Source organism: Rhinolophus hipposideros, assembly GCF_964194185.1.
Source record: "Rhinolophus hipposideros genome assembly, chromosome: X".
NCBI classification, from domain to species: Eukaryota; Metazoa; Chordata; class Mammalia; order Chiroptera; family Rhinolophidae; genus Rhinolophus; species Rhinolophus hipposideros.
In genome coordinates this window covers 126,465,431-126,571,413 of record NC_138046.1, presented here as the reverse complement: position 1 = coordinate 126,571,413, position 105,983 = coordinate 126,465,431, and the positions used below count along the sequence as shown (strand labels likewise).

Sequence of the window (105,983 nt, the reverse complement as noted above, 5' to 3'; positions counted from 1 at the left end):
AAGAAAGAACGGTCAGCGGTCCACCTGGTTGAAATAAGCATACTTAGATGATGACCCCTTGGGAATCTCTTTTTTGACCAAAGCCAGCTGGAGACTGTTCTTCTCATGCTCATCAAGAGGAGAAAAGTCAGGATAAAGTCCCATCTCCCTGTGTGTCACAGAAAGAAATGATAACGTTGACGTGTGCTGGTCTGACAATGAAGTTCGCGAACTTCTTGCAACTCTGTTGCTGACCTTCTTTGATATCAGAGGGATTATTCATTATTAATTTGTACCAACTGGACACACAGGTAACCACGTCGACTATTTGGAAGTGCTGGAAAGGCTGCATGAAAAAGTTAGACGACCTGAACTTTTCACCAACAATTCATGGCTCTTGCATCACAACAAGGCACCAGCTCACAGGGCTCTGTCTGTGAGGGAGTTTTTAGCCAGTAAACAAATAACTGTATTGGAACACCCTCCCTCCTCACCTGATCTGGCCCCCAGTGACTTCTTTCTTTACCTGAAGGTAAAGGAAATATTGAAAGGAAGACACTTGGATGACACTCAGGACACCAAGGGTAATACGAGGACAGCTCTGATGGCCATTCCAGAAAAGGAGTTCCAACATTGCTCTGAAGGGTGGACTAGGTGCCGGCATCAGTGCACAGCTTCCCAAGGGGAGTCCCTCGAAGGTGACCACAGTGACATTCAGCAATGAGGTGTGTAGCACTTTTTCTGGGATGAGCTCATGCACTTAATTGTCAAACCTTGTGTAAAGTGACACTGGAGCCCTTCCTTCTGGTCAGGGGAATATCTTCATGTAGAAATGGGGAGAAGCCAGAAATCTAATTGTAGAGAGGGGAGAAGAGGGAGACCACCATGTCACTTGCATTTCATTTCTATTTTGCTACATACAGTTAAAAAGAACAACTCTCTTCCCCTACGTATGAACCACTGTAGGTACGTCTTTCCAGAAAGTGTGGCCCTGCTGATGTAAGTCCGATTCCTAGAGGTGGAAGGTGAAATCAGACGTGCGTGCACACACACACACACACACACACACACGCTGTATTAAGACATTGTTATCGGCTGAATTGCGTCCCACTGCCACGTTCATTGCGTGGCGTCCTAACCCCCAATATCTCAGAATGAGACCTGATGTGGAAATGAGGTATTTCTCATTAGTGAAGATAAGGTCCCCTGACGTAAGTAAGGGGGGCCCTCATCCAATGGGACTGCTGTCCTTAAAAGGGGGGTAATTTGGAGTCAGACATGCACACGAGGCAAATCTCCTGGAGCTACTGGAGTAAAGTTGCCACAGGCCAAGGACCCAGCGGAAGCTGGGACAGAAGCCTGGAACCGAAGTGCCCAACCCCGCCTTCACCTTCAGCCCTGCCCACACCTGGGCGTCAGACGTCCAGCCTCCAGAAAAAAACGTCTGTTGTTTAAGCCCCCTCAGCTTGTAGGACTTTGTTTTGGCCGCCCAAAGAAACTCATCATTCGTCAATACACATTGGGTACATATTTTCCCCTAATTTAAAAGAAATGATGGGGAATTCGGCTAGCTGGCCCGTCAAGGTGGTGGAGAAGGCCAGGGACGGTTAATCCCTGGACTCTGAGGCCCAACTCATTAATGCACATCCTGGGGCCTCCATCTGGAGCGGTGTGACCTTGGGCAAGTTGCACAACCTTTCTGGGTCTTGCTAATCTCACCTGAAAAGAGTCCTCACTTTAATGGCAGGACCGGCCTCTCGTAAGTGCAGTCGGGTCTACCCCACGAAGACGGGAATGTCCTTGCACACCACCTTTTATTTGTATTGTCTTATTTTTCCTTTTGTGACCAATGTGAGGCAGTGGGTGGATTTCAGATCTCAGCCACCTTTCTCCTACCAAGTATTTCAAAATAGCGAGGAAACCTGCCCTCCCCGCGAGCACAGATGGGGCGCTGCTCATTTTGACAGCTCTTCTCCCAACACGCAAATGGGAAAGCCATCACCAGCCAACTGTGAAATTCTCTCCTCCGAAATTCCTGCTCGGAACCCATCACCGTTGTCAGCCCGTGCTAATCTATTTTTACGCAGCCTTTCAATGTTTTTTCCCCTTCCAACCCAGCGCATTCAGAGGGTCAGAAACATGGTGAAGCGAGTCATTTGAAACTAATTACCCTTGGAACATGGGCGGCTTATGCACCGTTTTGGAGAAAATTACTCAGTGCTTCTTTCCCCTCATGAACTCATGATGACACACCAAGCTTTGGAAACCCGCCTGCGTGGGTCGAAATAGCAGACGCTGTGTATTGATCCGCTTTCGTACTGTGAAGTTGGAAATGGCAGGAGTGAGCAATTTGGCTCTCCTGAAACTCTCCCTTCTGCTGTGGGAGTCAGAACTTAGGCTTTTGACAGGTGACCCGCTTTCTATAATAAACAGTGTCATTCTTGACGACCCAGATTTTGGGGGAGGCACCCTTGATGCAAATAAAGTATCTCCAGGGGCCGGCCCGGTGGCTCAGGCGGTTGGAGCTCCGTGCTCCTAACTCCGAAGGCTGCCGGTTCGATTCCCACTGGTCCACGGAAGGGCTGACGAGGTCCTTGAGCTTCACTCAAGTGAAAACACCAGCAGTATGTGGGACATGGCACCGTGGTGACACCTGAACCAGGGCCGGTGGGGGGTTAGGGGCCAAGTCCTACATTATCTCCTTTCATTGCAGAACAGAGAAGAGTCAGGATCCTTACCGACTCTTACCCTAGCCATCCTTACCCACTTCCCCTGCTCAAACCTTTGTTCCTTGTCTCATATCCACTTGCAACAATATTTTTTATTATTTATTGAGTGGATTTCCACCCAGTAGAACGTCATCTGTACACAGGCATGGGTGTGTCCCCTACTCCTAAAACAGTGACCGGCACATAGTAGGTGCTCAATAAATACAGAGGGTGCCAAAAAAATGTATACATGTTTTAAGAAAGGAAAAAAACTGTATGAAAATTGTAATACTCAGCACATACCGATAACAAAGGATGGATACGAGTCCCGTGTGACTTCTGCAATGACAAGAGGTGCTCAGAGGGGTTCCCATCAGCGTCTAGACACTTCGGCTGATTGCTTGAGCCACGTGGACCTACGTGTCCACTTGTAGACATGTGTTTGGCACCCCTGGTATGTATTAAATGAACACATGGAAAAGTGAATGCATGAATCTGTCTTCGTTCAGGCGGCGGTATTGGAACCCCCCAAGCTACGGTGGACTGGGGTGGGGAGGTGAAACAACGGACATTTATTTCTCACATTTCTGAAGGTGGCAAGTCCAAGATCCAGGTGCTGGCAGGTGATTTTCCTGGTGAGAACCTTGTTCCTGGCCGGGCGTCCAGGTGGAGAGAGCGAGCAAGCGCTCCGGTCTTTTCTTCTTCTTAGGAGGGCACTAACTGCATCGTGGGGGCCCCACCCTCATGACCTCATCTCACCCTAGTCCCTTCCCAAAGGCCCCACCTCCTAAAACCATCCCACGGGGGTGAGGGCACGAGCATGTGAATTTTCGGAGACCCAATTCAGTCCGCAGCATAGTCTGTTATTCAGGCTACGCCCTCCATATTCCAGAGGATGTATTTCCTCTTGTTTTTCTAGCCAAAGACCGTTGAGATGACATGGGTAGTCATGTGAAGAAATGTGGGGCTTTAAACCCGTATGTTAGGTAATAAAACGTACTAACATTTGAAAAACCTCCAGAGGACCCAGGCATGATGGTACAACGTACTCAGTGAATAAAAGCTCTGAAAGTTTAAGACTTTCTGAAAGTTCAAAAAGTCTGAAGTTTAAGACCAACCCATGGACTTCAACTTTCGAGGGTCTGGAAATGCATGGGTGGGTTTTCAGAGTCCTCATTACTTTCCCTTAAAGAAACCAGTGACCACGTGTGGCTGTGGCTTCAAAGAATTCCACAACCGTGTGAAAAGGCTATTAAAGCACTCCTCCCTTTTCCACCTCCACGTGTGTGTGAGACCAGCTGTTTTTGTTGTTTTTTTTTTTGTTTTAGTAAGAGGGAACTATTTTTATTATGGAAAGATGAAGAAGGAGATGGAGCCTTCGAAAAAACTAGCTTTTCTTCATTCGTTTCAAACTAAACCGTGTCACTTCTCTTCTACTAAAGCCCAATCATTCAAGAGATTTGCAAACACCGAAAACAATGCTATTCTTCCCCTCCCTTCTCCCCTACATTTTTTGTTTTTGTTTGTTTGTTTGGGAAAATCTATTTTTCCATTAAAATATGCTATTTATGTAAAAATGTAATGGGATTATTATTACTGTTATCCTTAAGCTTAGTCAATAAATAGCTAAAATGTCAACTTTTAATTTCTAATACAGAAAACATGGATATTTATAAGCCACATAAACACAAGCTCTTTGGGTTCCTAAGTAGATTTTTTTTTTTTTGGAGTGTCAAGGATTCTTGAGACCTAAGTGAGAATTTCTGGCAGCTTGTATAAATTAGGATGCTTTTATGCTAAATTAACAGAAAGCTCAGTTCAAAATGCCTTAAAACCATAGAAAATAGTATCACATAAGAAGACCTCCTGAAGTGTATGGCCTGTGGGGTGGGGTGATTTGGGGGTTCAATGGTATCCTGCGGTGGCCGGGGTCTCTGCATCACGTCATCCTACCTTTCACTGGACCTTGACGAGTGTCACTTATGGTGGAAGATAGCTGCTGTAGCTCCAGCCATTACAGCACCATCCACCAATGTCCAGAGGCAAAATTGGGATGATTTCTTCTTTTAAGAGTCAAGATTTCCTTCCAGGGGCCACCAGTCAAGTTCTCCTTTCTCTTTCACACTCAGTGGACCACACAGCCCCAAACTAAAATCCATCAATGAACTCAGGAGGAGAATCCTAGCTCTGTCAACCATGAGTGACAGAAAAATGGGGGGGTGGATACCGGCTGGTAACGAGTAGCAAGCGTGATAAATCATGTGCTTATTTTGTACCAAGTTGCTCGTAACTGTAGTTGCCTACATTACAGGGTTAGTCTTGATGTAGGACTATTGCTGTGATGGTGTCTTGCGAAACTAAAGAATGGAAGCACGGACCAAGGAGAGGCGAGGAGTTGCAAAACAGGATAGTTTATTAAAAGTAAAGAGTCGCAGCTCTCAGAACGAGAGGCGGTCCCAACCGGGTTGCCCAGTGACCGAGGCAAAAGCTCTTATTTTTATCTTTCTTCGTCTGCTTGGAGAAGGGAGCTGGCACCTTCTGATGGAGTTCTTCTATCACATTTGCCCTGTTTGCCGAAGGGACTAACAAACGGATTCCTGTCTATCAGATCTGCTCCTTTGTCCAGCCAAAGGGGATTTATGAGATGATTTATTAACCTGAAGGTCCATTCTCATATCTTTGTCCTGGAGTGAAGGAGCCATTCCAGCACCTGGAGTTTCAGGATATGGCTGCCTTTTGTTTATTGCACCAGGGACCTCCCCGTCTACCTAACAGCATGCTAACTCACCTGTCTCAGGCTTTATGGACATATAAAATATGGGTATATAATTGCAATCGTGATACGCCCATGTATGTGTGCCTCTATATTGCCAATATTTCCTCCCGTTCTTTGCTTGTCTTTGAGGTTAATTCGCAGAAACTGTGACACAAAAACGTGGCCCACGATCATATTGCTTGGCTTTTTTTTTTTTTTTTTTTTTTGTAGCTTCTGGGTTTGAAATCTGTCCCCTGAAAGGTCCTCTAACTTTCCAAGAATGTCGTTTCTGGTGTGTGACCGAAAGGCTCACCGTCTTCCAATGGCTCCTCAGGACAATGCAGACTCGCTTTGTCTTCTGCTGACCGCGCCCCCGGGGAGCTCAGCGGGCGCCCCTGTCCACCTTCCTGAGGTCAGCACACACAGGAGCCCAGCAACGCCCATGGCACGAGGCCTGCTCTGGCTTCATTAAGCAGCTGCCCTTTGCCCAGGGATCAGGCAGGTTTGGCTTCAGAGCAGGAAGGAGAGGGTGGGAGGGGACAGGAACAGTGGTGTGGGGTGGGGGGGGCAAGGGATGGTGTCATATTTGGGGATTTTTGGGTTGGGAGACCCAGGCACCTGCTTGGGCACCCTGAGCCTTCTTTGTAAACATGTCTGTGGTGCCCCCCTGCCCCCCCACACAATTGGACCTCCCACCCTCTGCAGGCCTCCCAGCTGCGGCTGCCCCCGTCCACCTTGCCCAATATCAGCAATCATAGCAGTGCTTCCGAAGCTTGAGCTTCCATGGGGGGGGGCTTGTGAACACAGGGTACCGGCCCCCAGACTCAGGTTCCTGATGTGGGGGTGGGGGTCTGCGGGGTACTACGCGATTGCTTTTGTCACAATATTCCCGGGCTGCTTCAGCCGGCCAGTTCAGGGCTGCCCGGGGCTCATGTGGAAAGGAAGGGCTCGCAGCCAAATGCAGCGTGGGGTGACCCGCCAGGCTTTACCAGCCTGGGTGGGTGGGTGGGAGGCGAGGAGACGCACGGGGGCGAGGCCAGGGGCAGTGCTTCCTTCTCTCAGCCCTATCCATCAGCCGGCCCAATGCTGTTCTCCTGCGAGTTGGGGCGAGAAAGCAAGTCCCAAGGAAATGCAGAGGTGGGGACAGCTGCTCTATCAGTGGACAATTGTAAGGACACGGCTGGTTTTCGGATGGGGTGGGTTCCCAGGTGGTATTTAGGCCTGTGAGCTTTCCTCCCAGACCAGCAAGGGAGGAACCCCAAACCGGGATGGTGGCCGCCTCTGGGCCCATGAACCAACCCCTTCCCTGTGCTGGTTCTGTAGTTTGGAGATGCCGGGCCAACACTGGGGAGGGCGCTTCCCGGGCATGTGGCCGGCGGAGACCAGGGACATGGTAGAAATCCTGCTGGTGGGCCACCCCACAGTGCCCAGGGCGTGCCCACCAAAGCCGAGACTTCACCCCCCTTGAGAAGCGAGTGCCCAGGCTGAGCCCGGCGTGACCTGACTTTTGCTCCTGGTAAGACGTGGGGCCTAAAGGAGCCCAGAGGGTTTTGGATTGAGATTGGGTTTCGCTTGAATTGAGAGCTGGGTCTTCCAGGAGGGGGAGGAAGACAGCCCTCTTTCTGTCTAACCAGCAAAGCAACAGCTTGGAGAGAATCCACAGTGAGAATTCACTCTCCCCCCCAGCCCCCGTGGTGTTCACGGGATTTCATCCTGGATGGTTCCAGGCAGAGCCGGCTGTGGGGGGTGGAAGGCTGCCCTGTCTCTCCTTGGGGCCTGGCGGAGCGTTCTGCTTCCTTCAGCCCTAAGCTGGCCCCGACCCAGAAGGTTGTCTCTTGCTACAGAGCAGAGTTTCTCAGCCTGGACTGACTGTGCCCAAGGAGGCTGCTGAGCAATGTCTGCACACGTTTCTGGTTGTCACACTGGGGAGGGGGTGCTCCTGGCAACTGCTGGGTGGAGACCAGGGACGCTGCTCAATGTCCTACAGGGCCCAGGACGTCCCACGTCACAGAGTCACCCAGCTCTGAACGTCACTAGTTTCGCGGTAGAAATCCTGCTGGTGGGTCACTTGTAATCTGTGGACAGGGGACCAATTGGGGACCCCACTCCCAGCCTCAGTGAGGGAGGCAAGAGCTGTCTGAGACATTTTTAAATGGATTGCTTGTTGTCGGCACACTGTCCTAGGACCCATTCCCCATGGGGGGGGCCATGGCACATGACACACAGGATCACAGCAGCCCGGTTTGCTCACCAGAGCAGTGAGGCCAAACGGAATGACCCAGTGGTAAGCATGTGTGGGGGCATTGGGCAAATATTGGAGCCCACGATGGCACAAGCACAGACGCAGGAAACACGGCTTTCCTCTGGAAGTGAGCAGCTGTGGGGGGCGGGGATGAGCAGGGCTCAGATCAGAACGGACCCTTCCCACCTCACAACGCTTGTCCCCTTTCCGGTTGGCAGGGAGGGGGTTGAAAACCAGACGCCCACAGCACAGGGACCTCCCCTGGGTATTTCTGAGAGCCTGGTGCTTCCCACAGATGGTTCAGAGGCCGCACGTGTTTCCAGGAGGCTTTAAGGGCCTCGATGAATCCCACTGATATCTCACACCTGCCCAGAAGGCTGCGCCCACTTCGAGACACCTGGACCCAATTTCTTAGCAGCTCTGAGTCCCGCTGGGACATGCAGCTCGAAACACCACAGGTATTTCTCCCCGAAGCTGATCGGTATCCATCAAGGCTGCTGTCTGTACGGACAGGTGTAGGGAGAATCTGGGACGCCCCTCCTGCTCTGTCTCTCCCCGTTGTCACCTGTGGAAACCCCGTTTTCTGCAAAGCAAGTGAGCTGGATGCTTTTCAGCATGCAAAGCCCTGCCCGAATTCCCACTGGGGTCCTGAGCTTATCATAATCAGCTGAAATCCAGCAAAACCCTGCGCTGGGGGCCCCAGAAAACTTTCCCAGTCTGACAGGTGTTGGAGGACAGCTACTATTCTGTTATGTTATATAAGACCAGGTATTATATTATATTATTTTATATTATATTATATTATTACATTATATTATATTATAAATTATATTATACCTGGTCTTATAGTAAAATAAGACCGGGTCTTATATTAATTTTTGCTCTGAAAGACACATTAGAGGTGATGGTCTGGCTAGGTCTTATTTTCGGGGAACCACGGTAGGGCCCACCACACCCATTCCTAGCGAGCTTTAGCATTCGCAATGCCCTCTCGCTGTTTCTAAATCTCTTTTCTCCCTATGCCGCACATTCGGATTGGATTTCTAGTTTTATGAAAAATTTACATTTAAAAAGTTTTTATTTTTGCTCTTTAAAGATCTAATGTTCATCTTCGAAACCAAAAGACACATAAAAATGAAATAAAATAAAGCCTCATGTCTCACTTCTTGAACCTTCACTGTGCTGGTTCTCAGAGTGGGAGACCTTGTTTTCTTTTAAAAGCTATGTTGGTGTTTTGCACAGATGTCCCCCTTCTAGGGACATGGGGCGAACCTGCTGGGGCAGTTGGCTGGTTTAGTGGGGACGTGACCCCCTGTGGCATTCTTCCCCCGGCCACCAGGGGACATTTGCAGAGCAGGAAGCCCTGTTGTTCACTTCCTGCATAACAGGAATGTTGAATCGCTGTGTTGACATCGATCCCCCGGACACTATCTCGCAGGAGAATGACAACCTGTTGGATGAAGTTGGTCCATAGAGAAGACCAAGTTCCTGAAACAATCGCCCACGGGTTCTTACACCTTCCTGGCAGCAGGCAAGGGTTGCCTCCTGCCTCAGGACCAGAAGGCCCATCTGGTTGAGTCCTGTCTCCCTCTACCACTCGCCATGGCTCACGTGTTCCCTGCCGGGCAGGCAGCATGAACTCCTACCTGGCATGCTTCTTGTGTCCCTTCAACGTGAGTGTCCCAGAGGCCCAGCCGTCCAGAGCAGCGTCCCTGGGTCCCCACGTCCTTGCTCCTTCTCCTTCTCCAGGTACTTTCAATCGCACGCGTGTGCAGCTGGAGGTTGTAAACTGGCAGCCCCAGGAGGCACAGCTGAGCAGCAGACCTCCATGACCCGTCCAGTTCTGGACTGCAGATTGAACTAGTTACCCACGTTTGACAATCGGGACAGTCCACGCAATGCCATGGGACTTCTCAGGACAAATCGTGGCGGCTGTCAACTCAGGCTCTCCTCCGGCCTGCTCCCCTGCGACTGGCTGCGATGAGGGCTTCCACCCAACTGCACAACTGCCCCCAGGAATGGCTGGGCCCCTGAGCCTTCCCAGACCGATCCCTGTGGCTTGGGTCTTGGGGACCCTGAAGGACCCTGATAATTTGGCTGCACCATCCTCTTTTCTGGATGGCTGGCCGTCAGCAGGGTGGTGTGTTCTGGGCCTGGGTGGTTTGTCTTGAGCTAGATGTGGCATTACTCCAGGGAGCCTCCCAGGCCACTTATCCCCAGAACTGGGGCTTTTCAGAGTCAGGAGCCGCATGGATGGAAAAGACTGGGGGGAGGGCTGATTTTCATCCGAATCCATTTGGGCACTCATCCACGCGTGCATTCACACCTCATGTACTCGTGCTACTCATTCACTCATGCATGTGGTCACACCTTTCTTTCTTCCTTCCACTCACTGGCGCATGCATTTATTTACGCATCCACCCGCTCATTCGTGCCGTGGCTCATTCACGCACTGCATGCACTTCACGCAGTCCCACCGGCACGCATTCGTTCTCTCATTCGTGCACGCAGTGACCGATGCCGCACGCAGGGGTTCCTTCCTTCACTCATTCAGGCACGCATGCATTCACTGCCGTGGTCACGCGTGGATTTCCTCAGTGATAGTCGTTGATTCAGGCATGCATTCAGCAGCCGTCCACTTTCAATCAGCTCGCGCGCGTTCTGCTGGGTCCCAGGTGAAAGGTTTGCAGCGGGGCCTGCAGGCCGGGCCCTTGAGGCCTTTGCAAACATTTACTTTAGGGCTGGCTGGTTAAAGGTTCAATGCGCAAACCCAACAACCACAGACTCGCGGCTTCAGCCGGGAGGGGGGCGCGAGGGGCAGGGGCGGGGCGCGGGTGTGGGCAGCCAGTCCCCTTCCCGGCTCTGTCCCGGGCGGGGCGGCGGAGCCCGGCACCAGGCGGCGCGCGGGAGCGCGGGCCCCGAGCGCAGCGCGGCGGTGGAGACCCGGTCCCGCGGGGCAGGGCGGAGGCGGGACGCGCTTCCGGCGAGCGGCCAATCGCGGGCCGCGGGCGTGGGGCCTCCCCGCGCTGGCCAGGGCCGGAGGCGCCGGAGGTGCCGGGGGCGCACGGGGCGCACGGGGCGCACGGGGCGCGGGGCGTGGAGGCCGCGTGGGCGCGGCTGGGGACCGCGAGAGGGGGGCGTAGAGGCAGCCCGAGTGCGGAGGAGGGGGTGGGGGGCGCAGAGGTGGCACCGGGCGGGAGGAGGGACCCGCGGGCGCTGCGCAGGGAGGGGGCCCCGGCGGCCAGGGGCGGCGCGCAGCGGGGCGCGGCGGGGCGCGGAGCACTCGGGGAGCCTCGCGGGGGGAAGGCTCTCCTGCGGAGCCAGGAGGTAGCGCTGGGCGCGCGGGGTCGCTGGTGACGCCGGGGTGCGGGGGCCGGGAGGAGATGGGGGCGCGGGGGTGACCAGGGCGCAGCGCAGGCGCAGGTCAGTCCGGAGTGCGCAGGGGGCGAGCGGAGCCTGGCAGGAAGCCTCAGGCTGTCCCCGAGCGCGGAGGAGGGGGCGTGGGGCGCAGGAGTCCGGGAGGGGACCGGGGTTCCGCGGAGCCCGGGTGACACGGAGAGAGTAGTGGGCGCTGGGCTGGGCTGCAGCCACGGGTGTTGTCCGCAGGCCTGGAGCTCTGCGCCGGTTCCCTGGACACGGCCATTCTGCTCGGCCCGCCTGGAGGCCCCACAGCCCACCCGCCGCACCCAGGCGCACGGCCCCTCGCTGCCCACCGCGCGCGGAGCCTTGGACCATGCCGGGTGAGTCGGACAAGGAGAGGCCCTTTGGCTCAGCCTGCGTTCCCGCGGGCCCAGCTGAGCTTAGTCTGCGCTGGGGGACACCCCTGCTGCACCCCAAGATCACCCCAGTCCCTCATCTCTCATGGCCTGTCTCTCCAGTGTCGCCCGGGGCTGGAGGGGGCTGGCCTCGCCAGGTGCAGTTGGAGGTGAGGTGTGTCAGCAGCTGGAAGGGGGCCTAAAGATGTCATCATTTTCCTGCTGTAAAAAGCAGCCCTGGGGATTTCAGTGGGTTCGTTTCTTGGCCATGGCTTTGAACCGCCTGCCACACATTCTCCCTGACTGGAGTCAGACGGGAAGAGATTTGTGCCCCTAAAACTCTGGGAAGACAGTGCCTTGGGGGTCCTCCCGAGTTCAGACGTCAAGCATAAGTTGTTACCCCAGTAAAGGTTTGGGGTCCATCCGGAAGCAGGGCAGCAGGCTTGTGATGGGTGGCAGCCCGGCTTGGGTCTTGGGCAAAGCCTGGTCCCCATGGGCTCAAAATCTTTCCTGTGTGCCTGTCCCTGGGTTTTGTGGACAGCCGACATGGACAGTTGGCTCCAGAGGTGTGGATATATGGCCATGGAATTGTTGCACCAACCCATGAAAGAGATGCCTGCCCTGTTTCCATCCTTAAGGGGCGCCCCGCTCTTGGGCCAGACCGCATCTGATCATTCATGAGCACATTAAACAAACAAACAAACAAACAAACAAACAAACAAACAGGTTGCTTTTTATTCAGAGCCGCAATTTGATACATCTGCCAGCGGCTTCCATGCTGCTTTCGTCCTCTCCCGCCTTAGAAAGGGGACTTGTTGGGGCGGAAAGGGCTGTATTCCTGAGAAGACTCCGCTCGGAGCCGAAGCAGAGAAAGCTCTCTGTGCCACTGGGCGGTTGGAGCTCTCTAGAATGAAAAACCACATTTCCCCAAAGCCGGCAGGCCCCATATAATGGCAGCATTCAACCCCAGATATCCAGACACATTTCCATCAGCCCTGGAACGTGCTAGAAGACCCCATGTGGGTATTCAGCAGTTTGCAGGGAACAAAAACAGCTTTGAGTACCGGGGAGGGGAGAAGAGGAAGCCAGTGTGTTATTTCGGTGGGTGGGGTGGCTGGAAGACACGTTGAGTGGAGGACAGGCAAGGAACAGAAATAAACATTTCTCCCAGATGGGTTTTACAAGTGTCAGCCCCCGCCGTCTTCAGGCTGAACTTGGTTTTGCGAAAATATCTTTTTTTTCTTTTGACCCGTGTTTAGAGTCCGGTGGCAAGCGCTCTTTACGATTTCCCACTCCGCGTCTTTTATCTTAGGCAGCTTTGTGAAGACTGCCCCCCATCTCCAAGTACAGTCTCATTCTGAGGTCTTGGGGGTCAGGGCTCCAAGCATTCATTGAGTTCTGGAGGGACACATCACAGTTCAGCCCCTGACCCCCATTCACTGTCACAGTTCCATGTATGTCCTTATCAGGAGCTGCAGAACCAGGATTTGCAGGGACCAGTTTTTGATTCCTTTGTCATTTCTTCTGGATTCCACCCAGTGACTTGATGCAGGACAATTTGGCTGCACCGTCCACTTTTCTGGATGGCCGGCCGTCAGCAGGGTGGTCTGTTTTGGGCCTGGGTGGTTTGTCCTTGTGACCATGAGCTCTCCTGAGGACCCGCACCCCCCTTTCTTCTCATCCGGGACTGCTTCTGGGACCTCCCCACCTGGATGTCGCCTCACCCCTCCAACTCTTCATGGCAAAACTACACTCCTCCCCTTTCCATAGGTTGTGATTTTGTTCCCCCCGTTTCTGTGAACGGTGCCATGTCCTGGAAAGCAGACACCATGTTGTTTTCAGCCAGTTTAAGGTTTGAGCTGCAGGCTTCATTCTGAAATTTACTATTCATAATACTCAACTCACAGTGGAGGCACCAGGAGTTCTCATAACTTCTTAATCCAAGGGGAAAACAAGAACCAGCGGGAAAACAAGAACCAGCACCAACGTGTAGACAGGCAGCTGTTGGAAAAAGCATGTTTGGGAATTTACTTCCGTGGAATGTAAAGGTCAAGGCTGACGCCCCCAGGGAGACAGACGTGCCGCCACCCACGTCCTGTTATATTTAGCCCGTCTGTGGGCCTGGCTCGCAGCGCTCCCCCCGGAGGGCATGGGGCCTGGAGGGGGTATGCCTCTGGAGGACTGAGGTCTGTGTGTTCTGGCCACGGGCTGCGTGCTGGGAATTTTAATTTCTGCAGACAGCCCCGTGGCCTGTCCAAGGGCTGGGCTGCTTTATGCATAGTCTTTCCCCTGGCAACAAGCTCTTGGGGGCCCAGGAATTAAGCTGTTGAACACTGCCTGTCAAAGCTGACGCCCTCAGTACTCACTCCGATTTGAAATGGCCGTAAATTAGACCTGCTCGGGGAGTTTCGTCCTCTCCTGTGGAGACAGGAGGAAACTGAGAACATTGTGGTTGATCAAACAATGGATTTTCCTTGTCCCACGACCTCGGATCTGTAGTCCTCGAGCTGAAGTCATTCCAGCTGGTTTGTGCAGAATGGAAGGGGTTTGGCCGCTCCTTCACAGAGAACGTTTGAGTGGCATGGGCTTCCTCAGCATCACGCAGATAACCGGACTATTCCTTCTACCTTTGGGCTTGTTTTCACATACGATTCAAATATTTGGGGTGTGTTTGTGAAACTCGAGTGCAAAAGAAAAGGGGGGTGCCCGTAGCTGTGTGTGTCTGCTGGGTTGTAGCTTCGGGACATTTTTATCGTGCTCTGGTTGGCCCAGCCTCATGTCTGGGGTTTTCTCGTACGTGTGTGTGTGTGTGTGTCGTGTATGGTGTGTGTGTTTAAATGAAAGGACGGAAGTGAACTGCCCCTTGTGCACGTGTGTGAACACCACGAGTTACTCCATCCGAGTTGGGAAGCTTAGGAACAGGGGTGACCGTCACCCCATCATCCCTCAGATCCGCTCGGAGTGTAACCCTGGTGTCTGTGTTCCTCCCACAGTGTCTGACCAGGCGTTTGTGACACTGGCCACCAATGACGTGTACTGCCAGGGGGCCCTGGTCCTGGGGCAGTCCCTGAGGAACCAGAGGGCGACCAGGAAGCTCGTGGTGTTGGTCACGCTGCAGGTGTCCGGCCTGCTCAGGTAAGACCCAGAGACGCACCTGTGCCCCGCGGGCTCCTCCCCATGGAGAAGCAAGCTCCCCGGGGCTCTCGGTGGTTTCGGGACTTGTTCACAGGCCTGGACCTCCGACAGTCAAGGTGGGCGTCTGACGCTTGTAAAGGGCCCTCAGCTCCTGGTTCCCGGAGGGACCCTGTGATGTGAGCGGTCCCTGTTACAGATGATCCAGTATGTCTAGATAACACTCATTGTCTCCGCGACTGAGATGCACAAGTCAGTTTCGGGGGGAGGAGACTTTGAAAGGTGATGGTCGTGAACTACGCGAAGGATTTAAGCCCGAAAGGCATCAGCTGACATTTGGCTCCATAGAGCCTTCAATGTGTGGGCAAGGATTGCAGTTCCTGGCGAGGAGACGTCTTCCTGTCGGATTTCTCCCTGTTACCACGTGTACAGATATTTCTGGGTGGCCGTGCAAGGGTGTCCTGTTCTTCACGTCTAGTGTGTCGCTTGTTGGCTCTGAAAAGGCCAGGCTGGATGTGGGGAAGTCACAGACAGGAGGGGTAACCACCAGGAGGCTGGCCGTGCGTGTGTTAGGTGGTAAAGAGCAGAGTGGGCATGCCGCCCAGGTTCCCCGCATCCCGAGGTGGAACTCCTGAGACAGCCGGAAGGCACTGCCAGCTCTTCCATGGTGCTCCGGTGAGCTCCTTACAACTCAGCCAGAGCTGCACTCTGCCACCTGCCACCACGATGTCATATTGTATGTTGACCTGAGCTCATTGAGAGTAGGTTTGAGGGTGTGAGAAAGACGGGAGACCCCAGTGTAGGGGAAGCACAGCGGGTACAGCAGAAGCCCAGGCTACGTGGGACTGCCCGTTGGCTCCTGGTCATTTCACACTGCAGGAGATACAGCGTCCGTAGAGGAAAGTGCTGGGAGGTGGGCCCAGAGGGAGAAGAGGGTTCCTGCCCTGACGGGTCCATGGCCTCTGTCCTGGGGAAAGCAGGGTGCTCGTGGGGTGACCCGATTCAGTGTCTTGCTCGGCATGGCTTGGCTTGAAATCGCCAGGCAGGTTTGAGGTGACGGGGTCACAGGGATACCCTCCTGAGATTCAGTGATGTGGACAGACCCCAAACCCTCAGCGTTCCACACAATGGCAGCGAGTCCGTCACAGCCTTGGATGGGGAGCCTCCCGTTGGCAGAGAGACACGCGGTTACCGAGAATGGCGTTCGCTCCCTCAGGAGACCCGTCATTTCTTCTGGATGCTCCCAGGGGACCGAAGGGATCTCGGTTTAGCCGACCGTTTGCAGGGGTGACCCTAGAGAAGGAGACGAGGGAGCCAAAGCCGAGTGTTCAGAGGAAATAGCACTAGAAGCTGTTAGCATTTACCTTGTTTTTCTGCCTTTTGGTCTATTCAAGATGAACTTTAAAATATTTGGAAAGAACATTGAGAAATGCTGAGAAGGGTTCGCTGTTGCAGAACTAGCTGAGCGTGTATGGGACATGTTATGTGTTTCGCAGTCAGTGGGAGGGCTGAGGCCTTGTGTCCTCTGGGACATGCAGAACCGTGGAAGACAGTGACCTGTGACCAAAAGTGACCACACTTGCAGGCCGTGTGGTACAAGGGTGGGATGGGGGAGGTGATCTTTCTGTAGCGTCACAAACCCAGGAGCGTGTGCACCTCGCTTCAACCCAATTTTATTCATGAAAGGGAATTCTGCTTCTAGGAATTTGTTTTAGGGAGACAAGCAGTGCTAAAGGAAAGTACTGAAGGACATAAAGGACAGTGCTCTTTGTGGTGACACAGAGTGATAGCTCTCTGCCCTCCGCAACCCACGGTCATTATACAACCATGGGGATGCCATGGATTCTTAAATAATTGGGCCAAAAGCAGGGGACAAATTGGTGATGAAATAGCACTTGCTTAGAGAAAAAGTTACTTTGCATGCAGCAAAACAACAAAGCGCAAATGTAGACAGAATATAAGAAAAAAACGACTAAAGGATATAAAAGATAGACATCTGTCCAGTAACAGGAGTTTCATTTAAAAAAAAAAAAAGAGGGAATGGAATAGAAGGAAATAACTCACATCGTATTTCAGCTCCGACCAAGCATGTTAGATTGAGCGTGTTCCCTGAGTATTCAGTAGAATGAATAACTAAAGTTGAAACGTTGATACGAAGGGGCTGCGTTTCAGAGCATCAAGAATGGAGGAAGCGTCCTAAATGCATTTCACTGTCGATCTGGTGGAGATAATCGATATCTCAAAGTTCTGGGGCAAAATCATCTTGAGATGGGATTTCTGTATTCAGCCCAACAAAATTTGCAAGCAAAATAACACTGTTTCTAATAGGCACAAGCTGAAACATTATAGGCCTCTAGAGACCTTGGAGCAAAGAGTTACTTGTGGATGTACTCAAGCAAAATGCAATGTGCATCTAAGAAAGAACAAATAGCGTAGAAGAAACAGTGCTCAAGAAATGAATGACTGTGTACTATACATGCACAGGAGACAGCTCAGATCACAGCAGAAACTCTTGAAAATAAAGGGAGGCAAATGGTAGTAATAGGATTCTGTTCCACCCTCGAATCCGGGAGTCCACACGATTTAGTCATCTCCTGCCGTCCATGACAATCCCTTCCTCTTGCCTTACAATGTCATGACCTTGATATTTTTGAACAATGGTGGTCAATTGTTTCATAGACTCCCTTCCAGTTTGGGTTTGTCCAGTGTCTTCTCCTCATTGCATTAAGGTTAAGCATTTTTGGTGGGGGAAAGCAAAATCCTCAGGAGTGCTGACTCTTTCTCAGTGCATCGTATCAGGGGATAGGTAATGTGACCATGTCTTGCGATTACGGATGGTAACCTTGGTCCCTTGGGTAAGGTGCTATCTATGGGGTTTCTCCGCAGGAAAGTGATGGTTTTCCTGTTTTTAACTGATAAATGTTTTGGGGGGATACTGTGAGACTATGAAAATATGCCGTTTCTCCTAAAATCTTTTTCCTGTTGCGTATAGCACCCCGTGCTGACTCTTGTCTGGAACAGGTGTTACTGACTTCCAATTATACTGTCTCCCCCCATTCCTTCTACATTTATGACTTGGACATCTTGTGTAAGGAACAGCCACTCCTTCTTCCCCGTGTACTTAGTGAATTATGATATCAGCATTGCTCTGTGAATATTCATTTTACCCTTTGGCTATTTGTTATTTATTTTGCTGCTTAAATTCTTTCGGCGTTGGCTGTTGGGAGCGTCTCCTGGTTGGCTCCCTGTGTCCTTTTCACGTGCGAACCAGCCTTTTTTTAAAATTTAAAAAAAAAAAAATTTTTTTAGCACTTCCTTAATTTTCTGTGTTTAGGACATAGTCTAGGCTGTGATGAAACAGGATTTAAGCTAAATCAATCAATCAATCAATCAATGGAACAGAGGCAAATTTTATTTTGATAAAAGGTGGAGTCTTGCAACATGTGAGTGTAAACCTGTACGCAGCTACCAGTGTGGGGTTTGAATGCAGAAAATCAACACAGATAGCGACTGTCGTGAATGGTGGTTGGTCACTCACTGGTCTGTCCTCAGTCCTCCCTGCCCATGCGTTTTGCAAAAGGAAGTCCCTTCCTAAGAGCTCGTCTGAATCCGTGCTTCTTAACTCTTTTGCTGTGTTAATTGATTTCAAGTTGTTTTTTTCCTAAAACGTGTCAGACATCCACAAAAAGCCAAAAGGGGATATTTTGACAATTTTATGCATTTAATAATAATAACAATTTGAGCTGCTTTGTATGCAAATGACATTATTTTTATGTGTAAATATTTTGGATATATTCATTCGGATATATCTAACCGTCCTGGCAAAATACATAAGACCACTCCATGCGTCGGTCATGCTTTTCGAGTTGGCGGAATGATGGAGCACACGTTTTACGTGATATGAGGACGGCCGTGAGTGTGCTGGGAGTTTGGACCCTTGTGGGTTCCATGCGTGTGAGCAGCAAAGGGGGTGTCCTCCTGAAGGGACATCTCCTGTGTGCAATCCTATCGTCCTGGCATTTGGCACGTATCTCCCCAGGGTTATCCTGTCGAGGGTGTTTGACGAGGTAATCGAGGTGAATCTGATAGACAGTGCAGATTACATCCACCTGGCGTTTCTGAAGAGACCAGAACTTGGAGTCACCCTCACCAAACTTCACTGCTGGACCCTCACCCATTACAGCAAGTGTGTCTTCCTGGACGCAGACACCCTGGTGAGTACAGCGGGTCGGTGAGGATGAGATGCGGCATGCAGCGGGGGCCCCTCAGACACTGGGCCTCAGACACATGCAGCAGCAGGCAGCTAGCACCTGTCGGTGGGTTCCCACAGGTGACCCGTATCTACCACCAGTGTCCACGTTCGCCGGTCACAGTCAAATAGGACATACCTAGACCCCTCCGAGGACACTGAGGGATTTGAAGTCACGTTCATTCCCTAAGAGGGGTTTATAGTGACGTCATTTCATCTACACAAAGTAGAGTAATTGCATTTGGGGGTGTGACCTGCGGGGCAGGACCCCATGCTGGGTGCTCACAGAGACAGCCGCTGGAAAGTGGAAAGGTTAACTAACGTTGGAGGGTCGGAGCTCCATTCTGGAGTGTCTTGCTTCTGCAAAAGCAGCCGTGTAGCAAGAGGAGGAGAGGAAGGTAAGAATACTGGCATTTCAGAGTAGTGTTGTGTTTCTGTTTTCCCCAAACACAACTGAGTTTAGAAAGCCAATAGGTGCTGGAGGGGACTGCATTTAGTTGTCAGGTTTTCAAAGGCAACCGATTACATTATATTGAGCTGCAGACCTCTGCATTCCTGGGTATGCACAGCTGTAGTGATCACATTTGCTGGATGGAAGAAGGTGTGTGGTTAGGAGAGTCGCATGGAGGGTCTTACGAACCTTGAGAAAACAACTGAGTTTCAGAGGTGGTGTTCCTTCGATCGCTGGACATAAACTGCAGAGCCATCGTACTCGCTCACTCCTCTTTTGATTCCAGTCATGTGTCACCTAGCAACGGGGACACATTGTGACAAACGTGTGCTTAGGCGATTTTGCACTTACACCCACCTGAATGCTACAGCCTGCTCACACCTGGGCTGTGTGATACAGCCTCCAGTTCCCAGGCACACGCCTGTACAGCACGTGACCGCACAAAACGACAGGAGATGAGACCAAGCCCAGGGGAGAATGACGCAACCGAAAGACGCGGTAAACGCGAGATGTGTGAGATGTGCCAGGGAGCACGGCACAGTTTACAGCAAAGCTTTTCTTTTTCAGTAAGTAGAAAGGGGACACGCTAACAGAATGATAAAAGGTATAGTAACAAGTATATGCAAAACAGTAACATATACACTGTATATGACACAGTAACATGTACATATAAAGCGGTAACATTACCATGTATGACGTACTGTACATAATTGTATGTGCTAGGACTGGCAGTATGGTAGGTTTGGCTACACCAGCGTCCCCACACACACGTGATACAATGTTACAATGGCTAGCTAGGTCTTTACTACGACGGCTACAATGTCATTACGTGATGGGAACTTTTCAGCTCCATTATCGTCTTATGGGACCCTCATCATATATGCAGTCATTCTTGACCAAAACATCGTCCTGTGTCACGTGACTGTCCAAGCCTAAGAGAAAAGAGTCACCCACAAAACTGGGTACCGGTTTCCAGCCTCTGAGCGTGGTCTGGCCCCTCCCGGATTTCTCACTTGCGTCCCCGGGGGTCAGAGGAGTGTTGGTGCAGGTACCCCGTGTTCTGCTTCCCCAGGTGCTGTCCAATATCGATGACCTGTTCGATCGGGGTGAGTTCTCCGCGGCCCCAGATCCCGGCTGGCCGGATTGCTTCAACAGCGGGGTGTTTGTCTTCCAACCTTCCCTGGAGACACATAGCCTCTTGCTGCAGCACGCCACCGACCACGGCAGCTTTGATGGTAGGTGACGGGACACTGAACCTTTGTGTACCCATGCCCTTGGCTCACCCCCATGCCCCCGTATCTGTGAATGGCCCATATCTTTGAAATCGCTGAAAGTTACAGATCAAGGAATAAGGCCACGCAGGGTGATCGGAATAAATGAAGATGGTGGTGAGTAGATACGCAACAGAGAGAACCACTGAGGATACCTTCTGTGGTTAGAAAGAATGACTAGTAGCATATATACTGTACGACAATCCTTGTCATCCAGAAGGGGTAGGCAAACCTTTCTCTCCAGGGCCCGGCAATCCATGTTTTAGTATCATGGCCCATGTTATGTCTGTTGCATATATTTAACCCTGCACGGGGTAGCATGAAAGCAGCCATTGACGAGAATTAATAAGTCGCTGTGTCCCACTAAAACTTTATTTACCAAAACAGACATAGACCTAAGTTGTCCAACCCCTGACATACTGTGTTTCCTTGAAAATAAGACCTAGCTGGGCAATCATCTCTAATGCGTCTTTTGGAGCAAAAATTAATATAAGACCCAGTATTCTATTCTATTCTATTCTATTCTATTCTATTCTATTCTATTCTATTCTATTCTATTCTATTCTATTCTACTCTACTCTACTCTACTCTACTCTACTCTACTCTACTCTATTCTATTCTATTCTACGTTATATTGTTATGTTATGTTATGTTATATTATATTACATTACATTACATTATATTATATTATAATATTAAAGACCGGTCTTACATTATAGTAAAATAAGAGGGGGTCTTATATTAATTTTTGCTCCAAAAGACACATTGGAGCTGATTGCCCAGCAAGGTCTTATTTTCGGGGAAACATGGTAGAATGAAAGTGAGCCAACCAGAAGCCAAATATTTGACCACACAACCGTTAATAGAGGGGAAAAATGTGTAGAATTTTTGTGACATCAAAGAACATACTGGATCAGTGAAGGTAAAGATGAGCAGTTGAGGAAGCCGGGAAACATGGTGGGCAAAGCAGTGTCGCTGTGATGTAGAATTCATTGAGGGGGAGTGGAGAACCTTGGAGACAGCAGGAGATTTTATTATTAATTGTTTAGGTTATCTACCGTGGTCAATTGTAGAGAGCAGATGGACTTCTTAAATTAACGCGATGGTATTCATGTATTAGTTAATGTTATTAATTCATGGTATTACCATAAATGGTATCAGAGTCATTCATGATATTACCATCAATGGTAATTGGTGAATAGTATTCACTAATGGTAATTGGTTAAAACCAATGGTGTTAACCAACGTCTCCATTTGAGACAACAGTCCTGTGTTAGTGGGCGGAGCAAAGAAATGTAATGAGTCACCTGGAAAGCACAGACGTGTTTACGTCACACCCTTCCAACACACCTTGTATTCCTTTAGGGTCTTCCCCTAAAAGACCCTTCCACCATACTTTGTTAACCTCGTGGGGTGTTTCTTACCCGTGTAGGGGCAGATCAAGGCTTACTGAATAGTTTCTTCAGTAGCTGGTCGACGGCAGATATCCACAAGCACTTGCCGTTCATCTATAATTTGAGCAGTAACACGGCGTACACCTACAGCCCTGCCTTCAAACAGTAAGTGCTCTACCGTGCTCCATCCTGCCGCCAGAGAGCAACCTTGTCACTCAGCAGCTGTACCAGCCTTTGGCAGTTTGGGAGAAAGAAAGAAAAAAATAGATCGTCCCCCTGCTTGTGTCTTGCTTTATGTGATAGGGGCTCAAGGCAGCTGGGCATAATCATAATGGTTCCCAAAGTGTCGCCCAGGGAACCCCTGAGGGGTTCCCCACAACTCCGTAAGCTGCTGTGAGGTCACGACTGAAGAGATAATTCTAAGATGTTGTTTTCCACATTCACTCTCACTTTTTCATAAGCACGCAGGGAGACTTTACAGACGCTAAAGGGTATGTAAAGCACGGCAGTGAATACAGACATGGAGATGAGAAACCAGCTGTCTCCTCTTCGGGTGGTCAATGTCGCTGTTTTGATAATCTTTTTGAGAATACAGTCATGTTTTCATAATTCTGCTATCAGTGTTTATTAATATTACATGACCACATTACTAAATTAATGTTCACGTCTGGTGGGTCAGTTGCATTTTAACGAATGAACAAATACATTTTCGAAGGTTTCAGTTTCCATTTCTGGTGCAGTAAATGTGTGTAGATGGAATCCACACACACACAGATTTTGGTCCTCGGTGATTTTTAAGAATGTCAAGAGGTCCTGGAACCAAAATATTTGAGATATGCTGTGGGCCACATTGTTATAAATGAAAACAAAACTCGGGGAGAATGTAGGAAATGCATAAGCCTCAAGCATGCATTTTTAACAGGGGCCGCGTTGCCCCGAAGGAGGCAGAAATGGGTTCTTGGGGAGTGAAAACATATCCTTTTTAATATGTAAAGCACATACATATGTAAAGCACACACGGAACATTGGTCCACAGTACCAATGTGAGGTGAAAATTTCATGGGAAGGTGACCCTGGGGGCAAAAATAATGTCTGAAAAGTTTGCTGGGTGACGGGAGTGGTGATAATGGAAACAAATTTAAAAAGCTGAGAGGGGAAAATTTGCAACCTTGAAAAGAAGTCAGTTTTCTGGTTTGCAGCTGTGTTAGCTGCTATTATAAAAGGTATTTTTCTTTTCCTTTTTTTTTTTTTTTTTTGTCCCTGTTATTTTAAGGAGATGATGATTTGGACTCTCAGATGGGCAGTTTTTATGACTCTTGATTTATTTTTCCTGTTTTGGGGATGAATCCAATATAATGGTTATGTTTCTTGGTCTATAGAAAGTATGAAATACTCCCAACATTGATTTTTCTTTTTTTCCTCTTTTCTTTTTGACTGGTAATTGGAAACCTCTGTATCTAAAAATGTCTCCCTTACTAATCTCTAATTTCCTGTTCGGGGCTGGTTGCATTTGCTTTAGTTCTGAGTTTCTTCTTTCTTTTTCAATTATAGTTGACGTTCAATCTTATTTTATATTAGTTTCAGGTGTACAGCATGGTGCTTAGACATTTTACAAAGCGATCCCCCCCGATTAGTCTAGTGGGTGCAACAGAGGAAGGGGTTAAGAAGTACAAATCGGTAGTTACAAAATAGTCATAGGAAATACAGTCAGTAATGTTGTAATAACTATGTATAGTGTCAGGGGGTGCTAGACACCATTGGTTTCTTTTCTAAATTTTCTTCATGCAAAACGGCTGCAAGTGAACCTAGCAGTAATTCCATGATGGTCAGTAACCCACGGGACACACACGTAGTCACGTGCTGCTCTCTTGGACGCGTCTCACGGCTGTTGGCTGCTTTCTGTGTGTGTCTCGTTGGGAACGAGACAAGTTGGGAACTTCCAAGTTGGGAACAGAATCCTTCGTGTTTCCTTCTCAGGTTCGGTTCCAGCGCGAAGGTGGTCCACTTTCTGGGGTCCACAAAGCCGTGGAACTACACCTACAATCCCCAGACGGGCTCAGTTTCAAAGGAGGGCTCCGGCTTAGTCCCCGAGCAGCAGGCGTCCTTCCTGAACCTCTGGTGGGCCATCTACCACCAAAGCATCCTGCCTCTTTATGGAAGCGTCCACGACGAGGACGAAAGCACGTTCCCAGGACACACGGTAAGAGGGAGAATCCCCTGGAAGCTGACAGTTGAAAATAGAGTTAATAATATCACGGCTTCACACGGTGACAGATGGGTACTGGACGTATCGTGCTGATCGCACCCTAAGTTATAATATAAATGTGAGTTCACTCTGTCATACACCTGAGACTAACATAATATTGTCTGCTGACTATACTTGAAACATTACAAAGGTAAATAACCCAGGAATTGAGAATAGCGTCAATTATATCATCGTAGTTTCCCACGGTGACAGATGGGTACCAGAACCTCTCGTGGTGATGGCATTCTACGTTACCTAACTATGGATTCCGTACGTTGTACACCGGAAACGAACATAATATTTCATGCCAACTGTAATTAAAAATTTTAAAAAGAAGCAAGAGTTAAACACGGAGATAAACTCTCCACGAACAACGCTGAGTATATTTTCTGCAAATACCACCCCTGCTGTTTCCACGTATTGTATTTCATGAAGAAGGAGGGTGAAGAGACAGGCCACCATATGTGTGTCCATATTTTAGCGCTGACTGTTGTTTCTGTTTGGTGGTGCTCGGGACTGCTCTTCAGGGACGACTGAGCTTTTCTCTGATCATTTGACACAAGTGTCCCTTTGTTCGTATGCACGACGCTGACACTGAGTTTCCCGTGGGGAGAGTATGGGCATCACGTTGTGTAGGAAAGAAAGTAAGAGTCAGAGTCCACTGGTTCTGAGAAATGACACCCTGACGTCCGTCTCGGAAGCGTGTGCTGGGTGACCCTTCTCACCAGAGGCTGCAGCTTTCTCAGGGACCAGTTGTCACCCTCTCTGTTTATCACAGGTCACTTTGTGAGTTGTCGTGTCACCAGGAGCCCTGGGGTTGCCTGTGTTGGCCATGGGGTACGGGACCCCTCGCTTTTGTTTTCAGAGCACGGCCTGCTCATGACAGGTTCTTGAGACCAGTTTCACAAATCCATGTGGCATTCATTCAGTGAGCTTACATTTGACAAATACAGATGGTTGGGGTGGAAAGCCTGGCCACACAGAGGATGGGAAGGGTGCTGGGGCCCCAAGGGCAGCCAGAGGCTGGCAAAGATGTAATGGGTACTGACTCAGTGTGTCCGTTTCTGTGTGTAGGCTCGCCTCCGTGGCGTGGGCGTGCCGTGTGCCAATTCAGCTCACAGTGCCGAGGGGCAGTGTGCCCATTCAGTGCCTGGTGCCAGGGAGCCGTGTGCAAATTCAGCGACGGGGTCCAGCCAGCCTTGGAATGCTGAGGACCCTTTGGAGCCGAGTGTGGTCATGGATGAGACGCCACCATCACCTGGAGCAGGCCGTTTGGAAGACGTAAGTACCTGCACTCCACACAGGTGTGATGGACGATCAGACGTTGGCTCCCCTGTGACGGGGAGCAGAGCGCCTGCCTCTTGGGGTCCCGGGGAGGGGTACATGGAGGTCAGGTGCCCGTCTTCAGTCTCTCCTGGCATGGTGGGTCCTGCACTTATTTACATCATGGTGCCATTACACATTGTGGTCGACCCAGTAATAGCCGCCCCCAAAATGTCTGCGTCCCAGAGCCTGTGTCACCGAATGTGGACACAGGGACTTTGTTTGAGGTGTGATTCAGTTAAGGACATTGTATCAGGGTGCGGGGGGCGCTTCACAAAGGATAGAGATGTCTCACCATCGTGTTGAACCCCTGAAACAAACATAATGCTGTACGCCAACCGCAGCTGAAATATCAATTTAAAAAAAAATGAAGGGCCGTGAGATGGGGAGAGGCTCCGGGTTATGCAGCTTGGCTTGGTGTCCCCGCAAGGGTCCTCGTGAGGGGGACCAGATGGAGATTCCATGAGGAACCAAGGAGAGGGGACAAAAGAAGCAGAGGTCACACATGCAGGCTGCGATGGGAAGAGGCTGCTGGCCTGAAAGGAGCAGAAAGGGGTCGCGAACCCAGGCGTGCGGGCGGCCCCTGGGAGCTAGGGATGGCCAGAGAACACGTGTTGTGCTGGCTGGGGCCTCCTGAAGGAGCCCACGCTGCCTCCACCTGGGTTGCAGCCCCGGGAGTCCCAGCTTGGCCTTCTGATGTCCAGAACGATGACATAATCAGTCTGTAGGGTTTTCAGCCACCCAGTTAGTGGTCGTTTGTTACAGGAAACAAATGCCCACATTGAGAACGGGTGGTGGGTCTCACCTGGGGATTGGGGAGGCAGGGGGGGTCCCACAACTTTCAGGGCACGCGGCTGTGCATTCTGACAGCCGTTGTCAGCACAACCCCCGACTTATATGACTTGTGTAGATTCACATTGACCCATCCGCTCATTTCTGTGGAGGCTGGATCTGCACAGTTGTCCCCTCAGAGAAGAGAAATAAAAGCTCATCTTATGTGCGGCACGAAAACAAAACATGTGAGGAGGCTGTCATTTCTCCATTCTGATTTCTGAGTGAGCACCCTGGATGAAGGTCCACTGTGTAAAGATGTGTTCTGTCAAACGGTCACATTGAAACACACTGTGGGTCCCTTAGTTTGTCACTAGAATTACTATCTCAAAGCCCAGGCATGGATCTGGAGACTGCATTGAGGAGAAGCCACATTTTTTTGGCGCCTTTCCCATGCCTTTGGGAGGGCTGGTTCCCGTTGATTATAAACCACCGTGTGCATGTTAGCAATTGTGTCTGTGGAAGGTACCCTGCCATGCCCTGTAACATGGAAGAAATGATGTCCCGGCAGCTTCTTGCATTAGTAACTTTTGAGGTGTGATTTCCCACCGACCCAGACAAGGTGAGAAGACCCTCAGCTTCGCCTGGTGAAGATGGAGATCATAGCAAAGCAGCTTTTCCTCGTTGTTCTTTCCTCCGACGAACGCTGCTCTCCGGAGCCTGGATCTGGCCCCACAAAAAGCCTCGTGGGAGTTATAAATACAAGGCATCTACGAGTTCTGGGAACGTGACCATCTTGTGAGCTCAGGGGGTTCTGTTGTGGCCAGAAACGCTCCGGCTTCTGCCGCCAGGAGCCAGCACACCTGCAACGGGGTTTTTAAGAAAAACCAGCATTTGCATGAAATGTGGAGCAGACCGTTCGATTCCACAAGGATCTCTCCGAAAACCGCTTTCCAAGATAGACGGAGCTTCAGTAAATATTAAAGGTTCAGGGGCAGAGAGACTCCCTAGGGCATGCAGACCCAGCGCGCCAGTTGTTCAGTGGAAGAAAGCAAGGGGACCTGTCTCCTGAAATGTTTAATGACGGCGGGGTAATGTCTGTGAGGGTCCCAGGGAGAGAAGGGGGGACCCAGGCTCCCAACCCCGGGCACAGCTCATTTCTCTGGGTCCAGGTGGATGCCTGGGACGTGAAGGCGCTCAGAGGACAGACTCCCGTGAGCTCCTCTGAAATCTTTCCCACGACGAGAGAAGACGGATCCCAATATGGGCAGCTGTGGGGGAAAGGCTGCAGGCAGAACCAATGCCGTTTAAATAAGTAAACCTAGACTCAGCCCCAAACACCTGGGATGGCCTGTTTGCAGCCCAGAACACAGAGAGTTAAAACCTTGATGGAATAAGTGGAACAAAACCAAGAAAAAGGATTTGGGAGTGTCGGCTTCACCCGTCATCTCACGTTTTATCCCCTCCTCCCCTTTATCCCACCATCGCCTTGTACCGTCTGTCAATAATGGGTTGGGATGATGGACTTTTAACAAAAGTCTCTATCGCTTGGCTACTTTATCGTGAGCACGAGTCTCTCAAAACCAGTGAGGTCATGGCCCTTTCTTAACAGGGGGATTGCTTTTACGGCATCTGGGGTGTATTTCAATGTGTCACACTCCAGGGCTGCTCTGGGATGAATTATGTACCATCACTGCCACCTATTGACCGCTTGTTGGATTACTGGCTCTGGGTTCTTTATTTTGGGGAGCAGGAACCCAGACTCCTCCCCCCCAAAAAAAGGAAAAAAAAACACCTTCATTATTAAAAAAAATTTTTAAGTTATTCTTTTTTTACAAACTTTTGTTCAAAGTACATCTTATTTTTCATAAAACCTTCTGTTGAACACTTACATACATGCAAACCAGGGCACACATAGTAAGTATATATCTTGATGAATCTTTGCAGAGTGCAAAAAGCAAATACCCCAAAGCCTGCATCTGTATTGTATTGTGTTACATTATATTATATTTATTATATTATATTATATTATATTATATTATATTATATTATATTATATTATATTATATTATATTATATTATAGACCCAGTCTAATATTATAGTAAAATAAGACCGGGTCTTATATTAATTTTTGCACCAAAAGACGCATTAGAGTTGATGGTCCGGCTAGGTCTTATTTTCGGGGAAACACGGTGGGTTACACCCGATGATGGGCTGCTAGATCAAAGAGTCCACTGTGTACCCTGAGGTTTTGGTAGATTCTGCCGAGGATTTTCCAAGTGGTCGGGCCCCTGGAAAGGTATGGAGGTCCCCGGTTGCTTCGTGGTTACAGTAACCTGGGGAAGTACGATAACATTCCAAGGTCCATGTAAAGGGGGAAAAATAAAACACAGGAATAGAGAATCCGAAAACAGACCACAGAGCACGTGGGATGTCTCCTTGTGTGTTTTTTTTTTTTAATTATTTTTCAATTACAATTAACATACAATATTATTTAGTTTGAGGTGTACAGCATAGTGGTGAGACATTTATATAATTTATGCAGGGACCCCCTCCCAGTAAGTCTAGTCCCCACCAGGCACCATACACAATTATTACCGTAATATTATTGACTATATTCCCTGTGCTGTACTTTGCGTCCCCATGACTATTTTGTAACTGCCAATTTGTGCTTCCTAATCCCTCCCCCTTTTCCACCCAGCCCCCCAACTTCCTGCCCATCTGGCAACCACAAAGTGTTCTCTATATCTGCGAGTCTGTTTCTGTTTTGTTTGCTCTTTTATTTTGTTCTTTAGATTCCACATCGAAGTGAGATCCTCTGGTATTTGTCTCTCTCTCTGTCTGACTTATTTCACTCAGCATAATGTCCACCAATAGACAAATGGATAAAAAAGAGGTGTTACATATATTCAGTTGGATGTCACTTAGCCATAAAACAAGAAGGAAATGTCCTTGTGGTTTTAAGTCTGCGGGATTGAGGTGACTAAAAAGATTGAACCTGTTTTTACATGCTTATTATGCTTGTGTGTAAAGAAAGTGCCCATTCAAATGTTTTGAAAACTTTTTTTCTCCTTTCTTTCTTTTTTCTTAACGGTTAGCGCCTTAATGATGTGTATATATTCCGGATACAAGTTCTTTTTTCAGTAGTATAGCAAGTACTTTTTCCTACTATGTCACTTGGCTTTTCAATCCCTGGATGGCGTCCTTTGATGAATACAAGCAAGTTCCTAAGTATACGACTGTTTCCTTTACAAGTGGTATGTTTTGTTCACTGTTTAGGAAAACTGTCTCTAAACCAAGGTCACGAACATAATCACCTTGGATGTTTTCCAGAAGTTTTACTGTTCCTACCTTTCCCTTGTAAGTCTAGAATCCACCTGAAATCTGTATTATGGGATGAGTCAGTTTGGAGTCAACTTCCATTGCTCTTACACGTGGGCCTATAGTTAACTTACCATGGTTTATGACAAAATTATTATTTCCTGCTGCTTTCTTATTTTTCCTAGGCCATCAGTCAGGTGTCCCTATGTGAGTGGGTCTATTTTCGGATTCTCTGTTCCTTTTCTTTTTAAATTTTGGCACCAATAAGAGGGCTAGGGTTACTGTGACTTTCAAATAAGTCTCCTTAGGAGTCATGCAAGTCTTTCAAATTCGGTGTTCTTCCCCTGCCTCGTGTAGCCCCTTTAAGTTTCCATCTGAATATGAGGATCGTCTTGGAGCAAAGAAATCTTGTGGAATTTTGGGTAGGATTGCATTGATTTTATAGATCAGTTATGCAAGGATTAATATCTTCAAAGTATTGAGTCTTCCAATCCATGAATTTTATACATTTCTACATTTAGGTCTCTTAATTTCTCCCAATAATGTGTATTTTTTGGTCGGAGCCCTTGTATATATTTGTTAGGCTTATATCTAGTTTCTAATGGTTTCTGAGATTGTTGTCAATAGCATCATTTAAAAATTTAATTTTCTTGCTGTTTGCTCTCGGTACATTGGAGTTTTGGATCTGGTGACTTTGCTCAATTTTTCCATGTTAACAATTCTAAGATTCTGTCTAGATTCTTCCAGTTATTCTGCATACATAATTACACCATATCTAAGGGAAACACTGGTTAATTTCTTAAAATGAACTGTATGAGTCTATTTACACACAGTCAATGACTGTACGTTTCTATTTACATAAAATTATAGAAAATGTAAAATAATCTACAGAGGTGAAAAGGTGAGTGTTTCCTTGGCAGTGATGGGGGATAAGAGGGAGAAACTATTGAGGAAATATTTAGGGGTGATGGATGTGTTTCCTATCTTGATGGTAGTGATGGGTTCACACAGGTATGCATATGTCAGAATTCTCCAAATGGTACAATTTAGTTATGGTCACCTTACAGTATGCAAATTATACTTCAACAAAGCTGTAAGCAAAACACTGTTGAAAGTTGTTATATGTCCTTCACAGACTGGTCTTATTGTTACAAAATGTTTCTACTAAAGTATATTGTCTTAAAGCTTTGTTTTGGTTACCATTTATATGGTATATCTTGTTCCATATGTTTTCTATCAACCTTTCTGAGTTCTTACGTGTAAGGTATAACTCTTTAAGAAACTTTGAATTGGGTTTTGTTTTTCTGTTTAGTCAAGCACATTTTGGCTTTTAATGTGGGTAGTTTGTTGACATTTAATATAATTACTGGTATATTTACGCTTAAGTCTATCTCTTGGTTTGCTACTCATTATAATGGTTTCAAGGATCCTTTTTTCTCTTTTCTAATCTTCTTTTGGATGAATCATGTATTTTTAGTTATTCTGTTTTAGCCTCTACAAGGTCTGACAATTAAGTTCGCGAATTTGTTACAACGATGTTGCTAAACTTTGTTGATATCAGAGGGATTGTTCATTATGAATTTGTACCAACTGGACAGACAGGTAACCAAGTTTACTATTTGGAAGTGCTGAATAGGCTGTGTGAAAAAGTTAGACGACCTGAACTTTTCGCCAACAATTCATGGCTCTTGCATCACAACAATGCACCAGCTCACAGGGCTCTGTCTGTGAGGGAGTTTTTAGCCAGGAAACAAATAACGGTATTGGAACACTCTCCCTACTCACCTGACCTGGCCCCCAGTGACTTCTTTTTTTACCCGAAGGTAAAGGAAATATTGAAAGGAAGACATTTTGATGACATTCAGGACATCAAGGGTAATACGATGACAGCTCTGATGGCCTTTCCAGAAAAAGAGTTCCAAAATTGCTTTGAAGGGGGGACTAGGTGCTGGCATCGGTGCACAACTTCCCAAGGGGAGGACTTCGAAGGTGACCATAGTGACATTCAGCAATGAGGTGTGGAGCACTTTTTCTAGGATGAGGTCGCAAACTTCACTGTCTGGTCTCATATTGACATGTCAGTTTTGTAGTACTTTGATTATTTTTAAATACTTATCTGGAGAGTCCAATTTTCATTTTTAACTCAATATCTTGTAATAAATTTGGTACTTTGCCACTTCCTGATGATAGCAGAATCCAGAAAGCTTTTATTGGGGTCCATCTCACTCCCACATTGTGTGCGATTGTGTATTTTAATTCTATAGCTGTTTTATAAGATCACACATCATTTAGATGTAGAATGTCATCTGAATTTTAGTCTTTTTTTCATCTTTTCTATCAGTAATAATTTTCTTCTCATAGAACTCCCTTTATTATTTACTCTAGTTCACACTTAGTGCCGAAGGATTCCCCCCATTTGTGTACCTGAACGTGCCTTCATTTTACCTTCATTTTGGACCATATTTCACTGGGTATAGAAGTCTCACTTGGTGATTATTTTACAACAGCACTGTAATGGTATAATCTAATTTCCATTATTTCTCTGAGAATTCATCTTCCAATCTTATGTTTATACTGTGTTTCCCCGAAAATAAGACCCAGCCGGACAATCAGGTCTACTGCGTCTTTTGGAGCAAAAATTAATATAAGACCCAATCTTATTTTACTATAATATAAGACCGGATGTAATCTAATCTAATCTAATACCAGGTATAATATAATATAATATAATATAATATAATATAATATAACATAACATAACATAATATGTAATGTAACATAGTATACAATATATGTATAATATAATGCCAGGTCTTATATTAATTTTTGCTCCAAAGGACGCAGTAGGGCTGGTTGTCTAGCTGGGTCTTATTTCTGGGAAACAGGGTACAGTTGGAGGGAATACGTCTTTTTGCTCTTACTGCTTTTAAAATGTTTCTCTTGGGCTTTGGTTCTTACCAGTTTTATAATAATAGCTGTGGGATTATTATATACTTTTTTGTATTTACCTTAGTTGGGGTTGGTAGCATTTCTTGCAACTGTATTCGTTCTGCTCATTCTCTCTCTCTGTTTCTATGTCTCTCTCTCATCTTCCTCCCATTCCCCTATTCTTTTGTGTTTCTAATCACATGTATAGTAGGACTTTTCACCATGTCCCGTATATCATGGTACTTCTCTGTATTTTCCTCCCAGCTTTCTCTCCATGCTTCAGTCTCCGGGGCTATCTTCCCGTTAACTGATCTCTTTAATTGTGTCTAGTCAGTTGTTGAACCCACTTCTGGAGCACTTCATTTCAGTTACTGTATTTTTAGTTCAAATAAACACATTTTTAAGGGGAGGGGTTCACTACTCCATTGAAACTCTCCAACTTGTCCCTGTTTACAATTTATAGTCTGTGCCCCATGAATCACATATCTGGGTTTCGTGTGTATCTGTGTTTGTGGCTTGATTTTGTTTCCTCTTTATTTTCACTCATGTGGTCTCATCTTTCTATACGTTAGTTGATTTTTGAGTGCATGCAAGAAATTGTGTAATGGAAAAATGGCAGAGAATCTGAAGTCTGAATTGTATTACCATCATAATCCAGAAAGCATTTCTTTTTTCTTTTCTTTTCTTTTCTTTTCTTTTCTTTTCTTTTCTTTTCTTTTCTTTTCTTTTCTTTTCTTTTCTTTTCTTTTCTTTTTTCTTTTCTTTTCTTTTCTTTCTCTTTTCTCGTCTCTTCTCTTCCTTTCCCTTCCCTTCCCTTCCCTTCCTTTCCCTTCTCTTTTCTTTTCTTTCTTTTTTCCTTTTTTTCTGGCAGGAAGTTTCATAGAGCTGGGTTTGCCCACTCCCTGTCAGAAGGTGAGTTGGTATGAAATTTGACTTCTGTGTTTGCAAAGGCTGGTCTATTTTGGTTCCCCTTTCAGTGGCATCCGAAATGAAAGTTTGTGATGTTTAGAGAATCCCTCCTGGATACCTGATCATTCAAGGGGTTCTCAGCCTCATGGGACTGCTGAAATGTCTGCTCAGGTTCTCAGGTCTCACCTCTTAGTTACCTATATATTTGGTCCAATCTTTTTAGTTGTTTTTCAGCAGGAGCTTAATATGAAACAAGTAACTTCACAAGTTGCAGAAAGTCAAAAAAATTTCCTTTTGGGTTCCTAAACAGATTCCTCTATTTATGTTTTTAGTTTCCACCACCGCTGGCAGTAATAACTTTCACAAGATGATATTCCATAATGCAAAGAGGTGTTTCCCTTTTATTTGTTCTAAATTCGTCTCCTTGGGTCATGTACGTGGGCCTTCTGTGTATGTAATCTGGCTTGGTGATGTCCTCTCGCAACATTCCTCTTTCCAGAGTCACAGTCCTTTTGTGTTTAAAAATCATCCTTCGGCCTCTTTCTACTTTGAGCCAAGAATCCTCTGAATTGTTTTCAGTTCTGAAGTCTTTTCTTTCAAGGTGACCCACATTTCAGCTCGCTAGGGAGATGAATCGGTGAAACCATTATTATCTACAGATAAAGATAAATGGAGTTTGCCAGAGTCACATTTTATATACGTACATTTGTAAAGCTGCCAACAGTTATCGGAAAGGCTGGATTTGCACCAGACGGTTATTACATTCTTATGTCAGAATTTTCTCTGTGCTTTCCACATGATATGTAAAGAAGGATGTACCTATCTATTGCTAGTAAGAGTCGTGGAATGTGTATTATTAATTTTTCAGCTTCTATTTCATTGTTTCTATGTCAGCCTGTGGGTCATGTTCACAAATGTTAGCCTGAGGGGACTGAACTTCTGTCCCTGCTTAAGTTAAATTTGTGAGATTTTAACGTGTCTGCAGAAGACAAGCTGGGAAGCTGTATTATTTCACCATTTCTTATCAGATATGTAACCCTGGGTTAAGTGAAGGAAGGCTATCATTTCATGATGGCCCAGATGGAATTTGTTGATGGGTTCTTTGCTGAGAGAAACTGAGGTGACAGAAGTGACATTTTCCCTAATGCTACTTGACTAATCTTTTTTGAGCAGCTACTGTTTACTGAGCCGGTTGCTTCATTTGTCCATCAGAACAAATGTCTGTGCTATGTATTATTAAATAAGCTGAGTCTCGGTGAGAGTAGGTGATTTATCCAGCTCCTTTGTCTTCTGCGTGTCAGGGTCTAAATGTAGACCCTTCCACTCACCAACCCTGATTCGGTAAGGAAATGATTTATTTTCATGGGCTGCATATTTTTATGGTAGTACACTCATCTCATCCATCATTCGCCCGCTAAACGTTGTTTTAGATGATGGAGACCTTGGATGCATTCCTCATGTAGGTTGCATTGGGCTGAAGAGGCCTTGGTGGTTGGTCAGAGAGGTGTGAGTTCAAATCGTCCTCTCTCACTTGCGACCTCTGGCATGGGTGACAGGTGTCCCTGTGTGAAAATGAAACTTTTCAGCAGGAAGAGCGGGGGCCAAGCTATCTCCCTCACGGAGTTGTTGTGAGGATATAGAGGAATAATACGTCACAAGCTTTCAATGTCATTCAGGCAGCAGGAGTGAGCGCCTGATAAAATGGAAATGCCGTGACCCTGGTCTTTTACGTTTTGGGTGACTTTATCATTTTGCCTTATGCCGCCCTTACTAGCACTCCAGTTTATTTATGGATTTTACAGACATAATCGAGCTCTGGAAGAAGGATCTCCTATTGTCACTTTCACTTTCGAGTGTATGAGATAGAAACAATCAAAATTTTTCAAAACAAAGGCAAGTTTGTGATCACTATGTTATCTTCTACATTTTAAGTGTTTATTTATTTATTTATTTATTTATTTTTTACTGAATTTCACCAACAATGACTTTGGGGGCTGTCAAGTTTTTATCGCAAATTTATTTCGGTTTCTTAATGTTCTCCTTTCCCTGTGTCTCAGGACCTTTGCACATGCTGCCCCGTTTATTTTTTCTCAGCGCGTTCTTTGTCTCACCTCATTTCCAGTCATTCTCCCATCATTGAGTTCTATTCCTCCTCACACTTCATTTTCAATGTAGCTCCTTCAGGCGTCCTACCCGCTTTCCGCCAAGGTTGATAGGACCGTGATAAAGCTGCACCTGATTCTCCATGATTTTCCTTCATAGAATTTCTCACGGCTTGTTGTTTTAGAGCCGGTATTTATCAAATATCCAACTCTCTCCTTTGATAGTAAGCTGCCTGGTCCTGGGTCTTATGCCTATCTTGGCATAGAATTAACCCCTGGTTGTTTGCAGAATGTAAAAGCATTTCTGAAACTCTATAAGAATAAGAAAAGATTTATTGAAAGTCGAGAGAGAGAGAGAGAGAGAGAAAGAGAGAGAGAGAGAGAGAGAGAGAGAGAGAGACATCTGGCAAAGGGAAGTTTTGCCGGGACAGAGCCCGATCGGGACAGCTGTGTCGACGAGAAGGAATCCTGGGGTTTTATATTTTTCCAGGCAGGATGTAGGGTGCTCGTCAGCTTGCAGGGGGGCTGCCGTAACAATTGTCTCCTCCTAGGAACTGTCCCATTCCCATCTGTGATGGATGTCAGCTTGCAGGGGGTGGCTGTTGTGATTGGGAACCGTTCTGTTTCCATCTATGATGGATGTAAGGTGCTTGTCAGCCTGCAGGTGCAGTGCTAGCCAGGGGAGTCAGAGCCAAGTGGTTAATGTTTAGCTTACCCCTGCCAGCTTACAAGCCCACTCCTGTTATCTCTTTACTTGGCTCATCAATGCTGTGTAGACCACTCTTCAGTCTTCACACCTGGCTCTCGATGACTGCCCTTTCAGTGCATAAATCCATGCCTCACTTAATACAGGAATGAACTGGACTGTCTCCAACACGGGAACGGTGGGACCAGGAATTCAGGAGCTGGGTCTGTGAGTTGCCAACTTCCACCTGTTGTCAACTTACTGGGACAGCATCTCTGGGACTGTGGCCCAGACACTGTGCATTTCCAGGAGTGAGGCTCAGGTCTGCCTGGATGGACAGAGAGTCTATGAGGATGACCAGCCACACGATTTCTGCAGTGTGTTTGCAGTGAGGATGGGTGGACATGTCCACGTTCTCTAGTCTCTGTGGTTCATACTCATTGGGTTCCTCACGGGAGCCTTGGACTTGTATGGACTCCATCCTGGGGTCAGAGGCTTCCTTCCTGAGCCTGAATGCATCAGCTGCTGTAACAAACAGCCCTTGCACGGTCAGGGTCCATGGCTTGTTTGTGTTGCCGTCGGCTGGGGGCAAAGGTGTTCTCTGCTCCACGGAGTCATCCAGGCATCCAAGGTCTTCCCATCATTGTTCTCTGGCTCCTTGAGAGACAATGAGGCTCTCATGCTGACGCCAGCCATTGTACACAATCCCTTTGGATGTCTCCTACACATCTGGGATGGTCTTAGCTCTGTACCGTTCTTGGGAGTGTTGAGAAAAATGGTCACACGAATCGTCCGTAGGGGTTCATTTCCTTGTGGAATTCCAACTGAAGTAGGTTGGGGGGACCTTGCTCCCTACCTGACTGTGGTGACTGGAAAGAGGATAGGAAGCGTGTAGCCTGTCTCAGTACTCAGTACTGAGCTGCTGACTCACATCCTACGTCCTCAGTGTCATGGGGAAGAATTCGTCCCAAAGCCCCACTCAGATGCAGGGAGACCAGGTCATGGAGTTGGGGGTGAGCCCAAGACGAAGAAGCAGATGCAGACGTTGGTGAGCTCAGTGCTCTGTGCCCCAGACCTCGCCCCTGTCGATCTGAAAGTTCGTCACGGAGGCAGGAAAAAAAAATAGATGGAGTGTTTTCTGGGAAACTGCGTTGATGTGCATGAAGGTTTGTTCTAACCTGCTTTTGCTCTTTATAACAGATAATAGGTTGGCCTAACATTGAGACTTCCACTGCAGTAATGTACAACCCATTGTCATCAACTTCTCTCCAATTTGCAGACTTCACAGAGACCCCGACCACCTCAGTACACCTCATTTACACTTCTGACCCACACACGTCTTCCTCAGAGCTCATGGTCACCTTAGTGTGTCTGTGTACCCTGACCACCAAACCTAATGTCCCGTGTATTTGTTCTTCATCCCGTGACCTTTCTGAGTGGTTCCCCCAACCAGGAACACGTTGCGATGAGATTACTGTATTTATTATCCGGGTGGAGGAGGGATCTGATTGTCTATTCAGATTCCCACCTCCCTCCATTCCTGTTTCCTGTTGGACCTTCGGTCATTCTCTTATATCTTGCTTTGGGAAGAATGAGAAAAGAAAAAGACACAACTTCAATATGGTTTATATGTCTTATTAATTTAAAAAAAAAATAGGTCACCACAACTCTGGAGCCACGTTTCATATCAGTAATGAAGGATCATGAATGTCCCTGTAACGTCTTTTTCTTTTTTTTTTTTTTGTTCACCCCTAATTGTACCTTTTTGAATCTGGCCTCCTGTTAGCATTCTTCCTTAGAAGATTGAGCCCAGGCAGATGCTTCTACTCTCACTGAGAGACGGTCTTAGTAACATGTCCCTTAGCTAATTGAATCCCGCTCTGAAAAGTTAACTTGGACCCATCGCTGCGTAAGAACTTATAACATCACATGTTACGTAAGAAACGGCGGGCAGCTCGGGATGACAAAGCACAGCTTTCGTAGCCTCCACAGAAAAGGCTATCTAGCACGACCTGGCTGTTTGATTGTATTTCCCCCAGGAAGAAAGGGTTCTCTGTCATTCTGGTTAAGGTTGCCATTCTCTGAAGCTCGCCACAGACTAATGATGGGATGGTTATGTTTCTAGCAGCCAGTGGATAAAAGAGAAGGTGGCCCATCTGAAGAGTCGGTGGAACTAAGCCAGGAGCCCCCTGTGGATATCGCCAGGGACCCCAGGCCTCAGGATGCATTGCAGGTGGTTCCCCGATCCTTTGCTTGCCCAGCGGCTGTGCTGGGTGCTTTCCACTCTCACTGGGGCTGGCTGCATGCACGCACCAGCCCTTGTTACCTTGATTTCCAGCCTCACTTTGTTGAAATAGAATTCACCTGCTTCTCCCAGTGGCTGCAATCCGTCTGTCTTCTCTCCAGCTTTTTCCTGGGTGCTCGGTCCACTCTTTCCCCTTCCTAACAAGCATGCCTTTTTTCTCTTTAAAAACTGTTCTACGAAAGTTAATTGACATTGAGGGGCTATGCTTTCTGTTTTTCCTAGACAGCATGGAAACGAATGCCCAGTGATCCATTGTCTAAAATGATCCATTCTCTAAAAGCTGGAAAATGGAGGGGCGGGGGTGAATGGTTTGCTTCAAACCGAGCATGCAACGATTCCTTGTTTAGGGTTGAAAAAAGGATGTATTCCTTCTTTAGGGATGAAATGAGCGATGCCTTCTCCTGGCTCTTCCTCGTATAGACGGTCTCAAACCTCATTCTCTCCTTGGGTGCATTCCATGAAAACGATTGCTAATTTTTCGGTAACGATGGTCTAATGACACCTCCCAGGGGTCCCTGCAATAAGGGCACTGTGCCCGTTCATGTGGGTTCCACCCTCCTTACCTCACCACCTGCCTGCCCCACAGTGGGGTTAGGTCTTAATCTAGAAATCTGGGGTGGGGGAAGACGCAAACATTTCCTCTATTTGGAATATGACCTGCTAGATGGTAAATACTAGACTTTGCCTGACGCCTTTACCAGAATTTACTGTGGGAGAACACATGAATGTGTTTGTCTCTCAAAGCCAAGTGCTATATATAGTTTGAATGGATTTCTGGAGCTCTGGGTGACAGGGTTCCTTCCAAAACTCGCTGGTTAGCTTGTCCAGCATGAGCTTGTCCCTCTGTCACCGTCAGCCCCGGAATAATGACTTGGGGACTGCACCAACTGGATGTATGGTTATCAGTGGGTCACGTGGTATCGTGGTTATATTGACATGCCTGCTGTAGACAGCTCGGCCATGTGGTAGGTGTGGGATGGCAGGTGAGTTCATTACCTTCTCTTAGTGTCCATGAGATAGAAATGGAGGTGCCCACCTGACAGAGCTGGGGGCTGGACATTAGATGGGAGAGTGGTCTGGAAGAAACCCAAGTGAGCGCTTTCAGTCCAGGCCTACCACCATCTCAGGATGGCACCCAAAACCTTCTGCCTCCTGGAGCAATGCACGTGGGTGGGGTGACGTCCAGTGACGTGGGTGTTGTGAGCAGCCAGGAAACAGGCTTACAAGCCAGTGGTTTGTTTGCTGAATGGGGGTGCATTGCCATTTCTTTCTTGGTGTGTCTTCCCTACACTGTAGATTACCCGTTTAGTATTTTGTGCACAACCCTGTTATCGTGTTTCCCTGAAAATAAGGCCTCGCTACACCATCAGCTCTAAAGCATCTTTCGGAGAAAAATTAATATAAAAAGTGGTATTATATTATATTATATTATATTATATTACATTATATTATATATTATATTATATTCCCTGTCTTATATAAGACCCGGTCTTATATTATAGTAAAATAAGACCAGATCTTATATTAATTTTTGCTCCAAAAGACTCATTAGAGCTGATGGTCCAGCTAGGTCTTATTTTCAGGGAAACACGGTAGATAAAATCGAGGGGCATTGCTGTTTTATCTGATACCGACAGCCTCCTGCCTCACAGGTGATGCAATTACCACACTGTTTCCTGCTAAGCACTGGTGTGGGATGGGGCACCATGGATCTCACTAATTCCAGAAATTTTTAGTGCCCAGGAAATCATTGAACCCTCATCAAAGTGCTGTCCTGGAAAAGGTCATTTTCTGCTCTTATAATTTGCTTCACATATAGGATGGCTACATTTGGGTAAAATGTGAAGGAGTTGACTAGAGAGAGTTGAGCCTTCAATGTAAAAACTCTTTAAAACCATTTAGGCAAATAATCAGAGAGAGTACTGTGTACCCAGACATAGCAATTGTAGGTACCTGGTGTCCAGCACCTTCCCACTGACGCTCAGTATCTGCGAAATAAGTGAGTCAGGTCAGTGTCTGCGTATGTGTATGTGTGTGTGGTGTGTGTGTGTATGAATGAAAACACTACCACGTGTGTTTTGTTTTTTTAGAAAGTCAATCTGTGACAAAAATCAAGCTTTATAAATATTAAATGAATGAAAGTTATATGATAGCTTTAATGTAAAACTTCTTAATTTTGAATACGGAATTTAATATTTCTCCTTCTCATCTCTTTCTAAAATGCGTTAGGGTTTAAAAAGACATGAATAGGTAATGACTTTTTTAGCTGCCCAGTTTTCCTATAGAATCTGCCGAAAGTGATCTGTAGGTTAGCACATTCATTATGCCTTTTATAAAAATTTAGAATTAAATAGTATAATTTGGAGTAGAAAGAAGGAGCTCGAACTACTGTATCCTTGATGAAAACCTTGATGAACGCCAATAATACTGTGAATTTGTGCTAGAAATCATGTTATAAGTTTCAGTTTTATGTTAAATAACTTCATTTTCACTAATTCCTACAGAATATTACTAAAATTTGGGTTCAATACAAAAAAACGTTGTGCAGTATTATTGCAATATTTTATTACATGAAAACATTATTAAATTTAAAAAGTTAAATACAAAAAAACCCAAAAAACAACCTTCCAAAAAAATCCCATTTAGCTATTTATGGCTGTTTTGACAGTTATGTGTTGGTTCTGAAGGCTGTCTCATCAATTATCTTTGTTATACTCTCACCACCTATGCATTACTTCCTGGGTCTTAGTTTGGAGCAAAAGTCATTGCGGTTTAAAAGGTTAAAAATAATTGCAAAAACCACAATTACTTTTGCACCAACCTAATAACTACAAAATATCCTCCAGCATTATAGTACCATTCATTCCCTCCCTGCCCCAAAGCAAAACAATGCGATTATGTAAAGCAACTACGTAAATGCATTCATTTTCAAATTTCAAAATAAAAACAAAAACAACTCAATAGCTGCAATCCTACTCCATGTAGTTGGGACCCAAAGATGACCCAGAATTGTTTGGTTCACACCAAAAGCAAAGCCAAGTTACATTAGGAAATCATAAAACAAAACAAAATAAAAAAACGTAAAAATATAGCCTAAACATTTTATGTTGACTTAAAATATATACATGTCCATTCATTCATGGTTTCCTAGAGCATGAGTGTGCTAATGTCTTCTTTCTGGCATGAAAAATATACTCAAAATGGCATGAGGGAATACAGAAATTGCATCTTTCTGATTTACAGTTTCTATTTCTTTAAAGTGAAACAGGATTTAATGACACCTATAAAGCGATTTGAGTGCAGCCTTTCAACGTTTAAAACTTTCCTCCCAATTTTCACCATTGCCGTGAACAGCAACTTTTCCAAAATGACTCACTTTTATTGAGTCTTTACAAGGCATTGAATTAGTTTTACTAGATATAACTCTTTACATTTATCGTATTTCTTTGGTTTTACATTTTACTGTTATAGTTCGGCATTTAGCATAGAAAGAATAGAATGGAAAGTATTGTGTTACATAAAGAATATGTTATTACAAGAGTATTCATTTATAATTCAACAAAAGTAAATATTTTATTACATGAAATCTGTATTCCCCGATCTATTTAAGCAAAGATGACAAGTAATTTTGGCATTATGTATAAGGAACAGTTAGAAAGCTTACAGTCTTCTGAGAGAATACTAGGAAGCCCTAGAAAGGAACCCAGTGCAAGATTCATCTAACCATCAGCTTCTACCTGTGGGAGCGAGGGGGTAAGTAAGTGTCAGCTAAAAGAGCCACCACTGTGACTGAATTTATGGAATACTATTTTACGGAATACTGTGGAGGTTTTACATACCACTCTTATTCTCATACTTAATACTTCGGAATACCTCAAACCCAGGGTAACTAATCTTTCCAGAATTGGATTAGTATTTCACTAATTATTATATTAGTATTTCACTAATAATATTAAATTATTCTAGTTGTTGATACGTGAAGATTAACGTTATGATTCCCAGTTTCGTATTTTGCTTAGGCAACTTTGCTTTCCTTTTGCTCCATCTCAATGCCGTTACACACTTCCCGAATGCCCATCTGTCACCCCTGGTCACTGTCTCATGTCCCTATTCTAATGTGGGCTCTTGAAGACTTATAAGTGGAATGGTAAGAAGGGGTAAGGGAGAACAACCCCAAGAAAAAGTATATCACAAGTGAAACAGAATGTTTTTCCTGAAGACAAAGAACAGCAAGCTCAAATAATCTCTTTCCCCATGAGATCTCTAAAACGGGCAAGGTTTAGGAATTCAGGAGAAGAGAGAAAAGGAGAAACCACCTTGCCAATTAGGAGTCTCAAGGTCCCCTGTCACTTATCCCTAAACAAAGCAAGTTTCTTACAGAAAAACGGAGTGAGGAAAAGCCAGACGTCCACATGTGTATGTTTGAAAGTCTCTTCCTGAACTTTGATAAGGAAAGTTTAAAGGAAGTGTCTTTATTATTTTTGTTGCCCGATTTGAGTGCTGCACACAACTGTGTATCTGTGTGTGTTTCTGCGCTCTCACATTTGTGTGTTTCTGTATTCTCACATGTATCCCTTAAGAAGGTAGAAACTCTGCCATTGCAAGAAGAAAGCTATTTAAATTACTACTTACGTGGCGTTGCTGCGAAGCCCAGAATACTGTAGTGTTTATTTACATAAAGTGAACATTTTCTCTGTTTCACGTAGTTTGAAGAATGGGATTTTTTTTATTGTTTGATTATACCAGGGGTGCCAAAAAAATATGTACACGACTTGTATTCATCTTTTGTTATAGGTATATATTGAGCATTACAATTTTAATACAGATTTTTTCTTGCTTAAAATGTGTATACATTTTTTTTTGGCAACCTCTGTATATACTGTTACAAAACATTGAGGTTTTGGTGGGTGAAAGTATTAAATCATAGGTGTGTGTGTGTGTGTGTGTGTGTGTGTGTGTGTGTGTGTGTGTCACATGGTTTAGTGGCTAGAAATTAAAGCGATTCTTAGGAAAAAGTGAACACGTACAATAACAGTTTATCACATTTCAAAAAAAGTAGGCAAAAAAGAAAACTTCTTAAAAAACTCAGTTTTCATTTGAAATGTTTTGTGTTTGTTACATTACGATTTATACTTTGTTCTGAAGAAAAGCAGTCCTGACTAGCCCTGGGAATACTCCTGCTGAGACCTGAGGTCCCTTTGCAGAAGCGATGGCCGAACCAACTGGGTGCTATGGGCGTGTGACGCTGTGCGCTGGGCAGCTTCCACACGTCTTCTGCTGGCTTGTATTCTCTAGGTCGACCTGGCTATCTCCGTTTCCGAGATTTCCATAGAGGAAAAGGTCATGGAGCTGAGCCCCGAGGAAGAGAGGCGGCAGTGGGAAGAGGGTCGCATCGATTACATGGGGAAGGACGCTTTTGCCCGCATTCAGGAGAAGCTGGACCGGTTTCTGCAGTAGCTTGTGCATTTCTGTTGCGTGGAGCTCAGCTCTGTGATGCTGTGTCTTATGGACACCCCTCCGGCCCTTCCAAAGGGGAAAAGCCGTTCAACTACGTGCCTCTATTTATGCTTATTTATGCTTCACCAACTGGAGTGCCTCAGCTTGCAGCACCCCCGGCTGCTCCACCCATCCACACCTTCTCTACTTCTCTGACAGGTTGGTCCTTCCTCTCACCGTGTCAGCAGAAGGCAGCAGGAAGAAGCTTCTGGTAGACCCTTGAGAACACCCTTGGACAGGTGTTTCTGCGTCTGTCCTATATGGGATTTAACGTCACAGCACATTTTCTTCTGTCCCTAAGCTAACAACTCTAGTATGATGTACTCAGGACCTCGGGGGATCCTCAAGGACCAGGAAAACTCCTTTCCTTCGGGAAACGCTCAGACAGCGTAAATGTGCCTCTCTTTTACACGTTGCGAAGCATAGCTGAGACATGACATGGCTGTCATTTCTCTTCTGCAAAAACCCAATAGGACTTCCAACTGCCATTGACAGACACCCAATTTGGGAAACGCCACAGGTGTCGGGAAGAAAGATTCTAGCTGGCGTGGGAAATGGAACGTCTCCTGAACTGGTTGAAGCTGGTGATTTGACAGAACCAAGGTTTAATCCGAGTGGCTTCTGGTGACAGCTCGCTCCTCACAGGATCTGGGGGGTGGGGGGACTCTTTTTTTTGGAGGCGAAACCATTGGCGGTCCATTGCACTCGACTTCTCTTCACTGGGTCTCACTACCTCAGTTCTCAATAGCTATTGAGTCACTGTGGTCTGAGCCATTTCAACTCAGCTCTTTTGCAGGAATACTGTATTCTATGAGATTGAACACTGCATTCCATGTGAAGGCCGCCTCTTCATGTTGTGATTGGATGCAGTACACGGGACATACGTACTCTTGGTGGCCACCACAATCGTAATTAAAAATGGACAGCATTCTACTAGACAGAACGGAATGTGATCTTTTTTTGTTTGTGTAAAGAAAGTTTGAATGGTGGTTTTATCATGCATGCCTGACAGAAAACCATGCATGAATTAGACACAGGTTTGGAAGAAGGTGAGAGGGCTCTGTTAAAATTCAGTGTTGGGCCACATTTTCATTACCTGAAGCAATTTAGCTAGACCAGGAGAATCTGGGTTGAATTTATGGCATTCAGGTGTGGAATTCGCTTGGGCAAGATGTGTCTTAGGGATGTTATTTCTCATTACGTCCGGGTGGTTGATGATCTGACGCCTTGGTTGGTGTCTCACATATGCCCCTGCAGGGGTTCCCTGAAAATAGCGATGGGGACATAGCCACTGGTGGGTCAGCTGGGGTGGGGGTTGACCATCGGAGGAAAGCCATAAATTTGTGGCAGACAAAGAATGTCTGTGTTCTGTGCTCTGGGGTTGGCCAATGAAAACCAGAAGCCTGAGGCTGGCATCCTTGAGAGGGAAGGACCCCAGATGATAAATATTTGAGTCCGGTTCTGCCTCTCGGGGGGAGAACATTCGTGTGTGTGGGCAGTGGGTCACTGGCTTGATGTATACATACAACACGGACACCTGTGGTACGTTCCAGTGTGTGTCGTCACCTTTGGATGGACGCTGACGCATTCGAATTAAAATTTTATGATAGCAGTGTGGTCTCCCTACTGGTGTGTGCGTGCATTTGAGAGATCAGAATAATATTTGTATTTGACAGAGGCAAGGGATGTGGCTGCCTTTCTCCTACAGTAAATGTAAATTACCAAGGTTTTTTTTTTTTTTTTTTTTTTAAGAATTGCCATTAGGAGTAAAATGCATAGAATTAGGGAAGCTGCACGTTTTCCAAGCATCCATCCATCCATCTATCCATCCATCCATCCATCATCCATCCATCATCCATCCATCAATCCATCCATCATCCATCCATCAATCCATCCATCATCCATCCATCCATCCATCATCCATCCATCCATCACCCATCCATCCATCCATCCATCCATCTATCATCCATCCATCCATCTATCCATCCATCCATCCATTCATCTATCCATCATCCATCCATCATCCATCCATCCATCCATCCATCCATCACCCATCTATCTATCCATCCATCATCCATCCATCTGTCCATCATCTATCAATCCATCAATCACCCATCCATCCATCCATCCATCCATCCATCCATCACCCATCTATCTATCCATCCATCCATCCATCATCCATCCATTCATCTATCCATCATCCATCCATCCATCCATCCATCACCCATCTATCTATGCATCCATCATCCATCCATTATCCATCCATCCATCCATCCATCCATCCATCCATCCATCCATCATCCATCCATTCATCTGTCCATCATCCATCCATCCATCTGTCCATCATCCATCCATTCATCTATCCATCATCCATCCATCCATCCATCCATCTATCCATCCATTCACCATCCATCCATCCATCCATCCATCCATCCATCATCCATCCATCCATCCATCCCATGGTTATTGACCTCTCTGCCAGGCACTGTGACATGTTTTAAATCAATACATGAGAAGTTCAAGAACATTTCAATAACTTTTGAATGACATCTGTAAGAGATATAATACTGTTATTTCCTAAATGATGCCAGTGCCAGAATCTATGTTATCTCATGTCAGGTCTACAGAATTACATAAGTTGTGTTCCTGAGAGATGTGCTTTGGCCTGTACTATCACTGATGTGCTGGTATATAGAAAGGGTTAAAAAAAAATTTTATTGTTCTAGAAATACTATTCAAATATTTTTGGCCGGAATAAATGGCATCAGGAAGACAAGCATTTTTAGATAAATGGACTTGGCCCGGTGGATTAAGGTATATAGCTTTAGAGGAACCAAGTATAGGACTTTTACACCCCTGAGTCAAATCCTGCTGACACCATTATCTGGTACTTGAATGCTTTTAATGCAAATGAGTTTTAGTGATGGGGAATCTTCCAGCCACCACTCCTGATTTAGGTAAAGCAGACAAGCTGTCCTTTCTCATTTTACAGACCTCTGTTCTTTAGAGTTCAGTGCCATTGGTACAAACCAGAACAGTGCCTTAGGTTGTTATAAATGGGGTGGCTTGTCTACCAGCGGTTTCCCTCATGCTAAGAAACAAAACTGGAGTGTGTTTCTTGGCACACACAACCCGTTGAAACACATTGCTGCAGCAGCAAGGATACCTAGTGTGTGAAATATACTTTGCAGATAAAACATTTTCTTTGCAGCTTAGTAGCAAAAAAGTAAAATAAGGTACTGGAAGTATTACCAGCGTAGCTCCAATGTAATTGTTAACCAATTTGTGATCAGAGGGAACCAGCAGTTCAATAATCATAGTCAAATCTGCTGGGAGAAAAGGAAAACTACATCCTAAAGAGAATAGCAGGGCGTCTGAGCTTGGTTACAAGCCCCACGTGGGGCTGTGTACCTCTGAGTGTCTTTAATGCTGAGACCCTGAAATGCTGCAGTTAATACTGAGAACAGAACCTGCTAACATACACTCGAGTATTTCCCAGATTTGCCTGGCTCAATTTCCACCCTCTTCTCTTTCTTGGAACCCTTTCCTCCTGACTGCCTCCTGGCCTGATTTCAGCCCATGTGACTTCGTTACTTGGCCCCTGTCCAAAGAACGCCGACATTGACTTTTTGTCCTGGGACACACTGCTTAGTTCGTTTGCATTCGAGTGGGTGTATTCCGTTGAAGTGGATCAGATGGGGATGGAATGAAGGAACAAAGGCCAATCAGAATTTAGAGGCGAGCATCTGGGAAGAGCAGGTCTTGTTTGAGTGTATCTGGGTGTGTGTGGGGGGGATGAGGGGTGCTGAGTATTGGTGGCTGGCAACGGGCCCTGTCTGGTCATCGTGCCCGTACGTAGACCACGTGGAATCAGAAAAGACAGTGTCGTCTGTCCAGGGATTCCCCAGAGGCTTGGTGAGTCTGGCCGCACAGCAGTATTGCAGGTGGTGACTGGGGAATGGCCACTGCCTGTGGCCCCCCTGTGGCTATCAGCACCTCCCGAGTTGGACCAGGTTTCCATCACTTCCATCCATTCCAAAGGCTGTCACCTACAACGTGCAGTGAAAACCCATTCAGGTTCTCCCCTTGGGGGAAGAATAGGCCACCCCCTATCTGGAAGTGACCCAAGCCTCTGTTCCTCGGATCTGACAGCCTCTGTTGAATAGGCTGACCTTTGATATACAAATAGAGTATTTGGGGTCTGCAGTGCTCGGAGAAGACAGCGGGGTGGGTGGGGGGGGGGTGTTTGATCCCCAGTGGAAACCTGACTTCTGTCTCCTTTGGGGATCTGATTGCCGGCAAAGAAAACTCACCTGGGTTGCTTAAGCAAAAGCATGCATGTGTGGTGAGCGTGGGGGGTCCTACAGCAATAAAGGGATGAGTGGCGAGAGAGTGTTCTAGAGACAAGACCGGGAGCAGGCAGGGGCTTTCTCCCTCCAGAAACAGGAAGCACCCACGGTGAGCCCAGCCTGGGTCCCCCTTGGGTGCCTCTGGCTGGGGAGGGCACAGCATGTTGCTCTACCGTCCCACCTTGTACCTGGTGGGGAAGGGAGATCCAAAGTAGTATTGGGTGCCATTAGCAGCAGCCCCGGAAGAGACGGCAGAGCAGAAGGAAGAAGAAAGCCCACGACCACTTTCCTCATCGCCATCCTTCAAGGAGAGCAGGCTGTGGCTTTTTTCCATACACTCGTGGCTACATGGCACCACCCCCTGACACATGGGCTCACACACGATACGCCCATGTTGGGAGAATGAAAGTAGGTGATCTGTAAGGCATTGAAAACAGCGCCTGCAGTGTATCCAGGACTCAATCCTCGGTCATCTTTATTTTCACCCTGAAGCCACAGATGGCCATCCTCGGTGTGAGTGGGCCTCGCCCGATCAGTTGAAGGCCTGAATAGACAAAAAAGGCTGAGAAAGAAAACACTCTGTCTCTGCCTGTGGGTCCTCGGGCTGGGACAGGAGTCTTATGCTGCCTTCAGCCAGCATTGGCTCCCCTGAGTCTCCAACTTGCCAAGGGCATATCCTGGGACCTCTCAGCCTCCGTGCTCATGTGAGAAAAATGTTTATATTTTCTGTCTTCCTCTCGTCTATCTATGAAATCCCCAACTAGTTGTGTTTCTTGGGAGGACATTACTAAGGACAATCAGGAGGCTTGATTTTTGTTAACAGCGTGCTGGGGGAATGGACACGCCACATTCTACGGGAATACATGTTTGATAAGAAGGTAATTTTGTTCTTGTTGTTGGTTTGGATTAGAAACGTGAAAGTGAAACAACCCAAGTGTCCATCATTGGTTGCATGGACCGATGGAATATCACACAGTGGACGGCTTGTTCGTCACCTGCAGACTAGCAGGGCTCTGCAAGTGTAAGGGGTCAGTCATTTTAAGGACAGGTCACAAAATTGTCACGGAAGGCCTGACCTGACCCCATCTGTAGTGTACTTGGGACAGTGTTAACGACGGCTGCAGAAAGGGTGTTTGTCTGCCCTGTGATATTTATCATAGACCCAGCGCATTGCCAGGTCAGTTATCAGAGGCAGACTCAGCTCGTCTCAAAAGACTCTCTTTTGTGTGGTTGTCGGTTCTCGAAGCCAAAAGGGAGATCCGTTATCTGGCACCTTTTATCGTGTAGCTAAGTGATTTCTGGTTCCAGCTGAGGAGACAGGAAGATAGCTCAGTTCCCAGCCTGGACCTTTGGGGTTGTTTTCGTTTATCGGGAGGGTCACTTCGTAAGGTCTATAAACGTCTGACCACTACGCCGTCCACCTGATACTAATACTGAATGTCTGCTGTCATGAGAAATGTAAAAAATAGCTAAAAAGAGGAATGTTTTTGCTCTGTTGTGATAATGAGGCCTAGGTTACAAAGCGCCATTCTTCTTATAGCATGGAAAATGCAGACTACCGTTTTTTTCTTTTCTATGTTAAAAACGCACAGATTGTGCTTTCTACACTGGCCGGGTTCTCCTTCACTTAGGACAAACCTGGCAGTGTCTTTCCCCCAAAACTCAAAAAAGCTGGTAATTTCAACATCAGCCCTGGCCCGGTGTAGAGCCTGCAGCAGGAAAAAAAAAAAAGACTCATGATGAGTTATGGAAAAGCCTACTGGATTTTTAAAAAACAATTTCATTTCATTTACATGTCATGAAATTCACCTGCGGAAAGTGTACAAGCCAATGATTTTCAGTAAATTTAGCGAGCGGTGCCAAGCGTCCGCACGGTCTTGATTTCGGACTCTTCCATTTCTCCAGCAGGACGTTTCATGTCCACTTGGAGTCAATCCCTGCTCGCCACCCCAGCCCCCGGCAACCTGTACCCTTGTCTCTGTCTGTGCAGATTTACCTTTTCTGGAGACCTCATGCTAGTGGAGTCATACGCAGACTCTCGTATCTGGCTTCTTTCACTGAGCGTGATGGTTCTTTTCTTCTTTTTTTGAGGTGCATCCAGCGTGTGTCAGACCTTCCTTTTTAATAACATTAATACACAACTACGTTAATATAACCTAGTTAATTAACATTTAAGTAATATAAAATAACATCATTAGTATCATATACGACTACATTAGTGAATATATAACATTAATATAATACACAACTACATTCATATAACAATTAATGTAAGTAATATATAACATATTATTAGTATAATATATGACTACATTAATAACATAGTTTAACATATTAATATAATATATAACAATATAATGTACTACATTAATATAAGTTAATTAACATATTAGCATAATATATAACATTAATATACGACTACATTACTACAATTTAGTTGACATAATTAATATAATATGTAGTAACAATGTAATATACAACTACATTACTACAATATAGTTAATTAACATAATTAATATATAATAAAACTAATATACAACTACATTACTAAAATAATTAAGATAATTACTATAATACATAACATTATTGATATAATATACAACTACATTACTATAGTTAATTAACAATCTATATATGGTAACAATATACAACCACATTACTACAGTATAGCTAATTAACAATATAACAATATATTGTTATTAACAATATAATAATATATTGTAATATATTGTAATACATAATAATACAATAACAATATAATACAATAACATGAACATAATATACAACTACATTGCTACAATATGAACAACATATAGTAACATTATTAATATGCTTTACAACTACATTGGTACAATATTAACATACAAGTGATACAATAACATCCCTAATGTAACACAACCACACAAATACAAGATACAATGAATTAGCTTGTAGTATAATATGTAACAGGACATTATTGAATGGGAGCCGTGACACGTAATACTACCCGTTGGATGGATTATTGTGTGCACCCACTCACCTGTCAGTAAACACTTGGCTTGTTTCGGCACTTGGGCAGTCCCGCTGTGAACGTACCTGCACGCACTTTTGTGCACATGCACGTTTCCGTGTCTCGTGCACGTCCACCGAGGTGTGGAATAGCTGAGTCGTGTGGGAACGTTATGGTTTATGTCGAGTAACGGCCAGACTGTTTTCCAAAGGGGCTGCTCCCTTCTGTCCCCCATCACCAAGGTCAGAGCGTTCTGGTTTCCGCACTGTCCGTCCTTTTATTCCAGCCGTCCCTGTGTGAGGTGGCATCTCATCGCGGTTTCCATTTGCTTGTCCCTGGTGACGAGGGTCCTGAGCATGTTTTCATGTGCTTGTTGGCCATTCGTATCTTCAGGAAAATGTTTATTCATGTCTCCTACCTAGTTATTAGATCATTTATCTTATTATACAGCCGTATTCGTTGGCAAATGTAAACATAAAAGGATAAAATGCAATCTATTTTAAAAATAAAAAGAGAAATAAGTCTGCAGCTTTTCATTTTCTTAATGGTGTTCTTTGAAGTACAAATGCTTCGATATCTGATGATCTCTTCTTCTTTTTTTTTTTTTTTTTTTTTTTTTTGCAATAAATCAGGCTTTTCTGGTGACTTATGTAAAACAAAAAAATCCCTTCCTAACCCAAGATGACGACGATTTTCTCCCAAGTTTTCTTTGGAATGTTTTGTAGATTTATTGCTTATGTTTAGGTGTCTGAAAAGTTTTGGTTCGTTTTTGTGCCTGGTGTGAGATAAGGCGCTAAATCTGTCTTGTTTAGGTCTCTGGTGAATTTGTGGTTTGCTTTTGTGCCTGGTGTGAGATAAGGCTAAATCCTTCTTGTTACATGAGCACAGCCCTCTGTGCTGAACACTTCATTGCATGTTTAACAGGCTGAGAGATGGGGCCAGACAAAGCTGACCGTTCTGCAATATCATCCCAGTTTGGACCTTTCTGTAGATTTCCCCAGGGAGAGAAAGAAGGAGCGGGGTTCAGAAACAGCCCGTGCAAAGCTCCCCGTTTGTGTGTCTGCAGGCTGAGCACCACCAGCTATGGGAGGAAGCTGGGTTTCCAGGCCTCTCAAAGCAGATACTGCAGGGGAGGGGTTGTCATGCCCCTGGCGTCACTTCGCCTCTCTAACCGGTTGGGCTAGTTGCAAACATGCCCATCCTGAGTCAAGAGACAGACCCTGACTGAGGTCACCACGGAAGTGAACTTTAACCTGTCGTAAATGCCCTGCCCTCATCTTGGCCAAGAGTCTACGTGCAGATGTGCAGCTCTTTCAGATAGAGACGGAGCGTGTTCTGTCCAGTCTTAGGTCAGCTGTGTCCCCCGTGCATGGCCGGGTCCCTGCTGAGCAGACGTGGGGCTAAACAGTGCGTCCTTCCTCTTTGGGTCTGTGGGCAGTGCCCTGTCTCCCCTCCCACCTGCTTCACACAAGCTTTTCCCAGAAGCAGCGTGGGGCACATTCCCCCAGAAACGTGTAAAATGAAAGGCTGCAAACGTGAAATACTTACAGAGTTCCGAGAGGAAAGAGGTCAGACTCAAAACGGGAGCCTACAAGAGCGCTTTAAAGGATGTAACAAAGAAAAAAAAAAAAACAAGAAAGCCCCAAAGCAGGTTTTCTGCGGGAATTCCAGATGTTTAAAAGCCAGCTGGAACCTCTAAACGGGGAGCACATCTGTCTGTGGCCGAGGTTGTACAGGTCTGGTGCACGTTGCGGGTTTTGAGAAAACAGAGAAGATGGGCGTTCAAGTCTGTTTACTGTTTTACAGTTTTGGTTTCGATTTTTGTCTGTGTGCACGTACGGAGATGAGAAAAGCGACCCCCAGGGCATGCTCCTGGAAAAAGGGGAATGTAGATTTGTGTGGACTCTTGTCGCTCTTGCTTGGGTCCCCTGTCACGGTCCCTGTCTTTGGAGAAACGTGTTTTCCAGATTTATGGGGGTATAATTGACAAATGAAATGGTACATATGTAGGGCGTATGAGATTTGATATACACACACATGGTAAAATGATCCCCATCGAGTTAACCCATCCCCTGTTCTAAGCCGTCATCTCTGCCTCTCTTTTCTATCCCAGCATCCACTGATGGACACTTAGGTTGCTTCCGTATCTTGCCTATTGTGCATAAGGCCGCAGTGAACATAGGGGTGCATGTATCTTTTCAAATCGGGGTTCTGGAGTTCTTCAGCTAAATACCCAGAAGTGGAATTGCTGGGTCATACTGCAGTGCTAATTTTCTGAGGGCCCTCCCTCCTGTTTCCCATGGTGGCTGCACCCAGTTGCGTGCCGCCCGACAGGGCAGGACAGAGCTCCCTTTCCGCCACGTCCTCGCCAGCCCGTGTTCGGTCCTGACTTTGTGACGGCTGCCACCCTGACGATGGGACGTCATGTCTCACTGTGGTCTCCGTCCTGGCTGCAAGAGCAGAAGGGGAAGGTCCCACAGCACGGCTGCAGCCACGGCTTCCACAGGATGTTGCTCAGGGAAAACTGTTGGGGGACGGAACTCAGCGTCTTCCTGTGGTTCCTCACCGCCTCGCCCACCGTGGCGATCACCGCCTGGTACAGGGTCTCAGTGTCAGGGGAGAGGGGCCGTGCCTCGGAAGGGTCCCTGGAGAGGTCAAACAGCAACGGGGGGCTGTGCTGGGTCACTCCGTCCCCAGAACAGGGGCACACGCCTCGGCCGTAGCAGGCCCCAGCTCCCTCGGGGTGGAACCGTGGAGTCATGTAATGCACCTTCCAGAGTCTTCCCCCTGAATGCAAACAGGGAGGTGGGCAGGGAGCAGAAACCTGACTGATGGTAAACACCTGACCCAGGTACCAGCACTGGGGAACAATCATGCACACGGCACGGGACAGAAAAAGAGAAGGGAGAAGAATGCAGAGGGGGGTCGTGCACAGGTGTTACTAGCATTGTGACATCAGGGGGGGTGTGTATGTGTCCATGTGTGTACACGTGTGCTCCAGACACAGAGAAGCAAAGGGACTCGTCCAAAAGGGCTCGCTGTGGCCGTGTGGGGATTAGAGCCACAGATGCCGTTAGAATATGCGTGCCCCTTGCCCTGTGTTTCAATTGTTCAGTGTCCCCCTCTTACGTCTGCAAACAGAAGCGAGTAGCGCCTGTCAATAGCACGACTGGCAGAAGTCTTGCTATGTCCTCTAGGGGTTCGTTTGGGTACTTGGCAGATAATAAAGTCGATCAGAGCACGAGCGCAGCTGGCATGTGCCTTCCCCTGCAAACACGGCCAGCACCAGCCGTCACCCTCTCAGTGATTCTACTGGGTGACTCTTCTCTGGAAGAAGGGGATGTGCTTCGTGATGGTGAATTTCAGGTGTGAACATGGCTAGGACATGGTCCCCAGATATGTGGTCAAACACTAGTCTGACACGTCACCATGAAGGCATTTCTTTTAAAGATGAGTTTACCATTGAAGTAGGTAGGCTTGCGGTGAAGTAGATTGTTCAGCCTCCTGGGGTGTGCCTCACCCAATCAGTTGAAGGACAGAAGAGAAAAAAGGCCGAGGTTCCCCAGAGAGGAAGCAATTCTGCCTCCAGCATAGAAATTCTGCCTCAGATTCCAGCCTTCACACTCAAGATGGCGGCATCAGCTCTTCACTGCCTGGGTATCCACCCTGCAGATTTCACACTTGCCAGCCTCACTGCCATGTGAGGCAGTTCTTTAAAATCTCTCTCTGTATCCATCCGTCCAACCATCCATCCATCCATCCATCCATCCATCCATCCATCCATCCATCCATCATCCATTTATACACCCATCATCCATCCATCCATCCATCCATCCACCTACCCATCATCCATCCATCCATCCATCCATCCATCCATCCATCCATCCTACCATAATCCATCTATCCACCATCATCCATCCATCCATCCATCCATCCATCCATGATCCACCCATCCATTCACCCACCCACCCACCCATCTGTCCATCCATCATCCATGCATCCATCCATCATCCATCCATCCATCCATCCATCCATCTACCATCCACACACCCACCCATCTGTCCATCCATCATCCATCCATCCATCCATCCATCCATCCATCCATCCATCATCCATCCATCATCCATCCATCCCCCCCACTCACCCATCCCCTTGGTTCTGCCTCCCTGGAGAAGCATGCTCATATGAGCCCCCCAGAGTCGAGGGGAAGGTGTATACTTACTGTCCTTGTCATGCCAGCGTGCCGCGTGAAGGTACTTCCCGCAGTAATGAAAGAGGAAGTCGTGTGCCGAGTGCTCATCAGCTCCTTGCAGCAAGGGCAGCAGGCTGTGACCATCCATCACCCTGATTCAGTGAAGAGACCAGAGGAAGGAGTCAGACCAAGACCCTCTGGGCTTCTTGTGCACCTGGGCTTTGTCTGCACTCTGCAGGCGCCCCACCTAATGGCACGTGGCTCAGAGATTACATGGCTCCCTGAGCACTCACCAGGCTGTCAGGTGCTGACCTACATACATATCGGTGTTTTAAGACACAAAGTTACTGAGTTTCAGGGTTGTCTGAGATGCAGCATTACATCAACAGAACACACACAGACACACCCCCATTCTGACCTCAGATGTTAACACAAAGTCTCAAATTCCAGCTGGACTGCCCAAGGCCTCCCCCAGACCCCACGGTGGAGAGCTGGGGCTGCAGAAACCTTGTAAATCTTAACAGGGACGTTGTCACGTGTATACAAGAGCTGGCCAAGGGAATGTGACCCGAGGTCCTTCCTTCTAAAGAAGCTGTAATTTCAAAAACCACTTTATCTGAACCGAATGTAGGACTTGTCCTTACCACTCTACAGCACTTGATGCCTGTCGTTCTACTGAAAATTACGCTGTAATTGGGATGGTTAGGTTCCATGTGTCTACTTGGCTGGGTAAGGATGCGCAGGGATTTGCCGAAACACTGGTCTGGGTGTTATCATTCAGGTACTTAGTACTGTGTTTCCCTGAAAATAAGAACTCAATGGAAAAAAAAGCCCTAGCATGATTTTTCAGGATGACGTCCCCCGAACATAAGCCCTAATGCGTCTTTTGGAGCAAAAATTAATATAAGACCCAGTCTTATTTTTGGGGAAACACGGTGTGTGCAATCCACAGACCCTGACGAGACCAGATCCACCATCAGTGAGGGTGGGCCTTGTACGATTTGTTGAAGGCTTTTCCCAGCAAAGCCTGAGCTTTCCCGGATGAGACAGAATTCTGCCTGAAGACTGTAAGACACATTCTGCCTGAGTTTCCACCCCGCTGGCCTGACATATGGATTTCAACTTGCCAGCTTCCACAACTGTATGAGCCTTAAAGTAAATGTCTTATTTCACACACACACACACACACACACACACACACACACACACACACACACAGCATATATATTATAGGTTTTCTGGAGAACCCTGATGGAACACAAAGAAAATGCTTTCCTGTGATGAAAAGCTGGGGACAGGATCCCTGCCGTTATTTATTATCCCTCCCACTGGAGTATTTATTTGGTCCCGTAAGTGGAATCAAATCAAATCATTGATTTCTATTTCTTCTCCTATATTAGAGATGTTTTGGCTGTTTTCGAGGTGAATGCCATTTTAAAATCATATCTTTATAGCTCCATCCACGTGGAGGCACGATGGCATTTTAGTTACAGGGAGATGTTTTTCAATGCATCGCATTCCAATGATTCAGTCTCCCGTTTGTTACACTGAGCTCTGCCATTTGGCCCAAAGTGCACAAATGTGCAGCGTGACCCAATCTTTTATTTAAACCTATGCTTTCCTGAAGATGGTTATTGTAGGGTAGGCTGTCCCCTGCATCTGAGGACGGGAGAATTTTCTCAGTGTCCCTATGTCCTTGTAGCTTCCCCCCCCCCAAATGTGAAAGAGGGAAGGGAAGAGGTGTCAGGAGTCAGGGAGCAGGTGGTCTCCTCGTACATGTACCTGTCTTGGGGGACCTGGCCGCCCGCCAGCTGCACCACCGTGGGGAAGACATCCATCAGGCTGGTGGGCTCCTGGATCACCCGGCCGGCCGGGAGCACCCCAGGCCAGCGGACGATTCCCGGGACTCGGATCCCACCTTCCCAGCCTCCCATGCCTTTGCCACCTGTAAGCAAATGGCACTGTTAGGGCTGTCCAGGAGATCGTCCAGCCTACATACACCACGGGAAGGACATGTTCACCGTCTGAGAGCTGAAACGAGCGGGCAGAACGACCCCCCGTCCCACCTCGGCTGGCAGCCTGTTTGTCGGGACTCAGTGTCCTGGCTCCTCTCGGAATTGACTGCAAAAGCACCACAAGTGTGGATGGGGGGTTTTTACAGGTGCGTTTCCACAGGTGGGAGTCACGAGGATGGAATCTGTGACTAACACGATTAACTGTCAGACTTTTAAAAAAGAGCTATAATATAAAGATATGACACCCTAAGTGTGACAGCATCTACTGCAATACAAAGGTATTACACACACTGCCCCACTAATGCTTTTTATTTTTTTTTCGGTAAGTGCGCAATACATTTTTATCTTTTTTTATTATTATTATTCGTTTCAGGTGTATGCATAGTGGTTAGACATTTATATAACTTACCAAGTGATTCCCCCCAATTAGTCTAGTCCCCACCTGGCACCACACAGTTTTTAGAATATTATTGACTATATTCCATATGTGGTTCTATATAGCCTATGACAATTTTTTTTTTTAAATTGTAGTTCACATCCAATATTATTTTACATTAGTCTCGGGTGTACAGCATAGTGGTTAGACATTTATCTAAGTTATGAAGTAATCCCCTGATAAGTCTAGTCCCCACTTGGCACCAGACACAATTATTAAAATATTATTAAGCATATTTCCTGTGCTGCGCTTTACATCCCCAGGACTATTTTGTGATGACAATTTGTACTTCCTAATCCCTTCTTAATTATTTATTTGTACATCTTTTTCTTCTTTTAAAATGCAAACCCTTAAGGGGAAGGCATGTGTCTTCATCTCTCTATCGTGGCAGCTAGGCAGGCAGAAGGAGGTCCATAATAGATGTTCAAGAAACACCCTTTGAAAGAGCCCGCTCTTTCCAATGTCCACCTGCCCTGCACCCTTCACTGCTGGGACCCATGTGCTTGTCATGAATCTGTCCTCGAACCCCAGGGTCCATCGGTCTTACCTCTGTAGATGCCGTTCCATCCGCCCAGCTGGCCGTGTTCACTTCTTGCCTCTAGATGTCCTCCGTGGTCAGAGGTGAAGTACGTGAACGTGGTGTTTGTCAAACCATGTTCTTCAAGGGCATTCAGAATTCTACCTGTAGGCAAAACGGAATGTTTCACAGCAACGTGAGGAAGCTAGCATCAGCGAATGCAACACAGTTCCCCCTTTCTACGTAAGTCACCCCTTGCTAAAAAGGGACCCCAGTCCCCAGGAGGCCACGGTGATGAATGAAATCACAAAGTGTGAAGGCATACATCATTAGTCTCCTACGGTAGGGTTCAGAGACCTGCTTACAAAGATAGCAATAATATGGAAAACACATAAAGCTGGCAGGTCTTTCGAACATGCTATGAATGCATGTACACAGATGTCCATAATGATAAATGCCTGCGGATGGGGACGTGGTGAAAATGTGGGTGTCCCAGGGATGTCCCATGCAGCAGGAACCCAGGACCATGGGCATCTCTGGGGGGTTGCCATAATATGGCCAACACTCAGCAACGCAGAGCCATCTACAAACCATGTGACTGCTTTAACCCACAGAGACCACGGGACCTCAAAAATGCAGAAAATAAAGCCTGTGAACTGCATGGGCTTTTGTAGCCCTACAAATGCAGGTTGTTGAAACCTTTTGTAACCCACCCTCCTCTTCTGGGTTTACGTGCCGCTTTCCTTGTTGCGGGATCTCTGTGCCTGTCTCAGGACACGCCATCATGTACTGCAAAGATTTCCATGCCTACATTTTCTTTTTCAAGAGTCTACAATCTTTTTGGTTCTCTCCAGGCTGTCTCCGCGCCAGAGAAGGAAAGCGATTTTGAAAAAATACCAACATTGCTTCACTTTCCGTAATGTCTCCCGATGGTTTTAAACAATGGACTTGGTGGGAGGATCGTTTCTGTGCAGAAGGAGACTTAAGAAATCAGAAACACTACACAAGCACATACAGGGCACGGAAGCATTTCCTCCCTCTTCTTATTCTGTTCCGCAACGTGGTTCACAGTGAGGTGGCCAACGCATTGCTTACCTTCACAGGGAGGCCAACAGTGAGTAATGGTCGGGGGTGCCCCTGCTCACCTATGACCCAGTCCATCTCTTCCACATTGTCACCATATAAGCCATGCTGACTCTTCCCAAGGAACTCTTTTGTGGTTACCAGGGGGATGTGTACATGCAACAAAGAAACGAAGAGCAGGAATGGCCTGTCCTTGTTTCTGAAAGAAGAAAAACACCCTTGAAACATCACGGCATTCGTGTGAGCGAGATGTGATCCATGGCGTTACAGCAGAGACCCGAGTCCTGGAAACCCATCCCTCTAAAAGGCTGAATTCTTCAGACCCATCTGCTGAGAAGGCCAGTGTATAGAATCCCAAAGATGAAAAAGAGACTCAGAGGCTCTGAGAACTCATTTCCTCTTTAAAATGGGATGGTTTAAGATGGGCAACAGACACATGAAAAAATGCTCAACCTCATTAATCATCAGAGAAATGCAAATAAAAACCACAGTAAGATAACATCTCTCCCCAGTCAGAATGGCTATCATCAATAAATCAACAAACAACAAGTGCTGGAGAGGATGTGGAGAAAAGGGAACGCTTGTGCACTGTTGGGATTGCAGACTGGTGCAGCCACTATGGAAAACAGTATGGAGGGTCCTCAAAATATTCAAAATAGAATGACCTTATGACCCAGCACTTCTACTCCTGGGTATTTATCTGAAGAAATCCAAAACACTGATTTGAAAAGATATGCAAACCCCTATGTTTACTGCAGCACTGTTCACAATAGCCAACATATGGAAACAACTGAAATGCCCATCAATAGACAACTGGATAAAGAAACTGTGGTGCATTTATACACTGGAGTATTACTTGGCGATAAAAAGAATGAAATCTTACCATTTGCGACAACATGGATGGACCGAGAGGGTATTATTCTAAGTGAGAGAAGTCAGACAGAGAAAGACAAATACCATATGATCTCACTTATATGTGGCATTTAAAGAACAGAACAAATGAACAAACAAGACAGAAATAGACTCACAGATACGGAGAAAAACTAATGGTTGCCAGAGGGAAGGGGGTTAAGAGGATGGGTGAAATAGGGGAAGGGATGAAGAAATACAAATTGGCAGCTGCAAAATAGTCACGGGGATGTAAAGTACAGCACAGGGAATATAGTCAATAATATGGTGATAACAGTGTATGGTGCCAGGTGGGGACTAGACTTACCGAGGGGATCACTTCATAAGGTATATAAATGTCTAACCACTATGCTGTACACCTGAAACGAGCACAGTGGTACCTCGGTTTTCGAACGTAATCTGTTCCAGAAGACCGTTCAAGTTCTGAAACATTCGAAAACCGAGGCACGGTTTCCCCATAGAAAGTAATGCAAAATGGATTAATCCGTGCCAGACCTTTAAAATCAACCCCTAAAACTGAAAATTTAGCAAGAATTTTACTACCTAATGATACCATAGATCCATAAAATTTACGGCGTTTGTAAACCGAAATGTTCGTCAACGGAGATGTTAAAAAACCGAGGTACCAGTGTCTATAATATTATATGTCAACTGTAATTGAAAAATAAATTTAAAAAAATAAAAAAGGGGAAAACCATGATCATTTAATTACCTTTCAATATAGGAAATGGCTTCCTTTAGCAGGCGACTGGTCGTTCTTTCCAAAACCATGGGCTGTTCTGTGATATCATGGTTTCTCATCAGGATACAATTCCAACGACCCACAAACCCAAAGCTGCTGTACCAGGAGACGAAAAACAGGAAGACCAGGCAGGCCAGACCCATGACTGCTTTCCAGGAAACGGAGATGAACCCACAGGTTCTGCCAGCAGCAAGCGTCAGAATTCCCAGCACCATGAGCTGGGTGTAGTGACAGAGCTGTGCTCTCAGGGACGCATCCACTTCCGGGAGCCCGCCTGGGTGACAGTCGTTGACAAGGGTGAAAGGCATGCCATAGAAATAGTCGAACCCGTGGTTGAGTGGGTGGTGGCAGTGGTCTGTGCGGGATTCACAGTTTACCCCCTGGTGCCACTTTCCTGAAGATAAAAGCGAAAAGTTAAGAGAAGAACGTACATTGGAGGTACTCTGTTGGATAAGATACAAATCACCGTCGCAGGATAATTTGGATGTTCTCATGGGAACGGAAGTATGAGTGGGGAGGAGGGTGGTAGAAGAGGGTAAACATGGTCAAATAAATGGTGATGGAAGGAGAACTGAGTCTGGGTGGTGAACACACAATGGGATTTATAGATGATGTATTGCAGAATTGTACACCCGACTCCTACGTAACTTTACTAACAATTGTCACCCCAGTAAACTTTAATTAAAAAAAAAAAAAGAAAGTATGAAACAGCAACATTTGCAATATAAAAGGAATATAGTGGAAATTTGAAACAGCAAAGAAATGTAATGGAAATTTGAAAAAAGGAAGGAATAAAGTGCATTTGATACTGGTGTTTAAATGGATAGATAACCGTTCATGAATACTAATGAACATATCAACGTAATGATAATTATAAAATGATTCACAGTTAAGATTTTCTGGAGCGTGGAGGATTACAAGCTTGCAAGCCAACATCATTCTGGCTATTACATAATTCACAAAATATCATTGATTTTTTTTTTTTTTTACCTAAAAGCAAACCACTTGAAAACGGGAGATGGCTGTTGACTAATCTTATGCCAGTGAAAGTAATTGTCTCCACTCATGACTAATCGAGAAGCTCTTATAGATATTTCCCCCCCAAAAGCAATGACTGTTATAACAATGTCACAGAGATGGACTATGAGGAACCCAACGTCTTAAACTCCAGGACAATGTCCAAATAACTTGATTGTCCATGGCACTTTCTGTCTATGTAACGTGCCTCAGACCCTCAGGCAACTCACTCTGAGGCACGAAACAGAATAAATAAGGTTCCGACCTACTGATGGACCTTACCTCCATGTGTAGACCATACACCAGGTCTCTGCTCCCCCTCTTCCCTCCCACCTCTCACACGATGTCTTCACAACCTGCAGGAATTTATTCTAGTTCCAAACCCAGAGACCTACCTTTATTTCCCTGTTCACATTTCAGAAAATGAAAATAATGAGCTGGGGTAAAGAAAAGTATGCAAATGGATCTCCCACCTCAAAGGTTTTCTACCACTTGGAACGTGAGCCTTTTCCAAATACAGATCGAGTGTGAGGACCAAGAAATAAAGACTCTGGGTGGCTGGTTGGCTCAGTGGTTGGAGCACGGTGCTCATAACACCCAGGGTTGTTGGTTCGATTCCCACATGGGCCAGTGAGCTGCGCCCTCCACAACTAGATTGAAAACCACTTGACATGGAGCTGATGGGTCCTGGAAAAACACACTGTTCTCCAATATTTCCAATTAAAGAAAAAAAAGAAAGACTCCCATAAGGAATGGGTACATAGGCCTGCCAATTCTGGTAAACACAAAAATCAATCCACGTATCCAGTTTTTTTAAAAAAGAACTCTACTCAGAGTAGGACATTTAAGGAAGGCTATGAGGTCTGACATATTGACCCGACAGTAGTGAGTTGGTAATGTAATAATCTAGTCCATCCTTCTTAGAACTGAAGAGAGAAATAAAGATGAAATTGCAGATGTGTAAAAAAAAATCCTTCAGAAAGCCACTGGAGATGGGATATGCTATAGACTGAATGCTTGTGTCTCCCCAAAATTCATATGTTGAATGCTAACACCCAATGTGATGGTATTAGGAGGTGGGGCTTTTGGGAGGGGATTAGGTCATTTGGGCTGTTATAAACTCTCTTAGGTGTGGTGCCGGAGGCCTGCAAATTAAACTGCCAAAAGACAGACTGATGACATTAGTGCCCTTTATAAAAGAGACCCCACAGATCCGACCCAGTTATCCCATGACCGTGGTGTTGGCGCAGACCACCTCATCCTTTGGCCTCCATTTCTAGTGTGTCAGGTGGGGTTCCTACTTCTAAACCCTCAGGCTGAACAAGGAATGAAAGCAGCGAGAAGCATGTGACAAGCAGAGAGTCGGGTACATGGCAGGTGGGCACCTTTCCCTCCCTTTCTGTGCTGGTAACTGGTAAACAAGCAGCCTGATGCTGGCGTCCTTAGAAAAGCCACCCTGCCAGCTTGTCCCTTGGCTGGTGTCTGTGAACTGACTATCCAGAGGGTTCATGTCACCCCCTCAATGATACGCTCAAACTGTCTGCACCAACAGTGGTTCATGCTGAATACCTCCCTCCCTTCTGGGACATGAGTCTGGCTAGGGGCCAGGCAGTGGGTGCCCACGGGACCGGCTCCCAGGAGAAGCCCTGGGTGGCTCTCTAAGTAAGTTTCTCTGGTGACGACATGTCACATGTCACAAGGTGTTGCTGGAATAATTAAAACATCCTTGTGACTCCCCTGGGAGAAGACTCTGGAAGCTTGTGGCAGGTCTCCTGCAGATGTCACCCACGTGCTGTTCCCTTGGCTGATTTTCTCTGTACCTGTTCACTGTCATATGTCACGCTGTGACAATGATGGTATGCTCCGGGGGTCCTCCTGGTGACTTCCCCAGGCTAAAGGTGGGCTGTGGACCCCCCTAACCCTCCTTTACAATGAGGGACCTTGGGACCGTTCCCTGAGCTTGCTGTGCAAACCAAGCCAGTGACCCTGAACTCTGAGGGTTCCAAGGTGGCATGTGGCCATTTGGGATAAGACCGTTTCTAGACAAGTTTCTGATAAATCAGGAGAGGAGATTAATCTAGCCAGGGAAGGAAACAGGTCAATCTAGCAAGATGCTGAATGTACTTGTCAATGACAAAAATTCCGACATTGGAAACAAGCCGAGAGAGGGGTCTGATGGATCGGGCACCGGACTGCGGTTCTGACACATCCCCTCTTCCCTTTGTAGGACTACAGGTTCTTGTCATCACTGATATTCAAGGTGACCGACTGGCATGAGCCTTACCTATGAGGCCTGTTGCGTAACCTTCCCGCTGCAGGATTCTTGCAAATGTGGTCTCATTCTCAGGGAGCCCTCCCGAGCCAGCGTTCCACTGAAGGGCTCGGTATCTGTCACTGGCTTCCATGCCTGTGGGGTGGACCAGACAGGAAGCATTCGGTTTCTGGGGGATGCAGTGGGGGCTCTCAGCCGGGAATGATTCTGCACGCCCCACCCCCGGGGACACTCGGCAATACCAAGAATCATTTTCGGTTGTCACACTGGGGAGGAGTGCCACTAGCATCTTGCAGGTGGAAAAACCGTACAGTGGCCCAGAATGCCACCACAGAGAATCAGCCAGCCCAAATGTCAGCAGTTCAGAGGGTGACAAACGTTGCGACTTTGCAGGGGTCTGTTTATCTATTTACCTTCTATCTATCTATCTATCTATCTATCTATCTATCTATCTATCTATCTATCTGTCATCTATCTATCTATCTATCATCTATCTATCTATCTATCTATCTATCTATCTATCTATCTATCTATCATCTATCATCTATTTACCATACGGATTGTCAACCAAAGGTGATTCTGCCCCCCAGGGAACTTGGCAATGCATGGAGTCATTTTTGGTTGTCACAAATTTGGTGGGAGGGGGGTTATTTGCGACTAGCTTCTACCAGGTGATGACACTGTGGCCACCTGGATAATCCAGGATAACGTCCCCACCTCCAGCTCCTAAACATGATCACATTTTCAAACTCAGCTCTGCCACATAAGAAAACCTTCATTCATTCTGGGCATTGCAATGTGGCATCTTTGGGGGGGGGATGCATTACTTAGCCCCCACCCACCCAGAGCCCGTCTGAAATCCTGACTTCACATCAGTATTCATGCAAATATTTAAACCAATCAACAAAACATCAAACATAACCAGCTACCACAGAACAGCCTCAGCCTTCTGAGTTCCCAATGACCACAACGTTTTCTCTTTTTCTTTTGGTATGAATACATAAAACACAGTATTTATGTAACTGTAGGATGACAACACCGCAGATTATGTTTTTACCACTTTCCTTGTATCTCAACCGACGATTAAGGACAACCATCGGTTGACACGGATGTGGCCTTCTCTCGGTTGTCCGCACAACACCTACCTGATCGGAGAGAGTGTCTCCCCGTGAGGAAGGCAGCCCTGCTGGGGGTACAGAGTGGGGCGGCCGCCAGGTGCTGGGTGAGCCTCACGCCTTCCTCTGCCAGTCGGTCGATATTTGGCGTCCTGAGCAAAACACATATGTGTCACTCTCAGGAAAGGGTACATGCATCCAGCAGGAGACGCCCGTGTGGGAGGCGTCAGGATGGGCTGGGTCATACTTCTAAACCATCATCCGGTTTTAGAATTACTTGGGTTTGGGTCCCCAGCAGGGGCAGGGAGCCACGTCTCCAACAGTGTGGTTCGGAGCCAGAAAAGGATGGTATCTCACAGGAACTGGTGTGGTTTGAAGCCCCCACCAGCACCAAAGGACAGAACACCTGGGCTTTCTTTTCACTTTGTCCAGGTGTAGGTGACCAGCGGGAGAGGAAGGGCTGTGGCTTCAAAGCTGTCAGCAGTCAGACATCAAAAACTAGACTGGGACACCCCCTTACAAAGTAGGAACCCCGACAGTCAGCTTTCCAGTTGAGATCATGTGTGTTGCTGCAGGATACACATAATCTACGGCCAAATCTAGTTCTCGGTATATGTTTTTAAAGTCCCTCTGGAGTTCAGAATCGTGTCTACACTTTTGAAAAGTTGGGGAAAATAGAAAGGAGAGAAAGAAGGACAGGCCACACAGACCTTGGGGGCCCATAGCGGACCCCTGATTTAGAATGCAAAAGCGCGCCCAGCATACTTCTGCGTTTTTGAACAGCGTGGTTGCTGGAACAACTGCCATGGGATGACCTTACCAGGGGAAAATGGCCTCTGTGCTAGAAGAGTCTGAATGACGTCATACTAGTCACTGATAGATAAAGTGAAGGATGGTTTGGAGTAAAGGATCTGAGATGAAGTCGTCCTGGATCAGGGGTCCCTGAACCCAATGACAGTGTCCTCATCAGAGACTGAAGAGGAGGGACACAGACACAGAGGAGACGCCACGTGGAGACGGAGGCAGAGATGGGAGGGACATGGCCACCAGCCCAGGGACGCCTGGAACCCCCAGGAGCTAGAAGGGGCAGGAGGGACCATTCCCTGGGGCCTCTGGAGGTAGCGTGGCCCTGGGACACCTTGATGTCACACTCCTGGTCTCCAGGACTGGGGGACGATGAGTTCCTGTTGTTTTAAGCCACCCAGTGAGTGGTCCCTTGTTAAGGCAGCCAAAGGAAACATACACCCACCCACCAGGGTTCTATGCTGTTTGAAAGGTGTAGGACTCTTTTCCTGTCCAAAACTAACTTTCTTGGTGTTGACATCTGATGCACTGAGGAATTTCCTGCTTTCTACAGGCACATTTTAAATGCATCGTTCAGCCAAATACACAGACACTCACACACTGCAGGAGCACCACCAGTGCCACCAGCCCCTCCACCAGCACACTGTACCTCAGTGTATCGTTCCCATAGCAACCTAGATCCCCAATGCCAAGATCGTCTGCCATTATCAGTAGAATATTTGGTTTAAAGGCACTGGCTGCTTTTAATTCGCAAGTCCTCAGAAGCAAACATACAATGAGTAGAAGTGACAGACTGTTCCTGGAGAGAAAACCAAAAGGCAGAAATAAAGGCGTATACTTTGGAATAAAAAGTCAGCATTTCAAACCCTTTTGCTGGGCAGGGCTAGGCATTTCCACTACATTCGGGTTCAACAAGGGATGGCATCTAGGTTTCGATTCCTTTGTTCCAATTGCTTGCATAATAACACTCAACTGCAGAAAACCGAAATTAGCTCGGTGTGCCAGAGTTAGGTGTCTTTTTTCATCTGGGCCCCTGTTTCCCTTCACATTGTAATTTACGCCACTTCAGATAAAATCTCACTAACGGGAAGGCGATGAGGTTGAGCGCTGCCGTTGGGGGCCAAGGGGCCTGGCCGCGCCTTCCCCAGGTCCCCGGAGTGGCCGCGCCTTAACCGAGGCGGAGCAGGGGGGGTCTGGGTGGGGGCAGCATTTACAGTTGAAAAGGATAAATGTGCGATTGAAAGTACCCCAGACACCCCCCGGAGATACAGCTCGGCTGTTCAGATCGCATAGTTACTGCACGAGTTTGGAAAGCTGGTTGCCGCCGAGCAGCAAGAGCGCACGAGAGCGCGCGTAAAGGGACTTGGAGCGGAAGGGGCGGACCCCGGGCCCTCCCCGCCCCATCACTCGCAGGGACGCGAGGCCGGGGGAGCTCTGATCCCGGCTGAAGCGTGTCCCGGGGTCTTCAGCAGGGTCCCCGGTGCCGTCCACGTTCCCCGATTGAGCCCTAGCCAACCGTGGCTCGCAGGGCGTAACCGCCGCGCTGGGGGGCGAACGGGGCGTGTCTTGGAGAGTGCAGTGCGTTGGGGGTGGGGGGACACAGGCGGGACAGGAGGTGTCGTGGGGGTGGGGGTGGGGCGCGGGGGGGGGACGTCAAGGCCGCGCTCTGAGGGTGCGGGGAGGGGCCCACGGGGGCGTGTCTTGGAGAGTGCAGTGCGTTGGGGGTGGGGGGACACAGGCGGGACAGGAGGTGTCGTGGGGGTGGGGGTGGGGCGCGGGGGAGGGACGTCAAGGCCGCGCTCTGAGGGTGCGGGGAGGGGCCCACGGGGGCGTGTCTTAGAGAGTTGGGGAGGACCCCGCCAGGCCCTTTTACACCCCCTCCTCCTTCCTCTTACTTTCTCCCTTTTTCCTCCATTCCACTCTCTGCCTTCCTTTCTCCACCTCTCCTTCCCTTTACCGCGTGGGGGCATCTTGCCCATCCCAGCTCTTCTGTCCCGCCTCTGGGACAAAACCGGCCCACAGCTGCGTTTTGGTGAATCCCGGAAGCACAGCCGGGCTTTCCGGGAGGCCCACGCTCGCGCTGGGCACCCCTCTCCTCTTCCCCCACCCCGTGTCCCCAACTCCAAGCTCGAGTGGGGGCTGCTTCCCGGGGTCCCGCGCACCTGGCGGCGGGGGCAGCACGTTCCCTGTGCACCCTGGGTCCCATGGCGAGTGCAGGCTGGACGCGCTGGACCTTGCCCTGGGCGCTCCGCGTCCGGACCGCCCACAGAGCGGCAGGATCTGCGGGGTGGGGCCCCTCCTGCCCTAATCCCGTTAATCCAGAGCCTCAGGGAATTAGTTTTAGAAACAGGTTTTCCTTGCTTCCAAGCGACTGGGGTGGGGGTGGGGCGGGCAGCCCGGGAGACTGGAAAACAGGAGGAACTGATTGTCCCGGCTGGGTATGGTAAGCTCCCTTTCGCCGTCTCACACCCCGTCTTGGGAGTGGCCTGGTGCAATCAAGCAACCAGGATGCCAGATTTCTACCCTATGGCCGCGGGGTGGTGGTGCTGGTGGTGGTGGTAAATGTGAACTAGCCTGGTTGCACTCTCACCCACAGGTCACTGGGGTCTGCCTGGTGGTCATATCCAGGCCCTGGTCCCCCTGAGCTGCCCTGGAAGCAGTTCTCTCTTTACCTATCCAGTTCAGTCTTGCATTTTTATCAGATGGTCACTGGGAATGGTGTTTACCGAAAGTCTGGGGTGTGGGGTGGGTCTCTCTAAGTCCCCGGGGCCGTTTGTTGAAAACCCAGTCTGGAGGTCCACCCTAAGTTCCCTGAGTTAGCATGCCTAGAAATGTGGCTGGAATTTCTATTGGCAGAAAACACGTTTGCGTTCTTCTGCTTACACTTATTGGGGTGACGGTATAGCAGCTTTAATTCCTAGGCATTCTTCGTTGCTTCTCCTGTTGTCCCGCCGTCCCAGGCTCCCAGGTGCAGGACTTTGCAGCTGGGTTGCATTTAATACCCCACGGATGGTGTAAGTTGAGGCAGGAGGGAGGACGCCAGGGGCCAGGAGCCCAGACATAGAGCTCGGTATGGAGGCTGGCAGGGACGGAGTCCAGATTTGACCCTTTGATGAAATTCTACATTGGACAGAAGCAAGGTTCCTCCAAACTGCAGAGCCTTGGGGAGTCTTGGGCAAGGTATGGGAACCAAGCACGGGCTGTCATGAGTGAGTGTTGAGGAGTGGCAGAGGGGGGTGGGGCGGTAGGAGCTGGTACCCCACAGGCTCTCTTTGGGGGAGCTTGTAGGGGTGGGGGAGGGAGGATGAACCTGTTCCTATGGGTGTGAAGTGACTTTAAGAACATGGGGTCTCCCGTGGCTTCAAAACCATTAGGGACAAGGGTGTGAACGGCCCTGGGGGTTGAGGGGACCAGGCACAGCTTATTCTGAACAGGTCAGAGGGGGGTGAGGGGGACAGGTATTCAGGGCACAGCTGGCTGAAAGAGCTATGTCCGTGTTGGAGAAACCATGGCTGTGGGCAGGGAGCTGGGGTCTGGGGTGAAGCTGTTCCATCATCCCTTTCTTTACCCCAAAGGGGAATCGACTCCAGGCAGAATTAGGCAGAGATGGATGTGGTTCTGGCTGACAGGTGAGCCGCTGTGTGTCTTGGAGGCTGGAGTTTCTCTGTCTGTCGCCTGGGACAGGATGGTTTGAGGAGTGTCTTTGGGTCTGTAACCAGGTCAAGGTGACTTGTTGCAGCCCTGGGTTTGGAGAGCTGGGAGAGAGAGAGGTGTTACTTGCATCTGGAGACAGAAAGAACTGTTGGAAAGCCAACACCTCTCTCCCAGGCCCCAGTAGAGAATGTGCAATGGACTGAATTGTGTCCCTCCAAGTTCATACATTGCAGCCCTGACACCCTGGACCTCAGAATGTGACTGTACTTGGAGAGGGGTCTGTAAAGGGGATTAAGGTAACATGAGGTCACTAGCGTGGCCCTTGTACAATAGGACTGTGTCCTTATAAGAAGAGATGAGGACACAGACACACACAGAGGGACGACCATGTAACAACACGGGGAGCAGACGGCTGTCCACACGCCCAGGAGAGAGACCTCAGGGGGGACCAGCCCTGGGACACCTGGACCGAGGCTCAAGCCTCCAGGACCAGGAGAGATACATGTCTGTTGTTTGCCCAGGCTGGGGTCCTCTGTTACGGCCGCCCTAGCACTAAGCATGTGTGTGTGTGTCTGTGTCTGTATTGTGTAGGGACAGAGGGGGTTGGGGGTAGGGGTCTGGTATAGAATCTCCATCTCGCTCTCCTGCTGATACCCCGTCCTGGGCAGGTCAAGTGCAAAGCCAGTGGCAAGGGAGTTGGACGTGCAATGATGTCCAGCACAGAGTGAGGAAGAACATTGAGTATCCAGCACGTGTCCCAAATTCTGAGTTTGCCCAGATCATTAGGGAATATCACTTGGAAATAGTTCCCACTTGAAACATGCTCTCTCCTCGTCAGTGTTGAAAATGATGAACCTATGCGTTTTAACATGGTCCCAATCATGCTGTTAGGGCCAGTTAGTCCCCTTGGTGTCTGCCAATCCTTATAACATGGAAACTGCTTCCCTTGTGGGTTGGGCTCTCTATGGGGACAGAACATCCTTTGCCAGGTGGGGATGGGGGCTTTGACGAGATACCCCACTTCCCTGCTGTGTGGCCCGGCCGGCCGGTCCATAGTGCATTTTATTTAGTGGCATTTGGACATGACGGCTGCTTCTTTGTCCCTTTGTCTTTAGAACTGGCAGAATAATTCAATGCCGCACAAATGGATAACTGAAGTTCACAGTGGAGTTTTATTTCCACCCCAGTGAGTCAAATCCAGACCTCAGGGACCCCGTGTCCCCGTTTCCCACAGTAGGTGACTACTATGCGTCGCTTTCCTGGTTGCACCAGCATAGGGGAAACGGGCCGCAGCAGGGCTGCAGCCATGGCTTCCAGCTGTTGTCCGACCCGTCCAGCTGCAGTGGAACTACGCTGAGTGTCCGGCGGTGCTCCTTCACTGCCTGAGCCACTCTCTCCATCACCTCATAGAACAAGGGCTCCATGGCGGGCGTGAGCGCATGGGCCTCCGAAGGGTCTCTCGAGAGGTCAAAAAGCAAAGGCGGCTCGTGATGGATCACCTTGTCACCAGAGCACGGGCACACCATGTTCCCGTAGCAGGCACCGGCTCCGTCCGGGTGGAACTGTGGGGTCACGTAGTGGACCTTCCATACAGCTCCTCCTGGGAAGGTGAGAACCACCGGGGGTTGGCACAGAGAAAGAGGACACTAGGCTCAAGGGCAGCGTGGGTCCCAGTGGCCAGAAGCGAATGTCCATCGAGTGATGAATGGACGGACGCAGTGGGGTCCATCCACACACTGGAGTATCTGTGTGAAAATTCTAGCCCCCCAATGGGATGGTGATAAAAGATGGGGCCTTTGGGAAGTGCTTAGGGTGAGATGACGTCATGAGGATGGGGCCCCCACGATGTAATTAGTGTCCTTATAGGAAGGGGTACAGAGCAGAGCCATCTCTCCTCCAAGGGAGGGCCCCTGGGAGAGGGCTGTCACCAGGACCCATCCTTGTTACAATGAAGATAAAATTGTGTCATTAAGCTAAGATGCTTAAGGCATGGGGAAGCAATCTAGATTGAGAGAGCAGACCTGCAAAGTAAGAGACAGGCCAGAACGTGTGTGTGTGTGTGTGTGACAGGAGTTGCACGTCACGTTACTGGGGGTGGCAGAAAAGCATAGAAAATCCCCCAAGGAATGCTGAAACCGTAGCAATAACTCCTTTCCCACATGAGATGATTGACAGCTGGAAGGGGCTCCATCACCCAGCCTACTCACTGTCCCTTTGGTGCCACCGGACTGCGTGCAGAACGTTCTCACAGTAATGCAGTAGGAACTCATGGTCTGAGTGCTGCACTTTGCCCAGCAGCAACGGTAGCAGGTCCCGGCCGTCAATCACCCTGCAGATGGGAACACGGAGTCAGGCTGGAACATGGCACGAGTGAGCATTCAAGCTTAGGCAACCCGTGGGCATCCACCCACGTACCCACCTGCAGACATTCCCTTTGCCTAAAAGCTCCTTGAGGACCAGCCCGTTCAGCTTAAGTGACTGTCCACCCAAGCTTAGTATGAATGTGAAAATGAGCTACAGAATCATTGGAACGTCGTTTTGCTTTCGTACCGATGAGGGCTTTAAGCCATTCTGGAATCTGGGTCCCCTTCGATGGGACTTTGAGCCATTTCATTGTCTGCAGAGCGTGGGGCCACTGGCGTTGCTTCTTCTCTTTCCCACTCACCAAAGAGTGTCCAGGGTGCAGGTGTTGACCTTCCAGTTCCATTGCTGCCACCCTTCTCAGGACACAGCCTAAATCCATGGGTTTGATGGGTAGCCGCAGACTTTCCCACATGTTTTATTTCCCAGTTACACGGTCACTTGCTCCAGGAGGGGAAACGTGTCCGTGATTCCGTGTTACTTTGTTCCTTGCCCACCACTCACTATGTGCTAAAATCCTGTGCTAAAAACACGTGTCAAAGACATTGGATCCCTAACTCTGTGTGCACAGTTGGAGGGCAGCTACACGCCGCTATGGAAAACCGCGGTGACTCCTTTTAATGTGCCTGAAATTATTTTGAACACTTTTCAGGATTTGATGTGTCAAAATTCAATCATAAATACCGATGATACATTTTTTTTTTACAGCTGCCTTGAACTTAGAATCACCATCAAATGGGGCTTTCACTCTAATGGGAATAAGGTCCTTGGTCAGGTAGAGAATTTAGAACCCCAAGTAGGTTTTACCTGCACAGAGTTGCCATGAAAAAAATAAAACAAAAGAATATATGTTGTTGTATATACAATGTATAATACATTATTAGGTACTGTATATATACAATACATATATATGTATTAATATAATGTATGCAATATAGATATATGCTGCATATATATTTATATTCTTTTATTATAGACACCTGAAAGACACATTTTTATTTTTAAAACACATGAAGTATTATAAATTAATTTAAAAAAATTAACTGCCAATTGGGGGGAAAATAAATGCAGCCACCAGAGAGAAGAAATTCAATGAGAGAAAACAGGAACGGTGTGAAATCTTCAAACGATACATTCAACCTCTCTAGTGAGAAGCAGTGGAAATTATAGCACACTCATACGTGTGTGTGTACATGTGCGCAATTCATACGAATAATAAACCACATATACACATGCATAATTTAAATGTAGTTCTCTGAGTTTTAAAAATAGACACCTACGATGGTAGCAATTTCTACAAAACAGTTTGACAAAATGTCTGAAGAGATCTAGCTATAAACAGCTGTACTCTTTAAATGAGAGATTCAACTTCTAGGGGTTTTTACTAAGGAGATAATTATGACAGGGAGTAAATGACAAAACAGTTTAAAAAAAAAGAAAACAAGGCTAATGGGGTGACATCCTCCCATAAGAGGGTGGTTGAAAGAAAATACCATGAATCCATTAAATTTCTTGTCTACACACAAAGATTTATATATATGTGTATATATATGTATATAAATATATATCAACATTTATATATAAAGATTTATATATAAATATATAAACATTTATATATAAATATATAAACATAGTAGATGATTACATACAAATAATATGTAATAACAGGGTGTAAAAAAGTGTATATACATTTTAAGAAAGGAAAAAACTTAAAATTACACTGATGGGAACCACTTTGACCACCTCTTGTAATTTCAGAAGTCAAACGTGACTTGTATTTGTCTTTTGTTATCCGTGTATATTGAGTATTACAATTGTAATAACAGTTTTTTTCCTTTCTTAAAGTGTGTATGCATTTATTGCACCCTGTGTCTATATAAAGAATATATAAAATAAATATGTATAATATATATGTAACATACATGTATTCATCTCTAGGCTGTTTAGATTATGATATTGTTTTACTTTCTATTTCCCCCCAAATTTTCTATCTGTTTTTAAGACCAGAAAAATTGGAATCATATAAAAAGTTTGGACCACACTGGATCATAAAGTAATTTCTTGTGATAAATTGCTAGATTTTCCCCATGACAATCACCCTTATAATGAAATGGGCCCCACTTAAGAATCAGGAAAAGGGAAATGAGACCTTCTGTGTCTCCAGATGTTGATTTCATGCATGCTTTATGCCCTGCAAAGGTGACAGTGACAATTCATGCACATGTTTGTCTCTATGCAAAATGGAATTGCTTTCCTTGGGCTGTTCTCTACCTGTCTTGGGGCACCTGGCCGCCCGCCAGCTGCACCACTGTGGGGAAGACATCCATCAGGCTGGTGGGCTCCTGGATCACCCGGCCGGCCGGGAGCACCCCAGGCCAGCGGACGATTCCCGGGACTCGGATCCCACCTTCCCAGCCTCCCATGCCTTTGCCACCTGGGTTTAAACAAGAACAGAAAAGAATATGATTAAAACCCAGAAATGCTTGCTTCTCATAGATGATTTAAACTTTCTACTTGTTTTTAACTTTGCGATACATCAAATCATGATGTGTCTGTCATCAATAAAATCCTCGTTTGAATGTAAGGGGCCACCACAGATGGCCGATTTCCCGAATGCACTACCCAAACGTGACGTGCAAACCTGAGTTTGTCAGCAGGTGGGCGGATAAACAGAATGTGCTCCATCCAAACAATGAAATATTACTCAGCCATAAAAAAAGTAGGAAGCGCAGAAACAGGCTACACCATGGATGAACCCAGAAAACATCATTCTGAGTAAAAAGGTAGTTGCAAAGGACCCCAAGTCGCGTGATTCCATTTACATGAAAGGTTCGAAGGGGGAGACAATGAAGAGAGAGAGGTAAGTTAGTAGTTGCTGAGGGTGTGTGCAATGACTAGTAACTGCAAACGGGTGTCTGCATTTCTTTTTAAGGTGATGAAAATGGTCTGAAATCAAGTAGCGGTGATGGTCAAACATTCTGTGAATATACTGAAAAACAGTGAGTTGTGCAAAAAAAAAAAAAATTCATGTCGGAGCTTGCCAAATGGTACTTTCTGCCCTCGATTAAAGAAGCCATCTTGGGTCAGTAGCATTCTCTCTCTGTCTTTGGATTAATTTTTTTTTCAATTATGTATTTTTGTTTTCAACTATACTTGACATTCCATATTATTTCATGTTAATTTCAGGTATACAGCATAGTGGTGAGGCATGTATACAACTTACTAAGTGATTCCCCCAAATAAGTCTAGTCCCCACCTGGCACTCTACAGAGTTATTATAATATTATGGACTATATTCCCTGTGCTGTCCTTTACATCCCCGTGACTATTTCATAACTGTCCATTTGTACTTCCAAATCCTTCCCCTTTCTCACCTAGCCCCCCACCACCCTCCCCTCTGGTGACCAACCCTTCCCCGTGTCTCTTGAGGTGGATGGCCCCGTTCCAGCAGTAAGGCTTGGGAATTACAGAGAAGACTGTAGACAAAAATCTGGGACTGTCGCTCTTACCTTGATAGATCCCATTCCAGCCACCATACTGGTTATTTCCCAGTTGAGACTCTAAAGATCCTCCATGATCTGATGTGAAGTAAACGAGAGTCCTATTGGTGAGACCTTCTGTGTCCAAAGAATCAAGGATCCTTCCTGCAAGAAATCGGTGCGTTTGAGCCCATGCACCTGGATGGCTATCTTACACCAGACTTTCAGGCTGTCCTTTAGTGTTTTGGAACCCTTCAAACGAGTCTTTCATGTTACGGCGTAATGGGAACGAGTGGCACCATTGTACTGCTCTGAACACCCTCCATCTAAGATGGATACATAATTTTCTCTATGGCCCATTCTCTTTCCAAAATGTTTCAGGCAACCTACAAGGGTATATGCTACAAAAGGACAAAATAGTAAAAAAGTTAAAATTGAGACAAAAGAAGATTATAGAGAAAAAGAAAGAAAAAAGGATAGGTTCCAGGAAGATTTAGGAAGGAGGCTGAAAGTAGCATTGGACAATGTATGTGCCTCAATGAACAAAAGTCCCCCTTGGTGCCTCTTAGTTTCACAGTGTTCTGAAATTAAATAGTGGTGATGGTCGAAAATTCTGTAACTATACCAAAAAACAGTGAATCGTGCAAAAGAAAAAAGATTTCTGCACCCCCATGTTCATTGAAGCATTATTTACAATGGCCAAGACATGGAAACAACCTAAATGTCCATTGCTGGAGAGATGGAGAAAGAAAAGGTGGTATATCCACACCATGAAATATTATTTAGCCATGAAATATAATATTGAGCTATGACAAGGAATTTCTTGTCACTTCTGGCAACATGGATGGACCCACAGGTATTATGCTCACTGAAATAGGTCAGACAGAGAAAGACAAATATCATATGATCTCACTTATATGGAAAATCAAAACCAAACAAACTTATACAAACAGAGAAGAGTGAGGGCTGCCAGCAGTGGGGGTTGGAGGAATTAGGTGAAGGTGGTCAAAAGGTACAAATTAAAAAACCAAAACACAAAAAAACTGTATTTCTTTTTGGTTGGATCTTGCTTTTTTTTTTTTTTTTTTTTAATACAGTCTGAAAATCTCTGCATTTTAATCAGTGTGTTGGACCACTTAAGTGGAAGGCTACACCATGGATGAACCCAGAAAACATCATTCTGAGTGAAAAGGAAGACAATTGTCCAAACAGTTAGCTTTAAATCAACTACCTCACTCTCTTTTTTTCCTTTTGGTTCCATCCATTCGTTGGCCATTTTATTCCTCCTTAGTTGTTTTCTTTTGGGCAAGGAGATTTAAACATGTGGTGCTATTGATTTTCCTCCCCTTTAATTGATAGCTTTTATTTTCTGGAATAGGTTTAGTTTTATGGATAAGCCGATCAATGTTATAATTGGGGAGCCAATATTGATACACCTTTATTAACTAAATTCACACTTAACGTTAGAGTTCACGCTTAGTTTTGTACACTGTAAGGGTTTTGATAAATGCGTGATGTCCTGTATCCACCATTATGGTATCGTATAGAATAGTTTCCTTCCCTAAAAATCCCCTTTCTTCTACCTACTCACATCCTGATAATAATTTTCACGAAAAAATATCATACAGTTGCTTGACTGAGTTTTAAATTGGGACAGAAAAAGTGAATACATTGAAAAGATTCTTTAAGTGATGTGATGAGTTCCTTTGTTGATGAAATTATGGGTTTCTTACTCTGTCTTGTAAAATTTCCAGTCTTTTTCATTCAATAACTATTAATTGCATACATCTGCACATTTATTCACTTGAAATATTTTTCCCCCAAATTGGGACATTGTGAATTTAATTTTAAAAACACAATATTTGATATCACATTAAATACCCCATATTTTCCATGATTTTTAATCTTTTCCACCGTACTGGTAGTGATGAGTAAATTTGCCCTTCCCTGGTGGGGTTAGGCCCCCCAGGGAAGTGATGTGAAATAAATCATTGCACAAAAGTCTTCCAACTTCCACTATTTTTTCTCAACAATTCATCCAACTCACGTGTCTTACTCCAAGACGAGGTTTTCAGAAGATTTTAAAAAGCACATGTCCGTCTACAATCTCTGATTACAATTATTCTGTAGCTCCCGACCCTCTCAGCCCAACACCACATGAACAAAAGAAATGGAGTGAGGATGTACCTGGTGATACAAGGTCTGACAATTAAGTTTGTGAACTTGTTGCTATGATGTTGCTCACCTTTTTTGATATCGGAGGGATTATTCATGATGAATTTGTACCAACTGGACACACAGTTAACCAAGTTTACTATTTGGAAGTGTTGAAAAGGCTGCGTGAAAAACTTAGACGACCTGACCTTTTCACCAACAATTCATGGTTCTTACATCACGACAATGCACCAGCTCACAGGGCACTGTCTGTGAGGGAGTTTTTAGCCAGTAAACAAATAACTGTATTGAATACCCTCCCTACTCACCTGATCTGACCCCCAGTGACTTCTTTCTTTACCTGAAGATAAAGGAAATATTGAAAGGAAGACATTTTGATGACATTCAGGACACCAAGGGTAATACGATGACAGCTCTGATGACCATTCCAGGAAAAGTTCCAAAATTGCTTTGAAGGGTGGACTAGGCACTGGCGTCGGTGCATAGTTTCCTAAAGGGAGTCCTTCAAAGGTGACCATAGTGATATTCAGCAGTGAGGGATGTAGCACTTTTTCTAGGGTGAGTTTGCAAATGTTATTGTCTGACCTGGTACTTTAGACCCTTAACTTTCAGCGACATTGCGATACCAGCACTGTCCCTGCTATCTTTAACCTGGACTAGTCTCCCCTTCTCTCTCTTCATTTCTTTTCCTCCTGCTGGATGAGGGACCATCACATTTTTAGCTGGAAGAAGCACTTACCCACCATCCAGTCCATTTCCTCCACATTGTCCCCGTAGAGCCCATGGAGACTTGTACCGAGGAACTTCTCAGTAGTGACAAGAGGTGTGTGGACGTGTAGGAAGGAGACAAAGAGGAGGAAAGGTCTTTGCTTGTTTCTAAAATTAAATACGGGTCTGGAGTTATTATTATTATTATTAATTATTATTGTCAAAACAGAGATAGATGGAGGTCCCAGTGCTGCAAAACAGAGATCTAAATTGTCATGTCCTTATTCAAATATTGGTCTTTTCTACTCGACCCACCAGGAGCTGATGTGTAAAAGTTGCTCAAAAGGTGACTCTTGTGTTTGAGAATCTTTAATGGGATGATGTTTCCCTTTTACTGTCTTGAAAAATCCATGCTGATTTTGTACATCTTTTTCCCTAAACGGTATCATTGTCTAATTCTACGTACATCTGACGACTGAAAGTAAGAGAATACCAAGTGAGTGTCATTTATTGATTCAATCATTTCAGTATATAGTTCCACCTCAAAACGTAGCTTATGGGATAAGTGATATTGCACATTCAGTTTTCTTTATAACGGTTCTCAAGCAATGAACTTTAAGACATGAAATTGTTATGGAAAAACACGTGTTAAAAATGATGTGTATTCGGTTATTAAATCCAGTTTGGTGCTCCCCTAGCTGGGCATTGCCTCACCTTCACCTTTCTCTGTGTGATTTTTATGGTCTAATTTATATATATTTTATACATTTAAATTCTCATTTAGTAGAATTTAATACTAATTTATACAACCAAGAAGGGAGTTAGACGTAATTGGGCTCCCCTCTTTTAATCTGCAAGCTAATCATCAGCTTCATGCATGACCCATGTTAGACAATTCCTTCAAGAACTCTGTAAGAATGTTCTAGAACATGACCCTATTCTCATCGCCACCAGGTAAGGTGGGGATTGGTGGTGTCACCCACTTTACTGGAACATTCTTGGAGAGCTTGGAACAGTTTCTATTTAGTGTAGCTTTTCATCATATCCCTCTTGGTTTGACAGAGTAAGTCCTCTTGTCACTCAAATTTACATCGAATTTGAAGTTCACAGCAAGGCATCTTATCCTGATGATAGAGGTTTAAAACTATTTAGAATTTATTGTGAAGATTCTTGAGGTGATTCATTTTGATATATTAGTTACATATAGCCCTGCGGTGATCAGGGAGTGCTAATGGAATGGGACTGGCCCCCACGTAGAAAGAGGCAGCAGCAAACTTGTGGTCCCCAGTTTCAATGGACACGATCTGGTTGGGCTCAGCTACACATGCATGGCCCATTTTACCAAAAACGTCTTTCTAGGCTATGGCCATGTCACCATTCGAATACCCGTTACAGAAGACTAATCTGAATGCATTTTCATTGTGAAACAGAGGCCTCGGGTGAAGCTGACCCTTTGACACCCACCTTCTGACAAAGGACGAGACCTCCTTGAGAAAGCGAGACGTCGTCCTCTGGAGGTGCATGGGCTGCTCAGTGATGCTGTGATTTCTCATCAGAAAACAGTCTGCATGAACAATCAGAGTGCCCATGAAATACGAGGTTGTCCAGAGCAAGATGGCCACAATGGTCGACCAGATGGCCGGCGTCCATGAGACGGAGAGGAGGCGGGTGAGTTTCCCAGCGGTGAGCGTGAGGGCAGCGAAGGCCACGACGTGAAAGCACAAGTTGAGTTTGCGCTCCAGGCCTGCACGCTTCTCCGACACTTCCCAGTGGGCACAATCTCCCATCAAAGTGAACGGCATTCCGTAGAAATGGTCGAATCCGTGGTGGAGTGGGTGGTGACAGTGATCGTCAGAGGACTCACAGTTGAGACCCAGATGCCATTTTCCTGAAAGGCAAAAGCATATGTCAAGGTAACAGTTGGCTGCTCATCCCGTGGGAGGTAGGTATGGCGTGCGTGTCACGTTCCAGGCACGGTGCTGGGTGCTGGAATGGGGTGGGGATCACGGAGATGCTGGTAGTGTTGTGATTGGCTCCAAAGCCTGGTCTCTTTGTTTCAGGGAAATAGGACCCTTTGTGGCAGCGTCACGTGGTGTATTGTTTCCTGTGTTATAGTATCAAATTACCATAACTTGGTGGCTTAACACAACAGTAATTTATGTTCTCACACTCATGGACACCAGGAGTCTGCCATCACGGTGTCCCAGGGCCATGCTCCCTCCTGAGGCTCCAGGGGATGGTCCCTCCTGCCTTTTCCAGCTTCTGGGGGCTCCAGGCGTCCCTGGGCTGGTGGCCGGCTCCCTCCAATCTCTGCCTTCCTGGTCATACTAGCTTATCCTCTTTGTAGTTACTAAATCTCTCTGTCTCCCTCTGAAAAGGATGCTTGTCACTGCATAAAAGTCCTACCTGAGTAATCCAGGATAATCTCATTTTACATCCTTCACTTAATCCCATCTGCAAAGACCCTTTTTCCAGGGAAGCTAATATCTGCAGGTTCCAGGGTTCAGGACCTGATATCTTTGATGCCCATTATTGACTCCACTCTAAACCTGATTTTGCAGCAATCTACAGCAGAGATTAGGGAAGGCTCAGCGTCATCAGATTGCTCCCCAAAACTCAATCTGATAGAATCAGGATGGGTAAAAGTTTTCCTGACCTAGGAATTGTCCCTCATTTTGCAAATCCACTAGAATGCTGGCAAGGGTCGTGTTGGATTTTACAGAATCCACCTTTAAAGTTCAACCAATGTAAGATGCTTTAGCTTTTGTGCCGTCATCATGCACTGGAGTGTTGCTGAAGAGATCTGTGTGCTTTCACCCCCATGGCGTTTGTCATCCAGAAAACGTCATGTGATTTCCCAAGGGATAACCTGCTCTTCTGTCTTAAAAAAATGATAATGAAGAATCTCTTGGTTTTTATATTCAGGGTATCAGCTAGTTTCGCTCTGGGTGGCCAATAAGTCGTACTGTGAATAAAAATGATTACTACAACGTGGAAAGGATGACAACTTGGTCTCCTCTCAAGAAACACTTGTCTTTAATGTTATTTCATTGTATGTGTGCCATGGTACGCATTGACCTATAAAAAAATAAAGATGCTATTTATGGAAGCAGCGAAGGGAGTACTAAGCCTTGCAGTCAGTCACATTTCTACTCAGAAAAGAGAGAAAACAGCATTATGAAAACAGTTGGCAATTTGGTAAAATTAGATAAAAGTGTTCTTTTTTTTTATCATGGTGCATCAGCAAATTGTGTGAAATACCCAATATTTCGTTAAGCTGCGATTTCTTGAGCATTGCTTTGTACCAAGCAGCCTGGGTTGGAATGTGCTTCCTGCTCGTCCGTCATTCCTGGAGCTTTCTGTCTGGTGGAAAATCCCACGGCATCACAATCACTTCACTTCCAAACCTTGTGGTTGAATAGAATCTCCCCAGACAAGTAACGTTTTGAAAGCTTCGAAATGTACGTACCTATCAGTCCAGTGGCATAGCCTTTATCTTGTAATATTTTTGCAAAAGTTGTCTCATTTGTCGGAAAGCCTCCTGATGTTGCAGCCCACTGGAGAACTCGATAACCGTTGCTGGAAACCATACCTTTGAGCAATCAGTTTCAAAGAAATGTTACCACCACACATTGATTTTTATCATTCTTAGTCCTCGTAAATTTAGAAGGTGAAAACTCTCCATGAGCCAAAATTAAATTGACAATTTGTGTCTGACATGGCTTTGCCTCAGGGATTGCATTTTCGGCAAATAAAAGGATTGAAAGAGTTCGTGAGAAGACTAGCTATCCTGTGGTGTGAAGGTTGTAAACAAAAAGAGACTTAAATACAAAGGGAGGGCGAGTTAACAATGGTTTTACGATTTCACCAAACGCTCGGATATAGTCCAAAAGTTCTCTGACTTGTCTACACATTTTTACATGGTTGGGAAAACAATGAAAAAAGAAGGATATTTCCTGACCTGTGAAATGGTCCGACATTTACATTTCAGTGTTTATAAATAAAGTTTTAGTGGGACATGGCCATGCCGTGTGTGTACGTATTGTCTACAGATGCTTTCAGGTTACAACACATGTGAGTACTGGGTCCAGAGACTTGTATGGGCCTCAAATCCGAGAGGATTGACTGTCTTGGCCTTTCCAGAAAATGTCTATCAACTCCTTTCTTATACAATTGTCCACAGCACAGGAGATGACTAACTAGGACAACCCCAGCTTGTGTCACCTCTGTATCTATGAGGCCGTATAACTTACTGACTCCAATCTGATGGAAAAAACTATGGGAGACTTAGACCAGCCCCTTCTCCTGTGGCCTGGGCGACCCATGCTTTAGTGTGTGTATTAGGGAGAATGTCCAGTGTCCCAGGTAGACAGAAGGAAGATACACACCTGATCGGATAGGGTACCTGCCCGTGAGGAAGGCAGCCCTGCTGGGCGTGCACACAGAAGCCGCCGTGAGGTGTTGGGTGAGCCTGATACCCTCGGCTGCCAGGCGGTTGATATTTGGAGTCCTATGAAGGGGAAGAACAATCATAGTTGTTTATCCTTTAACACACACAGGCATTTCTCTATGTGCAACTCCGTATGCACAGGGGATCTGCCAGTCCTCGTTTAAATCCATCAAAGTATTCTCAGATGAATGAGCAAAAGGCAATGGGGAGAACTTCAAGGGCGTTCTGAACGGTTCAAGAAATGATAGCGTGATTCAAGATCATTTGCTGGGCTTGTGCAACAGGTACTGAGATGGGTCTGCAAGTGCAGTTAGAATGTGACCCAGGAGATGAGCTCATTCTGCGGGAGGCAGACATGCAAGGACAGCAGCGCACACCCTGTCTTGGGGTGAAGAAAGGCTGGAATTGTCTGTGTGGGTTTGAGCTCTTCACCAGGAAGGGTTGAAATCCTGCACGCGTTGGTGGGCTTGACTTGACAGATGGAGGGTCTGGAGAGCCAGGTAAGCTTTGGCCTTGGGCTTACACCCAACAGTGATGAGAAGATCTGTACTAATGACAATCATCTTTTTAAAAAATGAAATCATTGCTCACACATGGGATAGGTTTGAGCTGGGGTTCATGCTGCTATGGGGAGAAGGCACGATGAGGGGTGTGGGCAGAAAGGAGTTGTACAGCATTCTGTGAAAGCTTGGATGGCACCTCTCAGGGGCTAGAAGCATTGCGAGTGGGGTGTGCTTGGGGACGATCCCTGAGCAACAAGCTGCTGCTTGCCTGATGGTGGTGTTGCCGAAGCAGCCGACATCTGCAATGCCGAGGTCATCAGCCATGAGAAGTAGGATGTTTGGACGGGACCCAGACAAATCGCTGCACGCAGAGGGCCTCACGCCGAGGAGGAACACAGCGGCTGTCACAGCCAGCCAGCTCCTGAAAGACAAGCTGCCCAAAGAACGCTTCATGCCGCGCTCCGTTTCATTCACTGTCCCTTCTCTACGTGGACACCAGGGTCACTATTTTAGGGGACTTTGATATGACTGCCCCATTGCCAGAGTGGGAGGACATCTCTTAGAATTTGATTTTTTTTCAGGTTTTTTTGTTTGTTTGTTTATAAGAAGGGCACACCTCTCACAGTGAACCATGTGGAGATCAAACCGGCAACCTTGGTGTTATCCACACCACGCTCTAACCAACTGAGCTAATCGGCCACCCTTGATTTTTTTTTCAGTTAAAAACAACTCCTGCTTTTACATATGCTGCCCAGGGTGTGCATATAAACACCAGGACGGTAGTGTCCTAACCCCCAGGGTCATGAAATTAAGTTGTGATTTGCATCTCTGGGGACGCTGTGTAATACGGGCTCCCTGGAAAAGCACACATCCTCCTAGCCCATGGCAGGGCTTGGCACCCATCTGGATGGGGAAGAGTGATATGTAGATCCTTCTGGAAAGGTCTGGGACAACCCCAGGTAAGGAGCACGAATACTTCTACTAGGTTGGTGCAAAAGTAATTGAAGTTTTTGCAATTATCTTTAATCTTTTAAACCGCAATTCCTTTTGCATCAACCTAATAGTAACTGTGAGAGCCATGCCTGGTTCCCCTGACTCGTACCCAGTGACTAGTCGGGGAAGACCAGTCGGTTATCAGTACATTCTCAGAAACCGACATGCAGAAATGCAGAGGCAGAGGCAGAGGGCTGAGAACTGCGCAGACGCGTATCTTACCAAGCGTGTTCCAGATGGGCCATGTCTTCTCTTTCCTTTTAGTTCCTGGAAGAAACAAACAGGTCCCTAATCACATGTGATGTCTAACATTTATGTTCTCGAGCTTGTTGCAATGCTGTTGCTAACCTTTTTTTTGGTATCAGAGGGATTATTCATGATGAATTTGTACCAACTGGACACACAGGTAACCATGTTTACTATTTGGAAGTGCTGAAAAGGCTGCGTGAAAAAGTTAGACGCCCTGAATTTTTCACCAACAATTCATGGCTCTTGCATCACGACAATGCACCAGCTCACAGGGCACTGTCTGTGAGGGAGTTTTTAGCCAGGAAACAAATAACTGTATTGGAACGCCCTCCCTACTCACCTGATCTGGCCCCCAGTGACTTCTTTCTTTACCTGAAGATACAGGAAATATTGAAAGGAAGACATTTGGATGACATTCAGGACATCAAGGGTAACACGATGACAGCTCTGATGGCCATTCCAGAAAAAAAGTTCCCAAATGGCTTTGAAGGGTGGACTAGGCACTGGCATGGGTTCATAACTTCCCAAGGGGAGTCCTTTGAAGGTGACAGTAGTGATATTCAGCAGTGAGGGATGTAGCGCTTTTTTAAAGAGGAGTTCGCGAACTTCAATGTCCGACCTCATAGGCAGCAGACAATGTCCTCATGCACTAAGTAAAGTAGTAAGTACGTGATGAAAGGGACACTTTGATTGCCTCTTGATATGATCTCATAAAAGGACACACTACCCTACTGAACAGGCTTTAAACATGCTGGACAGGACGTGTGTCTGTCAAGGGCTACAGGGAAAATATTCGGGGCTTTTCTGCCCAGGCGGCCCTTGTTGCTTCTTCTCCATGCTGCTTGTGAAAGCTGGATAACCCACAAACGATTCGGCCTTGCCGTTTTCCAATAAACCTTCCTTTACAAAAACTGGTGGGGCTTGCGCTCAGACCATCAATTTTTGATCCCTCAGAGAGAAGGTACAAATATAAAAGGAAGAAGATGCAAAATTAGCGATAAGAATAGTGATCGGAAATAATACCCGACAGGTATTGATTTTTAATTGCGCTGAAATGCATGGCACACCACTTACCGCCTTGACTGTTTTTTAAGTGTACGTTTCAGTGACATTCAGTGTTGGGTGACCGTCACCGCCATCCGTCTCCAGAACTTTTTTGCGTCTTGCAAAAGGGAACGTCTGCCCCCATTATACACACACATTTCCCCTCCCCCTGGCACCAACCCTTCTGCTCTCTGTCTCTATGAATGTGTGACTCTGGGGACCTCATGTAAGAGGAATCGTGCAGTCTTTGCCCTTTTGGGACCAGCTTGTTGCACTGACCAATCATGTCTCCAAGGTTCACCCATGCTGGGGCATCTGTCAGAACTGTGTTGCTTTTTCGGGCTGAATAATATTCCACTGGACGAATGGACCTCAAGTTGTTTAGGTCGTATGTATTTTAACGAAAGGGGTAATAGTCAGGCGGCAGTGTATGGCATGCTAGAACCTACGTAAAACAAGAAGAGAGGGCGAGACATATGTGTTTGAAGAGATGTCAGGTTCCGCAGTGGGGGGGCTTCTGAGCCGGGACATCCAGCCCTGCTGTACGAGTCACCCTCTGCCATCTGAGCTGTTCCCTGGGGAGGTGCAGACTGGCTCTGCCTGGCTGTGTGTGCAGTGGAGTGGACCGCTGGATGGAGGGTGCCCCCCTTTGAGAAGAAGTACCCCGCTGTGCTTCCATCCTTGTCTTCTAAACCAGCCTGATGTCTCCTCGTACCTCACATTCTCTGGACGTCAGCCCTTGGCCACCAGATGGTGAGGGGGTCATTCCCAAGCTGCCCAAACATTGTGGGTGATTTTTCACACCTTCTGAAGCCACGCTCTCCTCTATTTAGGGACAGAACGATGAGCCTGTGGTCAGCCTGAGGGCCGTGCCTGCAGCTGGGACAGGGCACAGCTTGGTAAGTAGAGCCCAGCGGACAGGTGTACTAGGTAGGCTGTGTGTGTCACTGCAACCGCAGCTGGGAAAGCTTCTGATAGGTGGGGTCACTCATGACGAGCCCCGACGTAGCTGGGCCCAATCTAGTGACACAGCGGGGGCTGTCAATTCACTTTACACGTGTCAAGGACGCATGTTCCTGACGTGTCAGCTGTGCAGTGTGGGGCCCAGTTTTTGCTTCCAGAAGGTTATGTATCCATGGGTGCTTTAATGCATGGTGATGGTGGCTGTCTGTTTTCTGTATCACCCCCAGTCCATGGGTGACATCACAGTTCATCTTGCTGTTGTGCGTTTTGACAAATGGACGACAATGCAAGTCTGTCGCGTGTCCACATGTCACACACTGAAATCCTCTGTGCTCCCGCTCTTCATCCCTCTCCTAATCCCTGGCAACCATGCCAGGGATGCTTTGCGGACACCATAGTTTTCCCTCTTCCAGAATTTCCTAGAGTTGGAACCCTGCAGTGGGCATATTGTGGATGAAAGCCGTCCACTTCTGTGATGGAGGCTGGACCATGGACAATACTGCGCCGCCGACTTGTTTCTACAAGGGGACGGTTCGGGTGGCGTGTTGAAAAATGAGCAGAGGAGGACACGTCTCCTTTTCACACCGCGAACCCACCCTATCTTCCCTTGCTCCTTTTTTGTGATTTTTTTGGGGGGGCTACAAATATTAAATCATGACCTCTTATGGAGTCTGTATAAATGTTTTTATTTATATATATTTCTATAGGATATACTGTGTTCCACAGTATATTGTAGAATACATAGGAAATATATGTAAATCTATAACATATGATAAAGTAGATATGATTTTTCCTTTGTATTTATCTTAATTTTTTTTTCAGGAAAAGCACATCATGGGGTTTTTCTGATTTTTCTGGGGAAGGTGGTTGGTTATCGTTGCGTCGTTTGGGTTAGAGATGGGTCCCCACATATGACACTCAGTGATGATTGAAAAGTCATGAGGTTTAATTCCATCAAATCATTGGCCTACCTCTTACACGGTACATTCTATCTATTTAGCTACCCCGAAGGAGCCCATTTTAACCATCCAATGGATTAAAATGCTGCATACTTTGTTTTGGATTGGCTCGTTGGTACCAGATAAAACATTCCATAAGAAAAATACAGAAAAAGAGCAGAGAGTAGAATGGTGGCTCCCAGGGGCCCGGGAGGGTGGTGATGGGAGAATCAGGGAGATGTTTAAGGGTGCAAACTTGCAACGACAAGATGAATAAGGTCTGCAGATCTAATGCACGGATTGCAGTCACCGCCTGTATTGTCAACCTCAGAGTTGCTAAGAAACTAGATTGTATTTGTTCTCAGCACACACACAGAATAAACAGTAAGTCTGTCACATGACAAAGTTTGCCGAAGCAACTGATGCAATCATCTTGGAAAACATGAATGAGTCAAAGCAACATTTTGAATAATCAAATCTATACAGTGTTCTCTGCCAATTATATCTCAATTTAAAAAAGATACATGGATGGACACCCAGGCTGCCTCCACATCTGGGCCATTGTAAACAACGCTGCAATGAACATACAAATGCACATGTCCCCTCAAAGTACCACTTTGGGTTTCTTTGGATAAATACCCAGAAGTGGGATTACTGGGTCCTTCTTTGTCTCTTGTTATAGCCTTTGTTTTAAAGTCTATTTTGTCTGGTATAAGTATTGCTACCCCAGCTTTCTTTTTTTCTCATTTTCATTTTTGTGAAATCCCTTTACTTGTGTGTCTCTCAATCTGAAGTGAGTCTCTTGTAGGCCGCATATGTAAGGGTCTTTTTTTCTTATCCCTTCAGCTTCCCTATCTTTTGATTGGAGTGTTTAATCCATTTACATTTAAAGCAATTGTTAATAGCTGGGCAGTTACCGCCATTTTAGCATTATTCATATTTTTGGTCTTGTTTTTCTTCTTAAAGAAGACACTTGAACATTTCTTGTGAGAGTGGTTTGGTGGTGATGAACTCTTTTAGCTTCTTCTTGTCTGGCAGTGGATGAATGGATAGAGAAGAAGGGGTTCATATATAAAATGGAATATTGCTCGGCTGTAAAAAAGAATGAAATCTTGCCATTTGTGACAACATGGATGGACCTGGAGGGTATGGTGCTGAGTGTCATAAGTCAGACAGAGAAAGACAAATGCCACATGATGTCACCTGTATGTGGAATCTGAGGGACAAAATAAACAAGCGAAACAGCAACACACTCATAGCTACAGAGAACAAACTGATGGTTGCCAGACAGGAAGGGGTTGAGGAAATGGGTGAAAAGGGGAAGGGATTGAGAAGTACAATTGGCAGTTACAAAATAGTCACGGGGATGGAAAGTACAACCCAGGGAATATAGTCAGTAATATGGTGATACCTGTGTATGGTACCAGGTGGGGACTAGACTTATCAGGGTGATCACTGCATAAATTACATAAATGCCTAACCGCTATGCTGTACACCTCAAACTAATATAATATTGCTTGTCAACTGTAACTGAAAAGTTTAAAAAAATCATTAAAAAATAAAGTGACCTGTTTAAGAAAAAAAGTACAGAAAAAGAGAAAGAAAAGACCTCCAATGAAGTACAAGTCATCATTTACCCTTTGCCTCCCGTGCAGGAGAGAAGGAATTGGCTGTGTCCAGACAGCTGTCCAGACCAGGGCAGCCAGCCTGCCTGCACCACTACGTTTGGCTGTGTCCCCAACACGTTTCCTTTTTAGTCTCCAACGTCAACTCAAAATCCAGTGCACAGGCTCTGAAGTCTGTAAAGACCACACGCAGTTACGTTTTCTCCCTCTAAACCCTTCCTCTGCCTGATGTCACGCTGCATTTCTTTTAGCAATCATCCGGAGACCAAATCGGTTACGATTATTTCTTTTCACATCTCCTTCTTAAGATTTCTTGTAAACCCGCTGCCGGAAGATGCAGGGTGCCCTGCCATTGAGGAACCTGCCCGGTGTGCCTGGATGGGTGTGATCCCCTCAGCAGTCACCCAAGAAAAGCCACTTACCTGAATGACCGTGCTGTCAGGGCTACGCTGGCTGGAGGTCAGTGTGTGGCGGCTTCTGCAAGGGAAGAAACGTCTTGTCCTTGCCAGGAGACGGGCCCGGCTGGCTCTGAGCCACAGCGTCTCTGGCCGGCACACACATGTGCACAGCTCATTCACTCTTGAAATCCACATGGTCCACTCAAGCCAAGCTAGGTTGTCCAGAAGATAAACAGGGGGCTCCCTGCCCCCACTGCGCCCACCCCAGGCATCTGCTCGCAGTGCCATTCCAGCTCTCCGCCCAGGACGTGGTCTGGATGTGTTTAAGGAATGTATCCCTTGCAGGAGAACGCCACACAGCTCTTTCTCAAACAGTGACTCCTTTATTTAGAAGTCGGCAGAAGTTCTCCAGCCCTTTCCTCAAGTCAAAGGGATATTGTCTGGCTTTCCTTCAACCCAGGAAGCCGTTGCCCTGAAAATTTCAGCTGCCCCTCCCCACCGCCGTCCCCTCTGACATCGGCCTGAGAAATAATGACAGCAGTCAGTATAAACATATGACACATATATAGAAACACATTTTGGGCTATGTATCAAAACGTGTGTGTTTTTTTTCACTTGCTACGCCGTACCTTTTTTTTCCCATGTGGTAGCGGAACCTATATTTCAGGCAACATCAGAGGTAAAAGTCATTCTTTTCAAAGATTCGGTTTTTGTCCAAAGAAGAAGCACTTTCTGCCTGCATCTAGGTGTTGAATCACATGGAGACGTTTATCGGAAAGCCCCTCTTGCATGTTCACACTGCCTGCCCTGGATATTGCCTAATTTTGATTTGGGGCCCAGCATGACAATTGACCCTATTGTAGCCGCAAAATTCCTTTATGGATCTAACAAATGAACGCAATGAAGCACGGGGGCCATTGCCTTAGGGATGCCTGCCACTCTGTGCCACCTCTACTGAATGGTGTCGCGAAGCGGGGAGGCCGTGGAGAACCTTGCAATTCTTTTTTGCATAAGTTCAGACAAACAGGAAGGCATGTCAAGAGTCCATACCGAAACCCATGCCTGGCCTTCACCCACCAGCTGCCACCAGGACGCACATGACTCCCACTCTGAACAACCAAAACTGCCTCAGCACTTTGCTGAATGCCACATGGGGGCAAAATCGCCCTGGTCGAGAATCCTGGTGGTAAAGTCATTTATAGATGGCTGGAGAACACTGAATTTCCATCCACTGCTGGAGGTCCGGTCTCAGCTCCGTGTTTTTTTCTCAGGCCTCCTCAGACCTGAGCTGGTGGCAGAATGCAAGTCTGAGCCCTGACAGCTGGACTCTAGACTTAGAACTCTCTGCATTTATCTTATCTTTCCTTCCTCCCTCCCTTTTTCCTCCTCCCCTTTCCTCTTCTTCTACTTCTCCTTTTTGTCTGCCTTTGTATCGGCTTTATCTTGGGTTGTAGTTTAAAGTTTGACTGTTAAGGATTATAAAGGGAATACCTCTTTCTGAGTAAGAATTCTCTTTCTCCCGTCAGCCAGCCCTCCTCATTTCCCTTGTACAGGCAACGCTTGGACGTTTTCATGGAGACTGAAAGTTTTCTATGGGTCACACACAAGAAGACCATCTTGAAATCCACCTTCCTAAAGCACTCGCCTCAACTTTGATGCTGTTGAGAGAGAGAGAGAGAGAGAGAGAGAGAGAGAGAGAATGCCTGTCAGGGAAAGATGAATGGTTTGTTCCCATAAGGAAATGTTATATATGGTGGGCTATTTCTAAGAAAAAAAAAAAGTGTAAAAGCTGTTTTTAATGTCAGCTATCATCCTCTATTTTAAAACACAGCCCAACCTGTCTTACTAAAATTTTGCCCCCACTGTTTTTTTTTCTTCTGATAATTACTGACTTTTCTAATCTCTTTGGAATGTAGCCCCTCGTCCATTTCTGAGGCAGAACAGCGTGCTATGTGTGCTTGCTCCTGGTTTATAAATAGCCAAGCGTTTCTTGCACTTACATTGCCTTTCAAGCATGTTAAGAAAAAGGGGGTGGCCGGTTGGCTCCTTGGTGCTCCTAACACCAAGGTTGCCAGTTCAAGTCCCACATGGGCCAGTGAGCTGCGCCCTCCACAACTAGATTGAAAACAATGACTTGACCTGGAGCTCAGCTGCGCCCCCTACAGCTAGATTGAAACAAAAACAAAAACAAAACAACAACAAAAAACGACTGGACATCCTGGAAAAACACACGGCTCCCTAATAGTCCCCAGTAATAAAAAACAAGAAAAGAAAAGGAAAAAGGGTTGGTACTTTCAAATACGGAGTAACATTTCCTGCCAGATGAATGAATAAGGGACTCATGTTCATCACAACGAAATATAAGAGAAGAGAACCCTGGAAATCAAAGACTGGAATTTAAACCAGCTGTGGTCACATTCCTATTTTTATCAAAAGGGGAAATTGGGAAGAGAAAAGGCTCCCTAAGACGTCTTTGTTGGAAACCACATGTAAACCTCATAGAGACATATTCTGTGCCATGAAAGGAATTGGATCTGTACCCTTCATTGTACAAAACTCGAAACCAGGGTTTTTACGACTTGGCTCTGGGACAGAATGGCCTGAGGTAGTTTTTAAATTATAGATTTCTACAATTCTTTCCAATTTTTCTGAGCCAGGAGATTTAGGGTTGGGTGCTACAATTAAAAAAAAAAATTTAGTTGACTGTGCCCAATGTCAGAATAATATACATGGAACCCCTTTAATATGGAGTCGGAGCTGCCCTCCCAGAGGAATGGCTTTGCCTGTCTTCTCAAACCTTGGATGTTATTATAACACAGGACAAAGTCACCTCAGGACGGGGCTTAGCAACCTGGTGTCCCAAAGAGCTGTTTGCAAAGACCACAAGAAAGCAAGTGTGACTACAGGACTGATTAATTTTGGGTCTTATGTTAATTTTTGCTCCAAAAGACGCAGTAGAGCTGATGGTCCAGCTAGGTCTTATTTTTGGGGTGTGGGGACAAAACCCCAAAAAACAGTTTCCAGGCTCTCGGCCTCACATAGAAAGGTGCTGGCTCGGGTAGTAAATGGCCATCAACTGTGATCAGATGCCAGCAGCTGTGGCTAGTTGGCCGTCAGCTGTAACCCGTAGGCTATTGGCCACTAATATAACGGCTGTGGCTATGCTAGCAAGGAAGGAATGGGGGCTAGCAAGAAGATGGTGGCTGGCAAGTGCGGACTGCTATTAGGCAGATTATGTAGATCCTGCTTCCTGTGTCTCCAGCCCAGACGCCAGCGAGAATATATTGGTTTGACTCCCCTACTTATGGCTCCATGGGTGTTCCTTTTTGGCCTTACCGTGTCCTGCGTTCTTGGGCGGGGAGTGGGAGCTGAGACCCTGCACGACAAATGGCGCAGCGAGCAGGGTTCCCCGCGTGACACATGGCGTAGTCGGCAGGATACGGTGCTGGCCAAAGCTTTCCGAAGGGCAGTGGAGCAGTTTGTGCGTATGAAAGCTCAGTCTGAGGAAGACCAGGAGGAGCAGCTGCCGGAGAGCTCGATCCCCGTGGAGGGGTGGAAAGATGTGGATGGTTCCCCAACCAGCAGAGGCCGGAGAAAGCGGAGAAAGCGAAGGTTGTTGCCGCCCTGTGGGCTGAGAACTGCTTGCTGAGGCAGCCCGGATGCAGGACTTTTAGTCCCAGGAGGAAACGCTTGCTGAGTCCTCCATGGGAGATGAGGGTGAGGTCAAGGTCATCCCTCACCCCCAGGACAGCCCTGGCGAATAACTATGGACTATGGGGAATTGCCTTCTATGCCTGATTTAATGGACGCTTGACTGTTTGGGAACATACCATCATGTAGTGGGACTGGTGGATGTTTGCTTTTGTGTCTTGACTGGCCGCCATTGATAATATGTAAGCACCTTGATGTGAGCCGCTGTTGTTCCAGCACAGTACCCCGAGAGGCCCAGAGAGAGAGTGGCAGTGCCCTGAGAGCCCTGGCTGAGTCCAGGAAGTCTGGCTGTGTCCAGAGAGAGTGGCAGTGCCCTGAGAGCCCTGGCTGTGTCCAGGAAGTCTGGCTGTGCCCAGAGAGAGTGGCAGTGCCCTGAGGCCCTGGCTGTGTCCAGGAAGTCTGGCTGTGTCCAGAGAGAGTGGCAGTGCGCTGAGGCCCTGGCTGTGTCCAGGAAGTCTGGCTGTGTCCAGAGAGAGTGGCAGTGCCCTGAGAAACTCTGGCTGTGCCCGGGGAGACAGGTGGTACCCTAAGAAGCCCAGGAAGTCTGGCTGTGACCAGAAGTACTGTGGTGGTCCCCTGAGAAAACCTGGCTGTGCCCGGGGAGACAGGTGGTACCCTAAGAAGCCCAGGATGTCTGGCTGTGCCCAGAAGTACTGTGGTGGTGCCCTGAGAAACCCTGCCTGTGCCCAGAGAGCCTGGCTGTGTTCAGGATAGTGCATTCACCTCCAGGCTCCTTGCACAGGGCCCCTCGCAGAAGACGCTTGTCGCGTAGATTGTGAGGCGAGACCCTGTAGGGGTGGAGTGTGGGGACAAAACCCCAAAAAACAGTTTCCAGGCTCTCGGCCTCACATAGAAAGGTGCTGGCTCGGGTAGTAAATGGCCATCAACTGTGATCAGATGCCAGCAGCTGTGGCTAGTTGGCCGTCAGCTGTAACCCGTAGGCTATTGGCCACTAATATAACGGCTGTGGCTATGCTAGCAAGGAAGGAATGGGGGCTAGCAAGAAGATGGTGGCTGGCAAGTGCGGACTGCTATTAGGCAGATTATGTAGATCCTGCTTCCTGTGTCTCCAGCCCAGACGCCAGCGAGAATATATTGGTTTGACTCCCCTACTTATGGCTCCATGGGTGTTCCTTTTTGGCCTTACCGTGTCCTGCGTTCTTGGGCGGGGAGTGGGAGCTGAGACCCTGCACGACATGGGGAAACATGATACACAATGGTTTCTGTCCATAGCTAGTTTGGTACAGACATCTGTAGCTTTAAGTAGCTTTATTCCTTAGGTAGTTCCAGGGAAAGTTTAAGAGCTTTTTGTACTTTCACCTCCAATAAAGAGCAAATGAAGCTTTTAATGTAAATTGGTCAAAAGTTCTGGTTTGGGGAGGAAGAAAGCTATCAGAAGAAATAAACCATATGTTACAACTAACTTCCTCTATTGTAGACCTAATGAAATCTTAAGGTTTTTATACGTAATCCTGCAAGTGGGTGCTTTGCAAAACCTGATTATAGTAACAATCTAATCATCTGACTTGCTGTATACAGAGGGTGTATGGGGACAGAGCCCCAGAGAGCAGTTTCCAGGCTCTCGGCCTCACGTGGGAAGGTACTGGCTCGGGTAGTAGATGGCCATCAGCTGTAACCAGTTAGTCAATTAGCGACTGGTATAACTGCTGCGGCTACGTTGGTTGATTGCTTGGCAGAGAAGCGGAGGGCAGATTGCACATTGTGTGGATTCTACTTCCTGAGTCTCGCCTGGGGTGCAGGAAGACCCCTTGTTGGGGTACTGACGGATGTTGCTTTTGTGTCTCCAACCCAGCCACCAGCGAAAATATAGTGGTATGACTCCCCTATCCATGGCTCCGTGGGTGTTTCTTTTTGGCCTCACCATATACTGTGTTCTTGTGTGGGGAGCGGGAGCTGAGTCCCTGCATCACAGGGTGCCAAAAAAATGTATATACACATTTTAAGAAAGGAAATAGCTGTATTAATTGTAATACTCAATATATACCGATAACAAAAGAGGACTACAACTCACGTGTGACTTCTGCAATGACGAGAGGTGCTCAAAGGGGTTCCCATCAGCGTCCAGACACTTCTGATGATGGCAAACTCCTGCTTGAGCAGAGATAACATCTCTTGAAATGTATGCATTCTTTTTGGCACCCCCAGCATACATATTATCAGTTTATAAACATAAACATTCATTCGTTTCTTAGGGTTGCTGTAACAAAATATATCCATATGTGTATATTCTCCAGTAAGCTTGAGAGACAGAATTAGACACGTTTTCTTAACTTAGGGCTGCTTGGCATGCTATTTTAATTTTGTTCAGTATTTTAAATCCACTCCGTTGAAGTATACACACAATGCAATGTATCTGTTTTGAAGATAATAAGTTCAAACTTATTAAACTTAATAAGCTCTGTTTAATGTCTCTGCCCGTGTAACCAGCACCACAAACAAGAAAACAAACACTTTCATAAAGGCTTCTGTTGGGGCCATTTTTTGTCTGACTCCATTTGGTGTTTCTTGGTGGCTGGTTTCTTCAGCTCCACGAAATGAGAATCACTTTTCCAAAGTCAAGTCTTCAGAGTGGATTCCCTGGAGAATCTGTGGATGGGGTGTGATGACCAGGAATCTACCTGGGTGGCAGACTAGCTCTGTCTGGGGAGGCACACCGGCTAAAGCTAAGGAGACCCAGCCCAGATGACCTGCACCAGAGCTTCGGAGGCCCATTGGTTCCCTGCCCAGTGCCTCTGGGATCCACTGCATGGAATGAAGAAGGAACACCACGTCTGTTTCACAAAACTCTATGGAGCCTGGAGCTTCATGGGTTTGGCTGTGGTGTTTCTCTGTCACCCCTGTGACGTCAATGACAGCTTGGGATGTAGCCCATTTGCCCGGGTTCCTCCCAGAGGCTCTGAGGGAGAATCTGCTCCACGTGTGTCTCCCGAGCTCTGAGGGAGGCCGTAATCCTTGCCGTTCCTTGGCTTGTAGACCCATCACCCTGATCTGTGCCTTTGTCTTCAAGGATTGCCATTCCTTGGATGCGAGTCTCAGTGTGGGGACAAAGCCCCCCAAAACAGTTTCCAGGCTCTCGGCCTCACATAGAAAGGTGCTGGCTCGGGTAGTAAATGGCCATGAGCTGTGATCAGATAGCCAGCAGCTGTGGCTAGTTGGCCGTCAGCTGTAACCCGTAAGCCATTGGCCACTAATATAACTGCTGTGGCTACGCTAGCAGAAAGAATGGGGGCTAGCAAGAGCGGATTGCAGAGAGGCGGATGCCGCCGGTGAGAATATAGTGATATGACTCCTTTACTTATGGCTCCGTGGGTGTTCCTTTTTGGCCTCACCATGTCCTGCGTTCTTATGTGGGGAGCGGGAGCTGAGACCCCGCCTGGCACCCTCCACTACACATGGCGTAGTTGGCAGGATACGGTGCCGGCCAAAGCTTTCCGAAGGGCAGTGGAGCAGTTTGCGCGTATGAAAGTTCAGTCTGAGGAAGACCAGGAGGAGCAGCTGCCGGAGAGCTCGATCCCCGTGGAGGGGTGGGAAGATGTGGATGGTTCCCCGACCAGCAAAGGCCGGAGAAAGCGAAGGTCGTTGCTGCCCTGTGGGCTGGGAACTGCTTGCAGCCTGGATGCAGGACTTGTAGTCCCCGGAGGAAACGCTTGCTGAGTCCTCCTTGGTAGATGAGGGTGAGGTCAAGGTCGTCCCTCACCCCCAGGACAGCAATGGCGAATGACTATGGACTATGGGGACTTGTCTTCTATCCCTGATTTAATGGACGCTTGACTGTTTGGGAACTTACCACCATGTAGTGGGACTGGCGGATGTTTGCTTTTGTGTCTTGACTGGCCGCCATTGATAATATGTAAGCACCTTGATGTGAGCCGCTGTTGTTCCAGCACAGTACCCCGAGAGGCCCAGAGAGAGAGTGGCAGTGCCCTGAGAGCCCTGGCTGAGTCCAGGAAGTCTGGCTGTGTCCAGAGAGAGTGGTGGTGCCCTGAGAGCCCTGGCTGTGTCCAGGAAGTCTGGCTGTGTCCAGAGAGAGTGGCAGTGCCCTGAGGCCCTGGCTGTGTCCAGGAAGTCTGGCTGTGTCCAGAGAGAGTGGCAGTGCCCTGAGAGCCCTGGCTGTGTCCAGGAAGTCTGGCTGTGTCCAGAGAGAGTGGCAGTGCCCTGAGGCCCTGGCTGTGTCCAGGAAGTCTGGCTGTGTCCAGAGAGAGTGGCAGTGCCCTGAGAGCCCTGGCTGAGTCCAGGAAGTCTGGCTGTGTCCAGAGAGAGTGGCAGTGCCCTGAGAGCCCTGGCTGTGTCCAGGAAGTCTGGCTGTGTCCAGAGAGAGTGGTGGTGCCCTGAGAAGCCCTGGCTGAGTCCAGGAAGTCTGGCTGTGTCCAGAGAGAGTGGCAGTGCCCTGAGGCCCTGGCTGTGTCCAGGAAGTCTGGCTGTGTCCAGAGAGAGTGGCAGTGCCCTGAGGCCCTGGTTGTGTCCAGGAAGTCTGGCTGTGCCCAGAGAGAGTGGCAGTGCCCTGAGAGCCCTCGCTGTGCCCGGGGAGACAGGTGGTACCCTAAGAAGCCCAGGAAGTCTGGCTGTGCCCAGAAGTACTGGTGGTGCCCTGAGAAACCTTGGCTATGCCTGGGGAGACCAGTGGTACCCTAAGAAGCCCAGGAAGTCTGGCTGTGCCCAGTAGTACTGGTGGTGCCCTGAGAAACCCAGGCTGTGCTCAGAGAGCCTGGCTGTGTCCAGGATATTGCATTCACCTCCAGGCTCCTCGCACAGGGAACCTCGCAGAAGATGCTTGTCACGTAGATTGTGAGGCGACACCCTGTAGGGGTGGAGTGTGGGGACAAAGCCCCAGAAAGCAGTTTCCAGGCTCTCAGCCTCACATAGAAAGGTGCTGGCTCAGGTAGTAAATGGCCATCAACTGTAATCAGATGGCCATCAGCTGTGGCTAGTTGGCCGTCAGCTGTAACCCGTAAGCCATTGGCCACTAATATAACTGCTGTGGCTATGCTAGCAGAAGAATGGGGGCTAGCAAGAGCGGATTGCAGAGAGGTGGATGCTGCCGGTGAGAATATATTGGTTTGACTCCCCTACTTATGGCTCCGTGGGTGTTCCTTTTTGGCCTTATCATGTCCTGCGTTCTTATGTGGGGAGCGGGAGCTGAGACCCCGCCTGGCACCCTCCACGACACTCAGTGTACTAATGTACCCTTTTTACCATAAGGACACAAGCTATACTAGATTAGGCTCCACCCCAATGACCTCATCTTCATTTGATCATCTGCAAAGACCTTACTTCCAAATAACTTCCCATCCGCAGGTATGGGGATCTGGGACCTCAGCGTCTTCTGGGGGACATGGAATTCAACCCATAATTGTACCATTCTGGCAAAACAAAGTCATTCATGCGTGTGCCAGCATATTCGTTTCCTAGGGCTGCTGTCACAAAGTAGCACATACTGGGTGGCCTAAAATAACAACAAAATAATATTGTCTTAGAGTCGTGGATGCTGGACGTCTGAAACCAAGGTGTTGGCAGAGTCACTTCCTTCTGGAGGCTGGGAGGGAGAGTTCTTCCTTATACATTCCAGCTTCGGATGGCTGCTGGCAACCCATGCGTGTCCCCGGCTTGTAAAGTCATCACTACAAGCTTTGCTCCCATCTTCTCAAAACGTGTTTTCCTCCAGGTGTGTGTCTGTGTCTCCTACGGCGAGATAAGATCACACTCAGAAGTACTGCAGGCGAGGATTTCCACCTGTGTTTTGGGAGACACAACCCAGGGATAAAAGAGAGGCATTGTGTAGGTAGAAGCAGAAGTGATGGGGTCCCCATCCTAAGGGATAGGTTCCTCCAAAGACAGGGCTGCCTGGATAGAATTCCAAATGTAGACGGAATGGTGGCCACAGTGACAGCACAATGGCAAGGTGGCTTTGCGTTGTCAACCAGGGGTATTTGCAGGCAAATGAGTTGGCCCAAAAGAGTCCTCCAGAAATTGAGGAGATGTTTGAAGGCAGAAGAAAAGCTCCTTTCGGCTCACTTTGTCAATGTGACATCATCCCATCCCTGAGCTGGCGAAGATCGGAAATAACATAGATGGAAATTACTTATCCTCTTCTGTCAGTGGTAGACTTTGGGCACAGCTTTCTGGGACAAAAAAAATCAAATTGAATATGTAAAGCAGAGCATAGGGAATAGAGTCAATGGAATTGTAATAGATATATACAATGTCAGAGGGGGTAGCATATTGGTGGACAAGGGTTATCACTCTCTCAGGGGTGTAAATGGCTAAGCATTATGTTGTTTTGTACACCTGAAACTAATATAATAAAAAATATATATGTAAAAAAAAAAGACCAAAGGGGGAAAAAATTTAAATAATGATGATGGCGGTGAATATCCTCGTGCAACTTTGATGCTGAGATGCCAGCATTTTCCTGATCTTGCTGGAAGGTATCAGCAGACAGTTTCCACACCAGTAGGTGGTGACTGCCAGCTGGCTGACAGGGGTCGTAAAATGCATCTCGGATTCAGAAATGGTACCACGTGGCGTTTCGAAACTGTGATCTCCCACGCTATCTGTGGTCTTTTCCCGGTCTGAAGAACGCCCTTTGAAGCCCAGACATGTTTTTGATTATGACGAAGTCACTTGTGTGGGTTATTTTTTCTATTATCTCTTGTCCTTTGGGTGTCACGTCTAAGAAATTGACACCAAATGCAATGTGATGAAGATTTGACCCTATGTTTTCTTGCTAAGAGTTTTGTAGTTTTACGTCTAGCATTTGCGTGTTGGATGCACTTGGAGTTCATTTTGTGGCCTATACACACAGTGGAATATCACTTAGTCGTGAAAAGGAGGGAGGCACTGACACTCGCCACACTTGGAGGGACCCTGAGGACACTGGTCAGTGACAGACGCCAGACAGCAAGGCCACCCAGTGTGTGACTCCGTTTACGTGAAACGTGCAGAACAGGCTCCGCCACAGACAGGAAGTGGGTGAGTGATTGTCAGGGGCTGGGGCAGGGGAGGGGGTGCGGTGACTGCTCATGGCGATGGGTTTCCTTCTGGGGGACGGAATGTTCTGGAACTAGACAGAGTTGGTGGTTGCACAACATTGCGAATATACGACAGCCATTGAATTGCACACTTTACAATGGCACAACAATAACACACAGAACAACGACAGGAAGGTGGCAACTAGAGTGTATGCTTCAGAACAGACAGACTTGAGCTTGTAACCTGGCCCAAATTCTAGTCCTGGTAAGTGGTCTGAGCCCTGGCTCAGCAGTGGACCCCAGCCTGTCTGTGTCACCCCCTGCCCCTGGTGTCCCTAGAGAAAACGGATGTCGGATTTGACCCCTTCTTTGAATGAACACACCAAGACGTGCTTTGTCTGAAAGGACTTCGAATGCCATCGGTCTAATCACCACAAATGGACCCCATCTTTCCCCCACCCCCTGAAATTTGTCCATGTGGACACACCTCACAGATTGGAGATGAGCCTTTGTGGCAAGGTAAGGATCATGCAAATGATAAAAAAAAAAAAAAAGAAACAAAAGAAGAAGAAGGATCTTTCCACATAACTCATCAGTTTTGAGTGTGGGAATTACAGCAATGTGGCACCAGGGTATTGCTGCTGGGTGTTCTGCGCGACATGGTTCTGTCTCACTGCTGCACACACGGGAGTCCTGCATCACAGAGGCTGAGCAGTGCGGTGATAACGACCGAACTTGGGGACAGTGTCCTGAGATGGCACTTCTCAGCTGTGTGACTTGCAGGAGCTTGTATAACCTCTCCGTTTCTCGGTTTCCTCCTAGGCAGGTTGGGATGACACACAAAGCTCTCAGAACAGGGTGGGCGTGACACACGGGAACGCCGGGGGCTGCTGGTTATTCTTGGGAGCTGGCAAATCACAGGGACACACCCTTTCCTCTGGTTCTCAGTGTATTGTCTGTGTTTCGCGTCTCCCAAGAAACACATTTGTCTGCTGCACTGAAATGAGGTCATTGGGTGTTTGGGTTTCGCGTCATTTTGGACTCTAAGCTCCTGGGTTATGGTGTGCCTATCACATTCATAAATTCCTTCCAGGATACGCTCCAATTTCGACTCTATGTCTTCCACCTCCCTTGCCCCAAGCTTCCACTGGAACTTCTGCTTCAGGAAAGAAGCTTTCCCTTCTAGAAACATCTGTGGGTCTTCCTTTTCATTCTAGGCTTGGTTTTCCTGGTCAATCCCCCATGCTTCAAGCATGACCAATGCAAAAACTGTCTTCTTTCTCCATGGGTGTGTGTGTGTGTTTTTTTTTCCGAGCTGTTTTCAAGTACTTGGAGATGGGGTGGGTTTGGATCTAGAACCCGGCAATAGAATGAGTCACAGTAGTTGTTCTGTTTCCTAGGGAGTATTGAAATTGTGTTTGTACTCTATTTTAGGCTGTCAAGTGTGCAATTGCATTATGTCTAAAAAAAAAAACAACCCACCAATGGACATACCTTAATTAAAAAAAACAACACTGTATTGATGAAAAACGCTAACCATTTGAGCTTTGGGAACATGGAGCCGAGGCAAGCTGTCTATAAACCTTCAATCTGCAGAAAGCAGAGTCTCTGTGAAGCACGATAGGACAAAAGACAACATAACATACCATGCCTGTAACGCTTGTCTCTGAAACATCTTTGCTCTAGAGAAATGATGGAGATGAGGCTTAGGCCACCTGGTTGGTGGAGGGCACGCTCGTCTTGTTCACAAGAATTGTCGTACGAGCCCTTGGCCAAACACCCCCGCGTATCACACACATATTAAGACTGTGCTGAAGGGTGAAATTCGATGAAAAAAAGTCCCGTGATAGAAGCATTTCTGGAGGGGTGTCTACCTGCGTGCTGCACGAAGGGTGTCTTAGGTGCCCTAGTTCCACGTATAAATGAAGCTCGTGACACTGGCCTCGGACGTGTGGGTTGACTGAGGCCGTGTTTACAAGATGTGTTTAGCCTGGAAGATGAAAGCTACTCTTGAGAGTGTGCAGCAGTGTTTCAAATGCCGCCGTTCCCCTCGTTACAATTCCATTTCCTCGTCCCTGCTTTGAACGCCTACCTGGAGTCCTTGGTTAGGTGTTTTTTGTTTGTTTTTTTTTAATTCTCTTGGCAGAAAACATATCCAATTCCATCACATCCCCTTAATTATATGTGTATGTGTGTGTGTGCGTGTGTTTAATATCAGTTGAAAGCCTGAGATGAATGATTCCTTTCCTAAATAACTACGTAACAGGTGTTACAGGAGGTTATGTTCAAATATAAAAATAATGGATGGACCTGAGCCATGCTCAGCCTTGGTCCTTAATAAATATTTAATTAGAATAATGAGTTCAGGGACTTACAACTGTGGCAGGAGCTGAGGCTTTCAGGACCAGTGTCCCCAGATGCAGGCGGTGAAGACCCAACCGGTAAGGAAAATATATTACTATAGATTATAGTAATATATACTTGATAATATATTATATTATCAAGTAAGTAAAATATATTAACTTGACTCTAATTCTGGTTTGGGGCACTTCCATTTGTAAATGGGCAACGGGGTTAAAAGTGAATAGTTGAGTATTCGTTTTATCAAATTAGCTCCTCTCTCTCTCTCTCTCTCTCTCTCTGTCTCTCTTTCCCTATGTGTTTACATTTCCTGGAATTTTATATAAATGGAATCATGCAATCCATCCCTTTCTGTCTGGCTTCTTTCACATGCATTTCAGAAGGAGTCTGTATTTCTACCTCAATCCTTGTTCCTGCATAATATTCCGTGGGGTCCTGGCTGTCTCCGAGTTGGTTTATCCACTCGCTTGCAGGTGGACAGTTGGGTCAAACCCTGTTTTCCACTGTGGACTTTATACGTTTGACAACGTTTATGCCATTCTCTGGAAGACAATTGAGTGGGGTCATCAAAGACCTTTGGGGGGACACATTTGTTTGGTTGTCAAATGATGACATCTGAACAAGTAAGTGTGAAACTCCAAAGGTGTCTTTAATTTTTTGGAGAGGGTATCTGTTACAAGGCTCGCAGGAAGCTATGTGGCTTGTACCATCGTAGTGAATAAGTGAATACTCAGCTGTCAGCGAACATAGCTTGACACACAGCATAACAATTCTGCCTCCTGGGACACTAGGCTTCTCGTCTCTAAATTTACTTCAGAATAGCTCTAATGTATGTTTTTATTAGTGGTCGTTTTCTTAGGGAAAAGCAAATCCATAGAGCAGTGGAGTCTATCTCACCCACTGGAAAAACTGGCTTTAAATGAATAGTTAGGGGGAAACATGTTTTAAATAACAGATACATTGAAAAGTTTCCATGTTGTGGAGGGTTTTATTTTATCTTTTACAATTATAATGTTCCAAGAACCGTTGACTGTCAGGCAATTTGGAAGAAGTCTGAGAACGTATGTGACTCCCTTTAGAAATCTCTATGTAAGTGAGGAATTCCATGATAATGCCATAATCAAATTTATTCAGTTTCGTTATGGAATTAGTCACATAAAGCAATGAGGAAACTGGGAGCTTTTAATGATAGCACATCTAAATAAGTTAAAAAAAAAGAATCTCAGGGCTTCTGTTTTAAATCAACAACCGAACGACTGAGAAAGGGACAATCTTGCATCATTCATAAACAGCATTAGGTATTATGCAAGACGATAATTTCCCATTAGTGTACTTCAGTGGATCGCACTATGGAGAGAGGGTAATTTTGTTGGCTAGGGGACATTTGGTGATGTCTGGGGACATTTGTGGTTGTCACACTGGGGAGGGGGTGCTCCTGGCGTCTGCTGGTGGAGACCAGAGATGTTACTCAACAGCCCACAGGGCTCAGGACGCCCAGTATTGGACAGTCGTCCAGCCCCAGACAGCAGTGGGTGAGGCTGAGAGACCCTGACTTAGCATCAGAGACACTATCTATCTGTCTATCATCTCTCCCTCTCTCTCTCTCATTTTTGTCGTGATGGGGGAGGAGATAGCTCCTGGTACCTGCTGGGTGGAGACCAGGGACAGTGTTCAATGTCCTACAAGGCACAGAAAGCCCCTCCTTGGACACTCATAAGCCCCACAAGTCCGTCGTGTGAGGCTGTGAGACCTGCTCGAATACAGGTGTACCCCTCACCCTCACGCCTCCCACACACTTGGAGTTTGACTTCTTTTTTTTTTTTTTTTTTTAAGTCATAGCTCTTTTTAATCCTAAATATATTAACTTTGATGCTCTTTCCAATTCTTGTTAATAACACATTGTCTTTTACAAATATGTAAAAGTGGTTATTCTTTTTTTTTTTATTATTAATTAATTTATTTATTAGTTTCAGGTGTACAAAACAAGGTAATACTTAGACGTTCATCATTTATATCCCTCATACTGTGAACCCCCCTCCCCCCATCCACTATCCCTCCGACCTCACACTGAACCATCACATTATATATATAAAATTATAGTTGGCATTCATTAATGTTTAGCTTCTTGAGTTTGACTTCTTTATACAATCCCTTCACCGGCTGTGCTGTGGCTGAATTTAGTGGCACTGCAGGTTTGGGTCCTGAGCACACAGCAAAGCAAAGGAAGGAGAGGCTAAAATGAGAGGCAGGGTCCATTGCTTTTGTCCACATCAAGTATGAGCTGCTGAGTTTTGGCCTGTTTTTCCTGGGTTGTAAACAAGCGCCGAAGACTTGCTCATCTAAAGGCTGAGCCCATCCAGGTAACTTGCTGGTTCTACGCTGGGCGTTAAGCCGCTTTGAGGCAGCCACTCTGCAAGGTGGCTGTGGGATTTGGTCGGTCACTGTGTGTTTTCAGGTGTTGGGGAGAAGACAAGCAGTGTCTCTTTCATGGGAAAAATGCAGGCTTTTCCCAGACTGGTTTCAATGGCCTGACTATTTTATCTCATCCATATTTACAGTAACAACATTTTAATGGATGGAGAGGCTGTATTTAAATTTATGAGTTTGGCTATAAGCGACACCCCACTCCTGCACCCCATTTTACCCGTGTAAAAGGGGAACTGATGGTATTATTCGTGTCCTTTCCTCGTGCAGAAGTGGGAAGACCTGAGGACAAAACACCCACGTGACATTGCTACCTCCTTGGATGAAAGGTCCCGTAAAAGTAATTACTGTTTGCATTTCACGGGTGCTAGGAAGGGCCTTACAGAATTACACAGTTTTATCATCTAAGAGACCCAGGAGGTCAAGGAATGCAGCCTCTTCATTTTAAAGGAAATAGCAAAGAATTCTGTCCTGTGAATATACAATGAAGGTCCAA

The 105,983-nt window shown here is 46.7% G+C and overlaps 3 protein-coding genes across 7 annotated transcripts; 1 reads left to right on the top strand and 2 right to left on the bottom strand.

Moving 5' to 3' along the window:
* Nucleotides 1–10,588: 10,588 nt before the first annotated feature.
* Nucleotides 10,589–45,633, top strand: GYG2 (glycogenin 2). 3 transcript variants are annotated; one of them, XM_081041891.1, is made up of 10 exons: nt 10,589–10,735; nt 11,291–11,424; nt 14,433–14,574; nt 18,611–18,785; nt 20,344–20,506; nt 21,975–22,101; nt 23,914–24,136; nt 25,256–25,462; nt 38,347–38,454; nt 43,822–45,633. In XM_081041891.1, exons 2-10 carry the CDS (start codon nt 11,418–11,420, stop codon nt 43,981–43,983), a joined length of 1,314 nt encoding a protein of 437 aa, XP_080898017.1. In that variant the 5' UTR covers nt 10,589–10,735; nt 11,291–11,417; the 3' UTR covers nt 43,984–45,633. The 3 variants fall into 3 exon arrangements, with proteins under 3 accessions (XP_080898017.1, XP_080898018.1, XP_080898019.1); XM_081041892.1 differs by having other exon boundaries at nt 10,611–10,726; XM_081041893.1 differs by having other exon boundaries at nt 10,690–10,735; nt 38,350–38,454.
* A 6,347-nt stretch (nt 45,634–51,980) lies between these two features.
* ARSD (arylsulfatase D) lies at nt 51,981–68,787 on the bottom strand. 3 transcript variants are annotated; one of them, XM_081041888.1, is made up of 10 exons: nt 68,625–68,787; nt 67,112–67,261; nt 65,689–65,810; nt 64,556–64,678; nt 61,225–61,648; nt 59,666–59,802; nt 58,551–58,685; nt 57,335–57,497; nt 55,583–55,704; nt 51,981–54,147 (listed from the first exon to the last, which is right to left on the bottom strand). In XM_081041888.1, the coding sequence occupies exons 1-10, from the start codon at nt 68,666–68,668 to the stop codon at nt 53,783–53,785; spliced, it is 1,785 nt and encodes a 594-aa protein (XP_080898014.1). In that variant the 5' UTR covers nt 68,669–68,787; the 3' UTR covers nt 51,981–53,782. The 3 variants fall into 3 exon arrangements, with proteins under 3 accessions (XP_080898014.1, XP_080898016.1, XP_080898015.1); XM_081041890.1 differs by having other exon boundaries at nt 51,981–54,005; nt 68,625–68,717; XM_081041889.1 differs by having other exon boundaries at nt 68,358–68,662.
* Nucleotides 68,788–71,266: 2,479 nt separating this feature from the next.
* Nucleotides 71,267–90,150, bottom strand: ARSL (arylsulfatase L). The gene is made up of 11 exons (XM_081042666.1): nt 90,027–90,150; nt 85,008–85,052; nt 84,061–84,225; nt 83,228–83,349; nt 82,309–82,431; nt 80,304–80,727; nt 78,871–79,007; nt 75,987–76,121; nt 74,749–74,911; nt 72,324–72,445; nt 71,267–71,716 (listed from the first exon to the last, which is right to left on the bottom strand). The coding sequence occupies exons 2-11, from the start codon at nt 85,028–85,030 to the stop codon at nt 71,361–71,363; spliced, it is 1,770 nt and encodes a 589-aa protein (XP_080898792.1). The 5' UTR covers nt 85,031–85,052; nt 90,027–90,150; the 3' UTR covers nt 71,267–71,360.
* Between the last annotated feature and the right edge of the window lie 15,833 nt (nt 90,151–105,983).

Coding starts and splice junctions, on each gene's coding strand:
- GYG2 (XM_081041891.1), top strand. Junction 22,102..23,913: donor TACAGCCCTGCCTTCAAACA/GTAAGTGCTCTA, acceptor TTTCCTTCTCAG/GTTCGGTTCCAGCGCGAAGG. Junction 38,455..43,821: donor GGCCTCAGGATGCATTGCAG/GTGGTTCCCCGA, acceptor TGTATTCTCTAG/GTCGACCTGGCTATCTCCGT.
- ARSD (XM_081041888.1), bottom strand. CDS start 68,668: ATGGGACCCAGGGTGCACAGGGAACGTGCTGCCCCCGCCGCCAG. Junction 58,686..59,665: donor AGAGATGGACTGGGTCATAG/GTGAGCAGGGGC, acceptor TTTTGCCTACAG/GTAGAATTCTGAATGCCCTT. Junction 54,148..55,582: donor ACGCTGGCATGACAAGGACA/GTAAGTATACAC, acceptor GTTTGCATTCAG/GGGGAAGACTCTGGAAGGTG.
- ARSL (XM_081042666.1), bottom strand. CDS start 85,030: ATGGCCCATCTGGAACACGCTTG. Junction 83,350..84,060: donor TTCGGCAACACCACCATCAG/GCAAGCAGCAGC, acceptor TCCCCTTCATAG/GACTCCAAATATCAACCGCC. Junction 72,446..74,748: donor GGCCAGGTGCCCCAAGACAG/GTAGAGAACAGC, acceptor TCCCATCTGCAG/GGTGATTGACGGCCGGGACC.